This window comes from Copadichromis virginalis, linkage group LG9 (assembly GCF_057382275.1).
Source record: "Copadichromis virginalis isolate Kocher_CV1m ecotype Utaka linkage group LG9, C_Virginalis_male_GT1.1, whole genome shotgun sequence".
NCBI classification, from domain to species: Eukaryota; Metazoa; Chordata; class Actinopteri; order Cichliformes; family Cichlidae; genus Copadichromis; species Copadichromis virginalis.
This window is the reverse complement of record NC_140626.1, coordinates 7,581,732-7,697,873: the sequence shown is the minus strand read 5'-3', so window position 1 is coordinate 7,697,873 and position 116,142 is coordinate 7,581,732. Positions and strand designations below refer to the sequence as shown.

General features: G+C 41.4%; 1 protein-coding gene and 1 long non-coding RNA gene across 6 annotated transcripts; both read left to right on the top strand.

Moving 5' to 3' along the window:
• Positions 1 to 33,930: 33,930 nt before the first annotated feature.
• On the top strand, positions 33,931 to 93,402 carry svila (supervillin a). 4 transcript variants are annotated; one of them, XM_085467531.1, is made up of 43 exons: positions 44,573 to 45,094; positions 50,690 to 50,753; positions 53,073 to 53,164; positions 54,740 to 54,803; positions 54,906 to 55,039; positions 55,118 to 55,847; positions 58,899 to 58,982; positions 59,852 to 60,721; positions 61,185 to 61,352; positions 61,964 to 61,998; positions 63,992 to 64,056; positions 64,659 to 64,795; positions 65,686 to 65,781; positions 66,214 to 66,520; positions 67,100 to 67,165; positions 67,911 to 68,400; positions 69,476 to 69,635; positions 71,461 to 71,593; positions 73,976 to 74,029; positions 75,559 to 75,630; positions 76,165 to 76,221; positions 77,542 to 77,707; positions 78,213 to 78,296; positions 78,963 to 79,049; positions 79,581 to 79,758; positions 79,853 to 80,025; positions 80,810 to 80,965; positions 81,949 to 82,085; positions 82,752 to 82,896; positions 82,976 to 83,121; positions 83,286 to 83,461; positions 83,716 to 83,869; positions 83,983 to 84,262; positions 86,168 to 86,322; positions 86,456 to 86,561; positions 86,665 to 86,872; positions 86,952 to 87,085; positions 88,837 to 88,992; positions 90,469 to 90,612; positions 90,778 to 90,899; positions 91,012 to 91,167; positions 92,291 to 92,311; positions 92,628 to 93,402. In XM_085467531.1, the coding sequence occupies exons 1-43, from the start codon at positions 45,037 to 45,039 to the stop codon at positions 92,712 to 92,714; spliced, it is 7,107 nt and encodes a 2,368-aa protein (XP_085323657.1). In that variant the 5' UTR covers positions 44,573 to 45,036; the 3' UTR covers positions 92,715 to 93,402. The 4 variants fall into 4 exon arrangements, with proteins under 4 accessions (XP_085323656.1, XP_085323657.1, XP_085323654.1 ...); XM_085467528.1 differs by lacking the exon at positions 58,899 to 58,982; XM_085467530.1 differs by lacking the exons at positions 44,573 to 45,094; positions 58,899 to 58,982 and adding an exon at positions 33,931 to 34,057 and having other exon boundaries at positions 92,291 to 92,690.
• Positions 93,403 to 97,694: 4,292 nt separating this feature from the next.
• Positions 97,695 to 101,813, top strand: LOC146701204 (uncharacterized). Of its 2 annotated transcripts, none has more exons than XR_014922365.1 (3): positions 97,695 to 97,837; positions 97,911 to 98,081; positions 100,182 to 101,813. It is a non-coding gene; the product is annotated as an uncharacterized LOC146701204 (long non-coding RNA). The 2 variants fall into 2 exon arrangements; XR_014922364.1 differs by lacking the exon at positions 100,182 to 101,813 and adding an exon at positions 98,161 to 98,347.
• The last annotated feature ends 14,329 nt before the right edge of the window (positions 101,814 to 116,142 follow it).

Sequence of the window (116,142 nt, the reverse complement as noted above, 5' to 3'; positions counted from 1 at the left end):
ACACATTTAATCTCTGCAAAATTTTAATATAAGACAAAGAATTGCAACATCAATAGTATGTCTCAGTTTTTCTGCATGATAAAGAAATGGTAGTGTAGTAAATGAAAGAAAGCTGTCAGCACAGCTGACTGGGCTTAACTTGTATGTAAATGTGCAAAATGACAGAAATCTATCATTAGATTACTTTTTGATTGTTGTGGATGACCACAGGGGAGCGCTGTATCTATAGGAAAAGCTGGAAAACGTGAAAATACAGCTAAAAGTCCACAATTTATGTCTCCCTTACATTTTCCAAAGCCATCCAGTGGGCTGGACTGGAGTCTTTGCAGGGCTGATTATGGCTCCAGGCCTTTTGTTGCTACCAGAATATAAAAATAAATAGGAAGCAACAAACAGGATGCAAATACTAGAGACCACTGGGGAAGAGAAATAAATACAAACCAGTACTCCAAATGTGAACAGAACCAAGAGAAGAAAAGGATCCAAAGCTAAAGGCTAAAAATCCAAACAACTAAACTGAGAATACAAAACTCAAAACCCTGAGTCCAAGACACAGGACCATGACAATTCCTCAGTTATTGTTAATGAATAAGCTTTGAGGTAAAAGGTTAAAGAATTCATCCAGGCCTGCTGCGCGGCTACTGAATTCATTCAAATGAATTCATCTTGACAGTGTCCACATTTTTGCACGTACAGTATGTCCAGTGTGCACAGTAAGCTACTGTTGATGTGTATCATGTGTTCGTGTGGGCTGAACGCACTGGAAACTGAGCTCGACTGACCACAAGCAAATCCTTCAAGTTGTTGCCATGTGGTGATTAAACCTGGTCTTCTTTTCCACATAACTGGCCGATTACAGTCATCAGCAGGTTCATCGCATGTCCTGAGTCTGCCTGCTGCACTCCAGAAGTCCTGTTCCTCTGAATCTACGAGGGTCGTGCGTATGAAACTGAAAATGCTGACTTTAGAAAAGAACTTTTATGGGGACATGAAGATCAGAGCAGGCAAAGAATTTATCTGAAAGCTTTCTAGCCGGCCTGCAGAGGACTGAAATGTTGTCTGTGCTGACCACAAAGTTAGTTTAATTAAGTTGCCATGACAACTGCAACCTCCCCCAGTATCCTCTTTGCCCAGGGAACAGAGAAACCACAAGTTTGTAATCTTTCCCCCAAAGCCAAACCTTTCATTTACTTAAAATAATTTGTGTTCCCATTCCAGCCAGCTCACATTCCCAGGGTGTCAAATACTGCTGTTCTGGCTGTATCTCTGCTGTTTCTGAGGCATGTATTTGTATCTACATGTATCTGTTTTGACATCTGTGCCATAACTCACCAGATTATCGCACTCCAATCTACTGACTTGGCTTCTCGTGTAAACGCGCTGGGTAGCTTTACGCATCATTTTTTCACATCAGGGAAAAATTTTCCATTTGTTGAACAAGGACAACTGTGACACACGACAGCACGTCGGCATTAGAAATTCCAATTGTACAGAAGATAAACGATAAACTTCTTGAAAACCAAATGCCAAGCAAAGCCTGCCTTGTGTTACAGTTGATGGAGATAAATATTCAGTCCAGCAACAACAGGCGTCTGCATCCTTCAACATCAAAAGAGCCACTTTAGTTCCTCCTACCAAACAACGGGAGAAAAAGAGCAGCACACGCAGGTGACAGGGGACATATAGTATGTATTACCCTAGTTCTAACCCATGGCAGGTTGCTGACCACTGAACTAGGACAATGCGTAAAAGCAATACCTGGAATCAAGTTACAATAAGATTTTCAGAGTTCGAGAGTGGCTGTAGCTCAGAAGGTAGAGCATGTTGTCTGCTAATCAGAAGCATGCATCCACCTGTGTGTAAATGTTAGATAGAAACCACTAAGGCATTGCAAAATGAGGTAAGCTAAGTAAAGTGCTTTTCTACTCAGAGTAGAAAAGCACTATAAAAGAACACATAAAGCTACCAACAACTCAACAATCTGGTCTCCTTTCAAAAAAAATTGGAGACAATAACTCTATGAATTATGGCTTCAGCAGCTTCCAGCATCAGGCAGATTTTACACTTAAGTTAAAAACCTTTCCACTTGTGCAGACGTTTATTTGCCTCTTTTTACATGTCCCAGTGTGCATCAATTCATGATTCACATTTGGTTTGAAAAAAAAAAACACTTCCAAAGAACACTTGGCTGTCTGATAGCTGTGATACACATGCAAAATAAGTACTCTGGTATATTTACATTGACTATAAATAGGTTGTGATCAGTTGCACCACTCAAAGTCTACTACAAGTCTATGAAAATGTTTCTAAAGACTTATTATTCTTACAGTGTGGACACTGCTGTGTGTCATGACCAGAGAAGCTTTGTTATAAATGTATGGCAGCAGTGGGGTTGAGAAGAGGAGAGGATGGATGTACTGAGAGGTGGGAAGGAGTGAGGTAGTACTAGTAAATCAACATAATCACGCTGACAACAGGGGCGGATGAGTTGGATGACTGCGGTTGTAGAGACCACCCTGGATCTGGCAACCCAACAGACAGAGTCAGTGACCGAGAGGCCGGGCTACTGCTGTGTCGCTGACAGAATCTGACAGTGACCGAGCAGCTGTGGTGCCACAGAGGTTGGGTTTCTGTTGAGACAAACACTCACGCGCATAGAAGCCGGGGAGACATAAACTAGGTCACACAAACAGGCAAAATAAGACACAAACAAAGGCACAAAATAGCTCCAGGCAAATAGATTAGTGCAACTATACACTATGTCTATGACTCTTTCATTTATACGAAAAAACACAAGAGCCAATCGGGGCTTGGGAAGCAGCAGATGATATTTCACTGTAAGGAGGTAACTGAGATTTATGTTTCTCCACAAGGTGTCACAAGTACAGACATGGTACTTCTTAATTCTCAGTTAGATACAGGCTAAACAGTCTACATACCTTCCACCTTTAGTAGCATGTTCCCAAACATTTGGTCTATTAGTTTGTCTCATTCAGGAATAATGCAGCACTTGTACAGTTTAATCAGTTATGCCAGATTTGTAACTGTTTATTTTGGGTACAATCCTTTACACTTGTGCCATATTTGACTATTTCAGACATCACAAGCTCTAAAAAGTATTTTATAAACACATTACGAACTCAGGATTTTTCATAATTATTTTAACTTGAGGAGAGGTGTAGATTGAAGTGATGATATGTTGCCTGGGGTTTAAAATTACACAGAAACATTTAAAGCATTTTGGAATTTTCAGTGAAGTAATCATGAAGAAGGAAATCAGTCATGAAACCAAAAGCATTTTTGTGCCAGGCTGCTGACATGTCTATTACCTCCGCCAAGGAGGTTGTGTTTTTGCTAGCATTTGTGTGCAGGCGTGTTATTCTTTCTGTCTGTAAACACAATAAAGTTATGAATAAATTCTGATAAAATTTTGTGGGGGTGTAGAGTCGGGGTCACATTAACAATTTTGCCTTATATACACCAAGGTCCTCAAAAACTGAAAAGAAAAGCGTGATAACTTGGGAACTCTGAAACTCTAAAAGTGTTGGTGTGTATTGTCAACATATTTAAAATACTATAAGTATTTAAATATCATGTCACACTTGACCTCTGACCTTTCCTTCAGGGTCTAGATTGGAGGTCAAAGTACTAATAATGCTAGAAAGAGCTATTTAAAAATCTATTTCAATTCAATTTTATTTATATAGCGCCAAATCACAACAACAGTCGCCTCAAAGCGCTTTATGACAATAATAAAATGACAATAAGTTTTCACACTGACAAGAACATGCTGGCCTTGGATACTTTTCTCATTTGTATGAGTTTATGTGCGTTACAGTGATACTTCAAAACCATACAGTAAAATGTGTTTCTGAATATTTATTTATGAAAAAAAACAAACTTGTGATCAAAAACCTTTTTCATTTATTATTTATTACTAAACATTTAAATGAATTATGCTAAACAATGAAATGAATGCTAAACATGTACAGTATCCACATGAATGAAAAAATGAAGTATAATAAAATGGGTTTCAACAAAGCAAACAAAAAAGCCTGCCTCAAGTGGTCATTTGAGGAACTGCACTCATGTTATTAGCTCCATGTTGCGATACTGTATGTTATCTTGTCTTGGAGTTTGCTGCGAATTCTGCAAGACTGATGTTACAGTTTATTTACTAGGAACATTTGATGTTTCTTCTTAATTTCTGGTCATTTTCTGACTTAACACCTGCCTTACCTTTAGGCCCGCAAAAGAGAAAACAAAGCCTCTCATTTCACAGGCTTGGTCTTCACAACCATAGAAATACTGGATTACACACATGCAAACACGTTGTTTTGATAATCAGCTCATGCAGCTGTCTTTCACTTGTGTTTCCTCCCCGTTTTCCTGTTCTCATCTTGTTATCCTCTCCATTCCGTCATGTTTTCTGTTGTCCTCTGTCTCTTGCGTGCAAAGATTTGCATCAACACAAGTCTCACTTGTAAGCAACAGGAAAATTGTTTTCTGTTCCCTCTTTAATCTGCACAGCCCGCTGAGCTGTTGCATTATTTATATGTTTGTCATTATTCTCCCTTTGAGCCCCAGAGGCACACGCTTTTCTCAAATATTGTTCATTTTTCCATGTGACTCTGGCAAGAGAAGAATACCAGGCGTGGTTACACAGATACTGATTGACTGTGGCATGGAGAGTTACAAAGGCTGAAAAGGTTGTGTACAATGTAGCAACGGGACAGCTAATTAATGCCATCCACCCATTTGCATAGATCAGGCTGAGAGTGTATCCAGCTGCTACTCGTTAGTCTCCAAAAATTTACTTTAAAGGTAAAAACAAACACACTTTCTCATAACTTCTGTGCTTATGAAATCGATTGTGCTCTATTTGAGAATAGGCCTAATATAGTAGTTTTAACCGTGTATTGGTTAAACAAGGTCTTCTGCCGCAATCACCTCTCAAAAGTCTGTGATTATCCGTGAACCACGACCTTACTTAAAGTGACTGCACATTATATCATCCGCTCCTTCCAGCCCACATCCCAGCCATCTCACATAGTTTGTTGTTACTTCACAATAATCAGCTGCAGATGTGAAATTCTCATGGCCTGGCCTCATCGCAGGGTTGTAATCTTAGAAAAACACAACCTTAAGAAAAGCCCTATGACATACAGTTTCCTTAATTCGCTAGCACGTAGGACTCACAGTTTTTACACCTGTTTTTCATTTCTACCCACACTAAAGGATGACATATGCACTATGATTCGTCATGCTAACTCTGACGCAATACATCAAAGGGCTAACAATCATGTTTAACATAGTACAGGGTCTGTTATTAGCCAACTAAATAATTGTGAAAATCACAGTACTAGAGCAGCATTCAAAGCTGAATCAGTTTATTATTAATGCACACATGAAAAAACACAGTTATGTATCCGTTCTGTTTAAGTCTTGGTCTTCACGTAATGCGTACAAAATGTAATCCAACAAATGCTATCGTATCAAATTCTTTCCTGTTTGAGTCAAATATTCCACACACAATTAGTTCAAATAGGACTATTTTAATGCCACTCAAACTTTTGATCTCACAGATTAACGTGAAATGACCGCAACCTCTTTCAAACGCGTTATGTGCTGGTGGCATGTATTGTTTTACAATTATGTTGGTACACCACAGAATAAAAGGCAGTCAGTTCACAGCATTGTTGTGGTGGATGCATGAATTCCCTGGTGGTGATGCAACATAATAAAAAACAGTTGTCAGTAAGAGGTGCAGCATGCAAATGCACGACTCACACCTTGGAGAACTGGGTCAAAATCCCTTCTGGGGACGTAATAATTAGGTGGAAGCAGTTTTTACTGTTGGGTTTGTAGAGGTTTGGGAAACAGAACCATTAAAGTGTGGTCATGTGAGTGAACTGATTTCCACAGCGCAGGCATGGAAGTGTGGTCTTTTCATGTATTTCTGAGAAAACAAAACATTTTTAGCAGATACTGCACATACTTATGCAGCTAGTTAGCCTATAGTACTTTATCCTCTTGGCTGACTGGCCTCTTGATTGCGTCACATGCTTTCGTAATTTCTGAGCCTAATTTAATAAGGAGAAATGTGCTACAGGAATAGCTAACAAGGATTGATACATTATTTTTTCACCATCAGCCTGTAACAGTGACAAACTGATTGATTAAAGACTAGGCTACCTAGCCTAAAGATCAAGCAGGTTTAGCTATCCAACAACTTTTTCTGCATATCGAGTCAGAGTCATGTATGGTCTGGAGCCTACCCAGTATATCATAGGCTGAGATGAAGGGCACAGCCTGGACACTGCATCTTTACCAGTCAATTACAGGACTAATTGAGAAAAAGAAAAGTTTTCATGCATAGATTTAGAGTTAGACAGATTTAGGCCTTGAGAGAGCCTTCACAGGCACAGGAAGAAGAACATCACACAGAAACACCACAGCCACCTGGATTCAAACCCAAGACCTTGATATGAGGCATTAGTGCTAACCACCACTCTGCCATGCTGCCCAAAGTTAAACACTTTGCCTTAATCTGTCAAAGACGCATGACTCTTTCTTCAGCCGGCTGGTTGCTATCTCCTTTTTCCCCAAGGCTATGCTAATATAGCCCTGTGATATCTCCAGCTTCACATTAAAAGCACAGATACTATATAAGAAAGTTTGTGAGCTCCTATTAAAATTCTCTGCAGGAAAGTCATTTAAAGACTAAAAGTTAAAGGCCCAGAAAATCAAAATGATAGATGTTAAAAATATTTAGTAAAAGTTACTTTGGTGTAAGGGCCTCCTGCTTACACCAAAGTAACGAATGCTCTCTCAGTCAGATTAATACCCGATCAACTGAACCATCTCTTTCAATATATATGTTAAACAGTTATGAAAACATGTTGGGAAATAAAGCATTTATGTTATAGTATTGGGTCAGTTTGATGCACTTTTATGTTTCAGTACCACATTATTTACCTAATTTTCCATTAAAACAATTCTGAAAGTGACAAGTTGAATTGGATTTTTTTTTCCTGCACCATCACCTCGAACCAGTACTGTTACCAAAGGCCATTGAAAGCATGCAGATGTAATTTGTAGGGCTTAATAAGTGGAACAAATTTATGGGGTCAGTCTGGAATTAAATCCTAACAGCCAGTGACTTACAATAGGTCACTTCCACCCCCTGCCTTTATCCTCCAGTCAGTGATATAAAGTGGGTACATTCAGAACCTTCATGGAAACAGTTAAGGAATCTAACAACATCCGCATGTATTCCAAAACTGTAAGTATTTTCAGGCTTAAATAATGTCAGATATGCAGGTTATTGGCTTTGATTTGATTAATGAGATTAGATTAGAGCTTTATGTTAAACTCTCTTTCTGTCCCAATTATTCTGCATAGTTCAGAGAACATAGTGAGTTCTCTAATCACTATAATCACTGTTTACAAGATCTGGGTCAACATCATGATAGGGTCATGACATTGTAAGGTCATAGTTTTAAAGCAAGTTCTCATGGAATTGCTAAACACATAAAGTATCTTTACGAATAAATTATAAATTCACACAAATTTAAACATTATGCCATACACAACTTTACACTGCTGACCAAAATATTAATATTAATAATAATAATAATAATAATCTCTCTTCATCACAGGGCCAGAGATTGTTAGTTTTGTTGCTGTTGTACATTTGAAGGTCTAAACTCCAAAAATGGAAATGGTTTGCTGACAGCATTTTGGCTGGAGTCCATTTAACAAGCGCATCATTTATGTGAGAACTTATCGTCATATTAGCAACCAAGCTATCAAGCTAGCTGCAACCTAGATGGCCGTGTGTTAGCTTATCTGTATGTTATAAATATATAAATAAGTACATCACTTGAATAAATTGTGTGAACCAGTTAGAATGTAAACTTGCTATAATGTTAGAGCCAGGTTACTTGCTAGTGGGTTAGCCATTGCGAGCTAAAAGTCCATCCATTAAAAAAAAGACTTCCATTTTCACCATAGGAATTTCATATATAGGAAGATTTATAGTACTGCTAAAGTCTTAAGGCACATAGATGTAATGATTTTTTGGTATATGAACCAAATAAGCTCAATAAGAACTTTTGCCACTGATTTTGTGACTTGCAGAGCTTCCAAAGCAATGTGGTGCCTTTTGCAAGCTCAGGGCAAACAAGTTACATACAAAACCTTTTGCTTATTTTTATGTTTTAAAACACAATAAACATCTTAACTGTGGCAGATTCAAACCTTTTGATGATTTTTTAGGCACGTATCAAAGTTAGGCTAAGTTCAGCTTGCTCAGTGTGTTTGTTCAGAGTTACACTATACTGCATATAGGCTGTGGCTGAGAGCTTGATATATTATTGCTGCGCAAAACTAAACTGTGAAAATGTGTTGTTCTTCTTCTAAAACATAAAGAAGGTCAACTGGAAGACAAAGTTCTGAGCTACACAATGTGGTGTGCAAACAAAGCTCCACTAAAGTCCAAGATGACACTCATTAGAGTACATCATCGGCCTTGAATAACATCTCATTCAGGCCAACTTAGGCATCCACTATAATTTAAATGCAGAATATAGATTGCACTGGGTGAATTTGTTTAGCTTGAAAAAGGCAAAATGTTGTACCTAATGGTGGGGTTTTTTCTCTCGTTAGGCCATTGCCTGCTCTCATGCCGATGGAGGTCCATCATCAGGCATACTGATGATGAAGAAAGTTTTCTTGAAATCTATTCCTTATATAATTTCTCTGTGATAACCATTATGAGTCCTAAATGCTGCCTTTTTCTCCACAATAGGCACAAAAGCTTCTGCTCTCAATCGATATTTTCGGTGGAAATTAAAAGCAATAAAGGGTAAAGGCCTTTGAAAAAACATGGCTATAAGGTAAACAACACTGAGTCTAGTCCATCCAAAGATACAACAAAAGGGAATAAAAGAGGTCTTGTTAGTGTTTCTGAAGCTGCCAGAGTACATTGCTACTTTGACCTCATTACTGGGGGCTTACTAGTCACGGGGTTGATGAGGGGCAGAGCGGCACAGTTAAATGCCCAAGAATGCATACTCATTTACAATGCAGCAATGAGACAGACCCACGCAAACCCAGCTCGACCATTGCTCTGAAACCTCCCAAACATGACTATATACAGCAAGGGCCTGAAACATTACTGAATAACATGCAAGGCTATGAACATAAGAGCAAATACAGTCTTTGTATTTCAGGTGACTTGTTCAGATAAACTTTCAAACTATAAAGTGGCTGTTTAACTCATCACAGAGTTTTTACTGGTGGAAAAATGCACAGTGTTGGTGCATTAAGTCTGTAACCACATGTTATCATCAACATGATGGGAAAGAGATCTCCTAACTGTGTCTCTGGAGTCACATTTGAAAACCTCGCATTACTCTACTCTTTGAAGCCTTCCCAGTTTGGTTGGATGTCCTGACATACATTCCAAGAGCCCAGTCTTATCATTTTTTCCATGGTGGGCCTTTTTGAATTGGACTTATCCTTTCTGGTATTACATTAGGTGCAAAACTGTTTTTGTGTTTTTGCTTTTTTCACTTCTTTGAACCAATGGTCTGGAGGGCTTCAACCATGCACCCAAGCCTGCTTTGAACCATGAAGATGCAGAAGCCTGCTAGTGGAACCCTGCCTCTGCCCAAAAAGCAAGAAAATACCCTGTTGTTCAAAAAAATCTATTTTTTCCTTAAATCCAAAAATAAAAGTGTTGCATCTTGTTCAGTGGTGCTTGTGTTTCAGCCTTCCTTACTTCGGCCATGTCCCTGGGTACTGAGCATCTTTGCTTCTGGAAGCTATTAGCTACTTCAAAAGACTGTTACAATTTTTGAGCTATCTGTGTCCATTATGTCCCCTTTTTGACCCATTTTGCCTGAAGTAAAGAAGCTGCCTAATAACAGTGCACACTTTGATATAAGATGTTCAGCATTCTGGGCCACATTACACAAATAAATATCACCGGAGAATGTTTAAATCCAACAAGTATTGCGGTTTATGTAGCTTGGAGTGAAAAAATATGCATAGAAATAAAGACGAGGTCAAAATACTCACTTAATAATTTTGCACAAAGTGTATATGCCATAAAAGCATTATGGCCCTGCCTTGCCTACTGTAATAACACAGAAATAGGTTATAGCCTCCATTAGCAACTTGGAGTTAGCGAGAATAGCCTTGAGGTACCTGCAGCATCTGAGACAGTGTAAGCCACCTGCAACAGATCAGATGTTTCTGTACAAGTGCAGTTATACAGCGTTTTTTTAAGATATTGCATCTAAGCAAATTTTTGTACCATTTCCTGACATTGCATTTCCCGGGAAATGGTCACAGTTGTATTTTCAGAGGATTACATTTTCCAGGATTAATCCATATTGTGTCCAACTTGAAAAGCTCTGAAAGTTTCCTGTGAATTTGTGAACTTCTTAAGCATATCAATCTTTTCGACTGAAGGTATTTCCTTCAGTGACACTCTCAGGAAAGACGTATTTTTAACTCCGTTGCTTGTAACACTCTAAGAATGGACAGAAAAAGATCATTGTTCTCTGCATCCGTTCATCCAACGCATGACAAATTTCAGGATGTAAAGAAATGACAGCCTGCAGGGACCACTAGAGGTGCTTTTGACTTTTAATTTTACTTAAGTTTACTTAACTAACATCATGTCCGTTTGGTTTGTCTGATCTTTATAAAATCATAGAAAACTTCTTTGGAGGTAATTTTTTTTAAATCATAAATTGTTTCTTAATTCTTTTGCTTTGACAAGATTTTGACAAGATGTACAAGATGATGATGTTTTTCAGATGGCTTCTACTCAGCATGTCTCTGTTTTATGTAAAGGCTGAGAACATCGAGGTTACTCAGGCTGTTCAACAGATGTCAGAATCATGTGTGCAACATGACAGCCTCAAAGGTCAGCTGGAGCCACATGTGGATCTTGTGGAGTGAGTGCCAAATGGAATTGCCATCAAACCAGTCCTGAAGTGCTGGAGAACCTGGTTTTGCTTATAGACCATAACACTCTGTATTTCTGTCAGACTAAAGGGTTACAGTTAGAACAACAATATGGATCTCGTGATATGCTTTCCCACCATTAAAAAAGGTAAAATTAGTATTACTGGCCTTCATCTTTTTCCAAGAAACAGTGCTGGTAGAGTGCACACACATGCACACAAAGGTGCTCGCTTGAAATGCAATATGGCAAAAGGGAAAAAGGGGGGAAGCATTACTGTAACCTAGATGTACTGTGATAATGTTTTGTGAAAACAGCTTCAACCCTGGTGTAAACCTGGGGAGCTGGGGAAGGGGGAGAAAGAATTCCCGTGATGGTTGGTGGTCCTCTTACAGACAAAAATGGACCCGGTGGGTTGTTTTTCCCCTGAAGCTCTACTGACAGAAGGTAGGATTCTCATATTTGAACGACTTTGGTTTGTTAAAATTAAAAGTAAATACATTATTTTAAAAAGCAGAAGTTTACACTGAATATTTCACTGAGAATATTTCACTTAATTTGCTGTGGCTAATTATTTCCCCACCCTCAGAAGTAGTAACACAAGCTTCTAACTTAAACTTTCTTACTTTCTTACATTTTTTAAGGATTTTTTCAACAAGTGGAACCGATAAAGTACATAAATCATCTTCAGATTGTTTGATTTGATTTTAATCCAAGTTTATAATTAATGTTAGTTTAGAATTTTGATTGCTGCACCATTTATACCAATTTGGTATGTTTCTAAAGTCCCATCTAGTCTGAGATCAGGCTTAAGTATTGCTATAACTACCAGCTGGACTGACATAAAATATCCACCAATAAATGCTTTGCTGCTTTTAAAATGTTTGAACTAATGTTTTTTTAGAGACCTCAGAGAATAAAATCCCAGGCCCTTCATTTAGCAGCATTGTTTGGTCTAAATTTTAACCCTTTTGCCATCCAAATACCTGTTTTCCATTAAGTTATTGCTAATTAGCATGTTAGTATAGCGCACATAACATGATATTTACATGTTATCATTGTTCTAAGCTTGTTAGCATTTAGCTAATAGCTGTGCGTACGAGTGAAAGCTGTTTGCTGGTCTAAAGTCTTGTGTCTTCTGTACCTTTTTAGGCCATTTTGAATACAAGACAGTAGTTCTTCTACAGTGTTGGGTCCCTGGCACCCCCTTCAGGATAATATCACACTGTTTATGAAAGATGGTAAGGTACTGGGTATAAATACTCGGTCTTTGCCGAGTCTTGCAAAGAATTTAAATTTATTACTAACCTAATCTGACACAGGAGCCATCTAACCAGACAAAATATATTATATCTTCTGAACAATATATTAGAAATAAGGCATAGTCAGCATGAAGCATGTCCAGCTTATTAAGTAACCATTTGCACAACTGCTTGATGGACCCTAGTCAACCTGTTTTGATTATCAGGTAAATGGTAAATGGCCTGTATTTGTATAGCGCTTTTACTAGTCCCCCCCTAGGGACCCCAAAGCGCTTTACACACCCAGTCATCCACCCATTCGCACACTGGTGGAGGCAGCTACAGTTGTAGCCACAGCTGCCCTGGGGCAGACTGACAGAAGCGAGGCTGCCATATCGCACCATCGGCCCTTCTGGCCAACACCAGTAAGCGGTAGGTGAAGTGTCTTGCCCAAGGACACAGCGACCGAGACAGACCAAGCCGGGGCTCGAACCGGCAACCTTCCGATTACAAGGCGAATTCCCAACTCTTGAGCCACTCATTCTTTCATCAATAATTAGAGAAATCATATAGGAACAGGTGCATGTACACAGACTTGCCTTACTGAATAAATAAATATCACAGCTTCACTAAAAGCTTAAAATTATATAATATTAATAAACTGTTTCCTAATAGTTTTTATATGGATGATACTGTAATATTAATATGTTTAATGTGTCCTTTCGCTCTTTCTTTCTCTCTCACACACACACACACACACAGTTGTTGTTGTCCTCCTTTCCTTTTTTCCTTTTTTAAGCACCTCTTGTACCGTTTCTCTCTCGCTGTCTGTTACTCATATGTAACTCACGCTCATGATAAAAATGACTCTTTTGTTATCTTTCCACTTCAAAAAGGAATGAACACTTTTATGTTTGTATTTTTGTCAGGAAAATGAAAAAATTAATAATAATAATAATAATAAAGGCAAATAAACTTCCTCTACACTTGTTTTTCTTTTTTTTTTGCGAGGGGCAGCACTGATGACTGTCTTCATTTCGGTCCGGCCAGAGTTTGGGCTGATTGTGAGCTGTTGTTACAGCTGACCTCTGGATTAGCTCACATGTTGTCTTGTCTCAGCAAGTTTAACGTTAACTGCTTCATGTCTATCTGAATTGAATGGATTTTAAAAAGTCAATTTTCAAAAAGGTTTCGCATTCGTCCTTGGCTAACCTCATTTCTACCTGGTTCATTCTTTTTGGAAGTAGTCAATCAGCGATAGCTAGATGAGATTGGGAAAAACTACTAACCTCAGCATTGCAGGGCAGGAAGGGGCAGGTGAAATATGTGAAATAACAAACATACCCAAGATTTTCTTTGCTTCTTTTCCCCTTTTGCCTCTTGGATGAGTCCCAGACTATGCGTGAGCCCATGAGCATGTTTCTTGAATGTCCATTACATAATCTGGCCAATGCAGAAAGTCACCCTTCAAACTGAACAGTAAACTCTTTAACTGTCTTTTAGTACAACTGAACTCCAGGGAAGACAAAACTGGATCCACTTGGACTCTCACTAAGAATGACATTTCTCCTCATACATGAAAGCCGTTAATGTAAAAATTCACACAAGCTGATGTCTTTCGTGAACTGAAGAATGAGCCAGAGACCAAAACGGTTTTAAAAATGTCCACGTTTGCCCTCACACTGGATGCTTTAAGAGCTGCAGGTCCTGGCACTTTGAGCAACGTGCCATGGGAGCACATCATGGCATTCATCTTGATTCACCACCTGCTGGGACCCACTGGAACAGATTTCAACATAAGAAGCCTTTTGAAAAAACCAAAACACAAAAAGGCTATATCAGATGCCTTGCGTTCAGATCCATCCAGTGTTTACTGAAAGCAACCTGTTTCTAATCAGAGAGAACTAAGAAATCATCTGATATCAGCAGTGACAGCAGAAGGTCACTTGGCAGCCTTTGCTCTGTCTGTCTTCTGTGTGTCTGATTTACAGCTTTTATATAGCTGGTGGCATTTATGGAATGCTCCATTGAACATCATAACTGTAGTCCTTTTCAGCAGCGTGAAACATCTTTGGTAGCGTTTCAGCATCAACAGAAGCTTTATGTATGAGTCCTCCTTTGTAAACAAAGAATCTTTTCTCTTTCATGGTTAGCACATAACTGCAACAATAAGACAGAGAACTGCAACCACAATTCTGCATAACTGGGAATATTATCCTACACTGCAACCAGCAGCTCAGTGTTTTCCATATGGCTGCTGGAGAGTTTCATGTTTACTACAGGCTCATCAGCAATTCTGACTGCGGTTGGGGATCATTTGTTTGCCATTGGCCTGTTTCCCGTAGCAACGTGCCTCAAAACCTGCTGCTGCGCAGACCATTCAAAGGAGGCAACACGAACAAAGAGCAGAGGTGACAAGTCAGTCAAACAAAGTCACATGGTTATCTTTCCACCTCAGCAACTCACATCTGATGGAACACTTTAAACCTCCAAATAATGTATCCTCTCTTTCAGTGACAGCAAGTAAAAAAAAACCACACAGACCTATTCACCTTCAGCACTTTGCATTTTACAAGGCTGTTAAAGGATGGAGTCACAGAGATAGCAGCGGCTCAAACTGTGGTCACGCTGAATGTTGATCTGGCCTTGTTTTTAATGGAGGGGACATGTGGACAGTTAACTCTGCCATTAGAGCAGAATGGTAATTGATTGTCCTTTGATCTCTTAAGTGCTTTGCTTTGTGTTTCGTGCATGTGTGTGTATTAGAGAGATTGCTGGCATACAGGCCAAGCAATGCTTCATGGAGAATGAGGAGGAAGTAGCGGCTTCACTTTTAAACACAGGCGCACCAGCGACAGATGGCATGCACTTTCACATTGATTCTGAAGAGAAAAGTAAATGTGCTGTTTGAAAAAGAACATTCAGAGTCAAGTCATACTGTAGAGCTTAACCAAGATACTGAGTTCAGCGCTAATGGGATGTTGCCTTCAGAATAAAGTCCAAAATGCATTGTTTATACTGTTGTGCTAAGAGTGACAATAAGGGACAGTATAACAGTGAAAACAAATAACAAAAGAAAATAGAAGTCAAGAAATAAATATATTTTGTTTGTTGCTTATTTATTTCATGTACAAAATACATTTACTACACAAGGGAAAATATGCTTTGTACCAGATTTAGCTAGAAGCTAAATTCCACCTGTAGTCTCTGGATATGACCCCCCTGTGAGATACGGTTTAAATCTATTAACAGAGACACACGTGCACACAAGTACACAGACACAACTAATTGAAAAAATACAAATATGAAAATTTGTATCTTATATATAGAAAATTATATTCAAATTCATCTTATTGCATAGCAGAAAGCACTTATCAGAATTAAATGAATGCCAACAAAACTACTAAACCACTAAAACCCCTTTTTTTTCACATTCCGAGGCGTTTTCAAATTACTTGAAAACATATTTCAGGCAATAATTGCTTTAATTGCTGCGTAAAAGCGGTGCTACAGTCTGCCTTTTATGGTTCCTATCAACAAAATATTTGAGTACAATACCCAAACGCTCATCAAATCGCGATAATGTTCAGAAGAAGAACTGTTTTAGAAGAACTGAAATATGAAAGCAAACAGACGCTTTGTTATAAGTGTATGTTTGGTTGGCCAGTGTTGGCTTTTCCTAGTTCCAACTATTTCAATTAAGCTTTTATTTTGAAAATCTCCTGCCGGCAGCTCTCCTTGTAGATGCAGTGGGCTTGAAGTGAAGGCGTTTACAGAGGGCGGCGGATTTATGCGTGTGAGTGACAGTCTGTGCGCGTGCGTGTCTCCGGGATATTAACAGAGTTTGCGTTTGGTGGTGCTCTCACAGCCCTTTAGAAACAAGCTCTTTCACCCGGGACAGCGTCGGTAAGTGAATGCGACTGAGTGTTTGTGCGTGTAAACTGAGCTCGTGCGGCTTTCTAGCTCGACAAAGAACTTAAAACATCGTTTGAACTTGGCCGTTTTTTCTCAGAGCTGCAGAATAAGTGGAGTTTAAGAAGTTTGAAGGCTGTCAGCGCGATAACTTGTATCAAGACGCGATTGGAGCTAACGTTTGATATCAGTTCTTGAGCGTCGGTGCTTTAGTTATTATTGTGGCTCTTTATATAATGTATTTAAATGTGGGTGTATTTTAAACATAAAGCGGTGTGGCATTTATCACGTGAGCCTTGAAACACTGGGTCGCGCGCGGTACGTACATCCAGGTGAGCCCATCCTCTCTACAGGTGGAGGAGGCTGCTTACATTAGGCGTCACCATCCACACATCATTACAGGACGGCAATGAGGCTTGGTTTAGACAGCTAGTGAAACTAAAGACCCGAAGCTTATGTCACGGTAGACATTTTTCTTTTATGTTGCCATGTACTATGACACCTAAGATCGCTGCAGGGAGGCCGACACTTCTGTATGGAAGGACAGCAAAGCCAAGCTGCGCTGAAAACTCGTAAATTTCTGTGTTGGTAACTTGTACATAGCCTGCTGGATGGACCTTTAGGTTTTGCACCAACCAGTACACCCCTGACTTTCATGCAGCATGTATGTGCTTACATTTAGAGAAATGGAAAAAGAAACATTTTCTCTTCTAAACAGTGTCATCCATCATTGGACTGCATGGTAGTAACAATTGTGCTTACACACTTGGATAAATGCACATTTAGTCAAATTATATTACACACTTTAGACAAACCCACACCCACATGCATACACAGAGTAGCATCCAAGTGTATTTTATCCTTTCCTCCTTCTTTGGCCCATAGTCTGCTGCTAGGAGTCTGCCAAAATAGATAACCTGCAGGTAATTAGGAAGGCTACTTCTGTGTTCTGTTTTCACTGTTGGAAATGGAAGTTAATCAGCAGCAATTCCACTTCACCAAACTGATGTGAGATCAGCAAACGCAGAGGGATCGTGACAACCCTGTGCTTACTCTAATAGCCACAGAGTGGACTGACTGTAGACTGAGGTGTGAATTTTGAGCTTTCCCTGTGCCAAATTTTGGTGCTTCCCTCCCTCTGTGGATCACATTTAACGTGACCTTTTGTTGATCCTTTTAAACAACAAAAGAGTTTGTCATGGCCCTGAACAGGAAGCTTTTCCCTTTGTTCATGTTGCCCTGTCTACAAATTGATGTGTAACTTGAAGAAGGTAAGATCCATCTCAGTTTTGTTGCTGTTTTTTGGGACACTGGCTTCATAATCTTACGTATAAGTGGTGGCTCATAGCTTTTGTACATGCTTCTGTTAAACTGGCTCTAAGTCCACTTAAAAGCTCGGCCTTCAGGGCCCCTTGCCTTTAGCCTGCAAAAGAAACAATGTCCTAAAAGTATAAGGAGAAAGAACTCTTGATCACTGGTGACGATACCTGGGCATGTGTAGCTAGTGATTATTATCCAGAGACTTTTAGAGAGACTCATATCAATGAGTGATCACGGTGGTGATGATTAAGCCTCCGACCTGTTGGAGGACTTAATAATAATCTGTGGTGATTAGCTGTGTAACCAAGGTGTTAATGCATGGGTCCTGTCTCCACCTCAGACTGCTATTCAGGTGACTCTTGTCACCATAAGATGTTAGAGTTTAACTTTTATTATTGTTGTTGGGTAATATTGTATGTGTTGAACTATTTGTTCAATTATTTGAAGAAGTCATTGTACAATTAATGCACAATATATTTCCAATTTAGATATTGGAGTGGATCTGCAAAGGCATAAATCCTCTGCATGGAGTCTATCCTGGATCTAAACTAGTCTTTTTTTTATTAGTCAAACAAATTTTAAAGATTTAGAAATCTTTTTATTTTTGTGGTCTTTTCTATTCCATGTTAATGGGGCTGACATCACTACACCAGCTATAAAAGTGTTTTTTTTTTCTTTTGAAAAATTGGAAATAGTAATAACTTTACTGCAGTGGTAACACTTTGCAAATCCATCCAGGGGAATAAAATGCACCCTTTGGTGCCGCTGCTGGCCCATGATGTAGGCCAGTGGTGTTAAACATTACATCTAGGTTAGATCTGAGTGAGTGTACAACCCAGTTTGGCCTAGATCTTACCTGGATGTGTGGACTGTGAGTTTCACAAGCCTGATCTAATGTTTGTTTTGTTTTTTTTACCCATCCTCTAAGATTTCACGCAACTGTATTACACCAGTTGTTCTAAATCCATGATCCATTTGTTTTAGCTAGTGAAGTCTGTGGTGTTGTGTGTATGGGATAGTCTGAAAACCTTAAACAATGTAAACATCATCTGTTGGAAAGGTCACAATGTTTTAACTTTTTTATTGGTAATCCTAATTTCTTAAAAAAAAGTTTGCGTGATATTTATGACTAATATTAAAAAAGAGAGAAACAGAATGCATGTTTGAACAGCTTTATGATGACCTATAATTATGTTTGGTTGTCACTTCACCCTCTAGTGGCCTTAGTTATGTCGGAAACGAAGGAGGAAGTAAAAGCCGTGGAATTGAGTATATGTGTGGGGAAGAGTTTGGGTTGGATGGACTGATGATGATGGTCCTTTCAAGCTTTGACTCGTGACTTGTGGTCAGTCTCTGGCATAAACAGTGTTTTTATGTTCACAACCATGCCTTTCCTACTGACTTTCCAAGTTTGTGCTAATTGCAGCCTTGACTACGTTTCTGTTATTGTTATCTTGATCGTGAAATTCCTTCTTTTTCTTTTCTTTTTTTTTTTAAATCCCAAACCCATTCCCCTCCCATCAGACTTGCAGATGTTTGGGAGTGGTTATTGCAGCCTAGCGAGTTATCAGCTCAAGTTACGCCATCTTCTCTTCTCCAATGTGGTTTACTTGTGGAACAGCTATGTTTGACTCTTGATGCTGATCAGGAGGATGGTGTGGTTTTTCTCCTCACAGCTCAGTTGGGTCATGTAGGCATTTTGGAAGGGCAGTGTACCTTGCTTTGCTCATTTTTCCTTCTCATAATAACTGAGCTCTAGCATGAGAACTAGTTTTTGAAGTGCAGCTTTATTTATTTACACAGTTAAGTGCAAATGATGACCTATGTGAACTTGCTTTTAGGCTAAGTTTTAATTTCCAAATAGCTGGTATGACTGGGCTCCAAAGGAGATGTGGTTGAGAAGAACGCTCCTCTGGGTCATTGTATGCAAGCACAAGCGCATGTGTGCTCTCAATTACAGTGTAGTGTTCCCAGGGTCTCCACCTTCTGTGTTTCAGAGTGAGAAGCTGCTAGAGGAGGTTAGTTACATAAGCCTGTTGGGTGTTGCGTCATTGTTTTGGGGGCCCCAGTTCAGAGAGCTGGGGCTGAGACTTCAGTTGGGTCTGATGGACCACTGCCTCCCACAAATCCAACCACCCCCCTCCATTGAAAGCAGATGCTCAATGACTCTCCTGCTGGGAGACATGGCTCAGTATTGGCAATGAAATGAGGCTCCACCTGTAGCATGGATGGACCTTATGCATTTGTCTATCAGTGTCTGTTGATTAGCTGATGTGGAAATCTGTTTCGGGTGGGCTCGGTTGCCATGACATCAAAGAGGAAAACATGCAAAACAGCAATGATTTATAGATCTACAATCCTCAAAACATTCCCACCTCTTTAGCCTCGGTACAAATAAATCAACCTCCCAAACTCTCATAATTATTCATAAAAACGTTGTGGGTCTGAGTTGGTTTCTAGTTAAATACAGTGGTGTTTGAAAAACAAAACCAAAAGCAATACCCTCTGATTGCCCTCATCAAACGATCGGGAGTGGACGTTTTTGCCTTTTTAGTGTTTCTGTGAACTGGATCTTGGGAACAAACTGCACAGAAAACCCAAAAAGAAAAAGTCTGGAATTGTGTGTTTTTAAGTGGCTGAGTGACCTTTTGGGTCTGCACGCATATTATGTTCCACATCAGTGCTCTTTGAAAACAAGCTTGTAAGTAACCCAGAGTTTCCCTCTGCGTGCTAGAAATTCCCCAGACCTGCAAATGTAAGAGCCTCAGGTGTGTCCCAAGTAAGTGAACTGTACTGCAGAGTCTTTGGTGTCCCTCTCCTGCTTTATCTTGTAGTCTGGTTAATTTCTCTCGTCATAAAAATCAGTTCTAAAAGCTGGCTCTCATTACAGTACCCACACCCTGTCTGCCGCCAAGTAACAAATGTAGAGCGTTGAGCAAGAAAAAATGAGCATGGCCGCCTTTATTGGGTGGAAATGTAAATGGTTTGGGAGGATAACGTGTTAGTTGAGTCAGTTTTTAGCAAATTCATGCAAAACACAAATTAACCAAAGTGCTGCAAATGTTTGATTAAAGGCATCATTTAAACCATTCTAAGAAGTTACATTGAATAACGGAGAGGGGTGGATGACCTGATCTGGAGGGCGAGGATGGTCCAGAGTTCCAGAACTGAGAATCCCAGCAGGCTGTAAGAGCCAGTCTGAAAGCTCGCAACTATTAAAAACTGCTGGACAGCAAAGCTAAGCCGAAAGTGTGGCTGATTTAAAAATGGATGGATAACCTGAGGAAAGCTCCTGCAAGTGAGCATTTTTATTTTAAACATAATCATACACTTCCCAGGAAGGTAAGGAACAATGCAGAGAGAGATAAAATGTGTCAGTGTTTGCAGTTTAATAGTCCAAAAATGATGCAGCGTGCACTCACATTAGACTGCTTTACAGTGTAATGGCAGATAGTGATGTTGTATATCTGCCCTGTTGAAACTACAGCGTCCTAAAGATCAACTACAAAAAGTGCCTCTTAGACACTTATCGTTTGTTTGTGGGAATAAAACGTTGTTAACTTGATAATATGCAGATATATTTTATCAGATAAGATGGGAAGTGCAGCAGAAAATAACCTGGTGATCTGTGTCCCTCCTCACTTCTGTTGACTGTTTACTTAAGGGGGGTAATAATAAAGGAACTACTGAAGCACCTTTCCTTAATATTTAGCTTTCATTTTTGCTGCCACTCAACCGTGCCGCATCACTCAATTAGGAACTTTCTAAAGTAAAACTGACTGCAACCTGCGTTCATGTCTACTAATCAGAAGTCCAGCTGTGGCAGTTTGATCTGAATGCAATGCTGAAAGGTGCTTCATTGAATCAAGCATTTAAAATAAAAAACAACAACAACAAAACTGCAGGAATCTTGTCTTGATACGATGAAAGCATAAATGGCCTTCTCAAGACCATTAAAAGGAAGAATGTATTGGGCTGTTCAGGCTGGACGGTGTCTGCTTTGATCCTGACAAATCTTGAAACAACATAAATTTCATGGCATTACCCATTGTGTACTGGAAACTGCTGAGATGCTGTCATTAAGTGCTGTCAGGCACCGAAGCCTGTTCCTCCATATTGGCTGATGTAGGTCATGGAGACAATGTTGCACAGGCATGTCAGTAGCTTTTGTAATAGTTCATCAGTTCATCTCTTCAAATTCATACTTTTTCTTTTGTCCACAGCATTATGACCTGTTATGTTGTGGAGAATAACCAGATATTTTCACACTTTGTTATAAATATGAAGCTATACTACTTGTTTTCATTTATGTCCGTGCAGTCACAAGAACAGAACACAATGTTAATTTGTATTTGTTCTCTGTACTTGCTCTGATATAAAGTTGAAATTTCCAGCATGCCTAGTGACTGAGTTAATGATTTGTTGTTTCAGGATCAAGTGGCATTGAGAGGTGTGGACGATAGAGGAAGGAAATTGAACTCTTAAGTATTCATCCTGTAAGTATTTAAGTTGGGTCCATTTGCACTTCTTGTAAAAAGCGACTCCTCTCTGAAACTTTGAATGTTTTGTACGATAGAAAGAAATAAGAGGACAATCATGTCCTATATTTCCTGCGATCACCCATGCATGAACCTCTGTGTGTTTGGCTGACCAGTTATTGGTAACCATTTGTCAGGGACATAATAATGTGCAGCGATAATGAGGCGAATGAACGTTGGGCCCTGGCTGTGCATACAATAGACAACTTCTCACTGGTGGCTGCTGTTATGTTATGTTTCCAATTTTCCATCAGTTGATATTTTCCTCTCAAACTCTCTTCCTTTTAATGAGCTTCCAGTTTTTGATGTAGCCTGCAACCATGTACTTAATATTAAGTAATGTTTAATCAGCACAATGTTTGTGATATAATGGGGAAAAAAAGCTGAGATTGATAAAGTCCTTTGAAATATTTGTATTCACATTAATTATGCTGTGTTTTTAAAGTTGCCAGAACTTTTGTTTTTACATAATTTATCTATGCAAAAATAATTCATTAAGGGTTATTTTGTGGCAATATTATATTGTGTATTCAGATTTAAAAAACAAAAACAAATTAAAATGCCCTGGAAATGCAAATAATTGCTGTTTAATTTATAAATGCAGACAGTTTGCCGTCAGTCTGAATGTGTCTTTGTTAACGAGCACAGCTCAACTGGCTGCCAGCTCATTATATTCTGGTTATATTCCTATAGTGCAGAGACTAAGACCAAATGTAATGGTTAAATATGAATTTCTGTCTATGTAGACAACTGCAGATGTTTGATTTTATTTTTTATTTTTATTGTTTTTCATAAGTAATTGCTGTCCTGTTACAAACGGATTGCATGTAATTGCCAGCCTGACGCCATTTAATAGCTGGCAGTCTGTCTTACTGCAGGTTTTAGTGGCAGTATTGGTGTGTTTGACAGCCTCCTTTGCAGCTAGAAAATTAAAAAAGTGATCTCACTGGATAAAATTGATATTTGTAGATGCAAAAGGTGAAAAATTGCAGTATATATTATTAAAATACTCAACCACAGTACCGCAACATGTTAAAAGTCACAATAATGTATCGTCAGTGAAGTATTGTTATAATACTGTGTCGTATTCCTGGCTCTAATTTATTGTAAAAGACAAAATATTTTATGTTTTTTAAATATCAAAATAAAAACCAGCTCAGTTTGTTTCCCTAACATCCCTCTTCCTCGCTGCTTTAGTTTACTGTTGCCACCTTGATGCTTTTGTCACTGGATAGATCCTCTTTATACCCATAAAGAAGGGTTTTCCAATGTTGCTTTACAATGACATCTTGCTCTTCTTGCACAGGAGCCGTCTTTGCCTCTCTCTGCTGTTTCTCTGCTGTTTTAATTGGATGAATGAGCAGTGAGGCAGAGCAGCATGTGATCAGTGCACATTGTGGTGGTGTGGGGAGGATGAGAACCCTTGTGCTGCGTCTAACTTTTTCTCTCAGCCATCATTTTGCATGTAAAAACAGCTGAAATCCCACCATAGCCTTTCTTCATGGTTTTGTTCATATTTGCTGCATTTAGAAAATCTGACCTGATTTGTTCTCTTGCTGGCACTTGCCGGCTTTATTTGCCATTGATTACCACTTAAGCTCTAAAGCTCCGAGAATGGTATTTGGGTCGGCCCTTTTGTTTATAGAAGTTTCTAGAAACTGACCAGATTTATTTACACCTTGGACTACTTCAGATTTCTCTGAAATGAATAATAATAATAATAATAAACTTTATTTATAAAGCACATTAAAAAAAAACCAAGGTGCTTGACAAAAAAATAAAATAAAATAGGAAAAAGGAGATGGGAGGGAAAAGAGAAAGGACCTGGCACGTATCAATTATAAAACCATGACAATTATAATACATAAAAGTAGTTAACAAAGCATAACGGATAAAAATGTATCAACGCACACCAAATATTAACTAGGTGGAAAAGCAAGATTAAATTAATAAGTCTTCAGCCGTGATTTAAGCAGTGGCATAGAGTCAGACGCCCGGATAGCAACAGGAAGATTGTTCCATAAGACTGGGGCAGCTACAGCAAATGCACGGTCGCCCCGAGACTTCAGCCGAGAACGAGGTTGCTCCAGAAGAAGTTGGGTAGCAGATCTAAGTGCTCTGACAGGAGTGTGTAACCTACGAGGAGGACAGGCCAATGTAAAGAGAGTTGCAATAGTCCAACCTGGAAGTCACGAATGCGTGAATAAGTTTTCCAGGTCATTATGCGGAATATAGCGCTTAGCCTTAGAAATGAGGCGCAGCTGATTAAAACTAGACCTCACTACGGCAGACGCTTGCCAAATTTAAACGAGCTATCCAGTAATATGCCCAAATTACTTCCATAATCAGAAGGGGAGCTAGCAAAAGGCATCAGAGCAGCACACAATTGGTCGCGGGGGATTTTACTATCGAACACCACGATCTCAGTTTTCTTTTCGTTCAGGACAAGAGTATTACTCTTGAACCAATCTTTAACCTCGCATGCATTCACAAAAATAGTGAAAAGACATAGCAAGATCGTCAGTAATGTTTAAATAAATCTGTATATCATCAGCATAGCAATGAAGAAATGAAGCAAGCTCATTTAATGGCCCCAATGGCACAACCTACTCAAAGACTTGTAGCACTGAGGCTCTTTTCTCATTGTTGCCTGTTTTCTCATTGCTCATTTTACTGAAGCTGAGTTAAAGGTGAAGAAGACGAATGGGTTACTGAAAAGCTTCATATTTCTCTGCTAGTCTTTAACAACCTGGAGGAACTGGCCCTGGCAGCCTGTTCGGTTTTTATTGTTGGCTTCCGGCTGGCCTCGTGTCTGTTTCTCCCCATTGCTTTGTACCTCTGAGGGGAGCCTGGCACATACAAACAGTTCCTCCTCTGGGCAGCTGGCGTTCTCTCCTGTCCACATGGATACCTGTAGGATTTAAATCGCATCAACCAGTTCGGATTTATAGTGTCTCATCCTGCTGTTGTAGCAATCATGGTTGTGAGGGTAGGCAGAGCTTATAGTTTCTTATTGGTTCTTCCAAAGCAGTTATCTAGGTAGTTTATGTTGATAATTCAATATTTTATTATTAATTAGCTAGCATCGTCTCTGCCATTGATGGCCAAACTTTCTGCTGTTTATGTTGTGCGTCTTTGTAGATGTTACAAAGATTGAACCTCAGTAGCTGTTGTGTTGCCATAATAGGGTAGTATGTTGCCAAATACACACACACACACACGGGCTTAAGTGGCCTAAATGTGACACTGAGTGCTTATATAGAGACCCTCATTGAGTCACACCAATGTTTTATTTTTATTTTTGTTGTTACAAATAATCAAATATATTACAGTTCTTTTTTTTCTTAAGCGTGATCAGTGGTCCTGTAATCTAGTGTAGTTGGAGAAAAGGTCAAAGTTATTAATTGTACAATATTTTATTATGAATATCAATTTGAAAATCATTTAAAGAGAACTTTTAAAAAGTTTACAGTGTATGCTGCCAGAGGTCTTAGAAAATAAATTGCGTCAGAGTAAATGGGTAATTTTTAAATCACACACGGCAGTAAAGCGGCACTAAAGGTTAGTGTTCCATTTTGATCACTTGTGTAGTTTTATTTGGTTAATGTTTATATATTCAGACAGCTGGAATTTGAATGCTGGCAAGTTTTAAAGGTGGGAATCTTCAGATTACAACCTTCCTTCCCACAGAAAGTGAACCTGGCTTTAACCTGAGATCTGCAGTAACAATCCAGAGTTTTTCAGAGGCTAAGAAAACACGTGTAACCCTTTAAAACCCTGTGTTTATTATCCAACCAGTCACTCATTCATTTTCTCCCACTCATCCAGTTCAAGGTTGTGGAGGGATTAGAGCCTACCTCCTTTATTGTAGGCCAAGAGATGGGCCAGACTATTGCACAGCTAAAACAGATAAACCACGCGCGCTTCTATTCACTCCTACGGCCAATTTAGAATATCAATTAACTTAACATGTGCATGCCTTTAGTCTGTGGGAGGAAGTCGGAGTACATGGATACAAGCAGGGAGGACTTGCAGACTTCACACAGTCTCTAGTCGACCAGTGGGTTTGAATCCAGAACCTTCTTGTTGCAATCTTTTGTACCACTTGGAGGCTAATTGTGGTGAATTTTCCCACACGTCTAATGAAGGGTGTCATTTTTATTATCAATCTTGACTATATACAGTATAAAATATGGGGCCTATCTAGTAAGTCATACTTGTTCCTGGGGAGCAACTCCCAGGCTGCCCTTTGTCACCCATAATTTTTATGGACAGAATTTCCTGGCATAGTCAAGTGGCATAACTCTTGTTCACGAGTGAGGTGAAAAGGGAGCGGGAGATCGACAGATGGATTGGTGCTGCAGCTGCAGTGATGTGAACATTTTACCAGTCTGTTGTGGTGAAGAGAAAGCTGAGTGAATAAGTGAAGCTCTCGATTTACCTGATGAGCTGAAGGAGGTGGCCTGAGGGAGAGGGTCTGGGCTTCTTTGATTAGACTGCTGCCCCCGTGACCTGGCCCTGGATAAGTGGAAGAGGGTGGATGGATTCCTTCCTTCCTGTCTTTTTATATTGCCTGCTGGCATGTTGTTGATATTACATTCTCATCCATATAAGGTAAAGTGCTAACGTATCAGCTAACAATAGCTAGCTTGGTTAGTAAGTCTTATTCATAAAGTGTAAAGGAAGAATACACAGAGACACGTGGAATTCTTAGTGCTAACTAACACATTAACAAAACACTGGACTTCAGTCAACAGAACTGAAGTTTCTGGAGCTTTCCATACGACACAGTCAGAATAATCAACTGAGAAAAGGCTTTAACAGTGTTTGTGCCCATACAGTTTAATCGTGGATGTGGTATTTTCAGAGACTGGGTGTCTGGCTCCAGTACACCTGTGGCTATGATGATGCCTTACAGCTGGACGTTTGGAAGCTCATGGGTAATGACTCAGATTTTGAGTACCTACTGGATTCACTTCATGTTTCAGCTCTGGAGGTTGTCCACTGGTCTTGACATTCACTGTGTTTTGCAGCTTGCCTGGTTTGGTGGAGGTATACATTATTTTTCCCCTCTCTTTCTGAAACAAAACCTTTCGGTTTAAGCCTTTGGATGAAGTTGTTCTTTGAACTGGAAGAAACATTGTGGAGTTGGCTTTGTGAACATGAATCTGTGCATATTTGAGTAGCAGAGGAGTCTTTGCTGACAGGTTTGTTACAGCTTCCTGCTGTTTGCTTAAACCATAATTTAGTCCTCATTTTCCTGAGTTCCTTCAGTGTCCATACATACACGGACCCACCTCCAGTACAAATAAACACTCTCTCCAAATCCACCCACACGGTTCTCTCCATAAATTAGGAGTATGTGTATGTTATGTGTCTACTGTACATTCTTATTACGAAACCTTTTTTTTGACATTCACCCATCAATTTAACTTCTCTCTTTCTCACTTATATAAAATCTGTGTGTATGTGTGTGTGAAACTTGTAGCTCGCAGTGCTGTGTGAGATAAATATGACTCATGCTGAAACAGGACACTCTCTATGACAGCAGGCCTGAAACAAGAAAGAGGTTGCAGTTAGGTCATGTCAGTTGTGTCAGTTCAAATATTTGAAATTAGTTATACTTAGTCAGAAACGAGAGACCAGACGCAGCTGAGTGAGGTCATGATGTGTGATGTTACCAGGTGCTTCCAGGTGCTCCCATCATCACCCCTCCTCCTGTCACGTCTAGGCAGTTAGGGCTGATCAGAAGTAGGTGATGACTTAAAGACGGAGTCATCACTAAGTGCCACAGGCTGACAGACAATATAATCATATGGCACATTGACGTCTGGGGAAATTTTAGATGGCACTCGTCATCAGAAAGGTTGCCTACCCCTGTTTTATAGGAAACCATTTGTGCAGAATGCCTGAGATGGCACGGCCACGTGGCTGTATGTGTAACCTTGATGCACAATTGCAGAGCTGCTGAAGACTTCTGAACACACCAGTGATACTTGTTTATCCATATTAATCTGATGATGCATTTCCTGCTGGTTATGTTGAAAACCAGTTAGGTTACCAAGCGCTATAAGAATCAGCAGCTGTAGTAGATTTTAAAAATTACAGTTTTATTTGTTTTCCTTTCCACATCTACACACTCTCTTGTTGTTTGATTGCCCTAAACCAGTCTTTACTTGGGCTGTTTGTCAGCTTAGTCTGAGATGGTTACAGCACTTTTTCACAATATTCATTCTCCCTTAATGCTCTTAAGTCAGATTTATTTGGGTTTGCTGCTCTTGTTGCTCGCTGTTTGGCTCACTTTCTGTTCCAAGCAGCAGGCAGCTGCTAAACCCTCTGTTCTCCGCCCAGCGAAAGTGGAGCATTCAACCTTAACATAGACAGATGACACTGCATTGAAGACCAAACCGAAGGTCCAAATAAAAAATGTTCGTTTATGCCTGCTGATTGCTAACTTTTTAAGACTTTGATGATTACTAACACCATGCTCTTTAAACTGACAGCTACACTTATAGAAGAAGCGATATTTTGTTTTTATTTTTCACTTCTACAGATTTTATTTTATTTTTTAAAGTTCAGGATAATGTAAAAGATGCTTGTAATCATATTTAAAATTCAGTACTCTGAGGCTCTCTGGTTATTACTTTTTTCACAGCAGATCTTTTGAGTCCTTGCGTCATAAGGTGGTTTGGTGGCATCCAGAGGACCAACAACACAGGGTTTTCACTCATCCTAAGATGACGTGGGTTTAGGTTATTCTGCTGATTTTCCAAGTAGGCAACAGCTTATAAAAGTCTTCATAAAAAGTATTTGGGAATCTAAGGAAAAGCTGAAGCTTCCATAACCTTTGCTTCCATAATTGCTTTTCATAATCTGTAAAATGGTAGAAAATCTCAAAACTTCAGAAACTTCTTTGAAAGCAGGTCTCACTTATTGGCTTTATGTGGTTAGCTTAGTTAGTAACTGAAGATTATTAAGATTCATATTTTTCATATTTTTAGACCTGCTAAACACTGCCACAACATGTAACGTAGAACCTGAATCCTGCTTGTGCCTGCGTTTGTTGCTTATGGCTGTTGGGCTGCGGCCATATGGGAAAGTAGCGGCCTCTGAGCTGTTGCTTTTTCTGGTTTATTGTTCCCCTGTTTGAGTCATCAGGGCCGCTGGAAGGAATGGAAAGGGATTCCTCCCCTTCCTATCTTTGCCGGGTGACTTGGTCTCCCCCCCCCCCCCCCCCCCTTTAATTCTCGTTCTTTGTTGGAGCTGATTAGGACAGATTCCCATTTCTGTTTATCACCAGCATGATGTCAGGCACACACTCCTGGTTGTACTTCTCCTGACTGGTTTCATAGTGATCCCTTCCCAGAAGTCTCACTTATTTGCTAACTGTTGCTGCCTAAGCAGGTCAGCACTCGTCACCGCCAAAAACCCACCCTGTTTTGATTTGTAAGCTGTGGTTACTGGTGAGCCACCATTTGATTCCACACTAGTCTGTCCAGTCCTAACCTTCTGACAGTCTGACACTGTCCTGCTTCTTTTGTTTTCTTCTGACTGGATATTTTTCCTGGAGACAATCTGTTCATAAAGAAAAACTGGAAGCAGGGGAGCTATGAAAGGTACAGCCCACTCATCATGCTCTGGCCAATCATTTACTTGTTATAGCTGCTCTCTCTCTCTCTTTTTTTTTTTTTTTCTTTTTTCCATTTTTGTCCCATTTGAGCTGTATGATTGCTCTTGTGTTGGACATATCCGCCCATTAATGTCCTTTGAAAGCCCGTTAGTCTAACTGGGGGCCCAAGCGGCAGGCTTTGGTGAAAGAGGGGTCTGGTTAGTGTAATGTCATTTCTGCTGCTGCCAAGTAGACATGTAGGTCAGTGGCAGTGTAGGATGATGAAGGCGAGAGAGAAGACTGGAGTACAGCTGATAGACACAGAGGGAGCAGAGGGCCTGGAACTGTCATCGACGGTGCTGTCAAGATAAGATGTCTGCTGTGTAAATACAGCTTCGGGGGAAAAATGCATCTTTTTATGGTCATCTCTTTGCTTTTCTTTGCAATTTTAACTTTTAATCAGACACATCTTTTTTTTACCCCCAATTTTTTCCTTTTTGTTTGACCCTCTAACTCCTTTATCTGCCCTCTTTGAAGCTCTTATCAGCTCTTTGACTGTCTATTTATGGCCACTTAGTGACACCTTGAAATCTTGTGCTGCAGTATAAGGTGCTCATGGAAGGTCTGGACCTAATGCACATTGCACTAGAAGCTGAAAGTAGAGACTGTGAACTGTTTAACAAGAGAAAGAAACTTTGAGTGTGCCGACTCATCTGGATGCTTACTGTGTAGTTTGAGAGAACAGAGCTGTGTTGAATGAAGGTTCAAGCTGGGCTCTGATGGGCATAAACAAGCAGCAAAATCGAGGTGAGGTTTGAAGTTTTGCCGTGTTACTGAACATGTGAATAGTACATGTCCACCCACTTAATTTTTGTAGACTGAGCATTTGGTTGCAAAATATTTGGTGTACTTTTTATTCAGTTAATGTTTTAGATGAATTCACTGGATATTATGTATTTAAAAGCTAGACGTCTAGGTTAAAATAGATTTTGAAACTTGTCACTTTTCTGGAAAATTAGCAAACATTTGGGAGATCCAGCTTTTGCTGGTTGTTCTCATTTTATTGACTTGTTATATTTGCTCATTACAAAAGTGAGACAGTGACTTTTCTTTCCTTAAAGTCTGAATGATATTCAGTCATGGAAAACGGTTGATTCTTTAGTTACTTTATTTATTTGCAGTTTATTTCTTGTGACTGTTTACATGTTATCTCCATGCAACTCTTCTCCTAAAGATTTAAACGATCATCCAGGTTTATTTAAACACATATTTTTGCATAATGCTTTGGTTTTGTGCATAAAACCTGGTACAGGGATTCTGCAAAATGATCTATGACAAGAAGAAATGCCCTTCATCAATGTTATATAGAAGTAATGAATGCATTAGAGAATTTGTTTTTCAGCATCACATTGAGACAGGATATTTCTTGAGCTTGGCATGGGTCAGAGCTTTGCTCTTAACAACAAAGGTAACAGGAGCAACTGAGAAATTCAACTGGCAACAACACGAAACATCTTATTTCTACAGTTGTAACATGGTAGGACATGCCCACAATACCTCACCTAAAAGGCGTCCAGAAGGCTTGATGCCCAAACCACTTCAACTGGCTCCTTTCGATGTGGAGGAGCTACTGTGCTTAAAGTCCCCCTTGAATGACTGAGCTTCTATCTGTAAGGCAGAGCCCAGCCACTCTTGGAAGGAGACTCCTTTCCGCTGCTTGTGTCCGCAACCTCATTCTTTTGGTCACTATCCATAGCTCGGGACCATAGGTGAGAGTAGGAATGTTAATTTCTTTTATACTCAGCTCTTTTCACCACAACAGATCTGTTCTGCTGCCCCCATCTGTCAGTCTTGCGGACTTGTGGACAAGACCCCAAGACACCTAAAGTCCCTCATGTAGGACAGTAACTTGTCTTTGACCCAGAGTAGACACTCTACCCTCTTCCAGCTGAGAATCATGGTCTTGGATTTGATTGTGCTGATTCCAGAATCTTCCTTTAAAACAGGAGCTGCTGAGTATGCTCAGACTGCCTGCATGGCTGATCCCCATCAAAGGACATCAGCCAATGAAGGGAGCAGGTTTAATAGTACTCATAGTTCCAGTTTTTCTGCATCCTGGGGCATTGTTGTGGTCTGTTTGCAACTGTTTATGGAAAAACAGGAGTGGAGTGCTTTTTGCCCTGATTTTTCTGTTTTGCTGACAGTTCAGTGTGGTCGGGGCATGTTTGCAATCAGCATTCAGTTCTGACTTAACAAGGGGCTAAATTGAAATCACATTTGCTCCCACAGTTCTCTGCTGGCTTTGGAAGAGCTAATGTTTCTCCAACTGCTTTGCTCTGCTAATTAGCTCTGGAGCAGCTGAACCCCATCGCTCTCAAAGCTCAGAGCACAATACTACAGAAGCTCAAAGCTTGGCCCTGTGCCCACAGCTGCTTTTTATACCAGCTGAAAAAACTTTGAATTACTTTTACGGTTTACCTTTTCACACAGCCATAAACAAGCCAGAAATTCTGGAGAATGAGGTGATGTCAGGAATTAGAAAGCTACTGAGGCCTGTATTTATACTGTGGTTATGCTGCATGACCAGCACTAGATGGTGCTGTTTGCTGTAAAGCTTCAAGCCACAGTGGAAGTATTTGTCTCTGATTCTGTACTCCAAAATATGTATAATAATAGTTGTTGTTGTTGTTGTTGTTATTGTTATTATTATTATTATTTAAAAAAAAACCCAAAAGACATGTAACGTTTTCTCTGCCTACCTACTACATGAGGCTGCCTGTCACGTTGTGCGTTGCAGAGCCCCCACCCTTATCTTTGAGTCTTTGAGTTCCTTCCTTCCTCTAAGTCTGTCCAAAGAGTGGACAGACTGAAAGGAAGGTGTAATAGAAAGATGAAGCTTTCTCTGCTTCTTGAACAGACTGTTTACAGACCTAAGCTCATTACTAAGTCCATAGTTTATGTGTTTGGAGACCAGTAAGATGACCTGAGCTTTTTGTGCGAGACAGACAAAATGCAAATGCATTTGTCTGTTTAGTTTGTGTACACTGGAAGGATTACTGGCCTGACAGCTGAAATTGATCCAAGAGACCAGCAGAGGTCTATTTTAGGGAGATTGAGTGCTGTCAGAACCTCAATGTCAAAGTTCTTAAACCAGTTTTGCCAATGAGTTTATTTTTAGACACTTTCCATTAAAAGCAAGTTAATTTTATGTCCAAGGCGCAAGCAAGGAAGAACAACTCACAACTATTCCATACAGTTTTCTTGACCTCTGCAGCACTATACTGTCTGTAAGAGGAGTGGTACTATTAACTATTATTAATAGTACTATTAAGTGGGAATGTTTTTGGAATCAGCAAATTCCTGCATAGATAACTGATGTTTATCAAAGTCACAAACTAATTTGGCTAATAACTCCAGATTTTCTGTCAGGTTTTTATTTATTTTTTAAAACAGGTCTTATCTTAGTTACCATAACAAAATATAGTGTGTGTGTGTGAGCACTTACTGCATTAATCTTTTTTTTTTTTCTTTACGCTCAAAAGAATACGCGCTTGCAATTTCTCCAAGAACTACTTGGATTTTGATGTTCCAGTTAAAGTGATGAGGGTTGTAAAGATGCCCTTTCTCATAAAGACTCTAAATCTGTTCTTCTGAAGACAGACTGGTTGTTGTGAACCATGCATGAACCACATTATTCAAAGGGAACAGATTGAATTCAGTTCCTGCAAAGATTGCATCTGACCTTAAAGAAGTTTAATAGAAGCAAAGAAACTGCAAAGCACACTCAGTAACTCTAAAATGGTAAATGGTTTTTTATTTATAAAGTTTATAAAGCAGCTGCTTTGTTTTCACAGTGAGCAATGAATTCAAAATTTTATCAATAAATTTTAGAGGAGTGTCATGACAGCAGTCCATAACCTTTTTGCTTAAAAAGAAGGGAATTCAGGTTTGGGATGGTCAAATCAGGCCTTACTACAACTATGAGCTTTTTTAAGTTCCTAAATTCATCCCAAGTTTATAAATGCAAATTTCGATTACAGTTTTTGAGTGCAGCGTTTTCCTTTGATTTGACTTCTCACTGTCCTCGGTTTAATTGGCCTCATGACTAGTACTTGTGATTTTCATCATTTGATTGATCTGGCCTGCCGCTGTTGGACTGGGAAAGCACCGTTCTAAATTTGTCACCCACCTACCCACCTCTCGAGTTCACGCCTGCTGTAGATCTGGCCACCGCACATGCGTCCCTAAAGGAGGCTTGTAGATAGAAGGTGGGTGGGGGGTATCTGGGCCTGTCAGTCTATCTTTATGCCCCAGTAGTCCTATCCCACAAGCCTCCAGAGCGCTGACCTTCCACAAGGCTTAGAACTGTTAGACCCCAATATCCTGGAAAGACTTCTGTATCCACCAGAAACACTTACTAAGGATCATTGGCTCTTTGATTACCTACATTATCAAGGTATGTTCTCTACGGCTAGTGAAATAATGTGCTTAAGTTACTTTTTTTTTTTTAAAAAAGATTTTAATAATGCAGCCAAATATTAGATGATTTTGAGATTGTTTCCTATCAACACCATATTTTTTCAGACTTGCTGTTCTAAAATGTCGTTTTTAAGTGGTGTCGTTGAAATACAGTTTAGATTATAATACAGAGGCTTTAATAATAAGCTGGTGTATTTGAGTTTTTATGTGTATTTGAACTTTAACAGCTTTAAATTGCACCAGTCTATACATGCCTTCTTTTAACAGCGACTTGTTGCATATCTTATCTATGATTTTTGTAGAAAATATGTCGGGTGGGAGTTATTCAGTGATTTGTTTTATCTGTGTACGTTTCAAGCAAACTAATGGCCTGAGTGAGATTTTGAATCTGGGGGGCTGGTGAGCTCCTCCATGTGTGATTCATTCAGTGGTGAGTGACTGGTTGGGGAGACTACAGTTGCTCATTGTGCTGCACCTGCTCTCGCTCCGTCAGGACACACAGACAGAAATAGAGCCCTGCCTAACAGGGCAACACACACAAAACATTTTACACAAGCTTTTCCGTTTATACAAACCCCATCTTTAATTATTACTCATGACGAGCTTTAGCAGTGTTCTTGAGCCAGCTACAGTCAAACTGCCTGCAGGTGGTGTGTGAGGAAGTCTTTCTTAAAAATAATTTTCATGGAGGAAAAAAAACAAAATAAAGAAAACACCCAAACTATTTGGAATGAAATATTCAGGCTTCATATACAAACACTCCTGTATACATCATTTAGTCAGAAAACCCAGAGCAAAGGGAGTTATTTTTACCTCTGCTCCAAAAATACACGAGCCCTGGTTCAGTCACTTAATTGGCTGAGGTCTGATCTGGTTTCCGACTTTGAGGAAGAAGGGAAAGCAGAGCGGTGACGTTGTGACCGTCTTTGGTTACACATTGTCAGTGGTTGACTGTCATTTACTTTTCTCAGCTGTTTGTCGTGATGTCAGACTTTCTATGATTTCACTGGCTGAGATCCAAAGCACCTAATCCAGGAAGCGCGTGTGTGTGTGTGCGTGCGCGCGCGTATGTGTGTGAGTATTAATGTATGTGTTCTCTCATCTGGAGAACTTGAGGCAGTGTGATTGTCTATCATTTCCTTCCAGCGACTTGAGTTCAGGATCTGATGGCTGGTTTATCTGTCAGGATGGATAGTGTGGTCCTGTGCTGTTCTATCAGAGGACATAATAAATTTGACTTGGACCTTTTATTTAAGGAACAGAACGAGCCTTTATGAAGGGTTAGTGTTGTCCACAGCTTTATTTTAGCCTGGACATCCTCTTGTCATTAGCCGGGGTTCACTAAACCACAGGACTGATGTATTAAATAGTACTTAGAATAGCTTAAGCTTTGTTTTGTTTACTGTTCTGTCATTACAGATCAGCCTTTAACCTTGTAAGGTTCCTTCGTTTGACATACTTTGCCTTTGTCAAATCACTGGATCAGCATGACACTTGGCTTCACAGGTCATAGCTTTACCTTTCCATTGTCTGGTTAGCCATTGAATATTTTTAAGGAAAGTGATAAAATTGTGTAAAATGCCACTAGGAGTACACTGGCTTCCTGTGGTTTGTTTATAGCTCCTTCTGATCTTTCTGTGACTTTAAAAACTTTTTAAACACTGAATTAGCACTGTGCTAATGTGTCCATGTAGCAAAGCTGTGTTGGCAAAGCACGAAAAGTATCTCTACCTTTTTAATGTTTTAGTCAAACACTGGATCATCAAAATGCATAGATTGCATCTAAAGGATGGGCTTAGCACCAGTTGGTTAGTGAAGACTTACCAGGCGTTAATCCTCCTGACCAAAATTTACTAACTGACCTTCCTTCAGTATGATTGAGCCCATAAAATCATCAGGGAAGTGTTTGCTGAGCTCACAGAGTGAGGGATCCACAGACTGTACAATTCTTTTTGTAACCAAAGCAGTCGCCCCCTACTGGTCTTTATAAGAATGCTTATTGAAGGCACTTCGGCACTGGCTTCACTTTATGGAACCACGAGCTTAGTCCATGTTTGTATATTGTCTATGGTACAAAGGATTGAAATTTGGTACAGTCATTTGGAGAAAGTCCTCTGGATTTGTGTTTATGCTTGCATTTTTTTTAACCATGTCTCTGTAACATCTCACAAGGTTCTGGAATCCTGGACTTTTTGTAAGGAAGTACATAGAAAATTCAACGAGCCACAGATACTTCAGAAAGAGAAAACTTAAAAAAATATATACTAAGGACAATATGCATAATTTGGAGAGATTAGAAAGTTTTGTGGTGCTGAAAGCTTGTTGGTTTTTTTTGCCGTGAAGCCACTTAGATGCATATACACCATTCTTTACGTAGCAGCCAGAGTCTTGCAGGACGCTTATTAGTCTTTGTGATCCCTTGTGGTGACTCTTGTTCATTTTTACTCCTACATGACAGCTTTTCTTTTATTTTAAAATCACAAGCTCTGGGTCTGATATCTTATGAATGGTGATTTATGGAGCGCAAGTAATAGCATGTAGGAGGTAAAGTATTTGTCCTTGGCACTGACCTCAAATTTTGGTTTTGGATTTGTTCTCCAGCTGAAAGCATAGTCATTTGTGATTTTTGTTACAGTCGTGTGTGGTTCAAATGTTCAAATCAGATTGTGTCATTGAATCCATGTCCCATTTTGGCATGAAGTCTGCCTGGATTATCTTGAAACATTAAGTGTTAGCTGCAGCATTGAGCTGTGGTGTTGGATTTAGTAGATGAGATGTAGCTGATGTAAAGTGAGGGTGAACTAACTCTATGAGAATGTACTGCCAGCACTGTATTGACAGTCTATCCACAAGTCTATATGTTAATGAAGCTCAAGAACTCCTCTTAAACTGATGTGAATGTTGAAAAACTGGAATCATCAGGTTTGACACTAAGAGAAGACATAATTCCCTATGTTCTGTAAACTAGGGACGGATTGATCCGATATCTTTGCGATCCTGGATTGGATCAGTGAGCCCACTGATTGAGCCAGTCAGTGGGGCTTGGACTCTGTTAATTATATTTTCTGTTTACTCCAAAAGTGTGCAGGTTGCTAGCAGGGAAGCTAACACATAATGGAGGAATGCAGGAAGTTTGTAGCAAAGGGCCAGCGGAAATATTTGACATGTGCAATAACTTTTCTTTGAATGTTTGCAATCGTTTTTAACTGGACTGCAAACTGTTGTCAAGCAAGTTGATGAAAACCTTGGACACGTGTTGGTTTTTTTTTTTTTTTTTTTTTTTTTTTTTTTTAAACGTCTTCATTTAACTTTAACTTAACCCTGTTACTCCCCAACATTTTCTAATAAATTCCAGTAATGGTATATATTTTTTCGATGTATTTATTTTTTACATTCTGTTATAAAAAGTTAGATCAATTCTCTTCCTCAGAGATATAAAAATGAATGTAACCCTACTAATGGATCTGCACTTGGTATTGGCAGATACCTTTATGCTTCATGTATCTGCCAATCTTAATGAATCTGGAAAAAGTTGGGACTTTGCATCCGTGCTTGAAATGCTTTCAAGGTAAAGCGTTGTTCTTTTTTTTTTTAATCACCATGTAGAAGTCAAACACGGGGGCTGACTTGCCACGTCTGCTTTTGCTGGCCAAGACATGACGATCACTGCTAGGAGAGACTATTTAGCAAAATAGTTGAGTTTATTTAGGTATTTCATTGCTCTTAGCTGAGTACCTGTGCCATTGATAATGTTTATTCGGACATAGCAGAGCTGGACTACCAAGCCCATAGTTCACTGAGTTCCCAGCTCTTAACTCTGGAAATAATTGCATCTTGCCAGGCACTGATCATTGTAGCTACATTTGGTTCCCTTTACCAGTGGCAGCCTCCACTCTGCTGGCTCGCCTCACTCTGGGTCGAGACATGAGCTTTCCTCCAGTATCTCTATCCATACCCTTAAGCGTTCCCATCCTCCAGGATGACAGTTCCTGGGAAGGTGTCCGTGGCGCTTGAGGGTGGAAACAAATTCTCTGGCAAGCAGAGTTGATAAAGAATCTTGGTTCTGTAGCGCTCTCTCCTCTCACCAGATGTGCAGTGTTTATCACTCTAAAGCACACACGTGTTTATTTAAGCGCTCAAAGCTGTGTGTGCGGACGCGTGTATGTGTGTACGCACGCTGACTTGGGTATAGATGTTTCCCCAGGGCTCAGTTGGAATCGGGTAGTTTAGACTTGTTTCAGCTTTGCAGGTGTATCACATGCCTCGTGGGTCACATAATCATTGAGGAGCAGATGGCTTATATAATTACATATTAATCCTAATTGCAGTTACAGGTATGGAAAGCGTGTTGTCCACTGACTGTTAATATTTTAGGTACTTAATCACGGGAGGAAATAATTCATCAAAATTTGTTGAGGTTCTTTTTTTGAGTTATGTTATTTTCTGGATAATTTATTCAAAGTAGACTTCAGATAAGCTCACATTTATTTGCAGGTATTGGATCTGCGTTTGGTATCGGCAGAAAGAGAGAGCATATTTTCATATTTCTATACTGGCTCCTCTACAGTGGCTCCTTGTTAAAAATCAGAATTAAATCTAAAATCCTTCCCCTCGCATATAAGGTCTTAAATAATCAGGCGTTATCTTATCTTACTGTATCACCCCAGTAGAGCACTTTGCTCTCAGACTGCTGCCGTACATGTAATTCCTATGGCATGGAAAAGTACAATGGGAGGCAGAGCCTTCAGCTTTCAGGCCCCCTTTGATAAAGCTTATAGTTAGGGCTGGTTCAGGTGACCCCAAAACCTCCCTGAGTTACACTGCAATGGATCAAGGCTCCTGGGGGCTACCCATGATGCACTGAGTATTTCTTTTTCACTCACCTTTTTATTTATTAATTTGTTTGTTTGTTTAAACAAAGATAATTAAAAACCAAAATGCAGAGGAAAAAAACAAACAAGATTAACAAAAATAAGGGATGACATTTTTCTAATGGCTTTATGGGAAATTAAGGTAATTAAATTATTTTCCACCTCCGTCCCTCTTAAAAAGTAATACAATATTAGAACATTAGTTAGCTCATGTTTTAACTCTGTGTTGGGCCTAGAGTTGAGTTGCTGGAGCACTTCAGAGACAATGAAGTCTGCTTAAGACCTCTTATCTGTGTTATTCTGGGAAAGCTATGCTGAGGTGTTTGTGGGGGGTTTTCTGGGGGTTAATAGAGCACTATTGCCAGAGAAGGTCAGCGTTGCAGGATCTATTTTCAGTATAACTGTAAAGTTTCAAAGTCCGTTCAGAAAGCAAGTTGATAACGAAGTTTTAAGATCTTGTCCAGGAACGTCTTTTGAAGTTTGAGGTCTGATATATCTGACCTGAACGGCTTTTCAGAGCTCAGGTATCCCATAAAGTTTCATATTTGAGTCAGCTAGCCAACTTATGTTAACACTAGCCCTTTTAATAGGAATACATATGTTGGGCTTTTTTATTGGGTGAAAAATGTTTAGAAACGGTTCTTCAGTTCAGTCCTTTTATTTCACACAACCCACCCACCTTTAGGGAGCAGTTGTCACTTCTATACAATTTATGAATGTAACTTGCCTAAGCGTGCTAGCATTGGATGATAAATTGGTACACCACCATCTGGTCTAACTATTTTCACTTCTGGATGGGGTAGACAGCCTAGCTTCAAAGTTGCATCACAATTATTATTATTTTTAAATATCTGCATATGTTGAAACACACAGCTGTGTCTTTCATATATATTATAAAATATAACATTTCTAGGCACTCCTGTGTTTTAGTTGAAGAGAAGACTTTAAACCTTGTTTTATCATATTTGGGTGGTTTTGGCATTTTATTTTAGATACAGAGCTGTTCTAAGAAGGGTCAGCAGACCCAGAATCACTGTGGGGTTACATTTATAAGAACAAAAAATTAGTGATCATGGAGATGGGGATATTGGCATCAGTTCATGAGTGTGAAGTTCGTCTGATGATTTAAAATGGTCCAAATTAAAGTAGTCATAAGTTCAAAAACCTCCAATAAATTCAGCATCCAGACTGGGAGAGGAACCAAACTTCTTTTAAAGTAATCGCTCTATATTGAGATCAAGTTGTCAGTGACATGTTGCAAAAACCTTCTGTCTTAACACACTATTTGAAGGTCAAAGGGCACCTAGAAGAATCTGTTTGCATCATACTGAAAACCCATCATGCCCAGTAAAAGACATTTAACAACATGGCAAATGGAGTTTTATCCTCAGCCTCCCCTCCTCTAACTCCCTTCACGTGTGCATATGAATATCTTTACCTTTCATTCGGCAGCCCCCCTATATGGAATTTATGACTGTGATGCCGGAGTTTGAGCTCTGTTATGTATCTGCAGAGACAGCATGGCCACATGCACTGGAACCGTGCACTGCTCTCTGGCCAGACAAAACGGATATCTTTCCTCGGGGATGCTATAAATCTGGACTTTATTTCTAGGAGCACTGCAAAAGAGCCCAGAGAAAGAGAGTACCTTGGAAAAGCTCGCTCTTTTCCCTCTTTCTCCACATTCTCTGTCTTTAGAGAGGTTTTCCAACCGGGAATGTGATGCAGCCATTAGGCACTTCTCTCCTCGCAGACACGTTGTGATGCCTCTCCACACAGGGGGTCATTCTAAGTGCAAACATGTCCTATCTGGAAGTGTTTATCTAATAATGACCCCATGACTGGCTGCACATGTGAGCTTGTCCAGACTGAAACAACGTCCACCTTGAATGTGAACATCTGGGGAATGATGAGTGGTGAGGTGTGTCTCTGCTATTATGATATTAAGCACAAACTTCTTCACTCTCAGTCATGCTAAACTTCAAAAACGTAAAGTGTCTTTCTCACAGTGTTTAACGCCTTAACCTACCCATACATCCTCGCATTTTAACAACCGACTGCTTACGTACCAAATGACACTGTTTGTAGTACATATTTAAAGTATCTTGGGTAACGCAGCTTCATCTGAAATATTACTTTCATAACTTTAACAGTTAAGCTACTTTTCTTTTCATGCTAGTTACATTTCATTTGTTTTCATGGCTTAAGCTATGAATTGATTAGCTGACAATTTAGTTGTTTTCAGTTTTTATTGCTTAGGCTTTGCTTAGGCAAACTAGCAGAATGACTGCATGTGACAATTCAACTTATTTTAATACTTGCCCTTAAAGAAAAAAATACTGTGAATTATTTACTATCATTCCAAGCGTCAGTATTGAGCTGTCACAATCTCTGACCATACCAAAAGCTTTGCACTCACACTGAATGCATGCTTATTTTGGCATAAACCCATCATCCCATCAGAACAAATTCTCACTTCTCTCATATAATGAGTTTTGATACTTTAGTGGTTTCCTCAAAAAGCTCTCGTTCAATAGAAACACAGTTGTAGTCAGACATTTACATACCCTCATCATGGGCGTCAGTGTTTTTCTGTGTGACAGCAAAGATGTCTTAAATTTCTATGTTCGCTGCCATTTGTTCCAGTTTATGGTCTCCATTCAACCATTCGTTTACGTGTTGTAGGCTGGTTTATAGTCTGCATGTGAGCATTTACAGGAGCAAACGCAAGCTCCCACAGAGTTTCTAAGGAGAGTAAATGGGAATTGTTTTCTGTGTTTCATTATAACATGGATTTAAAAAGAGTTTAAAAGAAGTAAACACAGTGAAATTAAGCTTAAACACTGATTTTTAAATTAGGTAATCAGTAGCAGGCTTAGGTCATCTGATTTGTTTGAAGTATTAAACAATACTCTGTTCACATTCCCCATATTTGATGAAACAGCTTTTAAAAATCTTTTTCTTTTAAAATTATTTTGTGTGCGCTTGTTTATACAGTACTGCGTCATCCTGTAATCCTGCCAAGTAAAATCTGATTATCCACCACAAAGACGAAGAAAACAAGAACAGTGCATCATTGCAGCAACCTGTAAAGTCTTGCCCACCCTTGGCACTGAAGACTCATGATTGATAATAACAGGGCAGAAGCAGTCTAGTGGTTTTGTTGAACTGATGTCATCCCTAAAGCCGATGAGTCAAAATCAAACATTACATACAAGGCAGACATCCAGATGGGAGGTAAAAGTTTTTCTTCGTCATTAGTACAGTTGCCACACACATTTAGAAATATGTGTGGGTGGTGTGTATGTGGTTTTGTTTTTTTTTCTTTTTTTCTTTTTTGGGGGGTGGGGGGGGGGTTAATATGTTGGCATTAACGGCAAGACAAATGGCTAAATGCACATAATTAAAGTGGCTGGTTGACTTAAATTAAAAGTGCAAATTAAATAAATTTCTGCATGTTTTCAACAATTTATTGAGAAGTTGCTTAAAGAGGATTTTGGTTAATTATTCAAACCCTCTGACCTTAACTTCTGTAAACAGGTATGAACATACAGAGACTGTAGGCAAGGACAATATTGAGTGATATTGGTGATTATTCAGATTTAAGCAGGCTTTGGTTGCACGCATTTGTAAACGCTGAATGGTGGATGGAAACGGATAACTGCCTGATGCTGTAAGCGGACCCACGGTGAGTGGATGAGACTAAAAGACGATGCTTCTGTTAACATAGTCTTCTGATAACCTTTTCAAAAGGGGAAAAAAAACATCCTCAGACCATTGATGGTTAAATAATTTGTTTTTCAGCACGAATCATTGCATAGTTTATCTAAAGTATATCTCCAGCCTTCATACCCTGTTACTGAAAGTACTGTAGGTATTTTTGGTCATGCCATGTCGAAGCTTTGAGAGTGCATGAAAGGCCCACTGATATGTAAAAGGCAGAAAGCTGAGGGTTAATTAAAACTTAGGACCTGAAATCTCACTTGAACAGGGAAGTTGCAGAGTGGCCTCTAGTTAAACAGCAACACTCATAATATTGTCGATGGGTGTTTCTTGCGTTTTGAAATCCCCATTTATCAGCAGTTGTGATTATCAGTAGCTAAAGGTCGGCTAACGGCCAGCTTTGGCTGATAGTATCGGTGTCCTCTAGCTCCTTTATCTCCTTAGGTAAAATTCACTTGTATGCAAACTCATTCATTTTATGAATACACTGCATCAGTTGTCAGGTGTCTGTCAGTCTGCGAAACTACTGACATTGAAAGTAACACTTTGAGCGTTGCGTGCAGGTAGCGCTTTCTCCACCCACTCAGCCACGGTGTGAACTGGCAGCTCTGTGATGGATGTGTGCATGTGCGCCACTCACACGCTGAGCCAGATGAGCTCATCCTGGAGAGGGATCCAGACATGCCACCTCTACAGTTTACACACCATCGTCAGACAGTCCTGTTACATCTTAGCACACCTTTATAGTCCAAGGTGGTGGGAAAAGGCTGATTTATGTTCTTCGTCAAATGTTATGATGGATGCATGTTTGTGCTTTCGGTACAGTCCAATAACCTAGTTTAGATTTGCAGGAAGTTTTAAAAGAGCTCCATTGAGATGAATATATTTTAAAGAAGGTGGTTTTTATTCTCCCCCCCCCCCCCCCCCCTGACACCTTTCAGCCACTGAATTGAGAAACTGACATTTGTGGCTGGTTCCATCCAAAAGATCTGCTTTATGTTGACTGCTGTGTGTTTGGCGCTGACAGCTTTCTCTCTGTGTGCTGCAGAAAGATAAGATGCATCACTCGCCCCCCCCCCCCCCCCACAGTATCTTGTTAAAGGCACCATCAGGCACTGTGCCAGCCTCCCTGTAGTGCCCTCTCACTACAGTGATAAGCATGTCGTTGTCACATTGACGTATAGGTGAGGTGTGTGAGTGCAAGCACATTTGTCTTGTTCTTGGCAATCACGTAAAGCATATTCATACAATAGAATAGAATGGGTTTCTACATGCCATGACTCACTGTGTAACATTGGTGTATGTGGGCTTGAATCACACAAACACGTTTGATTAGTGTGTTAAAAGGAGAATTGTGGGGATATCAATAAATCAACCTAGTTCTCTTCCCTTTGCACCTCTTATTAGTTGTTCTAGGAAGAAGCAAACTGTTGGTGTAATGGTAACAGTAGTCACGAGCAGACACATTTCTGTTTCCCCCATTACAGCTCGCACGCTCCTTCGTTCTTTTCCTGACTTTGTTTCGCTCTTTCTTTCGTACCTTCTCTTTGCCCTTCCCAGCTTTTTTTTTTTCTGCCTAGCTCCATGCTGTTCCTTTTATTTTGTCCCTGCTGAGAGATGACTGGAATTTCTCATCAGACTGAGAGGGTCATTTGAACTTTCTCGTCTTCTCTTCCTGCCCTCATTATTTCCACTCTCGTTCTCCAGACTCCGCACTATTTCTCTTCCCTCCCTTTTCTGACGCTCTGCACCGGTTTCTTTGGCATCCCACTCGAGTGTGTGAGCCAAGGGAAGGCAGTGCTCTCGTGGGACTCGCATAACTATCTCTCTCTCTCGTGCATGCACAGTTTTGTTTTGTTTTTTTCTCTCTCTCTCTCTTTCTCTTCTGAGGCTCACTCTGAAGCATGCAGGACACTTTGCTCCAGTCTGCAGTAGAGAAGGGGCCTAATTTTGCTCCCTTGGCTAATGAGCTTAGCCCATGCTGAGCAGCTTTTAGACCTGCAGGTTGTTGTTATTGCGGGCACCGGTTAGTCCACATTGGTTGGTGAGAGGAGCCAGAGCAGAGGAGTGAATCTGAGAAGAGGTGTAGTGCAGCAAAAGCTTGAGCACTCCTCTGTTTGCCTGTCAGGACCACCACTGCTTATGCTGGTACTGCGGCTGGGACATCTTTCTCTCTCCCCCTCCCTCCCTCTATCCTGCTTCTCTCTAATACTACCTGACTCGCCTCTCCCTCCCTCTCTGCCTGTCCCGGAGCACTGACGGAGTACTTTTGTAGTTGCATCACTTCTCGGTCAGCTGTTCTGTCTTCCCGTGTCTTTCACTTCTTTTCTGTCTTAAACTCTCACCTGACTCTGTTGCCAAAATGTACCGGAATCCATGGATCTCGAATTACCTGAGTCACGTCAAGTTCTGCAGCCAAGGTAAGTGCAGTGACTTAGGGCTCTGCAGCTCAGATTTTGTAGCTCAGGCAGTGAGCTTGGGGACAGGTTACTCTGGTTTGGGCTGTTGGGACTCTAAGCTCGTAGAAGTTGGCAGGCAACAAACCGCAGACTCCCTTCCTCTCTGCTCACTGTCCTGCTTTCCAGCCAGCTGTCCTTGCACTGCAGCTGTAGCCTCCAAGGACACTATGTAAAGATGAGGGATTCTTAATACTGCAGGGGGCTGTTTTATGTAGGAAGCTATTTCAAGGCTCCATACCTACTTGGACGTTTGAAAAAGTAGTTTTATGGATGTGTTGTGAAGGCGTATATGGTTTTGCACTGAATTAAACAAAATTTACTGACTTTGGATTTGGGTCATTAGGAGTATTCAGTAGGTTTTTTTTTTTCTTTTTTTCAGTCTAGATACAGAGATAGATATGGAGAAATAGAGATAGAGATGGACACAGAGATGCTGTATGGATATGATCTGTTGCACAGCACTTAAGCACTGTGTCATAAGAGAGCAGTGAATAGCTGAGCTCAGTAAGCTGTTAAAGACTGTCTCCATGTGCAGGGAAAAGGAGAACCTGGTAATGAGGACAAAGTAACTATTTTTAAGCAAGACATGGGGTGTTGCAGAAATATCTACTTTCAACATATTTTTGTACTTGACACAATTTATTTGACTAAATGTTTTCACTACACATGTCCTTCATTTATAACAGCGAATTGTCAGAGAAGCTAGTAGTGTCTGATCTGTCAGTGTTGTCATTTATAAAAGTTGAAAAATGAAAGGGTCATTGCATAGGTTGACCAACAGAGGGCACACTGCAACTTCACTGCTGGCAAAAACTTTGTTAAAATTTTTGCTTCTGAACTTGAGTTTCTTGTTTAAGGTCAGCTCTTTCAGACGAAATTTGTGAACTGGACAAGAACAGCATTCAGTGAAAAGCCAGCAAATACATCGCAAAACGCCATTTCAAAACGACAACCTCCTTAAAACAGGACCTTCTTGCTGTGCGGCAACAGTGCTAACCACCGTGCTGTCAATCATTAATCAACAATTTTGAATTCGAAAGGTTTGAATAGAACGCAAAGCTTGGTCTAGTGCTCTAAATGACCCAATTATTCATGGCTTTGTAATATATAAATGTCATATTGTGTATATCAGAAGCACTGGCTGACGTCCTGACAGGTACAAACATGTGAGAAGTACTGACATGTTTGTACCTGTCAGTACTCGGCATTAGAGACAATGTGGCATCACAGATTAATATTATCAGTGTTGAGGTCTACGTTACAGTTTTTGCATTATTTCCTTCACCCCTGTTTATACACCCACTAGTTGATACCTGTGTTTGTCTGAATGCATCTCATTATATTTTCTAACTGACACCTGAGTGTTTAGATCTGCTTGTCTGTGTTAAGATGGATGTGAATCTGCAGCAGGTGGCCCTCAGTGTCAGGCTTTTATGTGAGCATACAGAATAGTCTTGTGTTGTTCGGAGGAGGATGTGCTTTGAAGCTTGTTTGAGGAGTTTAGGTTGTAGAAGTACGCTTTCATTCAGACTTTGCAGCTGAACTGCTTTTATAACCATTAATACTAGTGTTTAAGACCTAATTGGCTTATTGTGGCATCCCTGTGCTTAGAACACTGTTTGGTAGCAGTGGCCTCACCTAATTTCTGTCTCTCCATCTGTTTTTTTTTTTTTTTTTTTTTTTTTTTTTTTTTTTCCCCCCCCCCTCAATGCCTTAATTCTTAAGCTCCTGTTAGTGTGGAGGCTTTAGTTGCAGCTTGAGCCTCCCAGCACACAGAATCGGTGGGCAACTGGAAAATTGGTGGGGGGTGCTGAGACTTAAATGTCAGGCACTTCAGGTGTGATGTAATTCATACAGATAAAGGGTGGTTACTTTTGGGCCTGCTGTAATCCCAGGAATCAAAGTTAATCCTGGATCGTAAATTAGACATATGGTCAGCCACTGATGCCTCTTTGGCTGCCACACTGGGTGTATTGTGGGTTAAGACATGGAGCTTTAGCCTCATGTTACTGTCAAGTTTATCAGAGCCTTTCCAAAGTTAACTTAGCTTCTTTGTTAACAGACAGTGTTATACAACAACCTTTGATACCATCACATAAAAGGCTTGTACACTTCAGAACCTCAATGACACTCCACTGAATCGTGAAATGATTTTATCCTCATGTTTTATCTGCATCAAGCTGCCTTTACAGCGTCGTCGACACACACGGGGCACAGTGCTGAGGAATTCCTGGCGTATTCCCTTGCGGCTATAGCAGCCATAGTGTTTCTGTAGATTACAGCCAGCATCAAAGGCTGTGGGACATCTGTGATCTTTGTGGAGGTTTTTATGCCTGTGTCTGGAATGACGAATGAATTGAGGCCCTTTCTGGGAACCGTGGGGATGGTGGTGGAGGGTGGTGTCACTCCTGATGGACCACATGCCACAGCATATAGAGTATATGAGGTGTAAAAGGAGTACAGGTCTGGTTTGTGAAGAATTAAGTCTGAGACTTCACAATAGCATAAGACGGCTGCCCCCAAGGGTAAGAAGGCGTGGGTTATTTTTTGCAAAAGCAGCTAGTTAAACTTTACATCTGGTTTTGTTTCACACTATAATTTAAATGGAAATTAAGATATTTTTCAGTTTTGTTATTCCTAAACATTTAAATCCACTGACCACTTACATTATAGACATCTGAAAAGCATGAATGATGCCAAGAACAATTGGGGTAAGGTGGACGAGTACTGAAACCGGTGTGCTTCATAACACGCGCACGCACACACTTTCATATCTTAGTGAGGACATCTAATTGGCAATGCTTACTCTAGCCATGAAAAATTAATGTCTAACCCTTACCTTATACCTAACCATAACCCAACTGTAGCCCTGGCACTAAAACCACATTTTGAGCCTCAAAAATGCCTTCGAACAAGCCTGATTATTATTATTTTTTTATTATTATTTCTTATCCAAATGTTAGTAAACTAACTCCTTTATTCTCATGTATTTCCAGTTTACTCATTAAATTAACAGCATTAGACATCTTTAGATTTCATCAGACTTCACCTCCTTTAACCTGGCATTCATGGCTCCATGTGGGTATCACAGTACAGAAAGATGAAATGGCGATGCAATATTGTGGATGTTTTTAAAGCAATCTTGTGGTTGCTGTGGCCGTGGTAGTCTGTATTAAAACACCCAACAATTTGTATCAATTTAGTATGGTTATGTAAAAGATAGCATTAGTTGTGGAGAAAGGGTAAATGATCACTTTCTTTCTTTATGCTTCTTGAACAAGCAGTGGGATATAAGACACACGTTGGCTTTTTACCAGTAACAAAGGTTTCGATTTCACTTAAATTACGAGGAGTTGTAATTGTTAGCTCTGGATAAATGTTGTCTTTCACTTCACCTCAATTGTCTCCAACATGGCTATTAGCTGTGGTCTGTGGAGCTCAACAAAGCCTTCACTTATTGAAGAGTTTTGGAACCTAACTGTGACAGTTGAACCCAACACAGTCACATGTTTAGTTTGGCATCTGGACCAGAGCTGGAAGGCTGCCCTCCAGTACAGCAGTCTAATATTCAACACTACTTGTTTAAAGAAGGCTACATTTGTAAAGTCATCCACATGTTAAGTGATACTGCTTCGTGTATCATCAATATCGCGTATTGCTTTGTAGCTGACGTTTGGTCAATAGTGGTCATTCCATTTTGTAGAAAACTCTCTATTGCATTTATTTATAGCTTTAACTCAAAGTTGTGAGAAGCTTAATTCAGGACTGTCTCATTTTCTATTGCTAATGGAAATCTCAACAACTGTAATTTAAAAAATACTAGGTGCAAACCAAATAAACATATACAAGATGAATTAGACATATAGCTAAGCTTTAAAAAAAAAAAATACTGTTTGAAAGGAGAAAACCACCGAACACGAATGCCTTACCGTTTCAAGTGTGAAGCACGGTGGAGGGAGCATCGTAGTCACGAGGGAGCAATGGATTCAGCTTTTTATAGGAGAAAACCAGGATATCAGTTCTAGATCTGAATCTCGGGGAAAAAATGGAATGATGAAAACACTTTGACCCAAAGAGCACAACTAAATTAAGAAAAAAAATGGCCTAGTCCTGACCTTAATCTGTCTGAGATGATATCACAGAAATATCAAGAAATAATAGCTTCCTCAACCTTTTGCTGGTCTCAAAAATTAGATGTTCAAAAGTCTGTTACTGCCAAAGATTAAGTTGCAATTAAGCTTGTATTAAAATCTAAACTTCATCTATGTGTGATCAGTAAAGAGACTTTATACCTGCTTGAATGATGTTGACTTAATCTTTTTGACTCTGGTCAAAAGAAAACGCAGTCAACTCTGAATAAGATTATCATTCAAGGCTCACTGTGTTTCAGCAGCCCTATTCCATCCAGCTGAAACAATACTCAACTACCCCTAAACCCATACCCGCACACCACCTTCTCCAAATAGGCCTCCTTTCTTCTCAAATGTCTCAGATGATGTTTTGCTTAAGTAGGAGGGATTGAAAGCATCAACCCAAACATCTTTAACAGGGACTAACAGATCTGGAATGGGGAAGGGAGGGGCGGGGGTTAGTTTGGGGTGGGTAGCCACTGGGGAGATGTTAGGAGTTTGGGTGGAGCAGTGGGCAAGTTTAATGGGGTGGGGGGATTTGACCTTGAGGTGATCTCGGAGGGGATGGAAGTAGGACCACATGTTTCTCCCAAAATTGCACAGCTCTGGCTACTCAGAGGTCCAAGTGCAGCCAGAACCGCACGTTTGAGGTTTAGAGCAAATAGCAAGCATAGATGTTCCCTACAGGGATGTGTTGCACAACTTGGGTTTCTCATGAGACTGTTGTGATGTTTAATACCCACTAATGCCCCATTTTGGTGGGATGGGGGGGTACTGAGGCTGTATGTCTCTGTAGGCAGGTGTTTATACCACATTGTTCCCGTGTTTACCGACTTGATTTTTCTTCCTAATACACACCAGACTGTAGAAAGTTGGATTGTGTATGTAATTAGGTTTTATCATACATTATGCTTCTGATGGCTGAGGAAACTATCTGTGCTCTCTGTATTCCTGGAGGGTGCAGTGTAGAAATGCTACCCAGTGACAATGATCCCATCTGCACTGCAACTTTGATGTGTGGTGAAACTGCACTGTACACAGGCCGTCAAACGCTCTGATGTATGATCTCATGCACAACACATAGACTGATGCTTAAGAAGGAGACGGTGTGTCTGAATATAAATGCAACAATGGTGTGTGTGTGTGTGTGTGTGTGTGTGTGTGTGTGTGAACTAACATAGACTACTTATTGTGCGATATGATTCAGTGGGACAGGTAGATTGTTTTCCACATTGTTCGTTTTCTCTGTGGAAGGCCTCTTAATTAATGTGGTCCTGTGCCAAGGAGCTGCAGAGAGAGCTGCTTCACGTTAACATGCCTACGCTGCTCTGATCATCTGTTCATCTGAAGACACAACCCCGGGTTCAAAGTGAAATTAATGGACCGTGGAACATGAATAAATGTTACTCTTTTCTTCTGTCCACAGGAATTGGGAGTGAGAACCCCATTAAACTAAGCAATCCCAGATTGCTACAGAAGAGAGCATTGAGGTAAGATGTGCAAAAAGACCTTTAAAAAGTAAAGGTGCTACTTAGAAATGTAGCAAACAGGCATCATGCTCCTGCAGGGGAGCTCAAATCCATGACTGATAGTGTTTCCTTGTGTTTGTGTCAGGTATGTCATGTGTTTCGGATCATTGTAATGCTGAACACTGAAGCCATTTCTAATCAAACACCTAGTACTTCATGGTGGATGAAATTCCTTTGTCCAACAAGCACTGGTTGAAATCCAGCCGCAAACCATGACAGACTCTGAGTTTTATAGGTAGCTGTATCGATACTGTTGTACTTCTTCCATACTGACAAAGATTTTGACCTAAAATTTCAAATTTGTATTCATCAGTTGGCGCAGGTTTTCAATCCAGTCCTTGTATAGTTTGGCATACCTCAGCCTTTCCTTCCTGTTTCCCTTCCTTAAGAGCATTTTTTTTGACAGCCATGCCTGAGGTTTCACTGAACAGTGAAGTGGATCAACCAAAGGGCCAGATGCATCGCTCAGGTCCTGTTTTAGGTCTTTGCTGAATTTATTTTCTTTTTTCTTGTTTTTAAAGGGCATACCAACGCCATGCTAGGATATGTCACGTGTTCAGCTAATAGCTCTCACCTTGTTCCTGCAAAAATGCTATTTTATGCTTGTGCTATCTTGAACATTTTCATAGATTCAGGTCACGAAATTAAAAAGAATGTGTTTTTGCCACAGGCTAATGGTAACAAATTGTCTAAATAAATAATTAAAGCTCGTTCTTTAAGTTGTCTGTTATCTAGACCCAACACTGGTTATCCCTTAAGTTGGGTCCCATTTTATGCTCTAATGATTCTTAGGTCAGTGTTAAATGGCTCAAACAAGCGTTCCTTTGCGATGGTCATGTAGAAGGACTGGGCTGAAAATGAGTGAAAAAGCAAACCAAAGTGCAAAGAAACACTTTAAAAGCCTCGAGAAAGAGTGAAGAATTTAGCTGAAGGCACAGTGCTGTATGCAGAGTAGTTACTTTGAATACTGCAGAATTGCTGATGGTAATGCACAGTGAACTGTAAGAGTTGCACCTTGTCCGTTATCAGGGGTTCCTCTCATTACAAATCCAGCACCGTAAGTCAACCTCACAACCGGGATAATCTTTTTCCTTTTTCCATGTTTTGTTTGCTTACTCTTCCCATGCTATACAATAAAGAATAGGAACAATGACATTGCACAACACTGCTTTACTTGTTCATCAATACACGCACTTGCTGATACAGACTGCTGCACATAAACAAAGTGGCTCTGGCTCTCTTGGAGACGTTATTTTCTTTTCATTCTAGAACTAAGAAGCAACCTTCGCAGTGGTCTCTCCCGTGTCCCTCTCCTCTCTTTTCTCTCTCTTTCTATGATCAGAGCTCCACATATAAACACCTGTGTTCTCTTCCTCATACATGAATCACATTAAAAAATATTCTCTTTAATGTAAATTTCTTTATTAAGACAGTACTTCAGATGGGTGAGGAACTAACTTGTGCTCAATAATGTTGTTGGCTGTTTGTCAAATACACCATCAGGCCTCCTTATTAACACTCTAATCTGTGAAGTTTCCTTCACTACACTTATAAGACTGTTGGGCACATCGATGCCCAAAATCTGGGTGTTGTTTTGTTTTGAAAGCACTTTGCATGCATGGTGAACATATCTAAAGATGAAGAAGTAGTGATGAAAAGAGATGTTCCTGTGTTGTGATGAGAAAGGATCCACCATGCACGCGTGTATCAGGGTGTTCACAACTCCGTGGTTTCTGTCCCTTACAGCAGCCACAGAGTTCAAGCGAGTTGGGTTTTCCCAGTTCTTGACTGTTTCCTCACAGCAGTAATCTGCTGCCAGCACTTTTATAGCTATATTGCAAATTTGTGGTTTTGAATCAAATCCATAAATGACTTCAATATGTTGTTTTGGGGGGGGTTTTTTTTGTTTTTTTTGAGAGACAGAGAAATTTGCTGCATATCTGCGAGGCTCGGGGTGTTAACGGGTCAGAAATGTCTAATATCTAGATGAATATTTGGAGATGGAGAAGTTGATGAAATTTACAGTCTCACTTCCAAATGCACAGTTCGGATGATTAATTGCATACTTTTGTAGCTTCATCCGCAATCCACTGACTGATTAGATTCTTGACCACCTCTCAAACCAACCACGCTTCTAGCAAATAGTTCAGTGATTTGTGTTTGATCAAATTCAGATTGATTCAGTGAGCCCCTCACAACTGCTTACAATGTAAACAAATCCAGTTTCCCACAGCTCAGCCCTGTTTCAATAAGAGTTGGTATTTTTTCTGCACCCCTCAGCTTCCAGAAAGAATTCTGCTGTGACGAAAAGGACGACCCAGCCAAAAGCGCCAAGGATATAGATGTTAGTCTCTTGGCCAATCTCCCCAAAGGTGAGTGAAGTGATTTTTATTTATTTATTTATTTATTTTTTACTTTTTTTTATTATTTCTTGCTGAAAATGACTCTGACGTTGTCAACGTTCCCACAGTTTTTCAGAGTTGCTGTTGTGTAACAGCAGCTTGTTTGCCAGGTTGGAATTAAGTCAACATTTGTGTAAAACCAGTTTTTCTACAAGGCCCAGCTTTGCAAAATGTTATGTATGAACTGCTGTTATTATGCTGCACTTGTTTTCTTGACAGGGTTTATTTAATGTAAGTTCCAATAAAGATCCTGTAGTGGTTCACACTGGAATGTACACATAAGTTTGAAGACGCTTTTGATTAGCTGTTTATAAACTGACTCATGTATAAACTCTGTGGACTTTTGTAACATAGTAAGTAATCAAATCAAAAGTAAACATTTTGAATATGATTTTTGATTTTTCTTCATTCACTAGAGAATACGTGTTGAATATTTGAAATATACCTTTTCTTAAAAATAAAGTACAGAGAAACGGCAGTGATCCTGGATTAGAGGAGCAGAAGTGGGTGGATGGATCCATCTTTTTATGTTGTGACAAATAATTACAATAATTACAATCAGCTGTTTCTTTGGTGAACCCATCACTCCACAGATCAGCTTCATCCTACTCTGCAGTTCTTACAATACAATGCTCTGCATTGACAAAGTCAAAACTATGTTTTTTCTTTTTTTTATGTAAATAAATGAAAGGCAGACGTTTTTGCCTTGGCTGAAGTATCTCTGAAGTGAAATGGTGAAATGTCAGAAGCTTTCCTGAGAACAATCCTTGAAACTTGGCAAACCTTTGTTTTGGAGGTTTCTGCCATTCTGCTCCATTAGATGGGGATCATTGGTGTTTGGTAATTGTTGTTGCTATAGATTCTGGTAAGATTTTAAATAACCAAAGTCTGGGCAGCCAGATTTAGGTGCTTCCCAGCTTTTATCGTTGATGGGTTGAGAATTTTTTTCCCCCCCTTTAGAAATTTTCCTGTTTTTGTGCCTTGTTGCAATCCTGTCTTATAAGATGCAGACGATCCTGTTGGTTTTTATGCTGACATTGACTTGTGTAGTCTATATATAGACGGGTGGGTGTGCTTTTGTAATTTCATTGATTCATGGGTGGACTCAAACCAGCTTGGACCACTGATAGAAGTAAGACGCATCCGAGTTCATAAGGGCTCTTAAACCAGTGGTCTCAGGAGGGTTTATTCATGGGGTTTTTTTCTGGGTTTTTTTGTTTTGTTTTGTTTTGTTTTTTAAATAACATAAATTGTAAGTTGGTTTTGTGAGATTTTGTGTCGATTAGTGGAAAATAGTATTTTGGAAATGATTCAGAAACATTAAACATATAACATCAATGATTTAATCAAACTAACATTTTATGATAATATGTATATGTGAGCTCAGTGGTATGTGTTCATATTACAGATTACCAAAGCATGTCTACAAATATTTCCTGTGAGCCAAAATCTATCCAAAATTTGTCATCTTAGACCAATTAAACATTTAATTAGATCTGCTTATTCTGTACTGATTTTATTGCTTATTTATTTATTTTTGTTAAGTCTCTGAATTGAGGAAACTATTTGAGGGCATTACCACAAGCACAAGTGACTTGGAAATGAACAGGTGAGATAATGATGCATCTATAAATATGCTACAGTAATAAAGATAATACTACATAGGATAATAATGTGTAAAGATGACTCTTCCCTTTCTTTCTGTGCTTAGAAAGGAGCGCATTGCTCGGCGCTTGGAGGGTATAGAGGGTGAAGTACATCCGTCTCTGCTGCCTACCTTGGTGGCCAACCGGCTTCTGGAGGAGGACACTCCACGATACACTAGGGCCTCTGACCCCTGTGCTGGTGAGACAAGAACAGTACTACAGACTATCGTGTCTCTTTCTACACAACAAAGACATGACTTGTTTATTCTTGCACCAGTTACCGTTCAGCGTTATGGCATGGAGGGATTTGAAAGCCCAGAAATGCAGTTGATGGCTCCAGAGCGCCAGTCCAGAGCTCGATGCAGGCCTGAGCCTCAGTCCTTCATCCACACTGAGCCAGTTCACATTTCGGGTCCGACCAAAGGTGTTCCTGAGTTGGAGTCCAAGGCTGAACGCATCGCCCGCTACAAGGCAGAGCGGCGCCGGCAGCTGGCCGAACGCTACGGCATCTCTTTGGATCAGGAACCCGACTTGGACCATCACTCCCGCTACCCCCGCTCTCACAAAGAGTCGGACTGCTCAGAGAGACGTAATAGAGGGGAGCTGGTGGGAGAGGAAGGCAGAGATATCACCCTAAGTGCTTACACCAGTACCTTAGCTACTAGCCCAAGGGCAGGCCGTTCAGCTCCGCCACACGGCTACCCGGACCCAGGCTGTGATATTGGTCACACCAGGGTGGAGTTGTTCTCAGAGAGGGAGAGGCTGATGAACCTGGAGAATCAGCGCAGGGCCGCTCCGCCTGAGCCTCCATCCTCCTCTTCATACATGGATGTGACATCATCGTCCTCCTCTGCTAAGGTGCCTGCAAAAGACTACACAGTGACTGGCATACCACCCAGTTCACCCAAGCAAGGCAGGCACCCCTCCCTCTCCTCGCCTAAACATGGTGCGTCTCCTGGTGACCTATTCATTGAGCAGCAGGCCCAGAACGTCCTCAGCAGACAGGGGTGAGTGTTTTGATCTCATCTTTGTTTTTGTTGGGGGTAGATCTTTTTTTATTTTAATAAATCCATTTATACATAACAATGGTAAAATACACTTTTGCTAAAGTTTTTGGGGTACTTTAACTGTTTTTGTTTTTGAAAAAAGCAAAGATCAAATTTTATACCAAAGTGTGCAGTACTCCCTCTAACACAGCAACACTCTCAACACAACATGGAATAAAAAAGGTCAGACGTCACTGCATTTGCAGAAACATAGATGTATCCATGTTTTTCTGCTGGTAACTGAGACACCATTGTTAAATTGTAACAATGGTGTCACAACAAGATTAGCTTGTTGTGACTTGTGGAGGGAGGAAGACACATTGTTGTAGCAAACCGTTTTCTTTTTTTTAAGTTTGATTTGGTTGAAAATGGACAACCCTGAGTTTTCTACGTGACTCCAGATTTTTGAGGGGTTTCATATTTTACTTTATACATAAATTGTCCCTTGTTTCGGGAGGCTTTTTCTGCATTAAGCTCCCAAGATCCCCTTCACATACAAACATAGGGTTTGAACCAGAACCAGAACTTTAACAGCTGTTCACACTGCATTGTGTTTAAAGGATGGATCCATCTCTCCATCTATTTCTGTCACTGTTGCTCTGTTCGTTCCACATGTCCAAGGTCGTTCTCTTAGCAGGACTCTTGTTTGATACAAGGTCATGCAATCCGAGCTCATTCTGGAACAGACCAGCTCCCACAGTCACCTACAACTGGGCAGATTGGTCTGCCTGTGCTGTTCTGTGCTGTATGTTTATTCTAGAGATTTCAGGTGGATGTCTTGAAGAACAAATTGGGGTATTTTTCAGATTCAGAGGATCTCTTACTAAGTTGTGGATAGTACTTTAGCATGTGCACCAAAATGATACACTGCATTTGCCTAAGGGGAGGAATGGATAACACTGTCGTTGTGAGTCCATCCTTTAATTGTATGTTTAAATGGTGGCTAAAAGGACAAAAATGACACCCGAATATTAAAACACCTGAGCTAGCAGCTCTTTAGAGGGGACGTACTAAGAGTTGTTTCAGCTCCACAACTGTTGGAAAAGAGAGAATCCGTGTATGCACCCCTGTTTCTTGCCCAACCCAGATCATGACCAGGCTCCAGCCCTGCACTGTTCCACTGCAAACAAACATATGAAGGTGCATTCCTTGCTTCTACATCCGTCCGGGACATTATTCCCAATCCATCTGTGTTCCCCTCTGCATCGCCCCCTCTTTCTTTTCCTCAGTTTCCCTCTCAGGTTTCAAAACTTGGCCAGGTTGTATGTGTGTCCATGGTGCAGGGAGGGTGTTGTGTTACTGGGCAGCTCAGTGTGACTCCACAGCTACATCTCTGACCCACAGCTGGGTCTGATCAAGACCAGTGAACCCTGAGGAGAAACAAGCAAATAGGAGTGTCTCCACTCTCCTTTTTCATTGGATGTGTGGGAGACTAACATGAAATGCTACGTTTTAGCTCTTGTAGTGAAATGTTCAGAGCAACCCAAATGTCATCATTAGCAAAAGCTTGATGCACTTTTATTCCAGCACGATCATTTTCATCTCCTTTATCAGCATTGAAACTTTCTGGAACTGGTGACAGAAAATAATCAAAACAACAATTAACTGTAACGGTACTTATATAGTGCCTTTCCACAAAGTTGAGCACTCAAGCTCAACAAATGAGTTTCTACTGCAAGTCTCATGCATTCTGGACTTGGAAGAGCGTGGGATCAAGTGACCCTTCAGTTTGTAGACCCACTCTACCACCCAAGCCACAGCTCTGCAAACTAAGTGCAGAGCTGCACTGATTATCCACTAACAGTTTAGTTTAGTTTGTTATTTTTGTAGTAGTATCAAGTTGTAGTGTTTTCCTAAGTGCTGTACAATAAAGTGGATATCTTAAGGATTTTAACATCTTTGCTTCACAAATGGCGCTCGCTGCAGCAGTCCAACAGAATAGCCTCATCAAAGGTGTATAATCTACAATAAATCACAATACGTTTATACGCAGATGATAACTTATTATTCTTACAGAACCACAAGTGTCAGTACTGGAAGCTAGCAGTTTATTCAGTAGACTGTCTAAGGTTTCTAAATATTCAGTCAGCTGGTCAAAATTAATTCTGTTGCAACTATCGATTTGCTTAGGAGTTGAAATGTTTCCACACAGAGACATGAGGCTTGCTATAGTTGAGGAAGAGCCAAACTGATTGGTCCAGTCAGAAGACTATCTGTAATTTGTAATCTCCAGTTACTCAAGTAAAACATTTCTACCTCATGACCTGCGTCAGGTCTGTTTCCCCACTTGAATCCAAGGCTAACAGATATGACTTTGTGTTGTGTAGTGAGCTGTTAAATTCAGGTTCTTGTATCCCTAAAAAAGAGATTTGCTTCACAAACTGATTTTTGTTTCCTCCCTTCATTCTTCAGTTGATCTCTTAATGTATTTATAACTGATCAACATTTTTTCCAGTTCTGCTGAACTCTGATCTGTGCTTAGTGAAAAATTCACACTGTTTGCCTTTACTCAGCATCAGAGGGCCAGCATGACTCATCTGGCTCTGGTGGAGTGAGATGGCATTTCCCTTGAATATCTGCTTCTGCAGATAAAACCTCAGCTACAGAGGCGTACATTTAAAGAGCCCTCTCTCCAGATAGCATCAGTGTTATCAACAAATGAGTGTATCTATACACTCATTTGTAATACACTCATCTATGTAATAAGATCTGATGTAATATAACTGCACTATCTGACCATTGGTCATAATTCAACAAGCCTTAAATATGAGACTTATTATTCATATTTTTACTGTGGCAATTAAATGTATCGTGTGGGAGTTAAACTTGTGTTCTTGGGATTGTGCTGATTGCTAAACTCAGTGTCTCTTCAGTCAGTCTTAATGTGAAGTCAGTGGAGTGTGTAATATAGTTTTGTCTCGGCTTATATGCTTCAAGAAAAAGACCTCAACACTGAATTCAGACCCAACTGCCCAGTCAATCACATTTCCCATTGGGTTTCTCTTGGTGCAGTGCAAAGACGAAACTTAGTACTGATTGGTTCCTCCAGACTGATGCTGAAGGCGACACCCACTCCCTCATCAACTGGCCTTCAAGGTAGACAAAGGCTGGTTGTTTCTCACCCCCAGTTATCATCTACCATGTTCCCATTCATCTGGACCAACCCTTGTGAGCTGTGCTTTTTAAACAGCAGCTCATTACAGGGCTCCAGTTTTTTAAATATTATTATTATTATAAATTTCTGTGATGATGCTTCATTTACTCACTTAGGGTCCTGAGTTGACCGGCAGGCGACTGTTTAATAATCTCTGCTTTTGAGCTCTGGACGTCTGCTGAACAGTCATCCTCATCCTCATTGTCACCAGCTCCAGTCCCCTTGGCTTCCAACCATAACTTCATTTCTCACTCACCTTTTGCTGTGTTTAGCTTAAACCCCATTTGGTAACAGCTGTGTGATGGATCATATTATATCAACAATGACAAATGCTCGTACAGTATTGCCTTTTTAACAATTATGCTGTCGGTGACTGGATTTGTGAGTTGTGGGTGTTTTGTTTTGTTTTTGAATACTTTCTTCAAGAATCAGATCTTAGTAAGAATTTAACCATTATTGCCAGTGTGAGAGAGAGCCTGGAAATAATTCTAAACCAGTTCATATCAGGCAAAGATGTATGTTGGTTTTAATCTGGCTTGTATGGTATGTTTATGGTTTTATGAAATATTTGAGTCAGGAAGACTAAACATCTGAGCCAGTATTTATACTGGTCTTACATCCAAATATAAAATCTGCATGCTTTGTCAGTGTCCAGCCCTAATGTCAAACAAGAGGCTGAGCTCCTCCTTTAGTGCTCAAAGGCTGACACACAAAGGATCACAATCAAAGTCATCTTTCTGAGCTTCTATGAGAGCTATGCTTTGCCTATTGATGTTTTCCAAATGTTAACCAGTCCTTTGTCTCCCTGAAGAATCAGAGTTAGGGAGAGGCTTGTCAGGGAGGAGGGCCGCCAGAAGAGCCCAGAGTTCGGAAATGTTACAGAAGGCCTAGTGTACCGCAGACAATTTCAGCACCAGCTCCAGGCTTCTACACGCTACCACGCAGACCCACTAGGCCCACAGCAGGCCTACTCCCACCATCATCCACAAGTTCAGCACAGCCAGTCTGGTCCACATGGAGGGCAAGAAGTTGGCAATTACCCCAGTTATTTGTCCATGACCTCTGGTTCTACATCCAGAACTGGGCAGCAGCAACAGCAGGTGGAAGAGGAACAAGCTGGTGAGGCTGAGGCGGTCAAGACAGAGGGCCTTCTGAGGAGCAGAAAAGCAGTCTTGCCTTCACAGATCCGGCGCAGAGAGAGGAGCACTGAAGACCCATGGAGAGGGCGAGGTGAGGAGGAGCTGGTCGTGTACAGGATGCAAAGAGAGGCTGAAGCAGAGGAACCTGTTAGAGGGGGACTTGGAGGCAGACCAAGACGGGAGGAAGCAGAGTATACCTCCTGTCTGCAGGCGGCGGAGCGCCGACCCAGAGAGCGGGAAAACGCTGATCGTGCCCACAAAAGACCGGCTGCGACCCACATTGAGCCCAGAACATCTCACACAGGGCCAGGAAGTTCCAGCTCCACCACAGCTCTGAGCCGATCCGTGTCTGATGCTGGAAATCAACAAGGACCCAATCAGAGGACCTTGCAACACCAAACCAAGGAACCCCAGGAGGTCAGAGAAGGAGAAAGTTTGAGTAATGGAGAGAGTCACCAGGACACCAGGGTGTCTGTTGCACAGCTCAGACATTCCTACATGGAGAGCACCACCACTCCTCCAACCAGCCGCAGGAATGAACTGTAGGTGGTAAAATGCTGCATGGCCTGTACTCGCTGACGCTTATTACCTAACATCATCTGGCTACTCAACGACTAACAAGCAGCTACGTCTGGTGTGATGCTAACATCCCAAGCACAGTGGTTCATTTAATCTGTAGACATGGCATACATGCATTAATTTGCTAACACTAATCGTCCTGCAGTACGGTGTTTGTCTCTGCTTTAATGGCACTGTGAGTTGTTTGGATACTGCCTGGGGCTCGTGTGTGTGTGTGTGTGTGTTTAAACTGTTAAAAAATCTGCATGGGCTTGCTCATAGGCTCGATTTTAAAAACCAGAGGTGTGGTTGAATGTTCAACACCTCTGCTTTTAAACAGTTTTATTTTGCACCATGTCCCTCTCTATTTCTCCCTGACAACTCTGTATTCTCTCTTTCCTTTGGGTTTTCTGTCTGTTGATCCCTCTCCCTGAATGGCCCCTCCAGTGAAATGGAGGAGTGCAGGGCACTGACGGGCTACGAGGCCCCATGGAGAGGGGAAAGGGACAGGGGGCGCAGGCCCCGGCAGTATATCTATCCTGGGGAGAGTAGAAAGACCTCTGAGAGGTTTAGGACACAGCCCATCACTTCTGCTGAGCGCCATGAAACTGATAGGTACTGCTCTGGATTCAAGAATGCACAGCTGAGTGTGAAACGCATGCATGTTAAAAGAAATCACAACTTTGTTTAATTTGGAATGCAACGAAATGTTGATTTTAGTCATGTTCGGGTGACCTGTAATCAAATATATATATTAGTCTCTACCAAGGTACCATAGTCTTATCAATATCATCACAGTGAAACAGGCCAGTGAGAATAATGCTCACATATACAGACCTAAACACCCTCCCTCTCCTTGATTTTCATTCTAACGACATTAGCAAACAAGGAAGCTTAAAGGCCAAAGGTCCCTCTGATTGGGCCTTGGCAGTGGTCATCACACGTGACCACAGTGAGGACGCATGAATTGGCCTTTGTCAGTAATCAAGTCCCGAGACCATGGATCAGAGCAGACTAATGTAATGCTGTCTAATTCTCTAGCTTGGTCTGCTTTCTCTCCATTTTTCAATTCTAACGCGAGCTGTCACATTTCCAGCATACCACAAACTACTGCTTTTCTCAGCACGCCGCTAGCCTTCTAACCACTCGCCACTGATTTACTCACCTTTTTTATTGTTATACATAAGCTTCGAACTGATCACCTTTTTCTTTTTGTGCTTTTGAAGGTCTTGTGTGAGTTCAGACTTTGCTTCTACTGAAGGTAAGTAGTTTTTCTCACTAACCTCAGATTTAGATTTTCAGAATACAGTAACAGTAAGTAGGTATAATAATAAGTAGATATAATGCTAGGCTCATTGCATCTTATTTTCTACTCCGGTATAGATATCATACAACAAAAGTAAAGCTCATGAATTAAAGTAACCACATCTAATATTTCTGTAGACATCCATGTGGAAATGCTGAATCACATGGACATTGTTTCAGTTTCAGGGTTTTCTTGGTTAATTTTACATGAGAGCCAACTTAAACGCTACACATTGTCATGCCACAGACTGATACAGCACAGTTTCTTTTATAATTCTTTGGATGGCTGCTGAGATCACGAGGATGGAAAAAGAATGCAGTTACATTCATGCTTTAGTTCAACTGTCTTTCCATTTATATCTGCTCTGTATCATAACTGCATAGGTTCATGTAGTAGTATCTGCAGTTCAGTGGTCAGTGACTAACTATGAAAACAGCATTACTGATTATTTACAGCTGCACTCATCTATAAGTGAACAGAATGAGTTTTCAGTGGCTTCAGTAATAAACACATGGATGGAGGCCTGGTGACTTAAATCTGTTTTTTTTAGGTCGTCTTTATTTTATATGAAAGCGTGATATTTTGAAGTGGAGTTTACAGAGTCATTAATGGTGCTCACAGTAGCATAACATCACTGTGGCCCCGCTTAGGGCAGAGCCAGCTCATCTGCTTCTTATAAACATGACTTGGTCGGGATGCTTTGGCGAGTATTATGTAGGCCAGAGCTCAGCACTGCAGTGTCAAAGGGATAGCTGTTTGATGATGTCATGGCATGTGTCTTGCAGAGAATAAAGCGTGTATATTCCTCACACCTGTCCATCTTTTTATAGTCTCCTGAGTGACTCCAGTGACGGGTTTAGTGGTTTGTTTGTTTTTTCCCTGCCATTAAGCCAGATGATGTTAATAACGATTGATAGGTATCACACAATAGTTGTCATACTTCTGTGTGTTAAATAATTAGATTATTGGGAAAGGTTTATCGAGCATAAATGTACCTATCATCTTAAGATGCTCTTCTGTTACCATTTTTATCCAAAGCTAGCTAGTGCTAAAGTGTTCAGTTTCTTTTAAAGTGACTTCAGTTTTTTGCATATTATAATAATGTCAGTGTTACTGCATAACATTCTTTTTTTTATTGACCTATAATTTAGTAAATATGTAGACTAAAGCAGGATCTTTAATCAGCGACTAGTGACTACAGTCATTTGAAATAACCACTGTTAGTACATTTTAAACTAGAGCAAGCTAGCTAATTAAGCTAATACTAGCTTAACGAGTTTGTTCAAATTGTCTGCCTTTGAAATGTCCTTACATGATGGCAGTTTAATGCGATATTATAAGTATAATGCGTTGTACATACTGTACAGGGTTGAACTAGCACTGAGTTCGCAACAAGAGACTGTGTACGGTCAATAAAACTCACAGATTCGTAGCCATGCAGAGCTGTTATTGGGGTGAAGTGGTGGGCAAAGGACTGAAGTGACAGCTATGGAAGAGGAGGATATTGTTGACTGAGAAGGAAATGAGGGTTACTTATGCAAGAAGCCTGGAATGTGTTGGTGTTCATGGAGAAATAAAGAGTCTCTGTTGTTTCTGTAAAGTCGTACCCCGTGGTTTCAAGGACATTTGTTGAAACCCTTGTTTTTATTTTGTGTACTCAAAGTGTACACTTAATAGAATCATTAGTGTATGAATAGAAATATATGTAAATAATCACATTACAAAACTTATTTGCTCTTTCTGGCAATATAATTTGGTGTTTTAGTGTCTTTGGCAGAAAATTTAAGTAGTGTTTTACAGAGTGTCTATGGTAGCATAAAACAATAAAATATTAAGATAAAAAAAACCAAAACGTAAAACAAAGTATAGATGATACAGAGAACTGTGAAGCAGAATTTATGTAGTTAGAACTGGTTTCTAACTCTAATTTTTTTTTCCTTTGTTGCAGCTGATGAAGAGAAGCTAGATGAACGGGCCAAGCTGAGCGTCGCAGCTAAGCGCTCTCTCTTCAGGGTGAGTTTTGACTTCAGCCTGTTGGGCATCTTATATTGTCTGAGTACGAGCTTCCAAGCTGAGGAAAAACTTCATTCCAGTTATGGGTACGATTTCAGACTCTGGGATTAATAAAGTATTCTGATTTCAATTTCCTGTCCTTCTCTTACTTTGAGGATTTAGAAATTTTGATTGCAGATGTGAGTCACAACTGAGCCAGCCTTATTCCTGAAATGATTTGTGCCATAATTCAGCGGCTTCTAGAATCACTTTTAGCAGGAAGGAGTTGAAGGAAACCTTTTCTGTATGATTGTGTCAGGCTCTCACGTTTTTGTGGAAGAATTGTGTCTCTGTCCTCTTCAGTGTTGCTTCAATCCAAAGCCTGTTCATTTCTCAGCCCGTAGAGTCTCAGATGTTGCTCTTATTTCATATGGAAGCAGTAAGGTGCAGGAAGTTTTGCTTGTTCATTTTGCTTTAAAAAAAAAAAAAAAGCAATTAAATTTTTTATTTATTTATTTAGTTGCAAGATCTGCTAAGGACCAGAGAAGGTCTATACAGTTTGTGTAATCAGCTGTGTTCATTTCTAAAGATGACCAATGTTTACCCTAATTATCTCCATCCAGGAACTGGAGAAGAGCGTCGATGGCGGAGCTCCTAAACTGCGGTCCAGGAATGCTGCTGTGGACAGGAGACTAAGACGGACACAAGATCGATCCAGAACTCAGCCGGTCACAACTGAGGAAGTAGTCATCGCAGCCACGTAAGGCTCTGTCACCTTGTTTGATGCTATGTAATGTGAAAGACACCTCTAACAATAATAGGGTAACTTACTTTCTTGATAGGCAAAGAAAAAGTGTATAATTATATAGTTCTATCAGGAAGAATGACTAAATAAATGTAAGCTTGAAAATGAGCCCATGGTGAGTACAAATGTGACACAAGAAAAAAGTACGTCTGGTCCTTTTACTAAGAACCTTCTGATTTTTTTTTTACTCTGAAAATGTTTCACATGTGGGTTTTTATTCTCATTACTTTAATTTTTATTACTATAATAGTACTCATTTTAAAACCTTTCACAAAGAAATGTTTCTGGAGACTATCTAAAAGGAGCAAAAATGTTAATCGCTCAGTATGATGAGAATTGCATAGTTCCGGGGCTATAATAGCAAAACCTCAACCCTCCTCCCCTTTTTGTCACAAGCTGTGGCCGGGGAATGACCACTAAGACTCCATCTACAGATCTGTGTGTTCCTGACAGCACATATCAGGTCAATAAATCAGAGGTGTAAAATCTTTAAGTGCATTAAAGCAAATACATGCACATCTGTTCTATTTGAAAAGTGCTCTAAAGGGAAGTTCTCCTAGATTATCAAAGCGGAACAAACTCAACTGTGCACTTGTGTGTAGGCATCCATCTGTGGAGAGACCTTGCTGTGAAGATGAAGTTCTAGGGTGTTACCAGTTTTTGTAGATTTAAACCTTTCTTTCTGCGTGAAATTGTTTCTTAAAGAAAGCTGTGCCTCTGACTTTTTCACTGTCCTCACATCTACATGAAACTTTAACCACCATCCTAGTCTTCATGTTTGCACCTTCCTGTCTTCTCTGTCCTCTGTGTGTGTATGACTGTGTCCCTGTCCTTGACCACTGTAGCGCCCCATCTCACGTGCCACAAATGGTGTCCGCTCACGCTGCCGTAGCACGCGTCCCTAGCCCCACCCTAGTTTACAGCACTGTCCCACCATACAGGTACACAGCAGACGTGTGTGCACGGATATGTATGCTCACATCGAAGTGCGGTGTTTGACTAACATGTTTGAGTCTTGGCTGCTATGCAGTTTTTCTTCGTTCACTGTGTTTTAAACTATAGGATTGAGTTGCTGGTAAAGTTCTAATGCACAGTTTTAAGGTTTGGTGCCCTCATGTGTGATCGGAGGAAACTACATGAATTAATTGCTAAGATAGGACGTCTGGGTTTTTAACTCACTGCTTGGTGAGCATGACTCACCCTGCATGTGTAGCAAACCTTTTTAGCTCTGTGTTGGCGACTTTTATTGGCTGTCAGAAAATGCACTCTCTCTGACATGCCACTCGCTGGCTTGCATGAGCTCCCCACAAGCTTACAGAAGTCTCCGTTTTCTTCTCCCTCTTTGTCTCTTGGATGTCTTCTCCCCTCCTCAGCCTGCAGGCATCCTCACAGCAAAGTGCTGTTGCCCATGAGCAAGTGAGGGAGGCCCGGCGGGCGCAGGATACCAAGGAGATCCGGGGCCCGACGCAGACGTCTTCACTAAAAGAAAAAGATACAAAGCAGAGCGAGACTCAGGAGGAGCCTGACCTCTGCACCCTCAGCCTGGCTGAAAAGATGGCGCTGTTCAACCGGCTGGCTCAGCCCCCAACCAGGGTCACCCACACAAGAGGGGACACGCGGCAGCGGAGGGCCAACGCTCGCTACCAGACACAGCCCATCACACTGGGAGATATGGAACAGGTGGGGAAGCAGCAAGGTCACTTTGTTTCTCCAGTGCTTCGGTTCACTGGGAGAAGACCTCTTAACTTTGCTTTCTTACTGTACACATTCACTCTGTTAGTGCCACACAATACAAAGGTGGAGTATAAATGTAGTAATAATGTGTCATGACTTACTCGGTCAATCCAGTGTCTTATGCACAGAGTACGTGAATTAATATTTTTAGAGAACACAAGAGGAAAAGTGAAAATTCTGTTAATGAATATAAATGATGATGTAACTAAACAGCTGCTGTCCAGCTCTGGGAGCAGATTGCTGTTTAAGGGTAATGAATGTTAACAGAGTTTCAAATGGGCATGGATGGAATCATATGACAGAATTATTCTAGTGTTCACTGAAAAATGAAGAAATGTGAGAGCACCGAAGTGATGATATATGGAAAAGGGAAAAAAACATTTAAAGGTGGAAAAATTGAGAAGTTGCAATGATGACATGTTATCTGTTAGTCAGTGGGTTTGCAGGGGTTATAATTAAACTCCTGCTACTAAAGTAGAAAATCCATGAAACAAGAACTGCAGCATGCTGGTGTTTCTGCTCCAGGAGCTCTCAGACGTAGACCTCAGTGATGAGCAGGAGCTGTGTGACAGTCTGGTAGAAGACCTACAAGTAAGCTTCCTCTGAACAGTCACCGACCACCACTTGCCTGCATCAGTGGAGGCTGACACAGCGGGAGCACTCTTCTCAGAAATGACCGTCCATTTCTGTGAACAACACGCTCTGTGTTTTCTTTTTTGGCTCGTCTCCACATTGGTGTGATTTCATTCTGAATGTACGTTGCATGGCCCAGCTTGTGATAAAGCTCTGAGTCATCAACCCCAGTTCAATAAAGAGGCGTGGATGGATGAAGCACACATATCAGCGAGTCTGTGGGCTTTAAAAGATGTCTCTGTGACAAAGAAGAGGGAAACCAAAAGCAGTTCAACTCCCATCTACAGCCACAGGGGTTGAAAGTTTGATTGTGGGGGAAGTATGAGAGAGAAATTTGAAGCAAAAGCGAGTTAATGGATGGATACATGTTGCAAGTTTCCTTGACATGGCTGCTTTCTGTTGCTTGTCATTTGTTCCTCAGCAGAAGTGCCAGGTTAGTTCTCCTCTATGGATTATGAACCCAGTTGTTATAAACTGAAAGTGTTTGTCATGCGTTGTGCGTCGGCGGCTGCTGGCATGGCTTTGTGATGTGGGCTGACCATTAAGAGAGGCTGCTGTGTGATGCCCAGGAAGTGCACTGAGTCAGGCAGGCTGTGACTAGTCAGCGTTATTCTCTCGATTGTTTGTGTGTGCACTTTGCCCGAGCCGTTTCTCAGCCTCTGTAGCAAACTGACCCACTTCTTTGTCTGTCTGCATTACACAGCTTCAAAACGGCACAGGCTCTCGGTTTGGACACCACCTATCTTCCTCGTCTTCCTCTGCACTCAGAGCAGGCGGGACGGTGTCCAGTGACCACGCCGGAGACATCCACATATCCACTGCAGCCTGCGTGGAGCCCACCTATCCCAGCTCTGACAGGTCTCTACCCCCTCGCCAACCAGACGGCCCAGTCGGGGGGTCCCAGGGATCCTCAGATCACCATAGGCATCACATTTTGCCCCAAGGGGAAGACCAGATTGATCTGGGAGGGGGGAAGAGGAAGTTGCCGTCTCCTGAGAGAGCAGTCAGGCAGACAGCACTGCCCCAGCCCCAGAGTGGGAGAGAAAGGAGAGAAGAGGAGGAAGAAGCAGAGGAGGAGCAGCTGCAGCAGTGGCCGGACAGTGCGATAGAAGAGGAAGTGCTGTGGAGCTCAGAGAGCCACAGGCTCCAGGACAGCCAGGAGCAAAGCCAGAGGAGCAGGGCCACCAGCGGAGGTAAGAAAACAGCAGGAGGAGGAGCTCAAAAGCATCAGTCTGCTTTTTATTGCCTGAACTACTCTGCTGTTTGTTCTGTCTTTACTGAAGTTTATAAACTTGCCAAGTTTACATTAAGATTTGGGGAGAATGATAACTGTAACTTGTCTATATTAACATTCAACAGCGATATGTGTTATAGACCCTGAAGAGGAGAAGAGGATGGATGAATGGCTAGATGCATATTTCCTTTTTTTAGTAACTGGAAATATTTGGATCAGAGGGTAGTGCTGTGGACTTGTAGGTTAAAGCTAGCAGTAGGTTGTTATCTTGGTTAGTAAGGTGCACCTGCAACTTAATTTGGTGTTAAATGGGAAGCTTATTTTGGTTAGCATGCAGAGTTAGTGTTTCTGGGTAGAACACTGGAGTTTAACAGAAATAAATGAAAAAAGTGAAGCTAATCAGAAGACTAAAATAGGTTTTAAAAATTTAAAGAGCAAACTATGCTAACAGTTGGTATCGGTTTCCGTCAACAAGTTCTAATCCAACCCACTTCCTGTGTGTCTGAGTGAAAATGTTGAGTTCAGACTGTGGTTTTCAGGCTTCCTTTGTATCTGAGCACTGCAGTAACACCGGGCCGTTCACTGTCTCTGTGTCAGCATGTGGCTTGTCAGAAAATAGAAATCAGTCAAACTGGAACTGTGGAACTTGTTTCGGGGCAGGGGGAAGGAATAGTGCGTTGACCTGAGTCTCCAGTGTGGGTTGTTTGATTACAGCTGTGGCAGAGATGTTTAAAGCTGTGAAAAGTGTCTTTGCTGCTTCTCACGAGGTGGACGGGATTATTTCGGTGAGCATGAAAGATGATTGCTGCGATGCTGCTTTGAGATGCTGAGTCTGCACTGTGACACCTCTGACTGTTATGTTAAAGGGTTTACACCCTACACAGCGATTCTTAGTTAATGTATTTTCCTCAAAAGATCATACAAGCGGTCACAGTTAATGTTTATGGAGTTGCTGCTGAGTTACTGATTTTTATTTATTTATTTATTTTCTCTCCCCCTCTCCTCTCACTATTTCTGTGTGCTCACACTCACAGACCTGCTGGAATCAACTGTGGTAACATCCAGAGCAACATCTGGCTTCCCCGAAGCAGCAGACACAGACAGCAACACACACCCAGCTGACCCGGTTCAACCTGAGCAGGGAGACGAACTGAGCGACAGGATGATGGCCCGACACATGTCCATCAGAGAGAGGTGAGCATGGAAGTGTGCTAAGATAGGATTTAATATATATTTACTGCATGTCTGACCATATTCACGTATTGCAGAATACCATTTACCTGTTTCTCGGTAAATTAATCCTACAAGAGCAACGCAAAAGAAATCACGGTTTGCTCTGCTAGCTACATGTTTTTTTTTTTTTAATTCATTAACAATAAAAATAAGTTTAAATGTCTTTGTTTTTTAAAGAAAAGACATGTATTTCAAGACAAAATGCCGTGGTCACTGAAAACAGGCGTCGGTGCATAAAAATGCTAAATGATTAGGACCAATGGTTTCATTATTCATGAATGGTCATCAGTCATAGCACATTTGTGATCAGCTCTTTTACTTTTAAATTAAGAATGGATAAAATGTGATGACTCAAAATTACATCATGAGGGCAAAGAGGGAGGAGTTTTTAGGGTATTAGAGGGTTTTTTTCTTTACTGTTGAGCTTCCTGGGATGAAGTCTGGAGTATTAACAGAAGCAAAATGATAAAGAAAAGAAATTATAGATTTTTTTTCATTACATTTCATTGTTGTTATATAACAAAACTAAAGCTGAGTATTGGATTCCTGAGCAAATCCTTACATAAGTCCTGTTATGTCATACTGGGATAATTGAGCTGTTCGTGCTAGTTGACTGGCAGACATAGGACACTAATCATGCTCTAAACTGACTGATGATATAATAAAGTTGCATGTAAACTGGTGTTAAAGCCTGTGGAGTTTGTACTAGTTATTGTGCTTCTCGTAAATCTGACTCTTTGACCATGTTTTGACTAATTTGTCGTTCCCACGTTCAAAGCATTTCTCTGGAGCAAGGGTCTGTATCCCAGATACAGCTTGCAAGTTGGACTGAGTGCTGCTTTCATCCTGTTTTTGCATTTGCTGTGTAGCCCTGGGGGCAGAACAGGACATTTCCTCGCTGGGTCACAGAGGGGTGCTTGTGATGGGGGGGCAAGTGGGGCACAGCCAGGACCCTGACCTCTTGCATATATTGGTCCTGTCTGCCCCAGCTCACAGATGAGAGCTCAATAATTGAAGCTCTGTTCTTGCTCACGTTTAGGTTTTTAGACTTGTCGAGTACTTTAAACCTAATCCCAGTTTTCCTTATTAAAAAGATGGAAAAATTCAGGGTTGAGGTTTGAGTTGCTTTCCCAGCTCCTGTTACACTGACTGGCTTCTCTAATCAATGTTTATGTGTAATTGGATCAGAGCTGTCATTGCTCTGTCTGTACACTGTTTACTTCTGCAGCTCCTAAACGACATGCTCGCTGCCTCTGTTTAATGTCTGCTGTCTTCTCATTCATAAATGTAGAGGAGCATGGCTGCTTTTTGTTGGCTTTACTATTGTGACAGGTTGGGCTAAAAGCTCTGGGGAAGTAAGGTTTTGTGTTTCTTCGGCACATGTGGAAATAAAGAGTCTGCCTGCAGCTGCAAACTCAATGGCTCTTCATTAAAACCACAGCGTGTAGTTGCTTTTGTGCCATCCTTAACATACAGTTTGTCATGTCACGTTTGACAAAGTGTCTCAAAATCATCTTCATAAAACTCACCTCTTAAACAAATTGCTCAAGTTTTCCATAAATGCTCTGGATTAAATTTGAAAGCCTAGCCAAAATAAGGATTTGTTGCGGTTTTTTTTGTTTTGAAAAGTGTCCTCTAACTACAAAAAACTCAACTGAAAAACATTATTTATTATTATGAGCGCTTTGAGTACTCCGGGAGAGTAGAAAAGCGCTATATAAGAATTAGTCCATATACCATTTATTTGTATGCTACAGCTCATGATCCTCTCCCCTTCCCCACTCAGAGTCGCCTTGTTAAAGAAGAGTGGCGAGGAGGACTGGAGGAACAGGATCAATAAGAAGCAGGATGTGGTGAAGATTGCTGCAGCAGAGCAGAATGCTCAACTCTGGGAGGTGGAGCAGAGCTTCAAGAAGAAGGTAACCACCTGACGTGAGCACCCACTGCTGAATTAGCACGTCAACAGAGAAGCCTGAGGTTGTCCCTTGTATCGCTCATGTTTTTGCACGTAGTCATAGCAGCATGCATTCATGACTGACTCTGCTACTTTGTCTCCACAAGACCTGAATGCAGAAGTGATGCAGTGAGTTGGTTAATTTGATTTGATCGACTGTGTCGCATTATGAAAGCAAGTATTTAATGTGTCAGCCTCTGAGATCATGCCGCTCAGTAGGTGTTCTCGATCTTCTATTGCTGACGTGTACAGAAAGAAAAATCTGATCAAAGACTGATACCCTTTAAACAATCACTTCTGTAGAACAGAGCTACAAGGAACATGGTAACAATTTTCAATATCTCTAAACAGAGAGGTCGTGTTTTTGTCTGCGTCTTTTGATCTTTTTCTCTTTTCTCTGTTCTGTCTCAAGCAGCTGTTGCATGTTTTTGTTCTTGGACTGTATCAAGAGATAATCTGCATGTCTTCCATCCTGGCAGTAGAATACATACTGTGGTGTCTGGATCAGTCACACAATACTTCATGGGGCATGCTGTTTTTATTTCCTAAATATGGAAGCCTGCGGCTGCCACTATTCAATCATGAACATTTTTTTCTTTCCTTTCTTTTCTTTTTAGGATACTAATTTTTTCATACGTCAAACCTTTAAAATCCAATTTGATTTTAGGCCGAAAATGCATAAATGCAGTGAAATTAAACGCACGCAGTTCAAATACTTGGGTAACTTTTACGTTATCCCAACATTTTAGCTTATCAGATTTCTAATAAATAGTGAAACCCTATTTATATAATAGTAATATAATCCCAAGGCTGACAATCACAAATGCAGTTTTGCGTTGTGATGAATCATTTCTGGAGTAGCAAAAGTGAAAGCACGCAGGCTAGAATATTCATAGGGCCACTCTTCCTAAGCTGTTCACTTAATTCTGATTCATTTAGCCCTGCTCGAATGAATATATTACTACATGTAGCCATGTAATAAACTATACATAACTGTACTTGTGATAGTATACCTGGTACTTGAAATGGATATCTCAAGTCTCTAAATAAGTTTTGGGGGGAGTTGACATAGAATAATCCTGCTGTTTAAGAGTTTTATTTTATATATAAATGTAGAATGTAAAAAACTTGAGCATCTTGGAAACAGTAGCCAGTCACTCATAAAAACTTGGAACACATGATTGAACATGAGTATTTGCAGCCTTTGACTTCCAAATTTTGAAGTTTTGCCTCATGTATGTTTTATACTTGTTATGAATATTAAAGAAGCTTAATTAAGTTGGATTTTAATCCTATTTGTTGCCTGAATGACTCACATACTGAGATGGCTTTCCCCTCCAGAGAAAAGCTGAGAGCACTTTGTAGAGTTTAACTTTTCTCTGAGAGTTGAAAAGTATTCAAACTGTCAGCTACATGTGAGTGTTGTACTAACTGAACTGTAAAATGTAGCCTCTGTGTTTAGTCATGCTAGGCCTTTGTTTCTAGTTAACTGCATGTTACATGTAAACTTTCACTCTTCTGTTTGTCTCTGTTTGCATGTCCTTTACTTTTTCTTTTTTAAAATAAAAAAAATAAACCTGATTTCTTTCCTCTGCATGTTGACTGCGTTTCTGTTTTTGAAGGAAGGGTTAGGTCAGGCACAGGACACGCACCTCTCTGTTTAGACATATTCAGCTGCCGTGGCACAGCTGTTTTTGTTTCCAGCAGCTTATCAAGGTTTGCTCAGCTCGACAGCTTTACACATACATATTTTCATTTTGGGTTAGTAGTTTGTTTAAGGTCAGGAAGTACTTTACCTACGTAGCTTTGATTCATCGTGTGCAATCAGACACACTGATTGAGGAGCTTTTTCTGGGGTTTTTTTTGTTTTTGTTTTTTTAAAGATATGTCTTAATCAAATCAGGGAAATCTTTCAAGACCTAATCAATTTGAAGTGATGGCTGGGTCCAGGTCAAGGGGAAGGGCAGTTGATGTTTTTCATCTTGTTTCCATCCTCCAATTCATCCGAGCGAGTAGACATGATTCATCAGGTTTCCTGTTTTGAATCGAAGAAGTGCAAAACTACAGATAATGCAGATACAGAACCGAGTCAGAGAAAAACGGCAAGTAGAGCAGAATAAAGGCTGTTTGGACAACTTTGCTTTTTGATGGACTTTGTTTCTTTTTACTTTACACATACTACAAACTTGATATTTACCTAGAAATTAACCATTCGCCCGCGTGATAAATGTCATACCTGGAGTATAGAATCTGTAAAGACTCACAGGGAGCGGGAGTAATGTGCTTTGGCCTGTGTGTGAAATGAATGCTGGGAACTGTCCCTTTTTCTTTGGCTGCTCGTCTGTAGGATGATGAAGCGATGATGATGATTGACGAGTTTGCTGTGTCCGACCAGCTTTGGGTAAGGCCCGTGCAGAAACCAAACGTGTGTGCACGTATGTGTCAAATGCATTTAGTTTTCATTTTTCCATCTTTAACTTTGTTTCCTGTTGAAAACTCTTAGCCTTGGTGGAACACACAGAGCTACGTTTGTGTGTCTGTTTGTGGTGGTACTGGTGGTGGAACTGCGTGTGGGTGTGTCTTAAAGACAAATTGTATTAATAATCATTCTGATTGTTGTAATTATGCTGTGTTCCTCATCCCACCACTGCTCATCAGGTTTCAGATTTATAATTGTGTTAGAATTTCCTGTTCTGTCTTACACTATGAATCTAATTTAATTGAGTTAAAAATTTCCCATTTATCATATTGACTTTGGCACGCAACCTCTGCTTCTCTAATCGACTCACATTTATGACAAATGTTTCTTGTGGCGTAAGATTTGTCTGAAAGTTGGTCTAAAATCTCAAGAGTCAGTTTGGCGTGCTTCAATCTGCTTCCAGTTTCATCTCTGTTCCAGTGGTTCAGGGCTGTGGCTTTGCATATTAATGTGGCTGCAGGGATTTTTTTATTAATTTATTATTAATGTGTATTGTTTGCACAATGTGTTTGTTTCATTGGTGGATACAAGTAACAAGAAAGAATATAAATGATTAAAAGTGAGGAAAACCATCAATAACCACTAACGGGGAAATTTTTAAATGGTAAAAACACAAACATGACATAATTCTTTAAATTCAGCTTATGGTACATCAGTGGAAAAAGTAAACAAGATGTCCATGAGAACCATATTGTGGATCTTTTTTTTAAACCCTCACTGTGAAGTTAACCAGCTAAGCGAGCATGATTGTGCACATACAGAGTAGAGCAGGCAGCTGTACGTCTTGGGGAAACACTACTGAGGCAACAGCGTTTTTGGTAATTAATGAGAACCATTCAACCAAATGAGATCAGATTGTCTTATACACAATGCTCACCCACAACACTTGAACCAGACTGAATGAATGGTAGTGGTGGATAACATACCCGACAGGTTTGAGTCTAAATAACTGCTGTTGCATTTTGTTGTAATGTTACAGCAAAACAAGGTTTCTGCAAAGTAACTGAACTGCACTTTAAATTAGATCATCTCTTTCTTTTATTGTTACACTCCCCTCAATATGACACAGGCTAGAATACCCTGACCTTTACTTACTAATGCAAGTCAAGCTCCTCATCAGCCCCTCCCTTGTTGGTCATCTGGAATGAAGACTTTCTGTTGTAAGTTTGGAGCCTCTAACCCCAAACTGAGATCATCCCAATGCCTCGTCTGTGACACAACTTGTTATTTCCTGAAACCCGTTGAAAAATCTCCAGAGCTGCAGAGTTCATTGTACAGTTGTTTTTGCAAAGAGTCTCACACTACATGTAACTAGAAAACTGATACATTAAAGCCTTGTTTCGCATGATGCCAGTGTTTCTAAAATCCCAGCGACACCCCTGCAGCTGCTATACTCCTGATCATCCCCTTCATGTGTATGTGTACATTTCCTATTTCTGTGGCTTCCATAGGAGCCAGTGTTTGCTGCTACTTTCTCTACTCCTCCTGAGCCTCCTTACAATGCAACCGAATCAGCCAGCCAGGTAGGACGTGTCAACAGGTCTTGCTGCCTTGCATTGCTTGTTGTACTTGCTCACACACCTGCTTCACTAAACTCACACATTACAAACCCTATTCTACAACTTTGCTCCTTAGCCACATCACTGTGGTTAATATGCATTATTAATGTGTTCATTCTGAGGTTCAGAAATATTTGGACAGTGGTGGAATTTCTTTAATTTTTGCCTCTGTACACCACCATTTACTTTTGAGTTTCTGAAAAACTGAGACTGTATAAAAATGTCCTTAATGGTTAATTAATGAACTGGTAATTGGTGAATTAGAGCTGAAGTCTGCACTTTTTGATTTAAAATCCACTGCGGTGTATGGGAGGCAAAACCATTCAGGCACTAGCACACTGATATTGATATAAGTCGCACATCGTTATCAGCACAGGGCCAGCATGGCAGCCCCTGCAGCTTCTCGTGCTTGTGCAGAGCTTGGATCTTTTCTTCCGTCTTTTCATCCATAATCCTCATCTTTTCTTACCTTCCTCATCCATCCCTCTGGTTGTGAAGGCCATCAGATCTCGCAGACCCGTGCAGGTGGATGAAAAACACCCCTGGAGACGAAAGGTGACCCTTTCGAAGCTATACACAGCTTTCTGGGCAATTCCTCCCCCTCCCACTCACCGCTGGCAGCCTCCACACAAACACAGCAATCAAAGCTCCAGCACCATGAGTTGCAGTCTGCTATATTCAATAGACTTCTTCCATTTTACTGTCACGAGTTACTTTAAACACCCACACAGTCATGTGTCATTTCTTAATATTGTTCAAATAGAGGTGAATGACTTTAGCGCTGTGTGAGGCAAAGATTTTCTCATTTTCTCTGTGTGTACTCTTTGTGTATTTGGGCACTTTGTTGTTTATGAATGTGGGAAACATTTAAACACACAGACTGCAAAAGATGCAGTACTGTGTCCATTTTGATGGGTAGATTTTAGTGATGAGTGCAGTTTGAACAGTGTCAAACTCAAAGGCCACACTCAAAAATGAGAATCACATCTGGCATTTCCCCAAAATGTTGTTGATTTTTGTCCAGATAAAACCCACATCCAGGCATTAAGAAGTCCATACAAAGTTAACTTAATGGACGTGCCATTTAGCCCAACAACCTCGCTTCCTCACCTCACAGCCCTGCTGACCACAGCGTTAATCAAAAGCCTGAATATTACAGCTACTAGGAGACTGGAGGTGTTTATAAAATCATTGTCTTTACATTACAGCTTTAACAGAGCAAGTTAGCTGCACTGTACAGTCGAATCTTCTGGCATCAAGTTTCTGTGCATAAACGCCTGAAAGCTGTGAATAAACTGCAGCTTCTCTGCAGTTTTCGTCCTTCTTCATTGCCATTTGGATCCAACACATATTTTGCGTTACAGTTCAGCAGCTTTCTGCAGCGCCTCTACGACTCCAAACCTCTGCTGGCGTGCAGAATAGAAAACTGAGTTTATATCTCAGCAAATGGATCCGTGGGTCGATGCCGAGAAGCATTCGGTCTCCCACGTCTCTGGAGACTTTCTGACCTTGTTATCAACAGTCTGTTTACTTCCATGAAAGTACAGGAAACGCTGTTTAATTTGGCGTGTGACTCCAAATGTGGTGCTTAATGATCGTTGTGCAGCTTCAGCTAAGCAGGGTAAAATTTATAAATAGTCTTAAAAGATTTTGTGGCCACATGACAATTTGTAAAGGGCCATATTTGTCCTGTGGGCTTTGAGTTTGTATAGCAAGCACTTTTATGAAGGACATTTAAATAAATGCAGGGATGTGATGGGTTACCCATTCACAAAATGCTCCCTGGAATGCATCGCACATTACAAATGATGCAGTAAGGCACCTGAGAAGTGTTCTCTTACACTTGACACTGACTTGTCCTCCCTCTTTTCTCAGAGGTTAGCAGAGGCAGAGATGGAGTCTCAGAGCATCGAGGCTCACATGTCCATTGAGGAGAGGAAGCAGCTGATCGTGGCCCGAGAGGAATCCTGGAAGTCTAAAGGCTACGGAGCTGCCAATGACTCGACCCAGTTCACTGTGGCTGCACGCATGGTGAAGAAAGGTCAGAGGGCAAAAACGCTCACTTTCCACTGGCATACCTGTGCTCGTTATGCACTGCTGCAGAGCAATAAAGAGTTAACGTCAGCCTCAGCTCTGTGTCCTGAATGCTTAAAAAAAGCTTGCTCCACAGCTAGCAGCTTGGGGAGAATGACTCTCGTTTTCCCTCCATCAGGCCAGAGTAGCTGCTCCAAGGCCTTCGCTGAAGCAGAAATGATTTAATGGTTGGAGCTTTCCGCATTAGCTGTGCACTTACCCTGACGTGGCAAACGATGGACAGTTTCATTAACTATTCCTGCTTATTATTCCAGAGCTCTGTAACATACAACACATGCAAAGACACCCACACCTGTTGCTTTCTGTGTGAACCTACAAACTGATAGTACTGCATCTGCCTGTGAAACTATGAAAACAAATGAATTTGTGTTTTTACTAAAATCACAAACAGCCCTTCCCCTTCAGATTGTACCTGAGTCATCACATGTATATGTACGTCTCTGTTGCTGCAGGTCTGGCCTCCCCTGCTGCTCTTCAGAATCCTGTGCCGTCCAAACCCAAGAATGGCAGCATTGCCATCTCTAAACCACAGGATGGTCAGTTGCACTTCATTTCTGTGTTTCCCTGTTAGAGCATGTCACCCTGCTTTCATGTTAACAGATGGTTTCAGGAGGGTTTTTCAGGACTTTAAGAGTTCAGCCATTGCTTAAATCCGATTTAAATTAATGACGCGACTTTGTTACCTCGTTAGCCTCTGAGCTCATGTTGCGTAGGTGCTAAATGTATACTTTTGTGTTATTCTGTTTTTGCTTTTCTTTCCAAAGACATGGAACAGATGTCTGATACTGAAGGTTTACTCTTTTTGTCTTTTTTGCCATTTATCACGCCGCTCATCCAAACCACCAATATCACCAACACTAATGTGACTCGTGTGGCTGTGAGACTTCTATTGGCTTGTAAAGCCTAATAGAACGTAGCCCAGGGGAAGGCAATCACCTGGACTAATGTGCATGAGTCTGAAGTGCTGAAGAGTTCACATTTGGAGGCCTTGGAAGTGCTTGTGACCATGTTTAGATTTACGGCATTGTGACTGTAACTTTCCATTATACTCATTATTCAGTCAACAGAAGCAACATTAGTCGTAACATGTATGAGCAGAACCTCATGTTGCTTTCCTTTTCACCTAAAATCAAACACTTTGTTGGCTCTGTCGTGTGTGTGTGTGTGTGTGTGTGTGTGTGTGTGTGTGTGTGCGTGTGCAGAAATCAAGGCCATGCCAGATCTGAACCTGGAGTCAGACATGAAGCTGGATAAATTGGAGTCATTCCTGGGCAAGCTCAACAATAAAAGTGAGTCCTTCACAGACACGAGTATTAATGGTGCCTGCTTACATGTAGGTATGGAAGCTGATAGCTGCAGAAACTATCTTTTCTTGATATCATTAGACGATACAAGTGATATCAAACTATTTTCTACAAAAGCAACATTTGACATGGAGCTGCTGCAAAACTGTTCTTTTTAAATATTGAAGAACCAGGTAAACTTTGATCTTTTCACTCGGACGTTTCTGAGTGGGCTTGTGTGACAATCTGATCCATATTCATCCCGTGCAGGTCAGCATGCAACCTGTAATAGAAGACAGTAGGCCACAGCTAAACCATGTACTGCGGACTGTGTCTATAGCATCATGTTAGACACCTAAGATAAATGAAAGTCAATTTGTGTAATTATGTGTTAGATAAAGCCCTCACACAGAATGGTTGGTTGTTATTAGTGGGGCTTGTTAAAACACCAGTTAAAAGTCACAAAGAAAGTGAATAATTTCCATTTTCTGTATTTTTGTGGTTTTTAAAGAGTCGCTTCTTTCTGTCTGTCCTCAGTGTCTGGACTGCCAGAAGCAACCATCACAGTGACGGAAAAGAAGGTAAAGGAAGTGATGACCCTCGAAGACGAAACTTTTTCCAAGTTCTACCGCCAAGTGGAGGAACTTCCTTCCGTCACCAACAAGCTGGAGATAGATGACGACTTTGATGCCATCTTCGGTCCCCAGGTGCCAAAGTAAGCTCTCGATGCCTGATGTGGTTTTGACTCATCACTGAGGGTGAGACTTGTTCCTGTTAACTGTGACCCTTTACCGCTGACCTCTCTGCAGGCTGACCTCAGAGATGGTACAGCACAAGCGGGCGGTGCGCCCAGCACGTAACGTCCAGTCATCCAGGAACCCTCTAAAGATGCTGGCTGCCAGGGAGGACATCAGACACGAGTACACGGAGCAGAGGCTCAACATCGGCCTGCTGGAGAGCAAAAGGATGAAGGCTGAGAAGAGTGAGTGAGGATGGATGAGGAGCAGCTGTTTAAAATAATATACAGTCTCCTTGACGATGCTCTATTTGTCCAAGCACCAACAGGTTGTTGTAATTTATCATTCCTGCGGTTGTTGCCAGGCGCATTGGACACTGCCATTCCTACTTTACCCTGCATGTCAAACTGTGCCGTGTTGTGGGAGGCTGGTGAAATTGACAGATGCACAAAGAGGCCAAAAATCTCTTCTCTCTTCTTCCCTGTGATGTGTGCATTCATGTTATCAGCAAATGCAAATATCTTGCCCCTTATATTGACAGAGAGATGTATTGACCAATTGAGTCAGTGTTTCTATGGAAAAAGAGGGCAATATAGCATCACTCTCATATAGAAAGGCTCACTTGTATCATGCACTCTAAAAGCTTCTCCACTTGCTTTGAATGAACCCACGCACACCGCTTTGGGATGTGAGCAGACCTGCATGCGTGTCCCTTTCCTGTTATTGTGCTGAGCAGTCCTCGGAAAAGTCAGCTTTGTTTACGAGCTACACGTGCACAGCAGCTTGTTTTGACTGTGAAGACAAGAACCCACACTCTTTGATGTGTAACATCCTCCTTCACCTCCTCTCATAGCATTAAACCTTTAGTACCTGCTGTAGTGAGACACAGTAGAGCTTTGTGGTCATGGCTGTGTGTACTGGGTGGATGTGTCTTTGCTGTATAAGAATGAAGAGTAATAAATTAAAATTGTTGTGTGTATTTCTTGCAGTCTAATGTCAGTTCTCTGTGCTCTGCTCTTTTTCCTGCAGTGAATAAGAACTCTGGTTTCTCTGAAGTGGCTCTCGCCGGTCTGGCCAGCAAGGAGAACTTCAGCAGTGTCAACCTGCGCAGCGTCAACATCTCAGAGCAGATGTCCAACAACAGCGCTGTGCCTTACAAGAAACTAATGCTGTTGCAGGTCAAAGGTCAGTTAAAGATACTGGAAACACTGCACTAAATGTACAGAAACACCTACCCTCACAACAGGAATAATTCTACTTTTCTTTTTATTCAGTCCACTGCACCATATTTGAATACTTTTGTTAAAAGCGAGGACAATAGCTCTTTGGTTTTTGCAGTTTTTCAGAAATTCTTTGATTAATGTGCTGTGATTCTGCAATGTTTTAATTCAGGTTCACATTTTAGGCTTAGCACTCATGCAGGTTTATTTCCATTAATCCCACATTTAAATCTAGCAGCATCTTGCTAAGATGCTAAACTCTGTGCTGCCTGCTGAATGTTATTTTGCCAAAGAAAAATAATAAAATACAATAAAAACAGTGCAGCTAGTGTAAAGTGGAAAAAAAATTCCAGGCAATAATTTGTAGTACCGAATAACAAGTTAATAAACTGTGTGTGCTCAGTATTTTTAAATTGCAGTCAGTGAGTCTGTAGCAGCTGCTACAATTAATCGTTTAAGGAACGGAAAAACAAAAACCAGTTCACACAAAGCTCTGGAGGATGCTTCTTCAAGAGTGTCCTTTCCAGAGGACCGGAGGATATCTAAAACTGGAGATGAGAGCATGTCTGTGCATCTCCTCCTTATGTCTGTTGGTGACAGCTGTGGTTCCAAATCATTCTCACCAGGGTGCCTCACACTGCCCCAGGCTGATCCACTCCTCTAAAGCCTGCTGTCTGTAATGCAGAGTAAATCCTCAACACTGGGGTTACTGTTTTGTTTGGAGGTTAGCTGTCCCAACCTGATGGTTGGTAGATGGTAGAAGCCAAAAGCGTCCTAAAATCACAAAACTCTAACAAATATTTGTTTTGCTGCCCTTATTTATTTGCAGGAAAATTAGAAGTTAATGTAGATAACATACTTGGTGAAGTGGTGAGACTCGCAGATGCTTGCCCTGTTACTGCAAGTACAATAATGTGACGATCTGACTACCTGTCTGTGTGAAACCAGGCCGCCGGCACATCCAGACCCGACTGGTGGAGCCGCGAGCATCCTCCCTGAATAGCGGCGACTGTTTCCTGCTCATCACGCCACAACACTGCTTCATCTGGATCGGAGAGTTTGCCAATGTTATTGAGAAGAGCAAGGTGGGTTACGACTCAGAGCGCTGCAAAGCAGTGATTACAAAACGGCTTATTGTTGGTATGCTTAGATTTGAGTACAGTATACTTACTGTTTGGGAATTTACAGCCCTCTAAGAACTGAAATCATGTGGTATAAGGGTCTCACTGCTGCATGTGGGACGGGCTTCAAGTGCAGGATGTAAACAGTGTTAGGAGGAAGCTACAGTGGCATAGCTCAGGAAGGTGTGTGTGTGTGTGTTCTGATGACCTTTTAGCTGAATAAACTAGTGACCTAAATCTGACACAAAGGACTGTTGTGAGCCGGTGTCCACAGCTTTCATGGGGTTGTTCTAGTTCACTTCATAAACTTTGGTACTTTATATTCTAACAGTTATTTCGTGTGTTAATACAAGATATTTTACATTGAAATAAGCGGAAAAAATCTGCCAATGGAACAAGTGAAAATCCTCTAGTTTTTCTCTCGTTTCAAGATTCACCGAGTGAAGAAGTTTCTATATCTTACTGGAATGTTGCTTTGTAGCTGATTTTGTCTTATTTTAAGTGTAATGAGATAAATTTTGACTAGAAATGAGATAAATATACTTGTTAAGATGGAAGTGTCTACTTTTTTTATGGTGTGTGTGTGTGTGTGTGTGTGTGTGTGTGTGTGTGTGTGTCTTTGTCTTTCAGGCTTCAGAGTTGGCCAATTTCATCCAGAGCAAAAGAGATTTGGGTTGTCGAGCCAACTATGTCCAAGTCATTGAAGAGGGCATTAACACAAACCATGCTGTCAAGGAGTTCTGGAAGATCCTGGGGGGGCAGTCGAGTTATCAGTGTAAGGATTCAAATGTGAAAAACTCCAAGAAACTGTTTCAATAAGATGAAATCCAATGCCTCCATGTTTGCTCTTGCAGCTGCAGGAACGCCAGATGAAGATGAGCTGTACGAGGGCGCCATTGTGGAGACCAACTGCATTTATCGCCTGATGGATGACAAACTGGTCCCAGATGATGATTTTTGGGCCAAGATGCCTCGCTGTTGTCTGCTCAATCCTAAGGAGGTGAGACAAATTAAGTTAAAACTGTTGCAAACTGTAAATCCATCTCAAATCTAAAATAAAGTTTTAAAATCATGTGCAAGCATGTAAGATTTAAAATGACTTTTGGCTCCCTCTAGTGGTGATATAAATGCTCTGGAGAAAACACCACGTTCTGTTTTCTGCAGGTTCTGGTTTTTGACTTTGGCAGTGAGATGTACATTTGGCACGGGAAGGAAGTGACTTTGTCGCAGAGGAAGGTGGCTTTCCAGCTGGCGAAGCACTTGTGGAATGGCACCTTTGATTATACAAACTGTGACATCAACCCACTGGACCCAGGAGAGTGTAACCCACTCATACCCAAGTATGGAAACACATACTACAGCTTAGATGCATGGTTATGTACAGATATTGAGAATGTCAATCACAGGAAGTCTGCATACACATGGTGTTTTTGCCCTTTGTGCAGAGAGCTTTGAAGAGATGGTCATGTTTTCTCTTTTACTTTCTGGTCTAAGTAAGGCCTCAGAAATTAACTGACATTGCAGGAGTGTGTTTCAGGCATCTTCATTGGTTTTAATAATAATGCACTATACACTGTGTCCGCTTCGCATGTAGAAAAGGCCAGGGTCGCCCTGACTGGGCAGTGTTTGGCAGACTGACTCAACACAATGAGACCACCCTGTTCAAAGAAAAGTTCCTGGACTGGAGCGACTCCAGGAAAACTCCCAGTCCTACAAAAAACAGCAGCGATCACAGTACTGATCAAAAGGTATCAGCAAACACTTTATTCTACCTACATCCTCATTTTTTGTTTTTGTGGGAGTAACATGCTTCAGCAGATTCAGCACACTTATTTCTTTCTTCTACTTCAATCCCCACCAGGAGCAGCCCACCCGTGATCAGCCCAGTGCGTGCAATACCTCACTGATGCTGACCCTCCATCAGACACCCGTCTGCACCATTCTGGATGGCTTCAATGTGGGCCGGGGCTACGGCCTGGTGGAGGCAGAGGAGTGGCGCAGCTACGAGATCAGCACTCTGGCAGTGGAGGTCTGGCACATCCTGGAGTTCGACTACAGCCGCCTGCCGCGCCAGAGCATTGGCCAGTTCCACGAGGGTGACACCTATGTAGTGAAGTGGAAATACATGGTCAGCACTGCTGGTGCGTACTGAGCACATATATTCATGTAAACCTTGTAATTTTGCAGTAGTTGATGAACTGCATTCCTAAAGGACCACTTTAGTCAAAACAGACTTGTTTGTGTAGATTGTGTCCAATCTACCACTTGTGCAGGGATGTGTTTAGAAGAGTCAATCATTCAAACCGGCCAGCAGATGGAGTTGTGGAGACAGTATATCAGTCATGTTTGTTATAATTTCTTCATTTGTATGCAGAGTTTGCACATAATGTTTTGCTTTTTCCACTGCTAAAAGTTGTCTTATTGAGTGAGTTGTAGTATTGACTACAATACTGATACATTTATTTCCAGTTTACCTAAACCACAGAACCACAGGATCCTTGATTTTATGTCTGTTACTGCAGATCTAGGCCAATTTAACCACATAGCACATCCTCTCTGACTCAGAGTACTTCCAAGAACACCAAAGTACACCTTTGGGGAGGACTGTTGGTGAAATCAGTTATGTACCACGCAGCCAAATGTCTGCAGATTCAGTGAAGCTGGCTCAGCTCCTGCCGCTGCTCTTGACTTGTGAAGCAGAATACCACAAACTCCAGTTTTATGTTACAGATTAGACAAACTAAATGCTTGTTAGAATACAAGAGGGGGAGAGTACAAGGAGGAAAGAAAGAGTTGGTTTCACCACTGCTGTGATCAGTTTTAGACAGCCACAGAAAATCAGTGGTTATGCTGGACCTGTCTGCTGTGTTTTAAATGAGTAGTGCTGTGTCTGGTGCCATGGTGGTACACTACTGTTTTTTCCCAATACTCAAATTCTGTTCTGTCAATTCTGTAATACTACTTGTATATTATTACTAATATTATCGTGTAAGCTACATCCAAAATTCCACACTAAGTGAGAATGGTATGAGATTTAGTTTGTTTATAGGGACCTTTTTCAGAATATAAGCAGTAGCAAAGGTGATGGTCTTAATCTCTCATACAATCAGTCTGTGCTTTGTAGGTGGGTCTAACTATGGTCTATACTCTATTCCAAGATCAGAAGAATTATGTGACAGTCGGTCTGTGATATCTTCGGCTTTGATCAAATGTCTATAAATCAGTCTCACTGCTGCGCAGCCTTCTTGAAATACCTCAGAAGCATATTTGAGCGGTTATGTTGAAGCAGCATCTAAATGAACTCTAATTTAAACGTCCACCAAGACATAAAAACCAGATGTATAAAATCACCAGCCACATCTGATTAAAGGCTGCTTGGCAGCCTTTGCCTCAGAACAGGGTTTTAAGAAGCTTTGTTCTCCTGGAAGTTGTACTTCCAGCGGTATCATTGCTGTTGTGGAATTCCCCCCAGATGTCGATTCATGAGCACCAGGTCTCTGTCAAAGAGTTTTGGAAAAGGGCACCGACTAAAAAATCGATACAGAAACAGACATTTAAATTTGACTTGTTATTCTGTTACATAATCTGCTATATTCTTTGTGGTTATTGCCTAGCAACATTGAAAAGATTGAGACCACACATTACCCAAATGACCTAAAATTGGACTCTGCAGAAAGCTTGCCAAGTTCGAAGCAGATCAGACATTTATTGATTTATTAGAGAGCTCGTTTGTTCATTGAGTCACACACCAGCTTCATGCCTGCAGATACAAAAACCTCTCATCAGCTCAGAGATGACAATCATTTCGGATCTTCATAACTTGAACAGGATTTTTTTTTTTAATTCATACCGTAGATGGATCTACTAAAATTCTCAGGCGAGTTTGAATCCTGATGACTTTAACCTCAAGGTCAGAGGACCTAGGATATCCACATTTATATCACAGGTGCATCTACTAGGACACTGAGGAGCAGCATGTATGTTCATGAATCATGGTTTTGTGGCCGTGTGCAGACACAGACCTCAGATGAATGTCTCCCTTACAGTTGGGAAGAGACAGAACCCGGAGCAGCTGAAGACGACAGGAGCGGGGAAGGAAAAGTGCTGCTACTTCTTCTGGCAGGGCCGCAACTCCACCGTCAGCGAGAAAGGAACATCAGCACTCATGACGGTGGAGCTGGATGAAGAGCGTGGAGCACAGGTACAACAAGAGCGTCTGAAAGACCAAGTTTGCATGGAATAGAAATTTGTTTCCTGCCTTTCTTAGTCTACAGTTTCATTTTATGAGAGTATGATTGCTTTGACATCTTTTGTTTTTTTGGGGGTTTTTTTAGGTTCAAGTCCAGCAGGGAAAGGAGCCTCCATGTTTCCTGCAGTGCTTCAAGGGAGGGATGGTCATCCACTCAGGAAAGAGGGAAGAGGAGGAGGAAAATTCGCAGAGTAAGCCTACTACAGTGGACAGCTTTTAACTTCTTTGTTTTAAACACCTCCAAATAACTTGGCCATCTCGTTCACTTCCGTTCATCTGCCCTCTTTGTCTCAGATGATTGGCGTCTGTACTGTGTGCGTGGGGAGGTGGAGGTAGAGGGCCATCTGCTGGAGGTCGCCTGTCACTGCAGCAGCCTGCGCTCAAGAGTCTCCATGGTGCTGCTGAGCATCAGCCAGGCCCTCATCTACCTGTGGCATGGCTGCAAGTCTCAGGTGCACACGCGGGAGGTGGCGCGCACTGCTGCCAATAAGATCAAAGAACAGTGAGTGCAAACCTCTGTTTTCCACTTGTCAGGAGTTCAGTTGTGACCACGTAGTCTGACACACTCTGTTTTTTTGCAGTTGTCCTTTGGAAGCCGGCCTTCACAGCAGCAGCAAGGTCACCATCCAGGAATGTGATGAGGGAGCAGAGCCCACGGGCTTCTGGGAAGCCCTCGGGAGGCGGGACAGGAAAGCCTACGACTGCATGCTGCAAGGTGGGAACACTTGTCAAAATTCTCCTTTCCAAGTAAAAGTCCTGCATTCACAATTGTAGAGAAAGTACTTCACTCATTTCAGGCATTTCTGAATAGTATCACTAGTAAATATGATATTCTAAGCTTAAGCTGTGGTGGTCAGTGTTCAAAGCAGGATTTTAAATCACACTTTAGCATAAAATAATGCAGAATAGCATTATAATATATAATGCTTTTTCAACTCATGACGACAGAGATTAGATTTTCAGTCTTTTAAGCCCAAAATTTGTTCCTGATTACCTCTAAGGGACCTCTAAAACATCAGTAAATAAATTATTAAAGGCAAAAATGCTGATTTGCTCCTGGAATTACTGAGCACATGAACTCAATATTCATCTTCACTGAACTAGTAAATATCATATCTGTTCAGAGGTTATTCCCCTGAAAGATATTTTTAGTGTTTTTAATTAACCGATGGCTTTTATTACTTAGTATGACCAAAAAAAAAGAGTAATTTCAGCAGTCAAGTGCAAATCTTGATCTATAGCAGTTTTAATACTTAGAAAAGTATAAACGACATAATAATGTGCACAGATGATACGGATCCAGATCTGGGAAGCTTTGGGAAGAATTTAATTTGTGTAAGAGAGCAGAATTATTTTACATCAAACCTCCAAAAATGCATGTCATTCTGTAATAATAAAAACTGGAAGTCATCTTTTTTTGATGTTAAGAAAATATCACAAGCTAAACACTTAATGCAGATCCATGGACTTATTTTTTTCATCTGTGCCTGCAAGTCCAAACACTGCAGCCTCACATAATATTGTTTCTTTATTGTCCTGTTCTGATGGAGACTACGGATAATATTGTTAAATATGACATTTATTGTGGCCATGAAATCATCTTCTTGTCACATGATACCATAAAACGGTAACAAAATGGCAACGGCACTCTGGCTGCTATTAAGTATCAGGATTAGATTCTTGCGCTGGTGCAGGTAGTCCTGGGCATCATGTGGTGAGAGTAAGCAGGCAGTTCCTGGAGGATAAAGGAATTGACACCATTGACTGGTCCCCCTGCTCGCCTGACCTAAATCCAATAGAACATCTGTGGGACGTTATGTTGTGGTCTATCTAACGCCACCAGGTTGAACTCGGGCTGTCCAGGAGCTCAGTGAGAGGCTGGGCGCTGGGCCAGATCTGGGAGGAGATCCCCCAGGACACCATCCATTGTCTTATTAGCCACATGCTCCAACGTTGTCAGGCATGCATACTAGCATGTAGGAGTCATACAAACTACTGAGTGCCATTTTTGAGTTGTTTTCAGGCTGTCTTTGATTTCAGCTGTATGTAGTTTGATGTTGTAATTTTCGTTTCCATCAAAGGATGTGGCATCCTTTTGTTCCTAATACGTAACCTAGGTTATATCGGGATATGATCAAATCTGATGTGATTTCAAAGTATTCCTTTTATCCATTTATTTTTTGACTAATATATTTGTTTAAAAAATTTTCAAAAGCAAAAACCATTGAATGTATCCAGCTATTTAAAAAAAAAAAAAAAAAAAAACCACACGAATTACTGTGATTTCACAGCTGTTCATATAATTCAGATTTTAGATTGTGGTAGAAAAAACATATTTAAGCTCTGTGTATTAGTACAGTATACAACAAAAACACAGCACTTAAGTAACTGTACGTATTAATTATTTTAACTTTTTTCAGCTGTAAATTTGTCATTTCGTTGTCTGTTTCTCCCTCTGACCCTCAGATCCAGGCAGATTTAATTTCACACCTCATCTGTACCAGCTGAGCAGCAGTTCAGGAGAGTTTGCAGCTGTGGAATTTCTCTATCCCGCCAGAGATCCCAAGCAGGTCAACTCCATGCCCTTCCTACAGGAGGACCTGTATGCAGCTTCCCAACCAGGTACAGTAGACACACACGGTGTCTGCACTCATTTTGAAGCAGCTTTAATCTCTTAACACAAGTCCAGAGTTTTCTTGAAACAGGTTTTCAGGCTGAACAACAACTTTCTAAATGTAGTTGTCTATTGAGGGATGTGACAATTAACTTGTGCTCGAGATTTTAAGTTTGCTGATGTCATCAGCTGCATCCAGAGTGCTACAAGTAAGGGTCGCACTTTGGACATGGTTGATAAAGTATTTTTAATATGAAAACAGCTTTAGAAATTCAGCTAAACTCAGCAGAGAAGACCAAATATTTTTAATAATTGAAAAAGAAGTAGAATCTCAAAGGGCGGTGTGATTAAGGATTAAATGTTTGTAATGTCTGCCAGAATCACTTCCCTATAACTTAAAGTTACTTCCATAACTCCAGTTCTCAGAATGAGATGCATGAGACCCCTCACTATGGGGTGTGACTCCTTGCATGGTTCAAATAAACCATTTATCTCCTTTAATTGGCTGCTGATTGGTTGGTGACCACAATAACCAACTACCATTAAGTAGCTTGCACTACTATGCAGTCATTATTCAGGGTAAGCACTTCTTTTGTCTTTTTTGTATCTTTTTTCCTGTCGTCCTCCCCTCACCCCCAGTTGGTTACAGCAGATGGCTGTTCCCCTGTGAGCCTGATTCTGACAGATGTTTCTTCCTGTTAAAAGGGAGTTTTTCCTTCCTACTGTTGCGAAGTGCTTGCTCAAAGGAGGTTGTCTTCTTGTTGGGGTTCTCTCTGTATTATTGCTGTTTGTTTTTGCCAGAAAAGCTTATCTCAGTAGTAGCAGTAAGGGCACAGACCTGAGCATTGCTTGAGGCTACACTTGGAGCAGAAGCGTCCCATCGCTGGAGACTTTTCAAGCAAAACAAGCAGCCCTGGTGTCTTTACTCGATACTTTGTTCCAACGCACAGTTGAGCCCAGAGGAAAGAGGGTTCAGTCACTGCTAGCTGGAGTGATAACAAGGAGGACTGTATGTGATGCCTGGCATTTTAAACTACCTTACCATGCAGCTGTCTGTAGAGAGTTAAGCTAACTAGCCTGTTTAGCCCTCGGTTGGGAGATGATCCAAAACAAGAAGAGTTGTTTGAATAATAACAGCGTAGTGGTGCACGCTAGTTGGTGGATGGTTCTGTCCAACATGGTCATTGCAATCACCAGCCAATCAAGAGTTGCATGAGGACATAAATGCTCGTGAAGGGATACAGATTGAGGCACATCCCATAATGAGACATTGAAATGAATGCTAGGAATGACAACTTTAGTGTGTGCTGAGAGTTTTCACCAGAACCAGCAGGTCTAGGTTTTCAACTGTTAGGACAAATCCATCAGTCATGTCCAGCGCTGCACTGAACAAAAATGACCACTTAACTGAACACTTGAAAATCTGACAATGAAGCATACCAGATGTGATCGTCTTTTTTTTTTCCTTTCCACCTATTTATCAGCCCTGTTCCTGGTGGACAACCACCATGAGGTGTACCTGTGGCAGGGCTGGTGGCCTCAGGACAGTGAAAGCACTGGCTCGGCCCGAATCCGCTGGGACTCGGACAGGAAGTGTGCCATGGAGACGGTTCTGCAGTACTGCAGAGGTATTCCACTTTCTTCCTAATAAATATACAACCCATCCAGTAGTTGTGGACACTTTTGCTAAACCAACCCCAGGATCTTGGAACCCAGATAAATAAATGAAATCTTGGTTGTTAATGAAGGATGTTTGCTTGTTTTAAAATGCATTTCTTGCGTTTTCTCCTCAGAAAAGAATGAGAAGAAGCCTCCCAAAGCATATTTGATCCACGCTGGTCTGGAGCCACTCACCTTCACAAACATGTTCCCCAGCTGGGAGCACAGAGAGGACATCGCTGAGATCACTGAGAGGGTGCGTACTAATATCAACATATGAAGCAAATAGTGCACAAGTCAAAGACTCGCATACAGGTCCGTCTGGATATCCGCTCAAAAAAATTATGTTGTATTGTTTTGGTTTCTAGGAGGCAGAAATTTATCATCAGATTATTCTGGTGGAGGATGTGTTGGCCCGGCTCTGTAAGACCACATATCCGCTGGCCGATCTCCTAGCTCGGCCGCTGCCTGAGGGAGTGGATCCCCTCCGCCTGGAGGTCTACTTGTCTGATGAGGACTTCCAGGTAAAAATGTCCAGTGTGAAGAGCCCGTGATTTATTTAAAGGTTGCTTCGTTTTAGAACTGATAAATGACTTGTCAAAAAGTCTCTAAGAAAACATTTTCCAACTAAGCTGACAACAATCTTTTTTTGTAAAGTTGGTCTGTGTTGGCTTGTGAGTTAGTTGACTTATTTCAGTCAGAAGAACAACAGCCTTGGGTCGATTTAGGTCACCACCATGAATCAAATTACTTGCTGATGTCAGCCCTCCACTTTTAAATTTGGCCAGAAGGGCTTTATTAGCTCTAGCTTCCCTCCAGCTAATGATGGTCAGCATTAATTTACCTGGTAACTTGGGCATTACGAGCTAACCGCTCTGAAGCCACATAAGTTTTTGTCCTCATAGAGTTTCTCTGGACTCTGTTGTGCCGGTCACAACATAGATTGACTACATCGACTGTAGTCTAGTTTTAGAATACTAAATGTTAGTATTCACTACTGTAAAACACTGTAAGAGAGCACAAGACAGGCACTTAGGGAAGGAGCGGCCTTTTAATTTTCCAGAAAATCTGTCATAGGAGGTGAGGAAGCACCAGGAAGGAACCTCAGTTTTTTTGTTTTTAAGTTGTTTTAAGTTCATTCATACATAGGCAACAACAGGTAGTACAACCTCTACTGAAGTGCTGCATACAGTACATTAAGTAGTTGCTTGTTGTGGTGAACCAAGACAGGATCGCCTCCTAATTTTGCAGCTCAGTCAGCACTTCAGGGAAATTGTCTTTCAAGTCATTGGTTTGGTTTAATGACCCAGAATGTTAGCAACCTTCCCCAGAGCATGAGTACTGCTGTTGCACCTTTTGATTCTCCATCTTATCCTCTCTGTTTGTCTTTTCCTTATCTGTGACTCTCAGCTGAGGTCATGCATCTTTGCAGCCAGCGTGTAGTTTGACTTTTTTCAAACAGCTGGACAGTGTATGAGTCAAACGTTACTTCTCACTTCTGTTTGTTTTTTAACGATTTTTCTCTTGTTTATTCCTCCTTTCATTCCTTCTGACTCTCCAACTTCTTCCATTTGTTTTTAATGGTGTCATGTTTCGCTCCTTTTGTCCCTTCATGAACTTACCTGTTTCACTGATTCCACCCTCCAGGGTGTGGGGGCTTATGGGAAGGTGAGTTGTCTGATTTGGGATGTTCACTCCTTGTTCAGCATTGTCACCCATTTTCTCTCCTTTCTAACACCGTGTTTCTACTATAGCATGTTTGGTTACAGGCTGTTCACTCACAACTCACACGCGTGTGAACTGAATCCTGGAGTTGTGAGCACTTTGGAAAATCGAATGCGTCTTTAACTTCACTGATGCATGAATGTGTTCAGATGTTTGTCACGCACAGTGCAGGCTACAGGACTGAGTACTTTGAGTTTGCGATCAGTGTGTGCAGCAGAGCGTCGTGTCTGTTTGATTCTGAGTGTGACTGATCCCACAGAGAGCCCTGGAGATGAGCAAAGAGGAGTTCGGCGCTCTGCCCGGCTGGAAGCAGATGAACTTGAAGAAAGCCAAAGGACTTTTCTGAATGATGAAAAACTGGGCGCTGCTGATGTCATCAGAAAACTCAGACTCCAAGGGTGGGGCTGCCTGGATGTGTGGGGAAAAGATACTCCAGTGTTTTGGTTGTAGGAGAGGATTGTGAGTGGATGCATGTTTTAATGGCAGTCATGTAAATTCCCACTCTGTTAATGTATGTACTTGTGTACTTTGAGCAGGAGCACCTTACACTGTCAGCCTTGCAGCCATGTTGGTGTCGGCAGGTCTGTCAGCCTGCTGAACTCCCTCCACATGATACTCTCTGCTATGTATGTCTGTGCATTAAAAATAAATTATATTTATATTACATCCATGTAGAATGTTTTTAAAAAAAAAAAAGAAAAAACTCAACAGATATTGAAAACCTAACAAAATAAAGTGTATAATAAATGTTGCAGAGGTTTGTGTCTCATGTTCCAGCTGTACAGATCACCATTTGCTGTTTACTGATCAAATGAAGCTCTTGATATGAATGACAGTGTCATTACTGTGGGACAGATACAGACCTGATTAAAGGCAAACAAAGGATGATGATGAAATGTTTGATTTTTAATTCTTTCAGTGTATAGTGCCTTGCTTTGTACAGTTTATATACAGATCCTAGTCTGCATTTTGGAGACTGTTTTGTGATATAAAGATGTATTCTAGAAATAAACCTGGAAAGTTTGATATCTGAACATTCTGGGTTTTTTCATTTTTCTTTCATCTTTTTCAGCTGACCAAACAGACACTACATGCACTCCAGTTTCCTGTCAAACCCTTGTTTTTGGAGTGATCCTCAACTCACGCGGCTGATGTCGCAGTGGCCATGTCCTTCTTTGATAGTGAAAATGATTTGTCTCGCGTAAACATTAAAGTTCTGATTTATCCATTTGTCTGTGTAAGATCTGACCTACTCCCATGAGGTTCATTGACATCACAGGGAGAGCTCGTTCACTTTTGTGTGGTGATGGTGGTTTTTGGATTTAAAGCCGGGCATCGATTCATGCCTGTATCTGGGCCCAGCACTGACCAGCGGTCATGTGAGGAGTATCTGCTCTATGGAGCTTCTCACCTGCTGGGTGCAGCTTGGCTCCATGCTTACTCTGAAGCTCACAGCCTCTCTGTTTGAACAAAGAGGACCTACCTTCATGCATAAATGAGTAAACTGTGATTTAAAAAAAATAAATAAATAAAAGCCTTTTAGCTGAGAAGTCAGTTTAGTTCCAACTAGTTTCCATCGTTTGATTGTTATAGTGAACTGATTTCATTACAGTGATTACCACTTATTGCTTGTTAAAAAAGAATAAAAAAATTTTTTTTTTTTAAAAAAGATCAAATTACTATGATCTTTGGAAATTACTTTTTCACAGGACTGCGTATAGTCTGTGTCGGGTGAAGCCTGATCCAGCTGCCATAGGATGAACGGTGGGGAACACACTGGACAGGTTTCCAATGTGACACAGGGCTAACACAGAGACAACCATTCACAGGTCACCTACTGATGGGAAGGATGGTGGTTCGATCCTTGGCTCCTCCAGTCTGCATGTCAAGTATCCTTGGGCAAGATACTAACCCCAAGTTGCTCTCCGATGCTTCCATCGGAGTATGAATGTGTGTGTGAATGTAGTCAGAAAGCGCTAAGTACAGAGAAAATGCTTGTGAGAATGGGTGTGATTGTGGCATGTTGTATAGAGCGCTTTGAGTACTCCGGGAGAGTAGAAAAGTGCTATATAAGAATCAGTCCATTTACCATTTACACCTATCTGCAATGTAAAAGCTCCAAGTTCACTAAATACACATCTATGGGAGGAAGCCAGAGAGAACACAGACAAAACCCAGCCAGTAGGTGGATTTGAACCAAGGACCCACTTCCGCCATCATTAAATAGTAAATTTCAAAAGGAACCTCCAAAAGTTGATTCTGTTCATCTGGACGTAGCATTTTGTGGGAGAAACGTTTTGGTGTTCGCTCTGTGTTGTAGCGTCCTGATGACACCCAGTTTGTGCTCCAGTGGATGATGAGAGTCAAACCTTAAATGCTGATCCGTATGTATAGATTTACGGTACACGTCAGCTTTTAGATGTCCTCCATTATTGACCTCCCAGCCCATTGTCCCTTCAGTGGGCTGGTTTCAGTCATTATGCAAATGTACTGTTTATAAGATTTGGGGAAACCTGCAGTCAGCTGAGACTGAAGAAGTCACTTGGATGAGTGACGAAACGTTTCTCCCACAAAACGCTACGTCCAGATGAACAGAATCAACTTTTGAAGATTTACTTACCTGGATGATTGAGAATACATCAAGACGTTTCAAAAGGAATATTTTCAAAGAAAAATGAATTGTTTCTGTTAAATATTGTTGTTTATTAACTGACCTCTGGTGTCATGTCTTCTTTCAGAAGAGGTCTCAAAATTGTTATGCATACCAAGCTAAGACTCTTAAATCAGAACTCAGAGTGGTGTTGGACTGTGTGAGACCAGAGTGTCAACCGTTCTTAATCAACCAGCAGAGGGCAGTGAAATACAAGTTTCTATGAGTACAGAAACTCTTGGGTCTGCAGACTTGGATGTGCTCAAATATTATAGAAAGGAGTTAAAGAAGAGGTTCCCAAAGTTTTAAAGCCAGCATGTGACTCGTCCAGTCATTTGTCTGATCAGAGGACGGCAATTGAAGTTATTATTTCTTCCTTTCAGACAGTTTTTCTGCCATTCTATATGTTTCTAACAACAGAGTGAGGCGTTCCTGACGCTCTTTGGCCTCAGCTGTAGCTGAAGGTTCAGTCACAGTTTGAGTTTAAATGGAAGCAAAGTGGTCTTGTACTACATCATGTAATGTGCTTGCATATAGCTCTAGTCTTACTGAGCAGTTTTTTCCTACACCTGAGTGCTTTCTATCTAACTTTCCTGCTCCGATGAACACATCAGAGAGCAGCCAAGGATCAAATCACCAACCTTCAGTTTAGCAAGTGACCTGCTCTACCTCCCGAGCCACAGCCAGCCCTAAATTAGTGTTGTCACCTTAGTTTCTGTTAATATTATTAAAGAGGGCTGAGACTGACCGAGGACGCTGATGCTAAAGATTCTGAAGGTTTAGGATTCTGAGGCAATACTTTGTTTGCAGTCTGGTGATGCTACTTTCACCTAAATAGAGCTGCTTACACAATGACAACTCGACACAGAGGTTGTCATTGTGTAAGCATAGATTATGTCATGCGCACAATGGAAGTTTATTAGAAACAGGAGGGAAAAAATTATGCATTATATTTTTTGTAACTCTTATCCAGTTCAGATTTTTTTTTTCAGATTTCTTTTTGGGGGGGGGGGGCTTATCCTGCCACAGAGGGCGACCTGGAAAGGTTCTAGCCTGTCACAGAGAGAGATGATTTAGAGTTGTCAAACGCTATGTCGTTCTACACAGGGACCAGATGGGGGACTCAAACCCAGGACCTGCTTTCTGTGGGTGGTGCAGCACTAACCGCACCACTCTCATGCCAAACTAAATCTTTGCGTTTCTTTTCAGGCTTTTACTTTTTTCATCTTCCAAAGACAAATTAAGAGGAAACGTTCCAAAACTACAAAGATAATAATCCTCAGCACAGCATTGTTCAGAAGAAAAAGATCAGATGTATGTCTTTAAATGAAGTCGGGGGCACGTCTGTCAGAGTCTCCTGTCACTTTTGGTCTGTATGGTCTCCATATGGCACCTTTATGGACCCCTCTATGCCCACCTACACCGAGTCGCAGGTGAAAGCTACAATCAGCTGTCCAACCTGTCAAACATTGCTGCCTAATTTTCCAGGCTGTCCTCCAACTCTACACATAAACACACACACACATAAACACACACACACACTAAGAGCTCTCAGATGTTCTCAATATCAGCTGTTGGCCTGTGTGGAGGAACAAGAGCAATTAGAGGGGAATTTCATGCAATCACAGTAGAACAATATACACAGCAGGTTTCCACCCATCCAACTGTTGCTCAAATGTGTTACTCAATGTTTTAACAGCCTGCCTAGAAACAGCAACAAGAGCGAGGAGAAGAAGAAGAAGCTGCCGCCTTCTCCGAAAAGATTGGCAAGGCTCTGCGTGCTTCTCGCTGGTTTTCATCTGCTCGCCCTCTCTTGCATGCTAAGTTGCTGGATGCTGAATCGCTGTGTTACACATGCCTGCTCTGAACTCCTCTGGCCTGCGAGGAGTTTGATGTGGCGACCCGGTGCATATCCACCCACCCGCTCCTCCACATCCCTCCCCTCTGTGTCTCCTGGAAGACAGTGGGATGCTGCTGTGCACCCTGCAGGTGTGTGTGTGTGCACGAGGGTGTTGTATCTCGTTTTTTGACTCCGAGCCCAGTTTCTGAGCTTAGCTCCACCAGCTTTTCTTTGCATACGACCCCTTTACAGAATGCAAGACATGAATGCAGCACACTCAGATGCTCCTGTTGTACTGTGGAAAAATGAGTGCAGTGTCAGTGTTTGAAACTCCTCCTGTATTTTCTCTTTTCTGATTGGCCAAATATTTAGACTTTTCTTGCCTCCTGATGATTTTATGCACTAGAACATTTTCCCAACTTACATCATCATTCATCAGCTTCCTGTGACGTGTGTTAAATGTTTTTATTTGGACTGAAATGTTCCAAAAGCCCCGTTAAACATTTATGTGTCACAGTAAACTCAATAAAAAAAAACCCTGCTGCTAAGTCTGGGGATTTTGAGCACATTTCATAGGCAGCGTTTTACCCAGAGGACAATGCTGTCTTACAGTGCTGGGAAAAAGCATTCCTTCAAATTTTAATATTAATCCAAAATAGCCTGAGTAAATAGAAAATGTATTTTCTAAATGATGATTTAAGCTATCACAAAAAGTTACATTTATTGAGTCAACAGAAAAGAAGTGATTAATGACAATTAATTTATGTTTTAAGGTGGGCCAATGACTGTTTCGCAGCAGTGTAGATAGAGTAAGTGTCATGGTCTGGTGGGGCACCTGCAGGTCTCAGACAGCGGCTCCTCCTCCTTTAGGCGGAGTCCGGTTGCCCCTCCCTGGCTGACCACCTGTGAGCAATCGTGCCAGCGGTATATCAGACCTGCGCTCTCAACCACTCATCGCCTGAGTATCTGCTATTCCCATGTTAGTTCAGTGGAGCATCCTAAACCTTGTCTTAACGCCGTGTGATGACTGACCTGTCTTTTCTTGTCCTCAGCGATAGCACCCGGAGTGGAGATCTTGTTCCCCTCGCTCCCGTCCCCCTGGACCTGGGCCGCCAGCTGCTTACACAACGTGGCCTGCCGGCCCACCGCTCACCTGCCTGCCTCCCCACGCCTCGACCGCTTCCGGGTTTTCCGCTCCACCTGTCCCCTCCATCTGAAACCAAGTAAGGCAATTCAATTCAACTGCGGAGGATTATTGGTTGTCTGCTGGATCCCTCTGATCGTGATCTCCTCTTGTTCCAGTGCCCCCGGCCCCTACCTAGTCCTGTTTCTACCTCCCCGCTGTCCCCGCTGTTCAGCCGTCTCCTAGAGGTGTCTAGGTCGCCCTCATTATCACCGACGAATCCTACGCGCCACTAGTGTGGTGGCGTCGCTTTGTGTTTCACCTTTGTTTACCTGTGGGCGGAAATAAATCATTTGTTTTCTGTCACCTCGCTTCCGGGTTGGTTTCTGCGCCTGTGTCCATCCCTGTTCCCTCGTGCCGTTGAGCCGTGACAGTAAGCTTGTGTGCTTGTTTCAGACAACAAAAAATATCTGTTAAAAAAACTGTTGTTTTCAACTTTATGCATCTCTGCAGTTACAAAGAAAATATTGCTTTCATAAAATAATGCGCTCAAATGTTGTGCCAGCTTTTAAATGAGCCTACATTTTGCTAATTGTCCGAGATGCAGATCTGCAGCTACATCCGTGCAGTTCCTCAGGTGGCCACTTGGCCCTGGCTCTAAACGCAAGTCAGTCTCCAGACTGCAGGATACACATGCAGGATTTATTTAAATAAACTCCAACGTTGAAAAGACAGTAATAATAAGACCATGGTGGAAGCCATAAACCCACCATGGTGGTAGTGTTGACTTTTTTTAAATGTGGAATTGCAAAATCAATGGGTGCTACTTCCATTTTTTATATACAGTCTGCAGTCATGACCTGAAACCTGTTGTGGTTCAAGCACAGAAAAGGCAGAAAATCTAGAGCTCTCTCTCTAATAGACTTGCAAAGCAATGGAGGCCTCTGTTTGGGGTTCATCAACATAATGTAGTCTGTCATTAGGAGCTGGTTTGCTTCCCTTTTAGGCCGCTTTGAAGAAGGTCCACAGGGTCCTGGGTCCAATTCCAGTCTCTCCAGCCTGGATATAGAATTCAGGGGAATATTATTTTCAAGCATGTGAAAGCCAGTCGGATTTGTAAAATGTGCCCTAAAATCCACAAATATGTGTTCAGATGTAGACTGTGATAGAAAAGAAAACATTTGATTAGATGATGAGAGAAACATTTGCTGAGAAAAACATATTCAATGAAAGCACCGGAAGGCATTTCATTAGGAGAGTGTTGCTCCATGCCGCCACATTAAAAATATGAAAAACTCTTAATCCACAGAAAGTGACTGTGCCTGTTTAAAAGCGGCACCGGGTAAAGGTGAAACTGTAATGTTTGTGATTAATTATTAGATTATGCAGAGGGTAATTAAAATATCAGTCAATATTTACTGGGCCATATGCCATGGGCGCTTTTGCAGCCATGACTCGCCTGTGAATTGTAATAGCCCAAACAGGAGGTGAAAAGCACCCTTTGGCGGGTATCTCCCTAATGCTCTTACCCATCTGTCGATGCTCAGCCCGCTGCCGCGTTAACATAATGTTTTGTTTATGATAGCAGTGTTAATTCAACACAGGCTTAGGTGCAAAGTGGCAACGGTTGAGCTTTACCGCCATTTATTCCACAATATTTGCATTTGGCAGGGAGCCTACACCGCGCCACTCCTCCCCTCTCCTCCTCCTCTCCTGCATCCGCAGAAGATGACAAGCAGCAAACAATGAGAGTCCAAACCGGGCTTAGCACATATTCTTCTGCATGCTGCGCAGCGTTTCTATTTATGTGTGGATTACTACTTGCTCTGAGCATCACAGCACATATGTGTTCCTCCTCTCTTGTTTTTCCTTTCCTTGCCTTTCCTTTCCTCATTCCTCCCCTCTCTGTCTTTGGGTTGTAAAAAAACCCCTAAGCCCGACACTTCCTGTCCAAACTCTAAGAAAGCCACTTCAAAGAGTGTGAGCCGAGATGATTTATGGGAAATGAGTTTCAGACAGGAGACTTTTTCTCTTTTCTCGTGCCCTGGACTCTTAGCGGTAAGCTCTGCTTGTTAACCCAGATTTAGATCTCTACCCTGATGGAGCCCATAAAAGTGCTGTGGATTTATATAATGTGGAGCGTAGCCACGTGCCTCAGGTCGCCCTCACTCACTGCATCTCTTCCCTGTCTCCTGACCAGACCTGGACAATCTCTTTTAAAGGCTTGGATGGAGGCTCTGTACTACCTGAAGCTCCACAGCTGGAGGAGAAGAAAGAAGGGGACTGCACACCACATTATGAGATCTACAGGAGTTTAGACTTCATTCCACAGGTTTGGACTTCCTCTGCACACGTTCCGAGTAATAGATGGGACATCAGACAGACATATGTGGGTAATTATAAGCTTTTTTTTTTCAGTTTGATGGTGAAAATCTTTCTAAAAAAGAAGAGACTTGACAAGTTTTATTCTGAAATACTCACCGCTCCCCCACTGCACACTTTATAGTATTTATGAAAGAGTATAATGGAACAATATCAGCTACTTGGAAGATGAATTGAAGAGACTGACAAAACAGAATCGGGCCTAAATAAACGTCATAATTTCCTGGAGGAAGTGTGTGAACAAGGACTTTACATAACTCAAGTCCTTCATTTGAAGATTCCCCCATTTGGTTTTCTTGTTTACAAAATTACTGTTTGCATTTACTGTCACCATAAGTCATTATTTACATCAGGAGTTCACAAAGTTTTCAAGAACATCTGGGTGTAAATGCCCACATCAACATTATAAGTGTTTTTTAGTGAGTTTATGCTAGGTAGGATGTGACCATATATTCTGCGATACATTATGCTCTATTTGGTTACATTTTTTCAATTCAGTTTTCTCTATATAGTGCCAAATCTCAACAGCAGTTGCCTCAAGGCGCTTTATATTGTAATGTAAAGACCTTAGAATAATACAGACAAAACTTAAATGGTCAGATGACCCTCCTAATAGCAAGCACTTTGGTGACAGTGGGAAGGAAAAACTCCCTTTTAACAGGAAGAAGCCTCCAGCAGAACCAGGCTCAGGGGTAGCCATCTGGCACAACCGTCTGGGGGTGAGGGGTACTTTTTGGGAGCCATGTTGATATATTAAGTTATGAATTAACTGTGATTAACAGGGTTGCACAAAAAGTTATTAAATTTATTTTTTCCCCTTAACAAATGAAATCATGATTTAAAAACTGAAATTTGTATTTCTTGGGTTATTTTTTGTCTAATATTACAATTATTTTGATGATCTGAAACATTCAAGTGTGAGAAATTACCAAGGCGGTAGCATATTATCAGCCCCTCTATCACAACGGTCATATCCAGCAAGTGGAATATCAGCCACAGTGCAATCAAGGAATCAAGCAGATCCCCACCACCTAATCACAGCAGGGCAGGGAAACCAGGTGATTACCCTCTCCATCAGAGGATAGACTTTAAAGTCCTGATGCTGGTCTATAAAGCTCTGAATGGTTTAGGGCAACAATACATCAGTGACCTCCTGACCCAGTATGAACCTTCCAGATCCCTCAGGTCATCTGGATCTGGTCTTTTATCAGTTCCCAGAGTCAGAACCAGACACGGAGAAGCTGCATTCAGCTTTTATGCTCCTTATATCTGGAACAAACTCCCAGAAAGCCTCAGATCAGCTGAAACACTCAGTTTATTTAAATCCAGGTTGAAGACTCACCTGTTCTCAGCTGCATTTGAATAAAGCACCAAATCCACACTTTTAAGCTTAAATTTCAAAACTTACATTTAACTACAGATTTTATCTACTGTTCTGATTTTATCTGTTTTGATTTTATATACTGTTTTGTTTGTTTGTTAATTAGTTAGTTTGTTTGCTTGTTTGTTTTAATCAATTTTAAATCATGCTTTTTATTTGTTTTTGTTTCTAATGTCTCTGTAAAGCACTTTGAATCACCTTGTTGTTGAATTGTGCTATACAAATAAACTTGCCTTGCCTTTGCTTGCTGTCCCACCTCTCAGCGTCACCAACTCGGTACTCCAAAGTAGTTCCTTAGAGGAGTCACTGAGTGGTTATGATACCATTTCACAATGTGCAGATTGGTTTCTCCAATCAGCAATCTTTTGCTCTGAAGAACCACATCCTTCTTTCTTTATTTCAGCATTTCCCATCTGTTGCCACAAACAGTAACAGTGTAATGAAGTCCCTGTTGAAGTTGACACTTGTGCACCAGTTGACTGAGGCCAGGCAGGGGGCAAGATTGCCACTTTCTTCCACATTTGGTGGCTCAGTGGTCAGAGTGGGACACCGTCAGAGCCCATATTCATTGGTAGCTACTGGGACACTTGGCTGGTTTGTACCAAAACACATGGTTCTATATCGCACTTTTCTGCTCTACAATACGCCTCATTCACTTAGGTCCTTTTTAACTCTACACCTCAGAGCTTTAGCTTACACTCGCACATCGATGGATGCAACTTGGGGCTCAGTTTCCTGCCCAAGGATACTTTGGCAGTGCATGCCAAAGAGATACAGGTTGGTAGAGGTCAATCCCTGGCTGCTCCAGTGTGCAACTGGAGCAGCCAGGGATTGACCTCTACCAACCTGTATCTCCACTACTGCCAACCAACTTCTACATAAAAACCTCTACTTTCTGACCACCAGCACATGTATAACAGTACCTAGGTGATTTGTTCGCGTCACATTGTGTGGTATATAGATTTGGCTGCTCTACTGCTGTTATAACAAGTCATGGATGACTCATTTGCACTCCTTGTGCTCTACGTTATATATCAAAATTCAAAAATCAGTTTTTGGATAGAATAAAGGTTGATGACTGGCTGACTCCAGATTTAACCCAAAAAAACAACTTACGTGGTGCTTGGTGAGATGTTGGCATTCATTTCCCTCTTATGAGGCTCCAGCTTGTGTATGCTACATCCTGTGTATAATTTCTTTTCCCTCTGCAATTGATGGCTCAAAGCACAGGTCTAGGTCAACTTATTCCCTTCACCAGGGTAAAGAAGTGTAGCTGCTGCGTGAAGAATCTGCCAATCAATCAAAAGTATCTTTTTAAAGCTGCTCCCCTACCACGCTCTTCATCATTACGTGTATTCGTGTGTGCGCTTTTCCAAGTGTTCAGCACACCTTCAAATCGAAAGCCTTTGGACCGGAGTCAAGAGACTGCCCTCCCACCACCACCACCACTTGGCATCATTAGAGATCTGATCCTCTAATCAACACCAACAAACACACTCCCATCCTCCTCCTGCTCCTCCATCCTGTGGCCCAGCCCCGGGCCTGGCAGCCTGCTGTGGAGAGCAGACGAGTTGATGTTTGAGGGGGCGGGGGTGGGTGCTGCTAACCAGGTGGGTGATGATGAAGGCAGAGCTGGCTGCATGCTGGGTGGTGGTAGTTTAGTGAAGGGGAGTTCGCTAAAATTCCAGCTCAGTTCCACTGACATACACAATGGCTGTGCCTGCTTTCTGTTCAGCAGCTCGCTGCACAAGTTATTTTCTGCTACACTTGTAAGCCAGAGGTGGATTTTTGGATTTACGGAGCAGGAAGAGGTTGCTTGTGTCATAAAGAAAACACGTACTGGTCAGAATTTCTTTCTTTTTTGAAGGGAAGGGGGGGGGGTGTCAGGTGTGTAATTTGAGACAAACAGGGACCCAAACACAAACACAAAGCAGTGTAACCAAGAGGAGCGAGTGACTCAGCCTTAGGACTCGCTGCCTCAGTGTTGGGCTCTCCAAACCCCAAAGCTGGGGAAACAAAAACACCTCACTTTTCTCTTTAGTTCATCTCCAAATGTTGAAGTGTGTAATCCCTGTCCAAGTCCTCAGCCACGCTGCAGAGTGATGAGGAGACAAGCTGAACGCTCTGAGCCCCCTAACAGCACATTTCCATCACTGTTATGGCACAGTTCAATCTCAGGTGACTAAGAGACTCATTTAATATCCCACCTCCTCTCTCTCTCACACACACACACGCAAACACACACATACAGCTGCTATCTGGAGAGCACGAGAGCTGCAGTGTGCAAACATCTGGCTGATGTCTGAAGCGTAATTAGCATTTAATAAAAGAGGCTAATAAGGACTTACTTTGAGTAGTGAACAGCTGAACAAAATCAGTCAGAGGAGGACATGGACAGGCTGGCGGTCTGATCTGACTGATAAAATGTTTGACCTACAAGCTGCTCCAAACTTTCTCTGTCAAGGGACTCAAAATAAAATGTTATGTGTTGGCAGAAAGAATGCAGTCCGCAATGCAGGGTTCATATCATTCTCTGGATGACTTTAGCCATGCTGCTGGCAGTTGATTGGTCAGCCAAGGATATGTCGTCCCTCAGCTTTGCCACCAACAGGTTGGCGTTTGTGGTAATGTTGTGTTAAACCTTGTGTCTTATGAAGTCTGTACACTTCTTTTAAGCACTTGCTCAGCAGGCCTTTATTTACCCCAAAAATAAAGGCCTTTGAAAATAACTTCAAATCATAAATCACACAATGAAACCGGAAGATAATTAACATGTTTTTCTAAATGTTAAAAAAGTGTCAAGTCTTTGTCCATGGAGTGGACACTACACGGTCACCCTATTACTGTAAATGTAAACTGTACTTTAGTACCATTTATGAAATTTAGGTGTTACTGTTGTTTCTGTTATAGCCTCACAGTCAGAACAGTTAAACCATTTATCTCTGATGGCCTAGTTGAAGATCGTGGCTAAGAAGCTCCACTGTGATGACCGTAAGTGGTGAAGAAAACAGAAGGTGCATCGTTTCAATTTAAATAAAATTGAAATTTAAAAGGCCAAAATTTTCCTGAAAAGACAGGTTAATGACATAACTGTTGAGTTAGTGGGTGAATGTGAGTTTTAGACAGACTTTTTCCTGTACCAGAGAGCTTTATGTGAACTTTTTGGTGATATGACTACAGAAAAAACAAAGTGACTGACTTGGTGAACTATTTAGAGTTAGTATTCCAGGACAAACGTAGTAACCTAATTCCTTTTTCAGCCATTGTGTGGATACAGTTCCTTAATTGAACCCTGTGCTTTCTCACTCATTTGGGACAATCCAGATTTTCAGTTTAACAGCAACACTTCACTTTACAACATGGGAGCAGAAAGGAATCTCACGTCTTCATCACATCTTTCATGGTAAAAGTTCATGTCAGCCTCTAATCTGTTCCAAAGATTTGGATTAGACAGCCAAAATATTCTCTACCACCTTACAGTGAGCTATGAGTGTGTTCACCCGTGGCTTGAAACAACTCAAAAGCTTTCCTCTATCTCCTCATTTGTGCTTCCTCAGTGAGACAACTGCAATTAGTCTTCCAACCAAAAGAGCTAAACCCACACTCACTGCTTCAGCCATTGCCAAGAAAATAATACTTATTATTAGAAAATCAAGCAATCACTTAGCATTAATAGTGAAAAGAGTATCTGCCTCCTTAAAAAATTTATTACGTTTGATTTGGCCGACTGTGCTTAGTTTGCACGTACGGGCCCAGCCGTGGGTCTGGTGGGCTTGTTTTCACCCCCTCCCTGATTTCTCTGTAGCTCCACCCCTTTCTGGTTGCTTTCCTCTGCCTCGCCTCTGTGACCGCAACTACTGCAGGAGATGTAACCGCCGGTCATAATTCATCGGTTACTTTCTGTCTCTCTGGAGATTCCCGGGTGGATGCTCTGGGCTGCCCTCTTTCTTCCGCTGGTGGGGGCGGGCTAGAGACTCCTCTGGGTGCCGGATCTGTGGGTCTGCGGGAGGATGGGGGGTCAATGACTCTGCCTCTTCTTTACTATCTCTCAACGGGTTGGTATGACCGCACCTGTCTCGCTTCTTTTAATCCACAGCACTAGTGCACTGACACTGACACATACGAGTCATAACTATACTGATGCAGAGCAGAATACGACTCACTGTAAGTGGTGAGGGTGGGCTGGGATGGTGGTCGGACTATCTGCGACTGCCTCGTTTTCTCCTGTTCCACCTTCCATCAATTTTAATGCAACTCACTAAACCACTTATAGGTGGGGCTCACACCAATCAGGCATGAGGAAAATGTACTTAATTAACTTTAAGAATTTATAGATGTCCCCAATCAGGAAGCTGGATAACATACATGATTTAAATATATATTTATCCAATTTTTTAAAAAACTAAAAAACTGCTTTTGGGTTGGTCCAGCTTGGTGTGAGTCCTGGGGGTGGGGGCTGCGTCGACCGCCCGGGCGGGGCTGGATTAATGCAGGATATGTCAGGGGAGACTGCCAGATCCTGCCAGTTCTGTCTGACTTGGCACTCTGGCTCCCCACCCTTCCCTTTTCCTTGATCTGCCTCCCATGTTGTCATGGGCTGGGTCTGTGACCCAGTGTTTGAGTTCTTATATATTTTGGTATTCATTTGTGCCCTAGTTTAGTTCATCTAGTTAATTTCGAGGTTGCTGTTTAGTCCTTTGTTTCTTAGTTGTTTGTGTCATCTCCTCCTGTATTCAGGCTCCCTGGTCCGTGCGTCTACCTGTCATGCGTCATGTCTGTGTGGTTATGTTCAGTTCAGGTCACGTCTAATCCCCATGTTTCCTGTTTTACTTTGAAAGTCTGTGTCTAATGTCAGTGTATGTAGTTTCACTTTCCCAGTCCTGTCATTAGGTTCATGTGTATCATCTGTTCCCCTCATGTGTTTCCACTTCCCTTGATCATCCCTTATGTGTATTTAGTCTCTGTGTTTCATTCATTCAGTCTGTGTCGCGTCGTCTGTGTTCCCACCTCCATGTTTTCACGGTCAGTCTTTGCAGTTATCACCATAGTCTCTGAGTCTTCTTAGTTTGTCACAGTACTAGTTTTCCCAGTTTAGTTATAGTCTAGTTTAGTCACGCTATCCCTGCTTTGTTTGTACACTTTGTCTTCAGCCATAATAAAGGCTCGCTTTCTGTTAAGTTCACTCCCGTCTACTCACTTGTGTACGCACCTGGGTCCATCACACACACCACCACACGGCCTGTCTCCGCAGACCGTGACACATGTATTGTGTTGGCCTGTGTGATGCATTCCCTCCGTGCCCACTGTCCCGTCCCTTCACCCAGCTCACTGGGTTGGGGTGAGTGCCTCTCGCTTCCACGATTGGAAGCCTGAGGCCTTTGGGGGTGGGCTGTGGCGCCTGGGTCGTGCTGGCCGGTGCCCCGCTTGGGCTTCGGGTCTGTTCGGTGTCCCTCAGCTTCTGCAGTGTTCTGGGTCCTTACTACATCTGTGATGCTGTGCTGGTGGACACTAGCTCTCCGTGCAGACTTTCATACATGTTTCTCACACAGCACACTGATGTTCTCGGCTTATTGGTCTTTACTATTGTTTTCCAGACTAGGGATTCTGGGCTCGCGAGTTCTCATCATCAACGCTCTTTGTTATAATGTTTGTGTTCCAGTGACTCGGGTGATCTTGATGGGGCTGGTGATGCTTGAATGTTTGGTTTTTGGGTCTCATCAGGGTGCACCTTTAATGGTGCGGTTATTATGACATACTGACACAACCTCACAAATGTGCAGCTTCTCTGTCTCGGGTCCATACATACAGCTAATGGACTCAGGGGATAATCTGCAGGTGGACAGTGCAGCTGTCACAAACAGATAAACAATATGACTGTGTATTTAAAAACTAATTCAGCGACTGTGCAGCTGCCAAATGAAATCTTTAAATCCATAACTGCTCTACAGAGTTTATTCCATCATGTTCTGATTAAACTAGCAATCACACGCTATTTAATGCTACCATACTGCCAATAAAAACAATCATATTTATAGTCTGGCATCAAATGACATCTCACCTTTCAGTTTGTGCGTGCATTGCAATCCTCTGAAACACATACTGTAAGTCCACTGCAAACCTGATCCTGTCCACTTCCATGTTGTCCCCAGGGACCTCATCCCTGTTCTTTGTGTTGAGCTCAGCGTGCTACCTGGCCTGCTGTGTTCAGTGTGTGTCTGTGTCCTTTCCACAGCCTGATCACTGCTGTGATTTATCCTCAGTTATAAGGGCCAGAACACATAAATGTATATTTAAAACTTATAAACTCCTACCATACATAAAATGATTAAAGTCCCTGTTTTGGTTAACTCCCTGCCCACCCACCACAAATGGGTTTGATTTGTCAGTGCAAACTAGATCCAGGTGAGGTTCCACGCTCTCTTCCAGGGCGGCAGTCGATCAAAAACAGGACATGTTTGAGTTTAATCAGCTCTGCGACAAACCTGGACACGCCTTAGACTTAGAAGTGTAGTTTCCCAGCGCACTGTACTGAGCCATTTTCGACCTGAACTCAATGTTGCAGCTTAGAGTTGTTTTATTACCACCTAGTAAGCACTAATTCAGCCAGGGATGCAGAATGATGCAAGCCAAAGCAATCCGCTGAGTGTGGGTAGCTTTCATCGCATTTCCATTCACCAGATAGCTGTGATCCTGCGCTGTCAGCTTTAAAAAGCTTATCAGCAGGGAAAGCACAGCAGCAGCGTTGGACTTGAGCGACTTCGAATTAAGATGTTACTTATTTTAATTGTACTGAATGTTTTTTCTCGAAGCAGTTAATTTGTTCCCTGAAAAGCAGGATTGCTTCTCTTAGGCTTCCAAATTTTAGGTTGACTTGATATCCCTGACATTTTTTACCATTTTAAAATCTCAAAGCAGGAATATTTTATCCAGAAACACATTAAACTCTGCTGGTGTTAGACTTTTAAACCTGCAAGAGTTTTTTTATGTCTCGTTTTCAAAAAGTCTGTTAACGATGGATACATTTTTTCAGCTCATTATTTTGATTGTCAGGATTACAGCTTTACTGTTTTGGTTCATGTCTCTTCTAATTTCCATAAATATCCCACATTTAATGATTTATATGAATATCACAATATTAATATTGATAATATCTAACATCCTGCTTTTAAGATTAGGCTTTAAACATTCCTATTATTAGAGGTGGATCAGGTGACCCTGACTCCTCCCTTATGCCGGGACTCCACCACTCTGCATTTAATCATTGGTTATTCTTTTTCTCTGGCTCTTTTCCAGCTTCCACAGCCTATCACTCCCAACTGCTCATGGCAGATAGCTGCCCCTCTCTGAGCCTAGTCCTCTCAGAGGTTTCTTCCTGTTAAAGGGAGTTTTTCCTTCCCACTGTTGCCAAGTGGTTGCATATAGAGCAGGGGTGTCCAACTCCAGGCCCCGAGGGCCAGTGTCCTGCAGGTTTCAGATATGTCCTTGATCCAACACATCTGATTTAAATGGTTAAATTACCTCATCAATGTGTCTTGAAGTTCTCCAGAGACCTGGTAATGAACTAATCATTTGATTGAGGCCCAGGGTGAGATCTAAAACCTGCAGGACATCGGCCCTCGAGGCCTGGAGTTGGACATAGAGGGTAATCTGATTGTTGGGGTTGTCACTCTATGGTTATATTTGGTGTTTTTAAAATAAAATTGAATCAAATTGAAATTGAAATTGAAGAACATCAAGCCCCTGAAATCAAACGGCAGCTGTTTTTGGATTCTTTTCAGGAATTTTAAGAAACTATACCAGAGCTTATTTTTAAATATTTCATATATTTGCACTGCAGGAAGAAGGTAGTTGGCAGAGGCAGCGTGATGCTTTGGGCAATTTTGGGAAACCTTGGGTCCTGCCATCTATGTTACTTTGACACATACCACTTGCCGAAGCATTGTTGCAAATCATGTATACCCTTTCATGGAAACAGTACTCACTGATGGCTGTGGCATCTTCCAGCAGGATAATGCAGCCTGTCGCAAAACAAAAAGGGTTCAGAATTGGTTTGAGAAGCACAACAATGAGTTTGAAGTGTGGACTTGGCTCCAAATTCCCCAGATCTCAACCCAATCGAGTAACTGTGGGACTGTGCTGGACAAACATGGAGACCCCACCTCACAACTTACAGGACTTAAAGGATCTGTCGCAAACATCTTGGTGCAGATACCACAGCACACCTTCGGGGTCTAGTGGAGTCCATGCCTCGATGGGTCAGGGCTGCTTTGGCAACAAAAGGGGAACCAACAAAATATTAGGCATAGGGCATCATGTTGTGTCTAACTAGAAGACTGGCCAGAGAGCACATGCTCCGTCGATGTGAGTGCTCACTTGTGCTGTTTCAAAGACAAACAGACAAGAGCACAACACGCGATGATCACATCCAGCACTTACTATAAAGACAGTTTTTAAAATCTAAGCTTTACTTTTTTTTTTCCATTTGCATCTGTAAAACTTTACTTCAAGTCTGAGCTGAACACATGCATGTACAAGTCCAATTTTATAACATCACAGCTAGCTTGGAAGCCAGTCGTAATCCAGAAAGCAACTTAAATAAACTCCCAGCAACACATCCACCTACTGATACCATATCGGACAGATTATTGTTCAAAGCAAAGTATTTTTAAATGTTTTAAAAGATGTCTGGAGGGGATCTTTAATGCGCGCCGCTCACCTCAGTCTAAATGGAGACATCCTGTTTCACAGGAAGGTGTCACTCACAAATTATACAGCTCGCAGTAATCAGGAATCGGGCCAGCACCAGCATCCTCCAGAACAGATCTTCTTTTTTTTCCCGTTTTTTTTTTTTTTTTAATCTTACGCTTTCTGTAAAACAGTGTGTATACGTGTGTTTTGACACCTTCTACTAATTCATGCATTTGTTATTAGAGCTGTCCATCAGTGTGTAATTAGACGTTTGCCCTGAGAAAGATCTGATGATACATCGTATTCCATAAATACTATGCTGTCATGTTATGAAGGGAATAAGTCACGGGGATACATTTCCACAAACATGTCAGTCAGTAGAAAAGCTGTTTAATGAAAGATGACAGAGAGAACTCCTCAGGCAAAAGAAGCAATAGCATACCCAAATTAACATAAGCATCATTCCAGTTGTCAAGCTCGCTCCCCACTTTACTGGTATTTTTAAGTCAGGATAAACCTGAGGAATGGAACAACCATTAAAACAAACACTGATTCTGTTTTCTCTGGCACCGGGCTGCATTTCACAGGGAGGGAGAAGAAAAAGAGAAGAGAAAAGAGGGGGAAAGAAAACAACCACGGCTGCTTTTCTGGCAGGAGCATGAGATGCGGTGGTAGAGAGCCGAGAGCGGCATCTCGTGCCAGCACATCCACATGTCATTTCTGTTTAGACACACCTTGGAGAATGTGACCTCTTTCCAAGCCTGGCCTGGCAAGGGGTCCGCGGTGATGGGAAGGCAGAGCCCCGGATTGTGGTGAACCTGTGCCAGACAGCTGCCTCCCACCATGTGAATACATGCGTGTGCGCACTCATGACTCACTACATGCAAGGTATGTGTGCACTGCAACTTTGCAGCTCAGTGACGTTGGTTCTGGCACGCCAGCCGCTCACTGGCTCCACCGCTCGTCTGTGATCTGTTGGTTGGCCCCGTTGGTGTCGCCACCACAATCTCAGCCCAAAAATCCCTCCTCCGTGCCAACGTACCCTAGGTTTCAGCTTTTACTGAGCTTGTTGGGGGCAGAGTTGGCGAGAGCGAACACACCACATAGATCACGGCTGTAGGGGTACAATAACAGGTAGCCGAACCCTCCCTTGCATCGCCTACTACGGTGTATCAAGGTGGACACAAGGACCAGCCGACCTCAAAGTTGATGGGTAATTTATTTATCATGACTTCATAGAAATCTGATCAGTTTGACTTGCTGATGAAAAAAAAAATCAACATTTTATTGCTGTGTCTACAAAGCTTACTTAAATAGTAAAATGACAATACATTAATATTGCTGTTACACAATGTAAATCCTTATATGAAAAGACCCTGTTCTGAACTGGGCCTCATTTACTCTACGTCTTAAAAAATGGATAAGTCAGACCTGAGCAGTTTCTTTTTTCGCAGACTCTCTCAAGCTGAATTCCGACCCACTCCTAATCAGTTTCTGTCTCTTTTTCGCCTTCATCTTCTTCTTTAAACCTTCATTCATTTGCACCTTATTAACTTACTCTTTGATTCTGTCTCCACTGTTGCATCCCGAGTTTCTCCCTCTCAGCCCTTCTTTCACTGTCTGAGATCATGAAGCTAATCTTTTTTTCTTTTTAAGTCTCGCACGGCATCGAGAAGTCCCGGTATAGTGTGATTAGGAGCCAAAAAGTTAATATGCTTTAAAGTTAATTTGAAACAGGTCAGCAGCAATAACAGGTCTAATCAACCGAATGGATAAAATAATGATGTGCCAAAATAAGTCACCGAAGCGCTCAGGAATACAATCGTTCCCAAAAGAACATCGTGTTCTGAAACTAGTGATTGAGACCATAAACTCATCAGGAAAGTGTTTACTGAGATCATGAATCAAAAGAGACACGAGCTTTTCCCACAGACTTCTAAACATCCAGACATCTTTCACAGTACTCGTAATTAGAAAGAATCCAGGATACTGCACTTCCTCACTGGTGTCACTTATACATCTTTGTGATGTTATAGACAGGAGATATTCCCAATATGGTCGAATCAGGGACATATTATAATATTAGGAACAAGTCAGTGTAGCACATCCATGGACAGAGCCTGATCAGTGCTTTGTTTATGGCTTATTTATAGTGAGTCACAAATAGATTACGAGTTTTACAATTTTACTACCGTTTACATTCGCTGCCCCCATCTTGGATTGAATTCTTAACTCGGGATTGGTGGGTTTTCTTTTGGCTTTCCGAGTACAAATTCCTAGTTGAAGGGGCTTGAAAATTCCGACCAGGAACTGGAACAAACCAATAGTTCAGAACTGGGAGTACAGAACCCCGACCAATCAGAATAAAGATTAAAGCTGGCGTAACTAGAGAGCGACCTAGAGGGAGAGAAGCTAAAATGGCATGTTTTAAATTTAAATGGAAAGGCCTAGACCAAAGAACAGTATAAGGCAGGATTATTCTGAACTGGGAATCATGCAAAGCTACTCTAGCTGTTCTAAAATCAGGCTCTGTTTGACATGCAAAATAAACCCTTTGACGGGAGGTTGTCATGTAAGGAATTAATATACGATTGAAAGCCACACAGGGGAAAAAAAGCTTTAAAAAAAAGAAACCATTAGTGAGCTGAAGAACAAAGGAGCTAACAGAGAAGGAAAATGTTTTCCCCAATTTGTTCAGTACTGCTTCCATAGTATTAATGTGTTTGTGTATTTTACTGCTGTCTGTTAACTGGAAAGCAGTTTGCTCGACTCTGTCGTAATTTTTAAATAAAGTTGGATTGGATAATTTAGGTACTAATAGGGCCTTTTTATGAATACAAACACTTTTGTAGAGTTTGAGATTTCACCCTGATGCCAATGGTAATATTCCTAAGGGGAAACGTGTCACACATTACCCATCACAATAGTGGATTTAAGGCGGCAGCTTAGCAGCGAGGGGGCACCCAGGTTGTGTCGAGGCTGTGTGGAGACAGGGAGGGGGGATGTGGAGGGGTTGAGTAGACAGGCATGCAAAAAGACACTCACCTGTGTACGGCAGGGATAAGCAAGCCGACAGCCACACAAAGCACAGACACAGCAGAATCCTACTCCCTGCTCGCCATTTGGCCTCCGGCAGTGAGGGGTAACTGAATTACAGCAGCAGCAAAAAAGCTAATCTCACTTCCTCTGTGGGGGTCGCGCGCGTGTGCACTTGTACGCCTGTCAGTGGGGTGTCGCGCGCGTTCATTTGTGGGTCCACGCGTATTCGTTCAGACTCAGCATGCACTTTGGAAAGCGTGTCATCCCGACAGTGAGAGTGTATGTTTACTAGATGAAGATGAAGGCCCACATCCAACTGTCCTGCAGGCACCAGAAGGTGAGCCGTAACAGAGGTGAAGGAGCGTGCGAGCATGCTTATATGTGTGTGACAACTCGAGTATGCATGAAGCTTGTTTACATCGTCTGAGCATGTGTCCACTTGTTAAAGACACCCGTACCCCGTCCCCAACACTCAACTTGAGAAGCTATCGTCTAACATCAGGCAGATACAACCAGTATTTGCAAAGCCTCCGCAGACTCCCAGGAAACAGATGGAAAACCTGAAAAACGGATTAAAATAGTGATTTCGAGCAGGCTCTGTTTGCTTTGAGCCGACTAACATACTCTTGTTGTTGGCTGTTAAGTTCACAAGTTAAATGTTTTTTGGCAGGCAGGAGCAAAAAGCAATGATAGAGTGTACAGTTACACCAGCTGACACAGCTGATAACACCAACATGAAGCACCTGTTTAATGAGTTATTTTGTTATAGCGAGCGCTGAAAACAAAGTACAGCAGAGGTTGATGAGAACAGAATGTTAATAAGAATCAATTTTCTTAAAAGCTTATCCAGCTTAGAGTGTGGGTGGCTGGAGTCTGTCCCTGTTGTCACAGAGCGAGAGGCAGAGTACACCTGCGACAAGTCACCAGCCCGTCACGGATCTAAGAAATCAAGACACATGGCCCCACACTCTCACATCCTTAGCTACACTCAATGTAGACTCACCAGTTTACCTAAGATGTATGCTTTTGTACTGTGGGTGGAAACTCATACAAGCACAGGCAGAAGTTACAATCTTCCCAACCTGATGAATGGCGTTAATTTAGCTAATCAAGCACCAAAGTAACCTTTGTTAGCCTCATGGACATTTATTTTTTTTAAAAGCCTTCAAAATCAGTAGGACTCATTCTCAAAGAACTACAACTCCCTCTTGCATAGTCTCATGGTTAATGGGTATGGAGCTGAAGTTTTAAAAATTACAAAAATTTGTGCATAACACATCCCACACCTGTGTGATTTAGCAACAGCATGGAGCCGTTTTGAATGGAGAAACAGATAATGGTGTCCATCCGTCTCTTCCACTTATCCTCATCAGGGTCGCAGGGGGACTGGATCCTAGCCCAGCTACCATAGAGCAAGAGGCAGGATACATTCTGGACAGGTCGCCAGTCTGTCACGGGGCTAACACATAGAGACAGACAACCAGTCGCACCTATTACCAACTATCCCCACTAACTGCATGTATTTGGACTGTGGGAGGAAGCCAGAGTACCCGGAGAGAACCCACACAAACATGGGGAGAACATGCAACCTCCACACAGAAAGGCCCCACCAGGTGGTGGAATCAAACTCAGGAACTTCTTGCTGTGAGGCAACAGTGGTCATAATCGCACCACCGTGCTACGCCAAATAGTGATGTATTGTTTCTTTGGTGTTAAGTTTATTTTGGGGGCAATTTCCCTTTATTCAACTGTTTGGTAATGAAGAGCAGACAGGAATGAGAGGGAGAGAGCAGTAGAAGACACAGAGTCCAGCACCACACTTTAGACTCAAAGCTTGGCTGCTGTACTTCAGCCATGTGGCACATGGACACCTACTCAACCAGTGAGCTAAAGTTGCATCCTGTTAAACGCATTTAAACATTAATTATAAAGGGGAAAAGAAGGGAAACGTAAGAGTCCACCAGGGTTTAAACCTTAATGAATTACTGCTACTTTTGTACCGAGGCCTTGCTAATGTATCTCCTGCCGAATAATTAACCAGGAAATAAATAAAAGCCTTAATAATCCAATCCAGTGAAAGTTTGTTCATAGTTAAGAAGTCTACTCATTCCAGTGCTAAACATCCTGCCCAGTATTTAAATGGCACTTTGAAACCACTCTATGTACTTATATTTACCTCTGCTAACACCCATTTTAGAGCCAGCAGCACAGTCTTATGTACTAACCCAGCGGACCCCAACTCCGGGCCATGGACCGGTACCGCGAGAGTTGAGGCTGAAATTTGAGGCTGTCATTAACAATGACAGCAGAAACAGGAGAACTAAACCTGGATGGCTTTAGATAGAAAACATGTTGTTTTGCAATTTGGAAAACCAGTTCTCCAATGCAGCACATTGGAGAACTGGTTGTCTTAGTGCACACAGAAACCTGAATGGTTATCATGTCCTGGTGTCAGATAAAACACAAAGTGGATAGAAATACATTTTCATCCAATCTGCAGTTTCAGGTTGAGGCCAGCACAGTTTCACTATCAGCTTTTCTCAGAAATAAGAAAGTAGTAAGCCTAACAGTATTTTGTATTGGTATAGAAATGAGAAGAAAAAAAAGAAAAACACCTAGACATCTGAACCAAACAAAACGTTCCCCTGAAATATATTTATCATTTGAGGTC

Excerpts from the sequence above, each read along its gene's own strand:
- svila (XM_085467531.1), top strand. The coding sequence starts at position 45,037 with ATGTACCGGAATCCATGGATCTCGAATTACCTGAGTCACGTCAAGTTC. Across the intron at positions 84,263-86,167 it reads ATACATGGTCAGCACTGCTG|TTGGGAAGAGACAGAACCCG; the intron begins GTGCGTACTGAG and ends TCTCCCTTACAG. Across the intron at positions 91,168-92,290 it reads TGTCTGATGAGGACTTCCAG|GGTGTGGGGGCTTATGGGAA; the intron begins GTAAAAATGTCC and ends TCCACCCTCCAG.